The following is a 144,179-nucleotide window of genomic DNA, read 5'->3' as shown; positions in this document are numbered from 1 at the left end:
CCCCGCCCCCCTCCCCCCAGGTCATTAAAAAGCCCCTTTGGCCCTATATACTTTGAACAGCAGTATAAAGGCGGTGCAAACAAGACAGGGACTGTAGGTTTGTTGTTAAGTAGAATCTGTTTGTAATTTTCAAATGGTACTTCTTTAAAGTGTAGCTTTAGCCATAAAAACTTTTTCCTGACGCCAACATGGCAGCATACTAGTGATAGAGCTCCGCCTCTTGACCACTCCCTCAGGACCAGTGAATAGCATAAATTAAGGCATGGTTAGGCGCCACCCTATTCTTCTTTTTTTCCTCATACCTCACTCACCAGTGAAGAGTAAGCAGTACTATGTCCCCCCTCTGCCTCAGTGCAGTAGCCGTCTGGGTTGAGCCTCTCCCAGTGCGAAGTCCCAGCGTTTAGGCTGCTAAAAGCGCTATTGTCTGGGAGCCCCTTCTGTGGGTCTTATTGGGGCCCCTGCAGTGTTTCCTCTTTAGGAACAAAATCTGCTTTTAAAATTGATAACTGCAGCGCTTGTGGAATATGGAGGGGCCAGCTATGCTTTATCTCTCTTTGCCCCTTGTGTCATACAGGGTCACTTGTACCTTTTACCTATATCTCCCTCTTTTGTCTTTCATTACCTTTCTTATTCACTGCTTCAGCAAAACAAACAGAAGAAACTACAGGCTTGTCTTCTAACACAGGTACAGAGATAGGAAAGGTTCAGTCTCTTTAGCCAACAGTTTGATATATAGACAAAGTACACGGCTATAGCCAGAGCGACAGTCTCTGATATGTTTTTGCTCACCCCAGTAGGTACACAATTCAACAATGGATCCTCTCACACAGCATGCTGCTGTCTGTCTCTCTCCACACACAACTCATCTCTGACATGTTCAGCTCAGCTGACAATCAGGTCTGAAAGGGAAGTTCCTACCCTATTCAATTAACCCCTTCTTAACCCGCCCCAGACTGACCCTCTGCAGGTAGGTATGTATATATATATATATATGTGTGTGTGTGTAGGTATATAGGTGTATATACAGATGTAGGTGTATGTAGATAAATCAGGAAGGAAAGTGGAATCCTTTCTCCTATGTCTATTCCTGCTCCTTCTGTCGCTCTTTTTCAGCTATCCTTACCACAGCTGGCCGTCCCATTTCTCCACAGATCAAGAGTCAGTTACTGCTCATAATACAAAGACCCTCAACAACTAGGGTGGGGACCACCGTATAGGTAAGTTTTCAGGAAAAGAGTGCTCTCTTGTGCCGATTGCTTTGATTTGCTTCAGCCCCGCATGCCCACGCTCTCAATAGAGCCGGGCCAAGGCAACGCGGACGTTCTTCAGGGGAGTATAGCCTGGATGGCGCTCCCACTCAGGAGAAAATTTCCAAGGAAGACGTCTTTGCTCCTCTTCCCCAGAGCCGGTGCCCCAGCAAGAGTCCTGCAGGGCCTATGGCGTAGTACCTATGCTCAGGAAGCTGGTGAGTAGACACTGCCTGGAGAAGTATGCAGCTAACAGGTAATGCCAAATGTCTTTATTATTGATAAAAGTGGCACAAGATTCTGTTTTGAACTTGCCTTAATTACCTGAAGCTACTGTTACACTTGTATTGTAAACTGTTTGCCATAGGAGACAGCGTTCCTATCAGTGCAGATGTGGCATCTTGCCGGATGCTTTTACCTGCGTGGCTGTCCTTCTGTAGAAGTCTTGGAGTCTGCCGGGTTGGTGTTGCGGCTACCTGGGGTATCCTGGCCCTAATCCTCTCTCCCAGAGTTCTGTTGAGGAGAGATGGAATCGCTTTGCAGACTAAGGCCCTGACACATGAGTCAAAGCCCAAATTGTCCTGGTGAATCCTGGACACGTGACACACCCTAGGTGTCTGGCGCCCATGAATCTACTTTGCACTGCACTGGAAGAGCATCCTGGCACTTTGGTGGCTAGGGAGGCCATACGGTTGAGACCCTGGGCTGAGTATTGCTTCCTAGAAACAAAAGTGGGAAGGAATGGAAGGAGTTAGAGAAAAATGTCCATATAAACAGGCTGTCAAAACTGTATACCCTGAACAAGCTAAGGGTCAACCCCCTCCTACATGCTGTAGCCTCTGCAGGTTCCAGCAATAATCAGTCCATGTGTTGGGCGAGTCTAATGGGAATGGTTTAATAAATATCAACCAGCTGCTGCACCTGCAGTACTCTGAGGAGAGTGACAGGGTATGCATCCCTTTAGACATGATTACCTTTTGGGAGTATCTTGCCAAAAATGACATTTTTGTAGCAGTGGGTGTAAAAAAGTCTGACTTGTATCTTTGTGCAGACTTCTGGGAAAAAATCAGTCACACAAGTGCATGCCCAAACTCTAGGACTCAGTTTTCTTTAGTGTGACTTGAGACTGGAAGGTCGCATGACAGACTTCTGGAAAAAATCAGTCACATAAGTGCATGCCCAAACTCTAGGGCTCAGTTTTCTTTAGTGCGACTTGAGACTGGAAAGTCGCATGACAGGCCGTTCCCCATGATTTCCAATGAGTATCGTTTATCTGTGCGACTTCAAGTGGCAGCAACTTAAAAATAGTCCCTGCACTACTTTGATGCGACTTACACAGGCATTGTTTCCAGTCACATCGAAATTGCAGCAAAAAAAAAACTGCAAAAAATCGCAGCAAGATCACGCGACTTTGGGGTTGCAATAGTGGAAATGGAGCCTTGAGGTAAGACCTAGAGGGCACACTTTACGTGTTTCTGGACAGCATGTGGTACAGGTCCTTGGATGAAGGTATCAGGCACTCATGGTCACTTCGGGAAATTCCTCACTGCTCCTCCTCCAGAACATTTCTCTCCCACGCATATGCCAAGTCCACCACAACAGGTGTGCTTCTACAATGCTACAATACACTTCAGACTCAAGGGATTGCAGGTTTTCTTTACAATCCTGTTTGGAGTTTGCAGGGGATGTTGGCTAGTGTCCAGTAGCAGATCGGAAGAGGTTGAACCATTCTGGGCCCTCTTTGAGATCTTTAAGATGGAGTCCATTAAAAAGTACAACCACTAGGCTGGATGCTGTTGCTGGATTGTCAGGATGCCTATCCTATCCTCACACCTTAGAGGGAAAGCAAAACCAACTGTCTACATCCTAACGGTTAGTGTACCCTGGGGGTGCTCTAGTTCCTCTTATTTCTATCAGAGGAAGTGGTGACAGTCAGGAACAGAATTCTGAGGAAGTATACTTCCGCTTGTTTGATGGTTTCTCAGTGCCTCAGTCATCTGGGCACAACGTCATAATGCATACAGATGATTCCTGGGGTGCATGGGCACCTGCGCAAATTTCAACTTCAATTTCAAGAATTCTGCAAGGGAGGAAACAGGATCGAACACCGCTAATAACAGTGTTACTCAGTATGAGTAGTGGTCTGCAGTGATGGAAGGTCCTTGAGCAAGTTTCGGTCCGTTAGGACCGTTACACTGGAGAATTGCTATGAATCATGTCTACAAGACACTCGGGAAGATGCACTGTGAGGGACTTTCGGTCAAGCCAAGCGGGGATTCCCAGCCAAGGAGGGTAATCTTGAACGCGCTGGGGTTCAAACAGCCCCTTTTATCACTTCGGCCTTACTACACAGAGTCAAGGAAGACCAGTCTCCTTGCAGTTGAGGAACAGGGCAGTAGTTGCCTATATTCAGCTCCAGGGTGAAACTCACGGCAATATGCTAGTGAGAGAGATAAAACCCATAACGCCTGGGATGGAAGATCACCAGCAAAATTCCAGAAGCAGTTTACCTCCCAGCGGATTTTTTGAACAAGTACAAGCTTTCCAGAGCACAACGAGGGTCTATGTCCCAGGTCTTCTCTGACCTGGTCCACAGACAGACCTCCTCGTTTCCCAGAGTAATCGCAAACTTTGGGTATGTCTGTCTGTTTCCACACCCCAAAGCGCAAATGCATTGATCTCTCCATGGGACTGCAATGAGTGAGTGAGTGAAAAACCTGCGAACTTAATCGTCTCAAGGTGCTTTTTCCATCCATTGTCTTCCTTATCCTTCAGAAGAGGTGGGTCTTAAGTTTCTTCCTGAAGGCCCGATGGTTTTCTTCCATGCGGATGTCCGTTAGCAGAGCGTTCCATAGCCGTGGTCCTTGGACTCTAATCTAACCTATATATTTTTCCCCAACATTTCCTGTTAATGAGATTCCTCTTGAGGCTGTCAACAGAGAACATAGTTGTCATAGCCAGTCCTCCATATTGACCAGGAGGCCCTCTGTTTTCCCTGGCCATTCATTTCAAAATACAGAAGACATTGCCCCTCCATAACCTATGCAGACTGAGGCTGCAAGCAGGGGTACTAAAGGGGGAGGGTGGGCAACTTGGTTGCTCCAGTTTCACTACAGAGTGATCTCTACTTTGTTGTGTGCGAGAAGACATTCTACTTACAACATCTAGGCCTAATTCTGGAACAAGTTTGCTTTTTCTTGGCAGAGCGAGACATTCATCCTACTGCCCTTTCAGTGCCAGCTGTTCTATACTTCCTCCAGGCCTTAGCCTATCCTCACATAACTCACGAGCGTCGACTATATCGACAATAACACATTTAAATGGGCCAAGTTTGTACAACTTTTGAGTTTTTGGAGAGCAGGTCTCCAAGGAAAATATATATTGGAGTTGCTGGTTCTCATATCAGTTCAACCGTTCGTTCCAACAGAGCAGTGTTCAGTTCAGGCCATCACTTATAAGGCAGTATCAATTGCAAGAACTTTAGGCAGAAGGTTATCAGAGATTCAAGCTCTTGGAGCTTCAAAGTAAAAAAAATATATATATATATTCTTTTCTTTCCAAAAGGAGTAGAGTTGGTCTTGTAGATCATCTTGCCACAAACATGGCAACAGACTGCTATTTAACAGACAGCTGGACATTGCCTAACTTTCCAGAACATCACACAGGAAAGTCTCACGAACTGATAGTTTTCATAACTTTAAAGTAGTATCTGTCCACAATTGTCCCTTTTCAGGTCATCTAAACCTTTTGTCATTCCAGCTGGGAATCGAGGGAAAGAAGTTACTGCCTGGACCCTAGCAGGCTTGGTTGTACATATAGAACTAGGGGTTGCAAGCCTCATAGGCAACACATTCAAAATAATCTATGGTGCCCATCTGTAGAGGGGTATCGTGGTCTTCCCAACATTCCTACTCAAACTTGACAGAATAGACCCGGGGGTCCTGTCATCAGGGAACTTTGTAGGAAGGACTATTCAGTCCTCTGTCTTATCCTAATTAGAGGATAAGTAGATCCCACCCTGTCAGCTAGTTATTTATCACTAGTATGCTGCCATGTTGGCGTCAGGAAAATTGTATCAAATACTTACTGTAATTTTCCTTTCCTGAAGCCAAACCATGGCAGCATATGAGCCCACCCATGTGCGTTCGGTATGTGGCTTGTTACAAAGAATAGGGTGGCGGCCAACCATGCCTTAATTTATGCTATTCACTGGTCCTGAGGGAGTGGTCAAGAGGCAGAGCTCTATCACTAGTATGCTGCAATGGTTTGGCGTCAGGAAAGGAAAATTACGGTAAGTATTTGATACCATTTTCCATTTTTTAAGCTTTTCTGAAAACATAGAGAAGGGTTATCACTAGGGTTGTCCCGATACCGATACTAGTACACTGATCACTGACTCTGTCCATTCACATAACTGAAACATTGTAAACTGTGATTACAATGTTTCAGTTTATGAATGAAGAGAAGACGCTGTCTTCACTCCATTAATTTTCAGCGCAGCTAATGCTGCTGAGAAAGGGACAGGGGAACATGTGTCCCTAGTCCCTTTCTCAAAGGGGAGATGTCAGAAGTCTGTTAAGACCCCTGATATCTCACCAAAGCCAAACATTTTTTTGGTGAAACCAAGATTGTTATAAAGCATCAGTGGACAGGAGACACCTTTTACAGAAGAGAACTGGTGGCGGTGCCCAGAACCAACAATGTTCTTACTAGCTATCAGCATGATCATTGAGGAGGAAAAGGATATTCAGTCAGCATAACAGGATAGTCACCCAGCATTAGTCTCCAAGGGATCTGACACTTCCAAAAAATTATTCAGTTACATCAGCATCAGGTGCTTGGTAGCTGGTGTTTTTTTTTTTTTCCCACTTCAGACTCCGCTCACACTTGGTAGCGAGACTTGCTCACGGTTCAACCGCCCATAACGTCTCTCTAGTGGCTTTGCATCATGCGTGGGGTTTTTCTCTTTTTATTATAATATTTTTTCCTTTTTTTTTTATTATTATTTTTTTTTCTTCAGTTGCAAATTTATCTTTTTTGAATAATTATACTTTTCCCCTTTAACCAGTCAAACTACCTACTTAATATATTGTCCTGACTAGTTTTTTTTTTCCGACAGTTTAAAAGCTTTCCATTTCTCCCACACCACTCTATATCTGTCCTCTCCTCCTGTCTCTCTACAGGCGAGATGCTCCATTTCTTCTATATATTCCACCCTTTGTATCCACTCTTTAATTGATGGCCTTTTTGGATGTAGCCAATTTTTTGGGATCAGGGCCTTTGCTGCATTTAGCAGCACTGGAACCAGCGTTATTCCGTTTTCAGTTCCGTGAAACCGACAGGTCAGTGGGCTACATGAGATCCTTTCCCCTGTTATTTCTTTGATGTATTCCAAGACTTCTTCCCAGTATTCCTGTACTCTCGGACAGTCCCACCAAATATGCATTGTTCCCTTTTGCTTACAATTCCTCCAACAGAGCTCTGAGTTTTTTGGGTGAATTTTACTCATTTTTAATGGGGTCAGGTGCCATCGAACCATGCACTTATAGTTTGCTTCTATGGTAGTTATATCTGCGGCGTGGTTGTACACTGCGCCTATCATTTGTGATTTGTCGATAATTGTACCCAAATCACTTTCCCATTTTTCTAAAAAGGGCAATGTTTCCTGAGTCGCGAGCTCCATTAATATTCCATATATCTTTGATATACCATGTGTCAGTGGCTTATCTATATTGCATATTTTTTCTATTGGGTATAGTGCTTTATCTTCCCTAATCGGCTGTGGTAAAGTGCTCACAAAGTGATTTAGCTGTAAATACTCCCATTCGCTCATACATTGATCCCCTTCTCCCATTTTTATATCCTGTCTTGCTTTTATTTTTCCCCGTGTAACAATATCCTTTAGTTTTTTCTCGCCCAATCGCCTGCCGAACCGTGTTCCATTACCTGGTGGGAAAAGATTTGTGCCCGCTAAAGGGATTAATGGGGAGTTATATTCCCATTTTTCCCGTCTAACTATTGTGTCCCATATTTTAAAAACATTTTTTGTCATGCTATGTGTATTTGTGCCCCGTTTCCTACTCTTAGGAAACGTTTCTATTTAGTTGTGTCATACTTAATGTGCCTTCCATACGTGCCCATTTTTTTTTGGTATGTGTATTTGTCCATTTGTCCACGTGGGTACCTACCGGAGCATGATGGGACGGTGATGCCTAAATAAATGGGATGCAAGGCGCGCTTCCATCATTGCAGTGACAAGAGGCGACGAGTCAACATCGGAAGAGGGGAGAAGAACAGAAGAGAAGAAGGTGACGTCACAGAAGACCGCGATGGCTGCCTGCTAGTAATTGAGCTAACACACGAAGATAGCAGGCAGCCAGCGCTGAAGAAGAAGGCACCGGACAGCTGCAGAAGAACCGGGGTTCGCCGAGTCAACAGCGGAGAGCGGCGAAGATAGAAGACCCCCGGAGAGCGGAGAAGCCCCCCCCCGAAAAGCGGAAGAAGAAACCCCCCCGGAGAGCGGAGAAGACCCCCGGAGAGCGGAAGAAGCCCCCCCTGGTATTAGAGCTAATAAAGAAGACAGGGGGGTGCCTCCGGAGCAGAATAATAAATTATTTTAAAAACCCTTGTGTTGTGTGTTTAATAACTTTAACTTTTTGCCTTCAGGTGAATGGGTAGGGGTACGATGTACCCCATTCACTTAGGGTGGGGGGCCGGTATCTGGGGGCCCCCTTATTTGAGGGGACTCCCAGATTCCGATAAGCCCCCGCCCGCAGACCCCGACAACCAACGTCAAGGGTTGTCGGGAAGAGGTCCTGTCCTCATCAACATGGGGACAGGGTGCTCTGGGGTGGGGGGGCCCGCAGTGCGCCCCCCCTGCCCCAGAGCACCCAACCCCCCCATGTTGAGGGCATGCGGCCTGGCACGGCTCAGGAGGGGGGGGCGCTCGCTCGTCCCCACTCCCTTTCCTGGCCGGCCGGGTAGCGTGCTTTGGATACGGGTCTGGTATTGATTGTAGGGGGACCCCCTACGTCGAATTTTCGGCGTGGGGGGGGTCTCCTTACAACCCATACCAGACCTAAGGGCCTGGTATGCTCCTGGGGGGGGGAACCCATGCCGGTTTTTTCTTTGAAAATTGGCATGGAGTTCTCCCTCTCAGGAATGCATGCTGAGCGACGCTGTCATTTTTTTTTATAATTATTTGTTTTCCCGGCGCGTATATTTTTTTTCACCCGTCGCAACTTTAGTGTCCCGTCGCAATCCACAAAGCCCGGCGCCAATTACGTTCGCGCGCTGCACGTCGGGAAAATTACGTCACATGCATGCGCAGTACGGCTGGCGCGGGAGCGCGCATATTTAAATTTTAAACGCCCCCCGGAGAGGAGGACCGCCTTGCGACGGAGGCACTTAAGTTACACGGCCTGAAATTTCTAGGTAAGTGCTTTGTGGATCAGGCACTTAGGTAGAAATTTTAAGTCAGTGTAACTTAACTGCTGAAAGTTAAGTTAGGCAGCTTTTTTGGGAATCAGGCCCACTGTTTTTATCGGATTTATTTTAAAATTGGAAAGTTCACCATATCTTTTTATTTCCTTTATAACGTTGGGGAGGGAAACTCTAGGTTTGGTCAAGTATAGGAGTATGTCGTCCGCGTACGCCGCCACCTTATGTTCATCGTCTCCCACTCTCACCCCCCCTATATCCAGGTTTTTCCCGGATTTTTGCTAACAACGGTTCCAGTAATATTACATATAGGAGGGGTGAGAGCGGGCACCCCTGTCTGGTTCCGTTTTTCATATCAAATACGGACGACATACTCCCATTGACCTTCACCCTTGCCGTCGGGTGGCTATATAGATTCCTTACCCATTTCATAAACCTTGGTCCCAGGCCTATATTTTGTAGGGTTTCCATCATAAACCCCCAGTCGACTCTGTCAAATGCTTTTTCGGCATCTAAAGACATGAGTACGACTGGGGGTTTCTTTTTTGGATCTTGCTGTAATAACAGCAAGGTCCTTATACTATTATCTCTCCCTTCTCTGCCCATTACAAAGCCTGCCTGATCTGTATTTATTAATTCCGGCATTAAACTTTTTATCCTAGTTGCCAATATTTTCACATATACCTTCAGGTCTGCATTTAACAATGCTATTGGTCGATAATTGGAACACAGAGTTCCATCTTTTCCTATTTTAGGGATAATAGAGATATTGGCAAGCAGCGATTCTTTTCTTATTTCCTCTTCCTCCCCTATTTTGTTAAAGTAGTTACACATCTCTGGGACCAGAAGTTCTTTACATTTTTTATAGTATTTAATCGGCAAGCCGTCCGGCCCTGGACTCTTACCACCCGGTGTTTCCTGGAAGGCTCTATGGATCTCATCCTGAGTTATTGGAGCCTCCAAAGATTCAATGTCGCTTTGAGATATTTTGGGTAAGTTCACTTCTTTTAGATATTCCTTAATTTTCCTTTTTCTAATGTTTTCTTGCTCTAAGGTTTCATTAGTTCTGATTGAATATAATGTGCTGTAAAAAGTCTGAAAAGCCTCCGCAATCTCGATGTCCTATATTTCATTAGGCCTTCTTGATCTTTTATTTTTTCTATGTAGTTTTTTTTTTTTCCTAGATATTCTAGCCAAATATTTCCCTGGTTTGTTTCCCCATTTATACCTTTCTTTTATGACATTTTTAAATATGTTCCTAGTTTCAACCTTCATCAGCTCTCTGAGCTGGGCCCTCTTTATCACTATTTCCTGGTGTACTTCGTTTTCACCTCGCTCTTTATGTATTTGTTCCAGTTCAAATAACTCAGTTGTTAATTTTTTCATATTTAATTTTCTTATCTTTTTTTTCCCTGCTCCTATAGAAATTAGTTTCCCTCTGATGAATGCCTTATGGGCCTCCCATACAGTAGCCACGCTTACTTCAGATGTATTATTAATAGTTAAATATTGCTCCAAGTCGATTCTTATGGTATTATTTACGTCTATATCCTCTAAGTTCTTCATTTAAGTTCCACGTTCCTTTTCTTTGCTCTATCTCTTTGAATCTTATTTTCACTATTACAGGCGCATGATCTGAGATTGTGGTTACCCCTATTGAAGTTTTAACTACATCTTCCAGTAGTTCATGATCTACCATTATATAATCCAATCTTGAGTATGTTCCGTGCACGGAAGAGTAATATGTGAAATCCTTTTTATTTGGATATGTGATCCTCCAAGGATCGATTAAACAGTGGCTGTGCATTTTTTTTCTTAGTATTCTGAGCTGTTTAATATCTCGCTTCTGTGCACCGGACGTACTATCAAGATGATTATCCATTGAGAGATTGAGATCTCCTGCTAGTATTACGTGACCTTGTTTGAAATCCATTAGGGCATTCAAGATCCCCCTCAGATATTTGTGTGGTTGTCTATTTGGGCAGTATATATTTGCGAGTGTATATTTTTTCCCTTGGAGTACCCCTCTCAGGAACAGATAGCGACCATCTGGGTCAACTTTCCTATCTTCTACTATAAAAGAGATATTCTTCCCTATTCCTATGACGACCCCCTTGGCTCTCTTCTTTGGAGAGTCCCCGTAGTACCAAGTGGGGACTGCCCGAGAGTACAGTCTAACATTAGAGTCCAATGTTATATGTGTCTCTTGCAGAAAAACTATTTTGGCAGAATACCTTTCAACCTCTTTTAATACCATATGCCTTTTTTCGGGGCTACTGAGACCTCTTACATTATATGTTATGAAATTTATATTTGTCATATCTATCTCTCTTTCTTTTTTTTTTTATCTTTCTCTGTGGGGTATGTTTTTTCTGTTGCATGGCACGCAGATCCGAGTCCCTTTCCCCTTCTCCCCCCTCCTAATCTGCCCCCCCTCCCCCTCCCCCCCCCCCTCCGACCGTACCTTGCCCCTATGTTCTTCGTATGGGGCTTTCTCATCCCCTCCCCCCCTTCCCCCTGGTCAATCCTTGACCCTATGGTCGTTTGGAGCTTTTTCTATTTGGCGCTCTTTTGCTCCTCAGGCTAAGGTGGAGTTCTTTTTTTTTAGCCCGGTCTCCTATCCCCCAATACTGGGGAACTGGGGAAGGAGTACTCTCTGGGTTCCCCCTCTCCCTTATCCCACTCTAGTAGCTTACTATATTGACCCTCCCCGTCTCCCTCCCCACCCACCACCACCCCCCCACTCTCCCCCCTCCTCGGCCAGCCAACATTATTAATGATTTTTTTGGTATTGGGATGCCTAAGCTATGACAAAATTCTGGTATTTCCTCAATGAACCTCAGTCTTGCCGAAATACCATTTTTCCTGCCTATTAGGCACGCTGGAAATCCCCAGTTGTACTGAATATCATGTTCCTGCAAGACTCCTAGCAATGGTTTTAAACTTCTTCTTCTTTTTACCGTCTCTTGTGACACGTCTTGGTAAATTTGAATATTATGTTGCTCATATTCTAATGGAGACTTCCCTCTCAGTTTTCTCCATAGTTGGTTTTTCTCTTCCCAACTTTCAAATCGAACAATAATGTCCCTTGGATATTCCTGTGGTCTCTCTCTAGGTCGTCTTATCCTATGCGCTCGTTCTACTCTTAGTGGGGAGGTTGTTTCTCTCTCTAATATTGGATTGCAAATTTTCCTTATTATTTCTGGGAGGTCCTCAGACTGTGTTGTATCTGGGACTCCGCGTATTCTAATGTTCTTCCTTCTATCTCTGTTTTCCTGATCTTCTAATTTATACGCCTTTTCTCGTTGATTCAGTTTTAATGATTTTATTTCATCTTCTAATTTTTTAACTGAGGTTATATTGTAGTCGAGTTTTTTCTCCACTTCTTCCACTCTTTCCAGTATATGCCCCATGTTTCTCTCAATTTTTTCCATTTGCGATTTGAGTGATCTTTCTAAGGCAGCGAACATTCCTTCCATTTCCGTTTTTGTTGGCAAAAGTGTCGTGTCCTGCGTTTCTACCTTGTTCCCCTGTTCGAGATCCATTTCTCTGTCCTGGTCTGTTCTAACCTCTGAGAGTGATCCTGAGAGAGTTTCTGAGTCAGCCAGTGTATTGGTAGCTCCTTTTTTCTTGTCCTTTTTCTTATCTTTTTCTGCTTGGCCTCCTCTGCCAGTTAGTGGTTTTTCTGTGTGCTGGCTCCATTTATCCCGTGTGTCACAAATTTACACATTGGACCTGGGCTTTGGCTTAACCGGGGGGCCTTTGGGATTGCCCCTCCTTTCACTACCTTTCCCCTTGTGGTCATCCTTCACCCGTCTTGGTCTTTCAGGAATCCTGCTTATTTACCTGTATTTTTTACAGTGCCCAAGATGTGGCTACTACTATTTGTTGAAAATTTATAGAAAATCCATTTTTGACCTGTGGAGGGCGTGCCGCCTTTTGTATACACCTTTTCCTGTATTTCTCTTTCTTTTCTTTCCTCTCCTCTTCCTTCTGTCACAATATATAGGGAGAAAAAAAAAAAAAAACCGCACCGCACAACAATGCGATTTGCCAAAAAAAAAACAGGGGACAAAAGGAAGACCAATATGTGAGGGCTCCAAGTGGCTTTTTCTTCTATGTAAAGCTGCAGAGCCTGAAAGGAAGTTCTAGACGTAGCAACCCGGGATGATCCCACCGGATTTGTTGCTCTACTGAGCAGCTTGTCGACAGCGCGCTTTTATGGCTGTATTGAACTACGTTTTTACCAACACGTATCAGAGTTTTCCTTATCTTAATACTGGTCGCTTCCGTGACATAGGTACACTGCTTACAGGAGGTATGTCTATGTGCTATGTGGCTTTACATCCAGCTAACAAATTTCGAAGTATGTTCTTAAAGTATCTTGATCACTCCACATGTAATCTTCCAGTATGCAATTCAGCTGGTACGGTTGCTTATAACCTTTATGAATAAGTGTCCACTGTTGCCTGTCGTTACCAGTCTAACTGTAGCTTTCTTCAGTATTTAAGTCAGGCATTGCTTTGATTTTTACTCAAATACTTTTATGCAGCGTACAATCCCTTTTGGTGTTTCTTATGACACAGATTAAGGTTAGTATAATATTTCTGCTCTTACCATTGAGTTGAGGATATTTGGAGCACTAAACACATATACTGACCCCTCTTTTGTGTCAATTTCCAGTGTCAGTCTATCCCCGTGACCTCCTATTACAGGATCTCAGAGCTCTATGGTATGTGAGTTATACTATGTACTATGTTTTTACAGAAATATTATCCGTACTTAGTCCCGTTCTCTACCGGATCTTATGTATACTGTGGACAATAAAATATAGTGTGAACTTTAAAACATCGCTGTCTTCCCGTGGAGTTCCACACGGGTTCCACGTAAAAAAGGTCTCACTGTATCATAATTGATTTATCACGTTAGGAAAGGGAGAGGTACCAGGAAAAGGGGGCCACCGAAAAACAATATGATTACAAGCACAAGAAATAACAATGATAAGCACATATCTCTTATGTCACTTGTTGCATGTCTTTGTATCCGTCCCATCCGGTTGTTAACTCCTGTAATACTGGTGTCCCCTTGATATAATTATTATATTTTTTTTCTCCCTTAGTTCTTAGTTCATGGTTAAGCGTGTACTCACCACTTTGATGAATGCAGTGTACTCACCACTCAGGTACTTTTCAAGAAAAAAGGGCAAAATAGGAACTGCTGCAGTGTGTTTCTAATCTTACCCTCCTGTTGCTGGGATTTGTGGGGCCAGAAACAGACTCAGTCTTCTCTAATTTGGTGGAATGGGTTACTTAGGCTGCATAGTGCTGCATCTCCCTTTCATCGGCCTCCGCTCCTCTTGCGGGGCCGGTACCGGTATCAGTGTCCATTTGCGCAGCCTACTGCAGCCCTATACACGGCCCCAGTACTGGCACCCGCACACTCTGCCGAGCGCGGGAGACATACAAAAAAAAAGGCTTTCTGCTGCCACGGAGAGGCTCCGGTCTCCACTCACCTCGCTGCAATCCCCCCCCCCCGGTCTGCACGTCGAAGCGTCTCAAAGTACCGCTCTCGCGATACCACACGCCACCGCCGCCGTTCAGGAAGAGAAGCCGCAACGAAACGGGCCCGATCACGTGCCGCGAAATTCCCAGACCAGCCCGACCGAGAAGAGGGAGGTGAGGATTCAACACGGAGACTGCATCTCCAAGCTGGGGGGGGGGGGTGGTCTAACAGGGAGGGGGAGAGGTCCAGCTCCTACACATCTTCAGAGTCAGAGCAGGGTTGGAGAGCGAGGGCTCCCATCTAGCTACTCCTCCACACTGACCGCAGCATTCCAAGACTCCTCCCTCTTTCCCGAAAGGATTCGGTAGCTGGTGTTGATCCAAGCCTAATTCATTTTTATGAAGGTCAGTCGATCGACGGAGTCGGTGGAGAGGCGCACCCTGTGATCGGTCACAAAGCTTCCAGCAGCACTGAATGTGCGTTCTGAAAGAACGCTGGATGCAGGACAAGCCAGTAGCTCAATTGCGTACTGTGCAAGCTCTGGCCAGTGATCCATCCAGTAAGCCAGAGGATTTTCGGTGGGGAAGGTGTTCAAGTCCCATACCATGTAAACCAGACGCTGGCGATGGTTGCTGGAACCGGTCATACCTTGGGGCTGCGAACTAAAAAATTGTCTGAACGCATCGGTCAGACAGCCACCTTCTCCACCGCTCCTTCTGTGACTCACGAAGCCTCAGCAACACGTTGTCCAGGACCAGGATTTGGTAATCCCCCAGGTTCTGCGAACGCGTTGCACAGACCTTTCTGCAAGGCCTCCCGAAGATGTTTCATCCTCTGCTCCCTTTGCGACGGCAAGATAAGCTCCGCAACCTTACTCTTGTAACGTGGATCAAGGAGAGTTGCCAGCCAGTAATGATCCCTCTCCTTGATACCACAAATACAAGGATCCTTATGCAGGCTTTGCAGGATCAGGGAGGCCATGCAGCGTAGGTTTGCTGAGGCATTCGGGGCACAGTCCTCTGGGTCACTGAGGACGACAGGATCCGCAGCCACCTCATCCCAGCCACGTAAAAGTCCATGGGTTCCTTGGGACTGTAAATGATCCCTTGAAGACTTTCTGCTGCTGAGTGCTAGGCTCCACCTCTATGCTGATGATACAATCCTCCTCCTCGTCCCCATCCTGTGTGCTAGGCGAGCAAGCAGGACCACTGTCTGGATAAAGGGGGCCTTGAGAGGTAAGGAAGTCCTCCTCTTCCTCCCTCTGTTCTGCCTCAAGGGCCCTGTCCATTATTCCACGTAGCGTGTGCTCCAACATGTGAATAAGAGGGACAGTCTCACTGATGCAAGCACTGTCACTGCTCACCATCCTTGTGGCCTCCTCAAATGGTGACAGGACAGTGCATGCATCCCTGATCAAGGCCCACTGGCGTGGGGAAAAAAAACCAAGCTCCCCTGACCCAGTTCTGCTGCCATATTGGCACAGGTACTCATTGATGGCCCTCTGCTGCATGTGCAGCTGCTGCAGCATGGCCAATGTAGAGTTTCATCGGGGGGCATGTCACAGATTAGGCGGTTCTTGGGCAGGTTGTATTCCCTTTGAAGGTCTGTCAGCCGAGCAGTGGCATTATATGACCTTTGGAAATGTACACAGACTTTCCTGGCCTGCTTCAGGACATCCTGTAAGCCCGGGTACCTGCCCAAGAACCGCTGCACCACCAAATTCAGAACATGAGCAAAACAGGGCACATGGGTCAGTTGTCCCTGTCGCAGGGCAGAGAGGAGGTTGGTGCCATTGTCGCTAACCACCATTCCTGGCTTAAGCTGGCGAGGCGTCAACCACCTGAGCCTGCCCCTGCAGAGCTGACAGAACCTCTGCCCCAGTGTGGCTCCTGTCTCCCAAGCACACCAGCTCTAGCACCGCATGGCATCTCTTTGCCTGCATAGCCCCTTGTACGCCTAAGGAGCACGGCTGGTTCCGAGGACACATCAGCACAGGAAGAGGCCACAGAGGAAAAAGAGGAGGGGGTGGAGGAGAGAGGTGTGTCACAACCGGTAGGAGTGTTTTGGAGGCTTGGTGGTGGAACAACCTCCAACACTACTGTACCTTGCCCTGCATCCTTCCCAGCTGCCAGCAGAGTCACCCAATGCGCTGTGAAAGAGAGGCAACGTCCCTGTCCATGCCTGCTGGACCATGAGTCAGAGGTGATATGCACCTTACCACTGACCGCTCTGTCCAGCGAGGCATGGACATTGCCTTCCACATGGCGGTAGAGAGCAGGAATCGCCTTCCGTGAGAAAGAGTGGCGTTTGGGAACTTGCCACTGAGGTACCGCACATTCCACAAACTCACAGAAGGAGGCAGAATCTACAAACTGAAAAGACAGCAGTTGAAGTGCTAGCAATTTCGCTAAGCTAGCATTCAACCGTTGGGCATGTGGATGGCTAGGAGAGTACTTCTTTCGGCGCTGGGGCAGGGAAATTTGGCTGGTACAATCTGACATCGGTGTACCGATAGTAGATTGCCCGCATGTACTACTAGGTTGTGACACACCTAATTCTACACCTTCAGTCCTATCAGTGCAGGCTTCAGAGAGGACTGCGGGTATAGTGGGGTTGGAGATCCCAGCTGATGAGGGGAGGTCCGCTTTGTTCTTTGGTGTGGGTCTTTCAGGTATGCTTGCCAACGAACTGCATGGCAGGTTAGGATGAAGGAAAAAAGCTGGGACAGCCGCACTCCAAAAAAACTCCTCCTTTAATTAAAAATCACAAAATACATGCCACAGCAAAAAACAGCACAACAAAAGAAAAGCTGACGTTTCGCACTATGCCTTAGTGCTTCTTCATTGCATGGCAGGTCGACATATGTCTGGTCAAGCATGTGGTGCCCAAGCGGGTGATGTTTTTGGATACGCTTGAGACATATGCTGAAAATAGCAACGGTGCGATCTGATGCACGTCTCAAAAAAGGCCCACACCAAAGACCTTTTGCAGTAACGTTGAGACACAGCAGCGCCCTGCACAGGCGTAGCTCTGCGATGTAATGCAGTTGGTGTGCTGCCCTTAAGCTGGCCCCTGGAGGGCATTCTGCCTCTTTGGAGATGTGCCTGTGCCTCTTCCTCCTCCTCTCTCTTATCAGGCACCCACGTACAGTCAGTGACCTCATCATCCCCTCCCTCCTCATCACTGTTGAAAACCTGGCAGTATGCTGCAGCTGGGGGAACATGACTGCCAGATTGCTGTCCCTCTTGGGCACCCCCTCTCTCTGGGCTCACATTACTGCCTTCCTCTATCTGTGTTCCATCATCAGAGCCTTCAAAACGCTGCGCATCTTCATGCAGCATGTACCCAACACTGTGTTTTAACAGTTCGGGGGACTCCTCAGGAGGACATGGTGGGACTAGGGAAGGAGTAAGTGATGCCATTGAGCAGAGGGAAAGGACGCCTTGGCAGCTAATTTGCCAGACAAAGTACCCTGAGCCTGGGTGAGAGAGGATGAGGACGAGGATGGCTTGGTCATCCACTCTACCAATTTGTCTGCATATTGAGGCTCAACACGGCCAGCTCCCGAAAAGGACGAGCGTGTGCAACGGCCATGTGCTGAAGAGGATGCACCGCGTCCATCACCAGCACTGTTGCCTCTAGATGCAGAGCCTGCTTGCCCTCGTGACTCTCTGCCTCTCTTTGTTGTCCTTCCAGACATTATAATGGCCTGAAGAGGACAAAATCAGTACACACACCACGTAGCTTTAGGTGCAAACTGCAGAGGACACGTGCAGTACACACCAAGTAGCTTTATGTGCAAACTAATAAGCACACTTGCAGTATACACCAAGTAGGTTTAAGTGCAAACTATACAGCACAAAAGCAGTAAACACCAAGTATGTTTAGGTGCAAACTATACAGCCCAAGTGCAGTAAACACCAAGTACGTTTACTGCACTTGTGCTGTATAGTTTGCACCTAAACGTACTTGGTGTTTACTGCACTTGTGCTGTATAGTTTGCACCTAAACACCAAGTACGTTTAGGTGCAAACTATACAGCACAAGTGCAGTAAACACCAAGTACATTTAGGTGCAAACTATACAGCACACAGGCAATACAACACGTTAGAACACTGCAGCTAGCACAATCAACTGCCTGACAAATAGGAATAGCTGATCTAGCTAAACTATACAGTGTATAAATATATGTACAACAACTGAGATGTATATATATCCTCTACACACTGTAAATTTAACTAAACTGACTAGCCTGCCTGCTCTATCTAGTAAAAAAGACACTGGGCCGGATTCAGATACATTGGCGTATCTGTCCGGCCCACGTAACGTATCTCCTATACGTTACACCGCTCTAACTTTGGGCGCGAGTTCTTTATTCACAAAGAACTTGCGCCCTTAGTTAGAGCGGCGTAGCGTATGTGTTGCGGAATAAGGCAACGGACGACGGCCATACTTAACATTAGCTACCCCTCACATAGCAGGGGTAACTATACGCCGGAAAAAGCCGAACGCAAACGACGTAAAAAAAAAAGCGCCGGGCGGTCGTTTATTTCTGAATCGGCGTAACTCCTTATTTGCATATTCCTCGAGTAATAATACGGAAGCGCCACCTAGCGGCCGGCCTGGAATTGCAGCCTAAGATCCGATGGTGCAAGTCACTTACACCGGTCGGATCTTAGGGATATCTATGCGTAACCTAATTCTATGAATCAGGCGTATAGATACGACCGTCGGAACTCAGAGATACGACGGCGTATCAGGAGATACGCCGTCGTATCTCTTTCTGAATCCGGCCCACTGTCTCTCTCTCTCTCTATAGGACTGATCTTCTCATTAACAACGCCGCAACACCTTGCAGGCTGCCTTTTAATAGTCTGGGGCGTGTGCTAAAGCCCTGAGCCATAATTGGCCAAAGCCACCCTGGCTTTAACCAATTATGGCTCTCCGTTTTTTGCGCACTTTGATTGGCCAAGCATGCGGGTCATAGTGCATGCTTGGCCAATCATCAGCGCGCAATGCCGCAGTGAATTATGGGTCGTGGCGCGTCACTCGAATTTGGCGCGAACGACCCATTTTGTTCGAATTTCGACGAACAATCGAACAGGCAATGTTCGAGTCGAACGCGAAGCTCATCCCTAGCTGCTGTCATCAATGTCATCCATAAGTTGATGTCCTTATGATCCCAGCGTAAAGTAGGTCTGATGGCCATCCGTTGCCGGAACTGCTTGTCATACCGTCGCCAAGCCATTCCTCCATACGTCCGGTAAGTGGGTCCTTACGATGGGCTGCAGGACTGCCACGAATGTCCCCCCACAGCCTCGACCGCGCTGTCCTGGCATCTCCGACGAGTAGGGCCCAAGGGACCCACTTGACTCCCCACCGCCGAGCTCCGTCCGTGGCGCAGATTCGTCCCACCCCCCCGCAGGCCTAGGCTGTGAACGCTGGCGGAGATTAAGCCGGCGGGCCTCTGGCGGGTCTCCGTGTGTGACAGTCAGCTCCCGGGGAGGACTCTGGACTATACTGCCCCAGCGGCCCGGACCGCCGACCTCGTGGTAGATTTACCTTCCCGGCCTGTGCCGCATCTGGGCTGTCCAAGACCGCTGCGACCTGTGCCCGAACCTATTCGGCACCCTGGGTGGACGCCGCAGCACGCAATTGTGCCACTAGAGAAGGCCGCCATGTTACCAGCTTCTTCCAGAGTTAAAATGGAGGAGTGATGAAAACGTCACTTCATGTAACGATATTGCGCGTTGGACACGCGACTAGCTGGAGATAACAATTCTTTTGAAGTAGAAAGCCTATGAATTCCTGAGCATGAGGGAGGGAGTGAGTTCACTTCTACGGCTACACTGTTTAATAATTTGTCATGGCCGCTGTATGGTTTTTACACAACAGCTAGTCGCGTGTCCAGCGCGCAATATCGTTACATAGGGTCCTCACTCATTTCCCGCCCCCATCCTGCCAGCTGCTAGAGCTGAGAAGCCAAAAAGTAAATTTTGGGGTGAGGGACTGCCAGACCCCCTCTATCTTTTCTATACTGAAGGGTAGCTAAGCTTATTCTGGAGTTGTGAAAGATGTATAGAAGCTGCGGCACCCATACCATTTTAATTAAGTTTGCCTGTCCCATCACTGCTCGCAATGAAGCGGCCGAGTCAGCTAGATAAGCGCATCATCTGCATACAGCGATATTTTATCTTCCCACTGTTCCCTACGGAACCCCACCACCTCAGTGGCAGTGCGTATCAGGATGGCCAGAGGCTCGACCGCTAGTGCGAACAGCAATGGGGACAATGGACACCCTTGCCTAGTCCCTCTATGTAGATCAAATACAGGGGAGAGTTTGTTATTAATACACAGTTTGGCTCTGGGTTTAGAGTAAAGCACCTTTACCCATTCTACGAACTTACTCCCCAGTCCAAATCTTGCCAGTATCTCTAGGAGGTAGGGCCACTCCACACTATCGAATGCCTTTGCGGCGTCCAGTGACAGAATGGCCCTACCTCCCGGATTGTCCACCGGCACCTGTATATAATCGTCTAATTGTGTCTGCCGTAGAACGATTGGGTATAAAACCAGACTGGTCCAGATGGACAAGTTTGTTAATTACCCGTGATAACCTTGTGGCCAGAATTTTAGACAGGAGCTTAACATCAGCATTTAATAAGGAAATCGGACGATATGAGTCCAACAAGAGCCTATCTTTTCCCGGCTTTAATAGTACTACGATTATTGCCTCCTGCATACTATCTGGCAAAAGGCCCGTTTCAGCTACCTCCTGTAAGGCCTGTAGCAAAGGTGGCAAGAGGATCTCCCCATAATGGGAGTATACCTCTACCGGTATACCATCCGGTCCGGGGGATTTATGAGATGGGGCCCCATTCAGGGCTTCCTTCAGCTCAATCAGGGTTATGGGTGAATTCAGCATTTCCCTATCTACCACCAATAACTGTGGGAACGGGCAGGTTTGTAGGAACAGATCCATATGCGATGGACTGTAGCTGGCTTTAGGAGTATAGGGCCTTATAAAATTGTTGAAAATCCTTTAAAATGTCAACCCCATGGGTATGCGTCTCCCCTATTTTAGCCTTTATTTCCGAGATATTAGATGATTCCCGCTACTCCCTAGCTAGAAGGAAGAGAAGTGAGCCCTCCTCAAAAAACCGTTGCTGTTGAAAGTATCTACTCTTCTCCGCTGTGGACAGCAGACCAGAGTTATACAAAGATTACGCCTCTATCCATGAATCATGTTTAGCTTGAGAAGGGTCTGCTACAAATGCCTGTTCTCTGCCCTTCAATTCATCCCGAACCCTATTCTCCCATTCCCTGGAGCGAGTTTTAATACCACATATTCCTTTAATAAGGGATCCCCTCAGAAATGCCTTAAGTGCATCCCACACCAACTTCCATACTACCTCTCCTATTCCATCCGATGGAGGGAACAGGGTCAGCCAGTATAGGTTTATTTTCCACAATGGGCGGTCCGATGTAACAAACATCGAGCCGTACCCAAAATGGTGAGGGATCCGATATTAAGCGGGGTTCATAAGCCGAATCTTCTACCCACTGCATTAACACCTAGTTTCCCAGGCCTAGATCTATGGGAGAGACCATCATACGTAGTAGAATGGCATGAGTAGCATCTATCATTTACATGCCTCTCACGCATGAGTAGCATCTATCATCTACATGCCTCTCATCATGGAGTCCTATTTCCGAGAGCAGGGAGGCGAAGGTCGTTTTACCAGTTATCCACCTCGCAACTCTGGATGAAAAAGATATTCTGTCCAAACCCCTGTCCAGGGTATTATTAAAATCTCATAGTGCTAGTACCGGTACATCCGGGGATGAGGCCATGAATTGCGCTAGATTTCTAAGTGGCTCTGCTAATGTCCAAGGCTCAGTTTACAAAGCAAAAAAACATATCTGCCCTCTCCGTCCACCTGCTGTTGAATACATTCAAAAGTAACATTAGCTGAAACCATCACACTTACACCCCTAGAATATGAGGTGTGCATTGAGTGATATTGCGTTGGATATTTACGCGAATTCAACAGGTGGACAGAGTCAGGCCGCATATGCGTTTCCTGTAAGCATATTACCTCAGGTTTCATTTTATCAAAATATTTAAACATCGTGTTCCTTTTAACCTTATCCCCCAGGCCCCTGACATTCCATGTCATTAATAATATACCCTTATTATTCCTGTTAACCATTACTACTGACATTTACATGTTACATGTATACCAATAGGCAATAAGCCCTAGGTAACTTACCCCTGCAGAACTTCTCTTTAAAATAAATTTCCCTACAAGATCCACTACCATTCTCACCACTCCCATATAATAATCCTTCCTCCTCTAGTGAACCTGTATTTCCTGTGTAAAAAAAATATATATATTTATGCCTTTTTCCAATAATTATTTGTGGTGTGGCTTCATCTTTAAAAAAAAAAAAAAAAAAAAGGAAGCCCTAAAGGCAAGTTCCATTAGTCTCTTGATCCGTGGTATTTAAGATTCTATGTTTCTCTTATTATCCTCCAGCCATTTTTCTATGCTTGTTGGTGAATAAAAAAAAAGTGTACCATTCGGTGTAGTTACTCGCAAACGAGCAGGATATAACAACGCAAATGTCATCTTATGCTGCTGAAGAGTTTGTTTAATCGGCCTAAAGGCTGCGCTTTGTCTTTGAAGGTCTGCGGAGAAGTCCTGGTAAAATTACATTTTTGTCCCAATATTTCCCCCTTGTCTCTATAATTAAGCATTTTTATAGGCAAGGGTCTTGGATACTTGCTTGCCTGGCGAATTCTAAGGGGGACTCGATGGGTTCGTTCAATGCAAAAAAAAAAAAAAATATATGAAAATTATGTAGCCCCGAATGTCTCCCTAAACCATCCCTCCAGGAAGGCTACCGGATCAGCTCCCTCACTCCATTTGGGCATACCTATTATTCTAATGTTATTTCTACGATTTCTGTTCTCTAAATCGTCGATCTTAGCGGCCTGTTTATCCATTTGTTTTTTCAGTTCCAAGACTTTAAGCGGGAGTAAAACATCCTCCGCTGCGCTTACTCTCTTCCAGAGCAGCGGTTCTTTCTACCGTCTCCCTCAACTTTCCTCCCATTGAGACTAGTTCTTCTTTAATGCCCTTCTGCTGCATGTCCATGCCAGTCACCATTTCCTTACATGCGTTTATAGCATGCAAAAGGTTCCTCAATGTGGGCTCTCCTTCGCATCCCACCGAACTTCCTTCCATGCTCAACTATATTGGGAGGACTTATAACGGTGGTTACTGTACTGGATTTTCCTGCCCCCCGCACTTTGTACTTGTTTTGCTGCTACTGCTTTCGCTTGATTCTTTGCTGCCCATGTTATCTGGGCTCCTTCCTGAGGTGACTGGGGTAGCTGGTGCTGTATTGTCTGTTCCTCTGCACCCTTCTTCCCAGGCATATTAAGGGGGGCCCCTTTCTATTGTTTGTCCCTTCTCACCTAGAGTTTTTCTATCCGGGGGAGCTCCTACTTGCCCTATCTCTTAATGGATCCCCTTTACTGATTACCAGGGGGGGGGGTCATGCAAAACACTCACACTTTGTTACTTTTGATGTTGCCAACACCGTTTACCCTCCTTTCTTTTTTCTTTAAGCGGGGCAAATGAACACGGCTCCAACTTGCCCCTTAAGCATGCTAATGAAGGGTGACTTTATTCCAAGTTTATCCTAGAGCAGGCTTTGTTCCTAATTTATGCAGGTATTGCAAGATATTACACACACACACACACGTTTTGTCTCCATTTTCACTGTGATACTGTAACACCAATATAATAGTCACTAGCTCCTCAACAGGAGTAATATAATTAGAGGCAATTATTTTGTAGTTTAGGAGCAAAAAAACCTAGGGAACTAGACAAAATGAGCAAAATAGTCACCCGATTGCTTTTCTCTTTTTGTGCTGTGGAAGTTATCTGCTTTCAATTCACATTCCCTGCAGTCTGCAGCATAGTACACCTGCTCGTTCTGCTGGCTCTGGCTGTATCTCATCCTGCCGTGGTCTCGCGAGACTTCCAACAAGGATCACGTACATCTCTGTATGGTGAACGCCGAGCGTCCACAGACCCCCCCCCCCCCCCCTGCTGCCCATCTACGATAAGCTGCAGACCATTCTCTACACACACAGTCCCCCAGCTCCAGGACGGGGGTAAGATCATGGATGCGGGGCAAGTCACACAATTCTCAGGGGGAAGGCATGGAGGGAATGAATTGCAGATAATGCAGTGTGGTGGCTAGCTATAGAAACACAAATAAGGCAGGAAATATCAGGGCTATAACAGCTTGATCCCAAACAAACAGCACTGTTCTGGCATAATCTCAGGCAGAGGTGGAGGCTCTCACTCAGACATTCCCACACTGCTCCTACTGAGACGCCCATTTTAAGAGGCTCTCCACAAAGGGGTACCGAACCGCAAGCGGTGAGGGTCTACAAAAGCCTTCTGCGGCTTTTCCAATTCTGCATCAATGAATTTATCAAAGGGCACATAAGGAAAAACCTTCACAGAACGGTCCGATTTGTGTGATCCAAAAAAGGACAGAGCCCTCAGCGGAAGCATCAGCTGCACTATCTAGCTTAAGCGAGTCCGTCACAGCCAGATCCTGGTCTGATTCAGAGCATTCCTCAGGGGATAACGGGGGAGGGTGCACTTTTTACCCCCCCGTCCGCTTCCACCCTGGCAATAAATGTTTCCAGGACTGCAGACAAAGTGGCTATAGGAACCGCAGAAGTGCCAGCTGCCACCTTTGTCATGTTTGGGGGAAAAAGAACCAGATACTGACTCCATTACATAAGCTTCCAGGGCCCTATTCAGACAAAAAAAAAAAAAACACACCCTTCTGCTGCGCTGACCAGTGGGGGTTACCCAGGGGACTCACCACCACAGGAGGAGACTGAACAGCGCCGCTAACCACCCTCAGTACACAGTGTGTGAGGAAGAAAAACCGTGAGGTAAAACTGATGAAATTCGTGAGGAGACCTGTGCTGCGCGCCGTAGGAACCAGCACTAGAGGCCAAAGACTCTGCCAAGATGGCCGCCGAACGCTGCATATAGAGTTGGACATGACCACAAGAAAATGGCCAACCACAATAGCGAAGCCGCAACAAAATGGCCACCAATGGGCTTTTCAATAAAAGCTGAAAATGGCAGCGAAACGCAGCATTTAAACAGGGACAGCCCAAAGAGTCTAAACAGTGGCCAAATTCCCCTTTGAAAAAGACCCCCAGCATTAAAAACGCAGGCCAGACATACCAGTCCTTTCAGTGAGGCCCCCGCCGACAGGGAAAAGGAGCAGGGAGGGGAGGATAGGAGGACCCCAGGAATGCTCAGCTGTACCAACCTACCTAAGCGGGAGTGACTATACTTATCCCGTCCACGAGAGGACTCACTGGTGCATTCCAGACAGGCATACAATCGCGTTGGAGGTAGCCGTCGGCCCGGTCCACAGTGAGTGAGACAACACCACAGCCCAGTGGACCACGGAGCAGAAAGCTCACCGGCCACCCCAGGAGTCGTGGCAGACCCAGCCTCTTTGCAAAGGTGTGCTCACGATCGCTGGCCGGACAGAGAAGACTACAAGGATCTATATATCTAGCCTTTCTCTCAGCCGACAGAAGATTCTTCAAGAAAGAGCAAATAAATAAAGTTTTCCTCAGGGCGCTGGGCCCAAAGGGAGCCATACGTCCTTCTTTGCTAGGCATAAGAAAACTGAGGGTGCATGCTGCAGGAAGGTGGGTTATGTCCGGGCGGGGCTGTTAAACTGTTAAAACAACATGTTTCTGAATATACAACATGTTTCAGCCTAGTCCTCTCCTGTAAACAGGAACATAACCCACTTTTCCAGACATGCAGAGGCTGTGTCCATCCATGGACGATAAGAGAAAAAAGGTTTGTCATATTTCCCCCAATCCCTCCAAAGAGCATTGAAGTACTGGAGCTGGTATCCAGGTAGTAGATAACTTGTACTTGACTCCCCTTTTGCTCCCATCCTCTGTCCTAGAGCAGAGCCTTTAACCAAGAGAGACAAGGTGCAGATTATCACCCTCTGACCAGCACCCATCCACATAGGAAGACCCAAATGAAGCCCCACACTAGTAGGGAAAAAAAACCTTAGTTAGACTAACCGGTAACGGTATTTCTATGAGTCTTTCAGGACAGCACCTGGAGAGAGAGCGCAGCTCCACCCACTTCCCAGGAAACACTGCAGTCAATGCTATAACTTCCGCCCCCTTCCACCATGGCCTCAGTTGTTCACGAGTACCTCCGGCCACGCTGAAATTAGATAAGCAGAACATAGAAACTACACACATTAGCATATATATATATATTATCTTTAATAACAAAAGGGCGGGTTATCGGTGCTGTCCTGAAAGACTCATAGAAATACCGTTACCGGTAAGTCCAACTAAGGTTTTCTCACCTCGTCTTTCAGGACAGCACCTGGAGATGATAACCGAGTACTTACTCTAGGGTGGGACCACCGCTTGCAGGACCTTCCTGCCAAAAGACTGCTCTGGCACAGGGAGCAAATCCATCCTATAATGACGAGCGAAGGTGGAAAAGCTTGTCCACGTTGCCGCTTTACAGATGTGTTCTGGCGAAGCTCCAGCCCGTTCTGCCCAGGAAGTTGCCACCGCCCTAGTAGAATGGGCCATTACTCCCGGAGGAGGATCCAAACCTTTAGCTTTGTATGCCTCATGGATAGCCATACGTAACCATCTAGCCAGAGTACTCTTGGAAGCCCCATGCTCCTTGCGGGATCCTGAAAACAGAACGAAAAGCGAATTCGCCTTTCTGAACTCACTAGAGACCTCTAGATAGCGTCTAATGCATCTCCTGACATCTAAGGAATGGAATTCTCTCTCCTTCGGACAAGAAGGAGTTGGACAAAAAGGTAGGTAACACCATTTCCTGCGTCCTATGAAATACTGACACTACCTTCGGAAGAAAACTCTGATCAGTTCTTAATACTACCCTATCAGGGAAGATTGACAAAAAAGGTTCCAAAATGGAAAGCGCCTGAAGCTCGCTAACCCTCCTCGCTGAGGTGACCGCTACCAAAAGCACCAATTTCAAAGTCAGAAATTTTATAGTGGTTCGAAGGGTTTTTTAGTCAAACCCCCCCCAGGACCACTGATAAATCCCACTTGGGGAAAAATTTAAACGGGGAAGGCCTAACCCTGGCTAAGGCCTTAAAAAATCTGATAACGTAGGGCTCTAGAGATAAACGTCTCTCTAGAAACACTGACAAAGCCGCCACCTGCGCCTTCAAGGTGCTGGCTGCCAGACCCTTATCCATACCGTCTTGTAAAAACTCCAAGACGGAAAATGTATTCAAAGGAGAATAATTTTTACCTTCACACCAAGAATTGAAAACTTTCCAAGTCTTGAAGTAGATGGCCCTCGTGACCTTTTTCCTGCTACTAAGTAGCGTATCTACCAAACGTTTGGACAAACCCTTACTGCTAAGAATTAGCTCTTCAGTAACCAGGCCGTGAGTCTTAACCGACTCACGTCTGGATGAAGGAGAGGGCCCTGAAACAGTAAATCTTTTCTGACTGGCAGTACCCAGGGATCTTCTACTGCCAGTTCCAACAGACTCGAAAACCAAGGCCTCTTGGGCCAGTACGGGGCTATCAGGATCAGAGTAGTCTTCTCCTCCTGAAGCTTCCGTAACACTAAAGGAATGATCTGAACTGGGGGGGAAGGCATAGCACAGGCGGAAGGGCCAGCGTTGGACTAACGCATCTAGACCCTCTGCCTGGTCCATTCTGTTGAGAGAAAAATAAGCCGGAACCTTGGCATTGGACTGGGACGCGAACAGGTCTATCTGAGGGGTTCCCCACCTGTTTATGCCCGGAGGTCTTCCAAGAGCTAGTAAACACCATTCCGATTCCAGAACCCTCGTCCGACTTAAAAAGTCTGCCAGAAGGTTTAGGCTGCCTTTTAGGTGTACTGCCGATAGGGATGCCAAGTTCACCTCTGCCCAGGACAGAGTCTGTAAGGCCAGATTGAGGAGTACCTTGCTTCTCGTGCCCCCCTGTCTGGAAACATACGCCACCGCTGTGGCGTTGTCTGACAGAATCTGGACGTGTTGGTCCAGAATCAGCTCCTGGAAGGCCCTTAGCCCTAACCAAATGGCCCTGAGTTCCCTCCAATTGGAGGACCTTCTGGACTCCTCCCTCGACCACGATCCCTGTGCCATCTGCCCGTTCAGGTGAGCACCCCATCCCCACGAACTCGCGTCCGTAGTTAGGACCCTTGTAGTGGGGAAGGACCAAGACAGGCCTAGGCGCAGATTTGCCTGGCCTCTCCACCACCAAAGTTTCCTTTTCACTGAAGACGGAACTCTGAATCTTTTCTCTAGGGATTCCTCATGGGTCCAATTCTGAAGGATCGCCTGTTGTAGGTCCCTTGAATGGAGACGAGCCCACTGCACCGCCGGAATGGCGGCCGTGAGTAAGCCCATTGTGGACATGGCTGAGCGAACAGAAATCGGCACATTCGACTGAATTGTCTTCACCGCAGCCTGAACTTTCTCTATCTTTTCTTCTGGTAGAAAAATCTTCCCCTGAACAGAGTCTATAGTGTATCCTAGAAAGACTATCCTCTGGGAGGGCACTAGATTTGACTTCTCTTTGTTCAGAATCCATCCGAGCCCTTCCAAATGAGCCTGGGTCCTCCTCAGGTCCAGGAGAAGCTGCTCCTCTGACTTGGCGAACACCAGGAGGTCGTCCAAGTATGGAATTATAGAAATCCCCCTGAGCCTTAAGGGTGCCAAGGCCTCTCCCAGAGTCTTTTCAAAGGTGGTGGCAGAGGAGGAAAGGCCGAATGGGAGGGCTCTGAATTGGAAATGTCTCACTCCGCTCTCTGTTCTGATGGCTAGGCGCAGATAGCGCTGGGAGGAAGTCCTGATCGGGACGTGCAAATATGCATCCCTTAAATCTATCGATGCTAGAAAGCACCCCAGAGGAAGAAGCTTTCTCACCGAGTATATAGAATCCATGCGGACTCTCTTGTACCGGACAGCTAGATTCAGGACTTTTAGGTTTAAAATTAACCTGAATTTGCCCGACGGCTTTCTTACTAGAAATATATGGGAATAACAGCCCTCCCCCTGTTCTCTCTGGGGCACTGGCGTAATCACCCTCTGTTGGAGAAAATCTTCCACTAATGACAGCATTGCCCGAGATTTCTCTTGCTCCCTGGGCAATTGGGTCACATAAAACCGCGACGGTGGTCTTCCCGAGAACTCCAGTGCGTAGCCCTCTGCAATCAGTTTGAGGACATACGGACTGGACTTCGCCTCTGCCCACTGTGGAAGGAAGGCTTGGAGCCGACCTCCCACAGCTGGGAGACCGTCACTGGGGCTTAGCAGGCTGGCTGGGGGAGCGAAATAACACCCCAGGCTTCCCGCGGCCCCTCTGGGACCGCCTGGGTCTACCACCCTGGCCTCTTTGCGCATCCTTAGGACCCTTGGCTTGGAAAAAAGGACGAAAATTTTTCTTGGGCCCCGAATTTACCTTTTTTTAAAGGAAGAGCCTTCTTTCTATCCGCCGTCCTATCCAGAACGGCGTCTAGCCCTGTGCCAAACACCAAGTCTCCTTCAAATGGTAACCCACACAGTTTCACCTTAGAGGCTGTGTCCCCCTGCCAGGTCTTAACCCATAAAGGCCCTTCTGGTTGAATTTATCAACGCCGAGGATCTGGCGGAGAGCTTCACGGATTCAGCAGATGCATCCGCTATATAGCCTACCGCCTTCATAAGTACCGGAAAGGACTCCAAAAGCTCTCTACGAGAGGTCCCAGCCTCGATGTGACCTTTAAGCTGATCCAGCCAATGTTCAAGGTTTCTAGCCACCAGTGGATGCCATAGCTGGCTTGAGATTAATCTAGGTGGCATCCCAGGCTTTTTTGAGCAGGGTATCTGCTCTTTTATCCAGGGAATCTTTAAAGGGTACCTGTATCCTCAAAAGCTAGGTCAGTATTGCGAGAAACTTTCGAGAATGCTGCATCCAGCTTAGGCTTTTTATTCCATACCTGCGTTGGATCTTCATCGAAAGGAAATCTCCTTTTCAGAGACTTGGAAAAGAAGGGTGCCTTTTCCGGGTCCTTCCATTCTCTCTTAATTGTTTCGGACAATACTTTATGTACCGGGAAGGTACGATGTTTCACCTCATCCAAGCCCTGGTACATCCTGTCATGCAAGGACAGCTGAGTCGCATCTTCCTTAATGTTTAGGGTAGAATGAATAGTCCTTAATAGGTCATCAACCTCCTCTAAGGACAGTTTATAGCGTGAGGAAGAGGTATCCCTTTCTTCTTCTTCCTCCGCCTCTGATCCTGAAACATTTTCAGGCTCCTCCTCCTCGGACTCACTATCTAACCTTCTAGATGTGGAGGGGGTACTGGCCCTGACCTTGGATCCCTTAGTCGGACCCTTGTCCAGAAAGGAGCGAAAAGACTGGAAAGTCTGGTGCAACTCCTCCCTAAACGAAGAGAGCAACTCCCCCGTACCCTTGACGGTGGGCTGCTCAGAGGTCGAACTAGTAGAGGCCTCCCCCCTGACAATCTCCGCAATACAAGTTTTGCATAAAGGTTTGGTCCAGTTCCCTTTAAGGGAAGCTTTACAAGTAGCACACCGCTTCTTGGAAGGAGGAGGTTCTACCACTTTAAGTTTTTCTTTAACTTTCTGAAACGACACAAAGGACAACATTGCTATGTTTAACCTTTGTATGCCAGACCAGCAAATCACCCAAGTGCACACAGCTAGTGAACAAATAAAACCAGAACCCATCACCGCTGTACCAGAAAAAACTACACACACCCACAGACGTGACTAGGGTGAGTGAGGCAGGCTCCCCTCCCCCGAAGGGGCAGAAAGAGGGACATAACAATACCCTGGTACATTGACCACCGCCGGGCTGGTGCTTGTGGCTCCTGCTCCCGCCACCTCCGCTGCGTCTTCTGGCTCCATGGTCCCAGAACGCTGCGGGCACAGCTTTTAAAACTCCCGGCTCTTTCTCGCCGCTGCGAGACCCGGAAATAGCACCGCCGAGGCCACTCCTCCTCCTGCGTTCCAGCGGCCGGAACCGGAAGCCGCCACGCGCCGCCTTCACCCGGAAAGGACGTCACTACGCCCTCCGCTCCGGGACCTCGTATGCCGGAAGAACGGCACCTGACCGCCCCCCCGCAAGCTACGATGCCCGGACTCAGGGAGCGGGACCCCCAGCAGCCTCTGTCCTCGCCGGCCCGAAGAGGAGAAGTACCCGACCTTCACCCGCGCGTCAGGGGAGAAGTCGAGTCCGCCTCCTGGAGGATCACCTCCTAACACACAAAACACCGGTATGCTTCCAAAACCACCTTCCCCGCCTGGGGAGAGTACAGCACACCCTTGTTTCCCTGCAGCGCTTCCACCATGGCCGGAGGAAACACTACAACTGAGGCCATGGTGGAAGGGGGCGGAAGTTATAGCATTGACTGCAGTGTTTCCTGGGAAGTGGGTGGAGCTGTGCTCTCTCTCCAGGTGCTGTCCTGAAAGACGAGGTGAGAAATTGGGGATACACACAGCCAGACTTCCCAGACCAGCCCTGTCGGGCTGTGGATAGTACAGGGAATAATCTCAAAACCCTTGGTCCCCCCCCTCACCAGGGAGCAAGAAAAGAGGAAACCCTCATTGCTTCTTTCTTACCAGAGTCTGCAGGTGTCCCAGACCTGCTTACACTTATTCCTGGTGACTTACCAGCGCAGGGGGAAAAAAATGGCTTCCACCATCTCTCTAGCCCTGAAAGGTCAAGCAGTGTGGAACAGTGCATGAAGCTTGTAGCCCTGACCACCTGGTTAGCGTCTGCTACCAAACTATATAGTCCTCACATGCACTTTTCTTCCACCCGTAAGGCATTTTCTTGGTGCACTTTGGGCACCCTTTTCTGGGCGTCTGTTATCTCTGGGCTCGTGGGCTTTGTCCTGTAATGAGTCAAATGCCAAGCGCCAGCACATTACTTCCACTGAAGTAAACAGCCGTTAACAAAAACACCCTGTGGATAACAAAATTCTAATCTAAGATTTTTTTTTTACAAGTACCCACCACTGGAGTCTATGCTAGTATGCGTGACACCTGTCCACCCCAAGTATACACAATAAACCGACTCTGGAAAAAACATAACGCCCCTGTGCCCCCACCACAGGGGGATAAGAAAAGGGAAGGCACAGACTGTCCCCTATTTTCTTACCTTAGGGCTTGCATCAACCGATGGTGCCTCCAGACCTGCCTTCATGGATAAAAAATATGTAACGCTTCGCGAATTTGCTTGTCATCCTTGTGCAGGGGTCAAGCAAACTCTGTATCGTTCCAATTTTAGTATATGTGCTGCCGAAGCAAGCACCCTGTATCTCCATGTGCTTGGAAGCATTCGGCGCCATCTCTTATTCAGGCCCCTATTTAAGGAGGTGTGGAAAATCCGCCTGTTAATCCTTCGGATACCCTAGCTAGGGCTTCACTTCCTGGTGTCTGGGTGTACCAAAATGGCTGCCGTCCGACTTGGAGCTAGAAGCTACCTCATCACTCTGCGCCCCCAGCACAGTCCACATGCTGGGGATTAGGGCTGCAACTAACGATTATTTTCCTAATGGATTAGTTGGCCGATTGTTTCGATTAATCAGTTAACGCATTTTTTTTTGCCCAATTTGTTGGGCAGATTAAAAAACACAAATTGCCACAAAAACACATTACATACTTTTCTGCAGCTTCTCCATTGAAGTATATTGAACCAAAAAAAATAAAAAATAGCACCGTTTTGCGTTAAAAAAAATCCTTGCCCTTTACAAATACGCAGCAGCTGAAAAAAAAAAAATCAAGGATGTGAACGTTTTCCATAGGAAACCATGTAAATGAACTGTAGTGTGTTTCCGCAAAAAGCACCAAAAAAAAAAAAACAGAGGTGTGACTCCGGCCTGAGATGTTTAGTAACATAATAATTGGGTTAAAAAAAACTAAAATTAGTACAAAGAGCAAATTGCTACTGTAAGGGGATAATTTTTTACTGTTGAACAGTGAAAGTAATATTTACAGTAGCAATTTGCTCTTTTTGTACTATAAAGGGCCAATTTTAGTTTTTTTTAACCCCATTATGTTACTGGCCAATTAACAGATTATGAAAATGGTAATCGATTAGTTGTTTTGGGCCCTACTGGGGATAGAGAAGCCCTGTAACATGGGGGATCTCTTTAAACGGCACTCGGACCATGTGGCGGCCTACAGCTCCACTAGGAGAACCCCCTGCTGTGCCATTCCGGATGGACCCACTGGATCACCTCCTACACTCCTCACAGGTAACCTCACTGAGGATACAGCCATAAAATCAGTAGAGGGGGTCCCTTATTTTCACCCCACAGGTCTTTGGGTGGCCCAAACTGACTCATACTCCAGGAGAACTACCCCTGTTGAACTGGGTATGGATGTCAGGAGGCCCCTGCCCTCTAGCACGAAGGCCAGAAAAACCAACAACTATCCGTTTGGAGTTCCTGTCTGGCCGGAAACACAAATAGAGGAACTAATGCAGGTGCAGTGCTTTAGCCCATCTCTCTGTAAGCCGTCCTGGAAGATGACTGTGTGAACCAGCTCTTACAGGGGCTCAAACAGAAATAAAAACTGACAGGTGTTCTAAGCCATCTGCACTCTATCCAAAACTTAAAAAAGTTTTGACTTTAGTTATACTTTAAGGTTTACATTTTCATACAGTTTTTTCATTGACTTTCAAAGGAAACCGCAAATAAAGATAATAAAGATAAAACAAGCACTAAACGCAGATAAGGACAAAATGACAGATGACAGTTTGAAAATCTTTATCAAAAACAAGTTTGCACATGCAACTACAAAAACAAACAGTCTATAGTGTTTTTGTTTAAAAACAGGATAACTAGTTCATATATAATGAGAAAAAAAAAGTTAAGGGAAGGAAACTTCATTCTGTTAATTCACAACACTTTGCAACAGTGTGATGTTGTCTCCTTTCAGCATGATGCGACCTATAAAAAACAAAACAAAACAAAAAAAAAAAAGCATAAGTACTCTGTGTATACAGTTTTAAGAAATCTGAAACTACATTATGTAAAGTACTTTTTACATGACCTGCATTGACAAAAATAAAAATAAATACAGCGCGACACATAAGAAATACCGTATTTATCGGCGTATACCGCGCACTATTTTGCCCTGAAAATCAGGGCAAAATCGTGGGTGCGCGATATACGCCGATACCCGCCACGAGTTTGAATACCGCGCCGGCATATACCGAGCGCAGTACACTCGTGAATCTTCGGGCAGTCTCGGCGCCTCTCGCACTGACGTCCTGTACGTACAGGACGTCAGCGCGACAGTTGCCGAGCCTGCCCGAAGCTTCACGAGTGTACTGCGCTCGGTATATGCCGGCGCGGTATTCAAACTCGTGGCGGGAAGGACGCGAGGAGGCCGCAGAAGGACGCCGGACCCGCCGAAGAGGACACCGGACCCGCCGCAGAAGGACACCGGACCCGCCGCAGAAGGACACCGGACCCGCCGCAGAAGGACACCGGACCCGCCGCAGAAGGACACCGGACCCGACGAGGCCGCCGATGGATGCCGCGCAAGACACCAAAACTGTAAGTACAAAAAAAAACGTTTTTCCACAGGAATTCGGGCCACTTTGGGGGTGCGCGGTATACGCAGGAGCGCGTTATACCGCGATAAATACGGTAAGTCTGCTCACGACCTGAAAAAAGGAAATAGACTTGGCTATAAATTCTATACATTGGAGTACGGTACAGGACACAGACTGGATATTCATAAACCCAGGGTTAAAGGCTACCATCTTCAAGTGCTGGACACTGGCAAAGCTTTGTAACTTTCAGTTTTTAGCAAGCAATACAGAGTAGCACTGGAACAGAGGCAAGGGGAATCTGTACTGATGAAGGAATTGCCTATTCATAGACCCTGGGATGAAGAAGAAGAGGAAGAAGAAAGAATCAAAGACACTCAGAGCACCACTGAAAGGACCTAGACATCCTCCACATTGGAAATTGGAGAACGTGTGAAGTTAAGACCAGCTGGCAGAGTTTCAAAGCTGAGCAACAGACACCTGATGACGGAATACCAAATCTCGTGAAATAAGCACAAAACAGGAGGTACCAAAAGTTGTCTTTTGTGGACCTGGAGGCTGTGACTACATAGAAATATAGAGTGCAATTTACTTTGGATGCAGGACACAAGGAAGATAGAATAATGAAGAGTTTTGGGTGCAAGACTTTGTCCCTGTGAAGGATTAGAAAGAGTTGCTTAGGCTTGGGTTGAAATGCTTGTTTACACCAGGTGGAAAAGGGTATGGTGGTAGATATTTTCTTGAAATGGCTTTTATAGCTTTAATTCAGGAATAGGAGGGTCAGATATACCTACAGTATGCCCTTGAAGACCTGGTTTCAACAGCCACACTGTTAAGCCAGTGATTAAGATCAGGATAATGCAAGAGGCCTTGGGACAGACATTAGGATTGACCAGTTTGTGGCAATCAGACCTCACTAAATAAAAACGTGAAAACAAAAGACCAAAAAAACTTTCCGCATTATCCCCGCTCTCACTGGCTGTACACTTCAAAACTGTAGCTCAGAGCGTGATGTCAATCATATAGGAGGCAAGAGGAAAACCACAGTGCAAATCGCTAGTAAAAAGTATTTCATAAAAATCCACTCACATTTCAGAAGTAAAAAAATAAATAAAAAAAAAGGGCATTTTACAATACAATCCTCAGCATACACAGCTCCACCAGCATGATTACATCATCACACACCTTATGCTTAGCACCCAATTGGCTTTCTTCAGTAGTCTGAAACTGTGGGCGTTGACGTAATCACGCTGTGATTGGGTGAGCCGTGTATGCCGAGGATTGAATTGAGAAATGCCATTTTTTTACCGCCGCAAGTAAATATACGTCAGCCTGCCTTCCCGCGGGTCTGATCGGGACCCCCTCCCCCCGTTACATGCAGCGGTCGGTAAGCCTCTGGGAGTGATCCGGGATGAGGGGGCGGCTGTTCGTTTCTGGCCACCCCCTTGTGATCGCTCCCAGCCAATCTCCTTCCGCCGAAGGACTTCCTCTGCCTGTGTAATGTAAACACAGGCAGAAGGAAGTGATGTCATCTCTCCTCTGGGCGGTATTTTCGTTCGGCGAGAGGAGAGAAGACATCACAAGTAAGTTGCACCAACAGACCACCGACAGCAGTGACACATAGGCACACTTAACCCCCCAGTCACTGATTGCAGTGATCATTTATTTACTGATCACTGCATTTAGTGTCAGTGTGACAGTTAAAAGTTGCAGGGCAGTTGTCTTAGGCCCCTTTAGGTCCAGTGTAGCCCCCTACCACCCCCCTAATAAAGGTTTAACCCCTTGATCACCGCCCTAGTTAACCCTTTCACCCCCTATTGCCAGCGTCACTAAGCGATCGTTTTTTTTTGTCGCTGTATTAGTGTCACTGGTGCCACTACGTACCTATTTTTTTTTTTTTAGGTTCCCTGCCAGGTTTTTATAGCGTTAGGTACCCCCATACATTTTCTAAATAAAGGTTTTAACCCCTGATTGCCCCTAGAGTTAACCCTTTCACCAGTGATCACCGAATTAGTGTTACTGGTGACGCTGGTTAGCCAGTTAGTTATTTAGGTTCGCCGCCAGGTTTTTATAAAGTGTCAGGTACCCCCATATATTACCTAATAAAGGTTAACCCCCTGATTGCCCCCTAATTAACCCTTTCACCAGTGATCACCGTATAAGTGTTACAGTTGACGCTAGTTAGTTCGTTTGCGGTTTATAGCATCAGGGCACCCGCCGTATATAACCCAATAAAAGTTTAACCATCTGATCGCCCGGCGGGTGATATCAATTCAATTTTAGCGTCAGTTAGGGTCTGTGTCGCCCCAGGTTAGTGCCAGTAACGCTTACACCCACGCGCAAAGCATACACCCCCCTTAGTTTTATAGTACCTGATCTGATCAGATCTATACTAGCGTACCCAGCAGTTTAGGGTTCCCAAAAATGCATTGTTAGCGGAATCAGCCCAGATACCCGCTAGCACCTGCGTTTTTTGCCACTCCGCCCAACCCACTCAAGTGCAGTATCGATCGATCACTGTCACAAAACACAACACACATAACTGCAGCGTTTGCAGAGACAGGCCTGATCCATGCGATCGCTAACAGTTTTTTTGGAAGCGTTTTCTAAGTAAAAAAATAAAAACAAAAAAAAATTGTCGTTTTATTGTTCTCTCCCTCTCTATTTTCTCTCTATTGTTCTGCTTTTTTTTTTTACTGTATTCTATTCTGCAACGTTTTATTGTTATTATGTTTTTTCATGCTTTTTCTTCAGGTATGTAATTTACTTTACTGTTTTCAGGTACGCCATTCAGCTGTTGCGCGGACTTATTTATCTTGACAGCAACAGCGTTTGCTCCCACGATATATAAAGCCGTGACTCCAGTACTGTAGGAGCATGGTGGCATTAGGGGCGGAGGAGCGATTTTGCTCCTAATGCCGCGTACATACGGTCGAAATTCCAACGGAGGCTTGCCCGTGGAAAAGTCAGACCGTGTGTACGCGGCATAACTTTTTTGCGGGAGGATGCCCCCATGCTTCGGCATATATAAATGGTGCATTAGAAATAGGTGGATGAAGGGAGGTATTCTAATGGTGGGCATACCCACCGATCAATCTTTTTTCGTTCAGCCAACAGGCTGCATAAAAAAAATTAAAATACATTACAATACATGTCCAACAAGAACCATCAACGTACTGGTATGTTGCTGGACTTTGAAAAGTTATACCAGAATGATGCCTGCAGGTTTAGGTATCATACCTGTCACTAACTATTGCTATCATAGGGATATTTACATTCCCTGAGATAACAATAAAAATGGTAAAAAGTAAATAAAATGGAAGGAACAGTTTACAAATAAAATAAAAAAGATATATTTTTATTCCTGCCCCCCGCTCTTACGCAAAGACGAACGCAAGCGTCGGTTTGGAGTCATATGTAAACAGCAATGGTACCATGCATGTGAGGTATCACCGCAAAGGGCAGATCGAGGGCAGTAATTTTAGCAGTAGACCTCTGTAAATCTAATGTGGCAACCTGTAAAGGCTTTTAAAAATGTATGTAGTTTGTCGCCACTACGCGTTTGTGCGCAATTTTAAAGTATGTCGTGTTTGGTATCCATGTTCTCGGCCTAAGATCATCTTTTTTAATTCATCAATAATTTGGGCAATATAGTGCGTTTTAGTGCTTTAAAATAAAGTGTATTTTTCCCAAAAAAAAATGCGTTTGAAAAATGGCTGCGCAAATACTGTGTGGAAAAAAAAAATGCAACACCCACCATTTATTCTGTAGGGCCTTTGCTTTAAAACAAATTTAAAATGTTTGGTGGTTCAACTTAACTTTCTTGCAAAAAAAAAAAATAGGTTTTTATGTAAACAAACAGGGTCAGAAAGGGCTTTGTCTTTAGAAGTGTGGGTGATGCATGACATAAGCTTCTAAAGGTTGTGCATAAAATGCCAGGACAGTTCAAAATCCCCCCAAATGACCCCATTTTGGAAAGTGGACACCCCAAGCTATTTGCTGAGAGGCATGTCGAGTCCATGGAATATTTTATATTTTGACACAAGTTGCGGGAAAAATAAATATTTTTTTTTTTGCGCAAAGTTGTCACTAAATGATATATTGCTCAAACATGCCATGGGCATGTGTGGAATTACACCCCAAAATACATTCTGCTGCTTCTCCCGAGTATGGGGATACCACATGTGAGACTTTTTGGGAGCCTAGCTGCGTACGGATACCCAAAAACCAATCACCGCCTTCAGGCTTTCTAAGGGTGTAAATTTTTGATTTCACTCCTCTCTACCCATCACAGTTTCGGAGGCCATGGAATGCCCAGATGGTACAACCCCCCCCCCCCCAAATGACCCCATTTTGGAAAGTAGATACCCCAAGCTATTTGCTGAGAGGTATGGTGAGTATTTTGCAGATCTCGCTTTTTGTCACAAAGTTTTGAAAGTGTAAAAAAATAAAAATACATTTGTATTTTTTCTTCATTTTTAAAAACACATGAGAGCTGTAAAATACTCACTATGCCTCTCAGCAAATAGCTTGGGGTGTCAACTTTCCAAAATGGGGTCATTTGGGGGGGGTTTTGTGCTATTTTGGCATTTAATGGCCTTCGAAACTGATTAGGTAGTGAGGAGTGAAATCAAAAATTTGCGCCCTTAGAAATGCTGAAGGCGGTGCTCGGTTTTTGGGGCCCCATACGCAGCTAGGCTCCCAAAAAGTCCCACACATGTGGTATCCCCGTACTCAGGAGAAACAGCAAAATGTATTTTGGGTGCCGCGCTTAGGAGCGAATAGTATGGGTGGAGCAAGAAACTAGGGTGGTACCAATAATATAAGTAAACTCAAACTAAGTGAGTGTGGCTATAGACTTCAGCCCCCCTAATGAGTAATCCCCTAGGGGACACAAACAAAATAAGTGAAAGAATTGAAGGGGTTGTGGCGCTGTCTGGACTAGAGGCTGAATGTACCAATAGAGAGGTACAAAAAAGACTTGTATGTAATCAAAAAATTTGTGAAAGGAATACAAGTGCCTGAGTGTATTAGTACGTGAAATTCTAATTGGCATGTACTGTGCACTCTAGCAAGCATGTGATAAAAGCATATATAATAATATACAAGTGTTGAAAAATACAAAATGAATCAATAGTGGCACTTGACCGCAAAGGTGGTCACCCACTAGGTGAGCTACTAACTAATAGCCGCCAGAGGTTAGATTGTAGTACAAAAATAATAAATAAAATCACATAAACTGAAATCAGACTGATCCGTGATAGCCAATCAGCGATAGGTGAAATCAAAAAATACCAACGTGGTGGTGAATAACCAATAAGTGTATAGCACAACAGTGGATATTGTGAAGCTATAAACAAATATAAATATGGATAAATATAAAAGTCCAGTGGTTATGGTATAGCAAAAAAGCTCATCAGTCCACAACTATGTCAAAAAGTAAAAATAAAGTAACAATAAAAGTGTCCGTGCACTCACTCTGGGTGATAAATCACAAGATACAATTGTGTGAATTCGCACAGTGCTCCGGTGCTCCCCCTCCTGGGTCCCTACTCACCGAAGGCACTCACCCCTGCAGGGGTAAAGTGCAAGTAAGATTACTCTCCAGCAACTGCGGTTTCGTCTTCCTGGATCCTATGGATGCACGGGTTTCCTGGTCTGGATGTCTCCACTTTTTAGGTTATCCGGGAATCCTCCAAGGAAAAAGATAATCTCATAGCGCAGTATGTTCAGAGTAAAAAAGTTTTATTTAACACTGCCAAATAGGCATGTGCAACACAGCAGGCAGTTACAAAAAACTTCTAGAACCGGGTTCCATAAGAGATAAAAAATATAAAATAAAAGAAAAAGGAAGGACAAATTGATAAAAACCTTAGTTAGACTTACCGGTAACGGTATTTCTATGAGTCTTTCAGGACAGCACCTGGAGAGCGCAGCTCCACCCACTTCCCAGGAAACACTGCAGTCAATGCTATAACTTCCGCCCCCTTCCACCATGGCCTCAGTTGTTCACGAGTACCTCCGGCCACACTGAAATTAGATAAGCAGAACATAGAAACTACACACATTAGCATATATATATATTATCTTTAATAACAAAAGGGCGGGTTATCGGTGCTGTCCTGAAAGACTCATAGAAATACCGTTACCGGTAAGTCCAACTAAGGTTTTCTCACCTCGTCTTTCAGGACAGCACCTGGAGATGATAACCGAGTACTTACTCTAGGGTGGGACCACCGCTTGCAGGACCTTCCTGCCAAAAGACTGCTCTGACACAGAGAGCAAATCCATCCTATAATGACGAGCGAAGGTGGAAAAGCTCGTCCACGTTGCCGCTTTACAGATGTGTTCTGGCGAAGCTCCAGCCCGTTCTGCCCAGGAAGTTGCCACCGCCCTAATAGAATGGGCCATTACTCCCGGAGGAGGATCCAAACCTTTAGCTTTGTATGCCTCATGGATAGCCATACGTAACCATCTAGCCAGAGTACTCTTGGAAGCCCCCTGCCCCTTGCGGGATCCGGAAAACAGAACGAAAAGCGAATTCGCCCTTCTGAACTCACTAGAGACCTCTAGATAGCGTCTAATGCATCTCCTGACATCTAAGGAATGGAATTCTCTCTCCTTCGGACAAGAAGGAGTAGGACAAAAAGGTAGGTAACACTATTTCCTGCGTCCTATGAAATACTGACACTACCTTCGGAAGAAAACTCCCCTCCCCTATCAGGGAAGATTGACAAAAAAGGCTCCAAAATGGAAAGCGCCTGAAGCTCGCTAACCCTCCTCGCTGAGGTGACCGCTACCAAAAGCACCAAATTTCAAAGTCAGAAATTTTATAGAGGCGTCTACCAGTGGTTCGAAGGGCTTTTTAGTCAAACCCCACTGATAAATCCCACTTGGGGAAAAATTTAAACGGGGAAGGCCTAGCCCTGGCTAAGGCCTTAAAAAATCTGATAACGTAGGGCTCTAGAGATAAACGTCTCTCTAGAAACACTGACAAAGCCGCCACCTGAGCCTTCAAGGTGCTGGCTGCCAGACCCTTATCCATACCGTCTTGTAAAAACTCCAAGACGGAAAATGTATTCAAAGGAGAATAATTTTTACCTTCACACCAAGAATTGAAAACTTTCCAAGTCTTGAAGTAGATGGCCCTCGTGACCTTTTTCCTGCTACCAAGCGTTTGGACAAACCCTTACTGCTAAGAATTAGCTCTTCAGTAACCAGGCCGTGAGTCTTAATCGACTCACGTCTGGATGAAGTAGAGGGCCCTGAAACAGTAAATCTTTTCTGACTGGCAGCACCCAGGGATCTTCTACTGCCAGTTCCAACAGACTCGAAAACCAAGGCCTCTTGGGCCAGTACGGGGCTATCAGGATCAGAGTAGTCTTCTCCTCCTGAAGCTTCCGTAACACTAAAGGAATGATCTGAACTGGGGGGGGAAGGCATAGCACAGGCGGAAGGGCCAGCGTTGGACTAACGCATCTAGACCCTCTGCCTGGTCCATTCTGTTGAGAGAAAAATAAGCCGGAACCTTGGCATTGGACTGGGACACGAACAGGTCTATCTGAGGGGTTCCCCACCTGTTTACTAGCTCTTGGAAGACCTCCGGGCATAAACACCATTCCGATTTCAGAACCCTCGTCAGACTTAAAAAGTCTGCCAGAAGGTTTAGGCTGCCTTTTAGGTGTACTGCCGATAGGGATGCCAAGTTCACCTCTGCCCAGGACAGCGTCTGTAAGGCCAGACTGAGGAGTACCTTGCTTCTCGTGCCCCCCTGTCTGGAAACATACGCCACCGCTGTGGCGTTGTCTGACAGAATCTGGACGTGTTGGTCCAGAATCGGCTCCTGGAAGGCCCTAGCCCTAACCAAATGGCCCTGAGTTCCCTCCAATTGGAGGCCCTTCTGGACTCCTCCCTCGACCACGATCCCTGTGCCATCTGCCCGTTCAGGTGAGCACCCCATCCCCACGAACTCGCGTCCGTAGTTAGGACCCTTGTAGTGGGGAAGGACCAAGACAGGCCTAGGCGCAGATTTGCCTGGCCTCTCCACCACCAAAGTTTCCTTTTCACTGAAGACGGAACTCTGAATCTTTTCTCTAGGGATTCCTCATGGGTCCAATTCTGAAGGATCGCCTGTTGTAGGTCCCTTGAATGGAGACGAGCCCACTGCCGGAATGGCGGCCGTGAGTGAGCCCATTGTGGACATGGCTGAGCGAACAGAAATCGGCACATTCGACTGAATTGTCTTCACCGCAGCCTGAACTTTCTTCATCTTTTCTTCTGGTAGAAAAATCTTCCCCTGAACCGAGTCTATAGTGTATCCTAGAAAGACTATCCTCTGGGAGGGCACTAGATTTGACTTCTCTTTGTTCAGAATCCATCCGAGCCCTTCCAAATGAGCCTGGGTCCTCCTCAGGTCCAGGAGAAGCTGCTCCTCCGACTTGGCGAACACCAGGAGGTCGTCCAAGTGTGGAATTATAGAAATCCCCCTGAGCCTTAGGGGTGCCAAAGCCTCTGCCACCACCTTTGAAAAGACTCTGGGAGAGGAGGAAAGGCCGAATGGGAGGGCTCTGAATTGGAAATGTCTCACTCCGCTCTCTGTTCTGATGGCTAGGCGCAGATAGCGCTGGGAGGAAGTCCTGAACGGGACGTGCAAATATGCATCCCTTAAATCTATCGATGCTAGAAAGCACCCCAGAGGAAGAAGCTTTCTCACCGAGTATATAGAATCCATGCGGAATCTCTTGTACCGGATAGCTAGATTCAGGACTTTTAGGTTTAAAAATCAACCTGAATTTGCCCGACGGCTTTCTTACTAGAAATATGTGGGAATAACAGCCCTCCCCCTGTTCTCTCTGGGGCACTGGCGTAATCACCCTCTGTTGGAGAAAATCTTCCACTAATGACCGCATTGCCCGAGATTTCTCTTGCTCCCTGGGCAATTGGGTCACATAAAACCGCGACGGTGGTCTTCCCGAGAACTCCAGTGCGTAGCCCTCTAGAATCAGTTTGAGGACATACGGACTGGACGTCGCCTCTGCCCACTGTGGAAGGAAGGCTTGGAGCCAACCTCCCACAGCCGGGAGACCGTCACTGGGGCTTAGCAGGCTGGCTGGGGGAGCGAAATAACACCCCAGGCTTCCCGCGGCCCCTCTGGGACCGCCAGGGTCTACTACCCTGGCCTCTTTGCGCATCCTTAGGACCCTTGGCTTGGAAAAAAGGACGAAATTTTTTCTTGGGCCCCGAATCTACCTTTTTTTAAAGGAAGAGCCTTCTTTCTATCCGCCGTCCTATCCAGAACGGCGTCTAGCCCTGTGCCAAACACCAAATCTCCTTCAAATGGTAACCCACACAGTTTCACCTTAGAGGCTGTGTCCCCCTGCCAGGTCTTAACCCATAAGGCCCTTCTGGTTGAATTTATCAACGCCGAGGATCTGGCGGAGAGCTTCACGGATTCAGCAGATGCATCCGCTATATAGCCTACCGCCTTCATAAGTACCGGAAAGGACTCCAAAAGCTCTCTACGAGAGGTCCCAGCCTCGATGTGACCTTTAAGCTGATCCAGCCAATGTTCAAGGTTTCTAGCCACCACAGTGGATGCCATAGCTGGCTTGAGATCAATCAAGGTGGCATCCCAGGCTTTTTTGAGCAGGGTATCTGCTCTTTTATCAAGGGAATCTTTAAGGGTACCTGTATCCTCAAAGGCTAGGTCAGTATTGCGAGAAACTTTCGAGAATGCTGCATCCAGCTTAGGCTTTTTATTCCATACCTGCGTTGGATCTTCATCGAAAGGAAATCTCCTTTTCAGAGACTTGGAAAAGAAGGGTGCCTTTTCCGGGTCCTTCCATTCTCTCTTAATTGTTTCGGACAATACTTTATGTACCGGGAAGGTACGATGTTTCACCTCATCCAAGCCCTGGTACATCCTGTCATGCAGGGACAGCTGAGTCGCATCTTCCTTAATGTTTAGGGTAGAATGAATAGTCCTTAATAGGTCATCCACCTCCTCCAAGGACAGTTTATAGCGCGAGGAAGAAGTATCCCTTTCTTCTTCTTCCTCAGCCTCTGATCCTGAAACAACATTTTCAGGCTCCTCCTCCTCGGACTCACTATCTAACCTTCTAGATGTGGAGGGGGTACTGGCCCTGACCTTGGATCCCTTAGTCGGACCCTTGTCCAGAAAGGAGCGAAAAGACTGGAAAGTCTGGTGCAACTCCTCCCTAAATGAAGAGAGCAACTCCCCCGTACCCTTGACGGTGGGCTGCTCAGAGGCCGAACTAGTAGAGGCCTCCCCCCTGACAATCTCCGCAATACAAGTTTTGCATAAAGGTTTGGTCCAGTTCCCTTTAAGGGAAGCTTTACAAGTAGCACACCGCTTCTTGGAAGGAGGAGGTTCTACCACTTTAAGTTTTTCTTTAACTTTCTGAAACGACACAAAGGACAACAACGCTATGTTTAACCCTTGTACGCCAGACCAGCAAATCACCCAAGTGCACACAGCTAGTGAACAAATAAAACCAGAACCCATCACCGCTGTACCAGAAAAAAACTACACACACCCACAGACGTGACTAGGGTGAGTGAGGCAGGCTCCCCTCCCCCGAAGGGGCAGAAAGAGGGACATAACAATACCCTGGTACATTGACCACCGCTGGGTCTCCTACCTGGGCCGGTGCTTGTGGCTCCTGCTCCCGCCACCTCCGCTGCGTCTTCTGGCTCCATGGTCCCAGGACGCTGCGGGCGTGCGACAGCTTTTTTAAAACTCCCGGCTCTTTCTCGCCGCTGCGAGACCCGGAAATAGCACCGCCGAGGCCACTCCTCCTCCTGCGTTCCAGCAGCCGGAACCGGAAGCCGCCACCACCCGGAAAGGACGTCACTACGCCCTCCGCTCCAGGACCTCGTATGCCGGAAGAACGGCACCTGACCGCCCCCCCGCAAGCTCTGATGCCCGGACTCAGGGAGCGGGACCCCCAGCAGCCTCTGTCCTCGCCGGACCGAAGAGAAGTACCCGACCTTCACCCGCGCGTCAGGGGAGAAGTCGAGGATCGCCTCCTAGACCACACAAAACACCGGTATGCTTCCAAAACCACCTTCCCCGCCTGGGGAGAGTACAGCACACCCTTGGTTCCCTGCAGCGCTTCCACCATGGCCGGAGGAAACACTACAACTGAGGCCATGGTGGAAGGGGGCGGAAGTTATAGCATTGACTGCAGTGTTTCCTGGGAAGTGGGTGGAGCTGCGCTCTCCAGGTGCTGTCCTGAAAGACGAGGTGAGAAAACAAAATAGCAGGCTGCTATCTTACGATAGCATAAGCCTCCCACCACAGCACTGATAGCCTGTGAATCGAATGTGTCAGCTCCAGCTGGGGAACGGCGTGCGCTCCACTGGAAGACAGCTGATCGGTCCGGGAGTGCGTGTGGGTGTGCGTGTAGCCGCTTGTCCTTCCTTTTTCTTTTATTTTATATTTTTTATCTCTTATGGAACCCGGTTCTAGAAGTTTTTTGTAACTGCCTGCTGTGTTGCACATGCCTATTTGGCAGTGTTAAATAAAACTTTTACTCTGAACATACTGCGCTATGAGATTATCTTTTTCCTTGGAGGATTCCCGGATAACCTAAAAAGAAGTGGAGACATCCAGACCAGGAAACCCGTGCATCCATAGGATCCAGGAAGACGAAATCGCAGTTGCTGGAGAGTAATCTTACTTGCACTTTACCCCTGCAGGGGTGAGTGCCTTCGGTGAGTAGGGACCCAGGAGGGGGAGCACTGTGCGAATTCACACAATTGTATCTTGTGACTTATCACCCAGAGTGGGTGCACCGGTTCACGGACACTTTTATTGTTACTTTTTGACATAGTTGTGGACTGATGAGCTTTTTTGCTATACCATAACCACTGGACTTTTATATTTATCCATATTTATATTTGTTTATAGCTTCACAATATCCACTGTTGTGCTATACACTTATTGGTTATTCACCACCACGTTGGTATTTTTTGATTTCACCTATCGCTGATTGGCGATCACGGATAAGTCTGATTTCAGTTTATGTGATTTTATTTATTATTTTTGTACTACACTCTAACCTCTGGCGGCTATTACAGTTAGTAGCTCACCTAGTGGGTGACCACCTTTGCGGCCAAGTGCCACTATTGATTCATTTTGTATTTTTCAACACTTGTTGTATATTATTATATATGCTTTTATCACATGCTTGCTAGAGTGCACAGTACATGCCAATTAGGATTTCACGTACTAATACACTCCGGCACTTGTATTCCTTTCACAAATTTTTTGATTACATACAAGTCTTTTTTGTACCTCTCTATTGGTACATTCAGCCTCTAGTCCAGACAGCGCCACAACCCCTTCAATTCTTTCACTTATTTTCATATATCATTTAATGACAACATTTTGTAATTTTTTTTTATTATTTTGTCATTATTCAATCACTTGGGACAAAAAAAAAAAAAAAAAATATTCAATGGACTCAACATGCCTCTCAGTTTCATTGGGGTGTCTACTTTCCAAAATGGGGTCATTTGGGGGGGGGGGGGGGGGGGGGGGGTTGTACTGCCCTGCCATTTTAGCACCTCAAGAATTGAGTAGTCATGAATTAAACGGTGTAAATTCCAGAAAATTTAACCTAGTTTGTAGACACTAACTTTTGCGAAAACCACTAAATATACGCTTATTGCAATTTTTTTTGTACTAAAGACATGTGGCTGAATACATTTTGGCCTAAATGTTTGACTAAAATGTAAGTATTCGATTTTTCTTATAACAAAAAGTAGAAAATATATTTTCAAAATTTTCGGTCTTTTTCCGTTTATATCTCAAAAATATTAAAAAAAAAAAAAAAAAAATCGCAGAGGCAATCGAATACCATCAAAAGAAAGCTCTATTTGTGGGAAGAAAAGGACGCAAATTTTGTTTCGGTACAACATTGCATGACCGCGCAATTACCAGTTAAAGCAGCGGGTCAGTATTTGGCGCATTATAAATCCATTAAATCAATCAGTGCCAAATTGTAAAAACACCTTTGGTCCTTTAGCTGCATATTGGTCCTTTAGCTGCATATTGGTCCGGGGCTTAAGTGGTTAAATTCTGAAATGGGAGTGGATTTTTATATGGAAATACTTTGTTAGCGATTTTTACTATGGTTCTTTACTCTTGCCTCCTATATGATTAAAAGTCCATAGCTCTCAGCATGGTGTCAATGTACAGCCAGTAGGAGCAGTGTCACTTTAACCACTTAAGACCCGGACCAAAATGCAGCCAAAAAGGACCTTGCCCCTTTTTGCGGTTCAGCACTGCAACGCTTTAACTGACAATTGCGGTCGTGCGACGTGGCTCCCAAACAAAATTGGCGTCCTTTTTTTCCCCCACAAAAGAGCTTTCTTTTGGTGGCATTTGATCACCTCTGCGGTTTTTATTTTTCGCGCTATAAACAAAAATAGAGCGACAATTTTGAAAAAAAATGCAATACTTTTTACTATAATAAATATTCCCCAAAAATATATAAAAAAAAATTCCCTCAGTTTAGGCCGATACGTATTCTACCTTTTTTTGGTAAAAAAAAAAAAAAAAAAAAAAAAAAAAAAAATCGCAATAAGCGTTTATCTGTTGGTTTGCGCAAAATTTATAGCGTTTACAAAATAGGGGATAGTTTTATTGCATTTTTATAATTTACTACTAATGGCGGCGATGAACGATTTTTTCCATGACTGCGACATTATGGCGGACACTTCGGACAATTTTGACACATTTTTGGGAAAATTGTCATTTTCACAGCAAAAAAATGCATTTAAAATGCATGGTTTATTGTGAAAATGTGTTCCCTGAAGTGTGTTTACAACTGTAGGGGGGTGTGGCTGTAGGTGTGACGTCATCGATTGTATCCCTCTATAAAAAAGGGATGACACGATCGATGACGGAGTCACAGTGAAAAACAGGGAAGCCGTGTTTACACACGGCTCTCCCTGTTCTTCAGCTCCGGGGACCGATCGCGGGACTCCAGCGGCGATTGGGTCCACGAGTCCCGCGGTCACAGAGCTTCGGACCGGGTCGTGGGAGCGCGCAGCAGGGCTTAAAGGACAACGTACCTATATGTTGATGTGCCCAGCCGTGCCATTCTGCTGACCTATATAAGCGTGAAGGGGTCCTTAAGTGGTTAACACTGCAAAGACTAAATGAGCATCCATCAAAGGGTAAAAACAGCATATTACCGGTGAACCTCCGCTTTAACTGGTTGTGGATTCAATTGTACTGTTCTAGTTACTTGCATCATTTGGTTTGCACAGATCCACATTACTTACTGAATATTTTTTACCAGTTTCTTTCGTTCTTTCTATAGTGGCGTGAGCACCACTATTTCAATAGCGCTGCGTTTATTTCATTTTTGGCACGCTAGCAGCTTTTAATTTTCATAGTTAAGCCTTTAGGAGTGGTGGCTCGCAGGATTGTTGCATTTTTTATATTTAACTCCGGTGCTGTCCATTTCTTCTGATCATCCTTGAGATGGTTCTACCACCTTCATTTGAGTCCAGCTGTGTTTGATTATAACGATTAGACAAGCCACACGCCTGTCTATACAGCTCACAGTGCATGTCAGAGCAAATGAGAATCATGAGGTCAAAAGAAACTGCCTGAAGAGCTCAGAGACAGAATTGTGGCAAGGCACAGATCTGGCCAAGGTTACAAAAATAAAATATAAATTCTGCTGCACTTAAGGTTCCTTAGAGCACAGTGGTCTCCATAACCCTTCCTAGAGCTGTCCGTCCAGCCAAACTGAGCTATCGGGGGAGAAGAGCCTTGGTGAGAGAGGTAAAGAAGAACCCAAATATCACTGTGGCTGAGCTCCTGCTGGGAGAAAGTTGTAGAAAGTCCACCATCACTGCAGCCCTCTACCAGTCAGGGCTTTATGGCAGAGTGGCCCGACGGAAGCAAGACACATGAAAGCCGCATGGAGTTTTATATTATATATATATATATATATATATATATATATATATATATATATATATATATATATATATATATATATATATATATATATATATATATATATATATATATATATATATATATATATATATATATATATATATAAAAAATAAAAACACTAAAGGACTCCAAGATGGTGAGAAATAAGATTCTTTGGTCTGATGAGACCAAGATGGAACTTGTTGACCTCATTCTAAGCAGTATGTGTGGAGAAAACCAGGCACTGCTCATCTGTCCAATACAGTCCCAACAGTGAAGCATGGTAGTGGCAGCATCATGCTGCAGGGGTGTTTTTTTAGCTGCAGGGACAGGACAACTGGTTGCAATCGAGGGAAAGATGAATGCGGTACAGGGGATATCCTGGATGAAAACCTCCAAAATGCTCAGGACCTGAGACTGGGCTGAAGGTTTACCTTCCAACAAGACAATGACCCTAAGCACACAGATAGAAGAACAAAGGAGTGGCTTCACAACAACTCTGTGACTGTTCTTTTATGGCCCAGCCAGAGCCTTGACTTAAACCCAATTGAGCATCTCTGGAGAGACCTAAAAATGCCTGTCCACCAACGTTTACCATCCAACCTAACAGAACTGGAGAGGATCTGCAAGCAGGAATGGCAGAGGATCCCCAAATCCAGGTGTGAAAACTTGTTACATCTTCCCAAAAAGACTCGTGGCTGTATTGGATCAAAAGGTGCTTCTACTAAATACTGAGCAAAGGGTCTGAATACTTGGGACCATGTGATATTTCAGTTTTTGTTTTTTAATAAATCTGAAAAAAAAAAAAAAGTCCAAAATGTTGTTTTTCTGTCAATATGGGGTGCTGTGTGTACATTAATGGAGGGTAAAAAAATGAACTTAAATGATTTTAGCAAATGGCTGCAATATAACAAAGTGAAAAATGTAAGGGGTTCTGAATACTTTCCGTAGTGTGTGTATGTGTGTTCGTAATCCTCTCTCCCAGCACTTTGAGACCAATTTTGCATAGAATATTTATCGGAGTATAACACGCACCCTAATTTTAAGAGGGAAGTTTCACAGACCCCTTTCCCTGCACAGCACATGGACCCCTATTCCTGCACAGTACACAGACAACTTTCATTATAAAGCCCCCCTGCACCCCTAGGAGAGCACTGCCAGCATACTCTAAAGTTGAGAAAACATCACTGCCAGCCCCTTCTCATACACCACTCCTTTGTGACTCATTGTAAATCATTACCGACAGCTCTTTCTCGTACAACGTTCCTCCTGTGTCACTCTTAATGTAAATGGAAGCCTGTAATACCTCAAGTAACGCCGCTTTCTCGTGGTCCCGGTCATGTGACGCTCCTCTGCTTTTTTTCATTGGTCACATGACCGCTCTCCTCCAACCAAAAGCTACATTTGAGGAGGAGGCGGCGGCGGAGCGGGAGGAGTGCGGCCAGAACGAGCAGCGTTACTTGAGGTTTTACAGGCTTCCATTTACATTGAGAGTGACACAGGAGGAACATGGTATGAGAAAGGGCTGTCAGTGATGTTTTCCAAACTTTAACTACTTGCTTACTGGGCACATAAACCCCCTTAGTTCCCAGGCAAAATTTCAGCTTCCGGCACGGCGTCACTTTAACTGACATTTGCGCGGTCGTGCGACGTGGCTCCCAAACAAAATTTACGTCCTTTTTTTCCCCCACAAATGGAGCTTTATTTTGGTGGTATTTGATCACCTCTGCGGTTTTTATTTTTTGCGCTATAAACAAAAAAAGAGCGACAATTTAAAAAAAAATATATATTTTTTTTTTTACTTGTTGCTATAATAAATATCCCAATTTAAAAAAAAAACAAAAAAAAAACTATTTTTTTCTCAGTTAAGGCCGATACGTATTGGACGTATTTTTTTTACAAAATCGCAATAAGCGACTGGTTTGCGCAAAAGTTATAGCGCCTACAAAATGGGGAACAGAATTCTGATTTTTTTTTTTATTATTTTTTTTTTTTTACTAGTAATGGCGGCGATCTGCGATTTTTATTGGGACTGCGATTTTGCCGTGGACGTATCGGACACTTTCGACACAAATTTGGGACCATTGACATTTATACAGCGATCAGTGCTATAAAAATGCACTAATTACTGTATAAATGTGACTGGCAGGGAAGGGGTTAACACTAGGGGGTGAGGAAGGGGTTAAATGTGTAGCCTGGGGGTGAGGAAGGGGTTAAAGGTGTAGCCTGGGTGTGTTCCAACTGTGTGGGGGGAGGGGGGTGACCGATGCTGTGTCTCTATGTACAAGAGACACAGATCGGTCTCCTCTAACAGCACGTGGAGCTCTGTGTTTACACAAAGAGCTCCACGTCCCTGCTGTTACCGGCTGTGTCACTGACGATCGCGTGTACCCGGCGGCCATCGCGGCCGCCAGGTACACGCATCGGCTCCCCAGCGATGCGGCGGCACAGTGTTTACTCGCTGCGCGCCCCCCAGAGGCGCGCGCGGGTAATGCTTTTAAAAAGACGTCCAGTTGGCACCTGAGCCGCGCTGTTGACGTCTTTTGTCAATAGCGCGGGTCTCAAGTGGTTAAAGTATGGCAGCACTGTCCCAGGGCCAGGAGAGGCGGAGCAGCTGGCCTGACAGCCCCCAATGGGTGACACCCGGGACAGCCCCCTTTGGAAAAAAATAAATAGACGAACACGCAGGCGGGGTTTACCCTCTGTTTTCAGGGGGGGAAAAGTGTGCGTTGTACGCCGATACAAACTGTATCTTACTCGATATAAGTACTGATAGCAGCCACTATAAATAGAATAAATACAATATATGTCCAGCTATAACATTAGCAGTGCTTAAAATATTCCACACTTAATAAAATGACAAAGTACATAATCAACTGTCGGGCAAGTCGATCAAATCAAAGAGTCCATCAATAGTGTTCATGTAGGGTATATATCCAATCATGGATCCCGTCACCACACCGCATGTAAAATCTCCACTATGGTAATGAACTCACCAGCTAGACCCAGAACATGCGCCTGTATTGATCGGTTCTTTACATCAGGGAATATGTCCTTCCATTTAGATGTCACTCGCAACAAAAAGATGTGCACAGCGCAATTCCACAACAAAAGTTTTATTAAATCCAATCCCCCCCCCTTACAAATGTGCACTTACAAAAATTTTACAAAATCATTAAAACATGTAAATGACAATCCTATTTTACGAGTGTCTCTCACTACTCCACGGATCTCTCAGAGAAAGGTGTACCTGGGTTGAGACTACTGACAGTGTAGGTAGCTGTGTTTCGTCATACGGTGTGGCCACACAGCACAGCTCCTTCCATTAATACACTGGGTATTAGCCCCGTAATGGCTCACAAGCTCCATTTAAACCAAAGTACTGTAGGAGCACATCTGTTTACACAACATCTCTGTAGAACACCCATCAGTGTTCTTGGTGACCCTCAGATCTAAACTTAAGTTTTAATATCGCTGCCAACCCCAGATCGGCTATTGCCCAATTGAGTCCTGATCGATATCACTCGATCGCATCATGTATGGACTCATTGTTAAATAAACTACATTTAAAATAAATGTTTGGTCGCGCAACATCGGTACTTCAAACATTAAAATAAGGAGAAATTCGAGATTAAAATCCATAAACCACATGAATGGAACAACATTTAACATTGCACAAGTCTTCTTATCCGTGATCTGATTGAAAGAAATCTATGTGTTTAAAGTAATTCCAGTGCTGGGTATGCTCAGGACTATCTGTTCACTACTTAAAAATGAGAAGTCCATCCTGACAGTCAGCATTGCTCTGATAGGGGAGGAGTGAGAACCAAGCAATTGGCGGCGTTCAGGGGACAGATGCAACAGCGTTCTGATGCTGCATCCACCGAGGCAGGTATGAATCGCAAATAAAAACAAAACACTTCTAAGAGACTTTTTTGTAATTTTTTTTGTTTTATGGTCTATTAAAGGTTTTATATTTACTGTGTGCTAGCTGCCAATCATATAGCACCCCATTTATTTTGTTTTTAATGCAGATATGACAGCATGTTTACCAGCTGGCTATCAAACTGCCTAATGTTCGCCACAGCCCCTTCTGAACCCCCCCCCCCCTGAAGGTCGCACCGTCTCGCCTAACCCCCCTGCCCCCCACCTTTATATACGTTTCAAACTACTACTGATCACTAACCCCAGATCACCCAAACTACACATCTGATGGACATTCAGTCTCAAACACCGACCCATGCAACCCTAAACAATCTGGGGTCCCACCCATTCTTATCTCTGGACTGACCCCTCCACCCTTCAGTTCCCATCACCAGAACCCCCCACCCCCAATCAAATAATATTCCTGGACTCTTCCAGCCTTCCATTCCTATCCTCAGATTCCTCCTTCCATATCCCCAGCCTCTTCCATTCACCATCATTCAATTCTGATCCCATGACCCCTTCATCCTTCAGTTTTATCATTGGACCCCCACGCATCACAATGTCTGCAGAACCAGCGTTTCCAGCCTGTGGAAGTCAGATGTGCATTTTGTTTTTTTGTTTCCCTGCCATTCTTTGGGTTTGACATTAGACCTGTAACCTGCTGGGTCTGTCTCATTTTTTGGGGTGGAGACCCTGAAGTGTATTGACTGATGTAGACATACATAATCTCACAAAAGTCACATTTTTGTAAATATTTTATTATTCACAAACACAGAAGAAATTACCCTTTGCTACAACGTAAAGCAGGGAGTGTACCATCAGAAGATCCCCGAAACCGGGGTATGGTGTAGGATTTTTAAGGATGCTAGTTCGGATATTCAAAATTACTTTACATATAGAAATATACTTTAACCAAATCCACAAACTACATGGAATAGTCAGATAGTGTTTTTTTTTTTTAAATAAAAAAAAAAAATATATATATATATTTTTTCATACAAATGTTTTAGGAAGAGATACACATCTAAAATAACATAAGAATGCGACTTACAGCTGTGTGCAAAATAGCTTCCTTCTGAGACCTGTGTTGTCAGTCCGACATGTTTTGCCCAAAACTTGGGCTTCTTCAGGATTGTATGATAAAATATACAATCTCTGATGTAACCAGGGGTAAACCAAACAGGTCCAGATCATGGAACAGTTACATCAGAGAATCCATCTTCCTCTTATGCCTGCTTAAAACAACCATATTGGTGTATTTTACCTTGCTTCTTTAAAGTGGAGTTCCGGACACAATTTCACTTTTTATATATAAATACCCCTGTAATACACAAGCTTAATATATTCTAGTAAAGTTAGTCTGTAAACTAAGGTCCGTTTTGTTAAGTGTCTAAATGCTGTAAAAACCTAATAAAATAGAAATTGACTGGGGTCATCTTAAGTGTGGACATCATGAAGCCAGACTGTATGACTTCCTGGATTTCAGCCTTGCAGATCTCGCACATGCTTAGTGCTGCACAAGCAGTGTAATAGGTTTCAGATCAGGTTTCAGCACCTGTACTGTGCAAGTCACATGATTCTTCGAGACTGGGGAGTGCACAGACTCCTGGAAAGTTACACCCACTACATTCCCAGGAGTCTGTGCGGTGTAGGTTAGGAAACTTAAGCACCTAGGTGCAGGAAGTGGGAATATTAACTATTCTGCCTAGCAACAACACTTTGAAGGCATCTAAAAAAAATAAAAAAATTCTTAAAGGACTAATGAATTTTTTTTAAAACTACTGATTTTATGTTATATTTATGGGTGGAACTCCACTTTAACTTGCACCCAGGACTAGGTGACTTTCAGATTGTTTTTCCTTACGGCAATCATGTGATTACCCCTGCATATTAGCCCACGGTGCAACGATATCTAGCCATCTCTAGATCCTACGGTGGGCAGGCAAGGGCAATCCCCAGCATTCGTTTTACAGCGCTGAGGCACGCCCACCTGTGATTGTCCAGCCACATGACCATCCAGAGTGCTTGGAGTACATCCAATCCCCTCGGAGAGGGCAGCGCCGCTTGCTTACCATCTCTGGTGACATCATTGCGTCACCATTAGGCGATGCGCACAACAGATTTTCATATGGAAGTTTTGACATCTTATATGTCATCTCCCTGAGCCTACCCACGTGACCGACGTATTGCACGTCACACGCTGTGCCCAATCAACGCACAGAGAGACCAATTTAAAGGGCCCTACTGGCTATTAATAGCGGCGCGAGCGCCATAGGGCAAAGCAGGCACAGTACACAGTGGCTTTACAGGTAATTTTCATTATCATCAATGTATGCCATCTCCGCTCTCCCTGTTGGATGCAACATCTGATCTCCTGACTTATTTCATTTGTTTGTAGATCGCTGCCTACTAATAGAGGTTGCGGTGGTTTAGAATCCTAAGGATTCTGTTTAACCTTCTAAGGTATCTACAATTAACTTGAGGGCTGATGGTTGTACACTGAGGAAAGTAACTTGAAGATTTCCTAATTGCTCTGCCTTTTAAATATATAGGCTGAGTTGTTATTATAGCTCTTCAGTGTATTGTATATGTATTTTTATTATAAATAATTAGGGTTTATTTTTCTGTTTTTCCTTTAGCTTTTAAACTGAAGTCTGATCCAAACCATTGTACGAACCAGACCTCAGTGGTTAAGCAGCCGATGCTTCTTGACCTGATGAGTTTCTGATCTTGTGTACTTTGGCTGCCCCCCCCCAGCCATACAGATTCAGGAGACCGACTTTGCTTTTATGCAAGTAGTCTCTTGTGCATGTATAAATCCCTTTACTATCTAAGTATACTATGCCACTTTCCCTGCGTGCTCGATCAGGCCCTCTAATCATCCTAGGCCTGAACAAACATGATGGGAGGAAATTTTTCCTTAACTTTATGCGGGTTTATCCTGCTATATGGAAAAAGACAGTGCAGCGCTAGACAAAATATAACATCAAGTGTGAAAAGTGTGTCAATAGAATATTTAAATAAATGAATAAACCATGAATGAAAAATTATATACCGTAAGTGAAATATAAAAATAACACAATCTACTATGGCAATTATCCTCTGAAGTAAACAGGACTGTTGCAAAAAATAAACATAATAACTAAACCTGTGAAAGTAAGTGATGCCTAAAACAAATGTATTTCTGCAGTGAAGCCAGAGAACCTGTCTTAGTGTTCCAACAAATCAGTGTAAATTATGCCACATAAATAATCACAGTGATAATGATACACAGTGTTTCAGTACAAGTCCATGTTTCATGGAAAGTATAAATAAAGTTGAATAAAAGTGAGTACAATTAAATAGAGGGAGGGGTTTTGTAGTCCCCTCAGGTGAAGATGGTAAAAGAGCAGATCCCCCCGAAGACCGCAGATGGAAATAGGAGGAAGCAATCCACAGACAATCCAATGTAAAGAGAAATGGAGGCTTACCGGAAAGCCTGTGACCCGACCTTCTCAGGAAGGGTCTAAACAGGCATGTTGGGATACAAACGTCCCTCAGGCAGTGGAGATGGATCGATATCCTTCACGGATCAAACGTCAGGGTCCACAGCGTCGTAGCTCCTCATATGGGTCAGGGATGACAGCACTCACATAGATATGTAGCAACGGTGGTCAGCAGATGTCATATGAAAAAAGGAAAAATTTCCATAGTATAGCCTGCTTGATATTGGTTTATTTAAAAATTCAATTAAAAATCCATTAAAAAGATTTCCCATACATAGGGAACAAATACACAGAGTCCTTGCAAGGAAAAGAAAAAGCTCCAAAATTTAAACAGACCGCCTTGGGCCGTTAGTGCATGCACAGTGCGTGTGTTGCAGCCCGACGATCGTTTCGTCGTAATGACATCATCAGGGGCACCTGACGTTTGCACATCAAGAGACTGAAATTTTTGCTCATTCCTCCTTGCAAAACAACTCGAGCTCAGCGAGGTTGGATGGAGAGCGTTTGTGAACAGCAGTTTTCTCAGTGCTTTCCAGATTCTCGATTGGATTCAGGTCCGGACTTTGACTTGGCCATTCTAACACCTGGATATGTTTATTTGTGAACCATTCCAGATTTGTAGATTTTGCTTTATGTTTTGGATCATTGTCTTGTTGAAAGACAAATCTCCGTCCCAGTCTCAGGTCTTTTGCAGACTCCATCAGGTTTTCTTCCAGAATGGTCCTGTATTTGGCTCCATCCATCTTCCCATCAATTTTAAACCATATTCCCTGTCCCTGCTGAAGAAAAGCAGGCCCAAACCATGATGCTGCCCCAACCATGTTTGACAGTGGGGATGGTGTTTTCAGGGTGATGAGCGGTGTTGCTTTTACCCCAAACATAACGTTTAGCATTGCTGCCAAAAAGTTCGATTTTGGTTTCATCTGACGAGAGCACCTTCTTCCACATGTTTGGTGTGTATCCCAGGTGGCTTGTGGCAAACTTTAAACACTTTTTATGGATATCTTTAAGAAATGGCTTTCTTCTTGCCACTCTTCCATAAAGGCCAGATTTGTGCAGTATACGACTGATTGTTGTCCTATGGACAGAGTCTCCCACCTCAGCTGTAGATCTCTGCAGTTCATCCAGAGTGAGGGCCTCTTGGCTGCATCTCTGATCAGTCTTCTCCTTGTAGGAGCTGAAAGTTTAGAGGGACGGCCAGGTCTTTTGTATCCAAATCCAGCTTTAAACTTCTCCACAACAGTATCTCGGACCTGCCTGGTGTGTTCCTTGTTCTTAATGATGCTCTCTGCGCTTTAAACAGACTTCTGAGACTATCACAGTGCAGGTGCATTTATACGGAGAAAGAAAAAAATCACGCCAACTAATTAGAACAATCAAGTCCTTGTGAGTACACAAATTAAGTGTGATAATAAAGTCCAAAAAGCAGTTGAAATTCTGGAACAAACAACACCCGGTGCACTGATGATTGAGTGAGCCACCACCACATGGACTGAGGCTTAACGCTGTTATTTATTTACCTTCTGGTATCTATTATTCCACAGTAGGATATCCAGGAAAATGTAGTCACAGCACAGGATGGATCGGAGATGTAGCATAGATCATAGAATCCACGGAGGGATATATCAGACTTGGCATAGGAAGATCCTCTTCTCACATTCTCTCCTCTCTCCAGTCTCCAGGGAGAGACTGGAGAGAGGAGAGAATGTAAGAAGAGGATCTTCCCTCCGTGGATTCTATGATTTATGATCTATGCTACATCTCCAATCCATCCTGTGACTACATTTTCCTGGATATACTACTGTGGAATAAGAGATAACGCTGTTATTTATTTACCTTCTGGTAAGCCTCAGTCCATGTGGTGGTGGCTCACTCAATCATCAGTGCACCGGGTGTTTGTTCCAGAATTTCAACTGCTTTTTGGACTTTATTATCACACTTAATTTGTGTACTCACAAGGACTTGATTGTTGTTCTAATTAGTTGGCACGATTTTTTCTTTTTCCATATACGCTTGTGTTAGGTCACGTTATTACTGCCTCCTTATATATTCACTTAATGTAATCACATTTGATTTGGTTAGTGCAATTTTTTCTTTTTCCAATTTATACGGAGACTTGATTACACACAGGTGGATTCCATTTATCATCATTAGGTCATTTAGGTCAACATTGGATCATTCAGAGATCCTCACTGAACTTCTGGAGAGAGTTTGCTGCACTGAAAGTAAAGGGGCTGAATAATTTTGCATACCCAATTTTTCAGTTTGTTAAAGTTTGAAATATCCAATAAATTTTGTTCCACTTCATGATTGTGTCCCACTTGTTGATTCTCCAAAAGTTTTATCTCTTTATGTTTGAAGCCTGAAATGTGGCAAAAGGTCGCAAAGTTCAAGGGGGCCGAATACTTTAGCAAGTCACTGTATGTGCTGCCACCATTATTTTCCAGCACGGTCTTTACCCTCTTGGGCATGGAGTTCGCCAGAGCTTCACAGGTTGCCACTGGAGTCCTCTTCCACTCCTCCATGATGACATCACGGAGCTGGTGGGATGTTGGAGACCTTGCACTCCTCCACCTTCTGTCTGAGGATCCCCCACAGATGCTCAATAGGGTTTAGGTCTGGAGACATGCTTGGCCAGTCCATCACCTTAACCCTCAGCTTCTTTAGCAAGGCAGTGTTCAGCTAGGAAGTGTGTTTGGGGCATTCAAGGTTAGCACAATGAACTGTAGCTCTTCAGTGCCGGCAGCACTCATGCAGCCCCAGACCATGACACTCCCACCACCATGCTTGACCGTAGGAGAGACACACTCGTCTTTGTACTCCTCGCTTGGTTGCCACCACACACACGCTTGACACCGGCGGTCTCAGACCACAGGACATGGTTCCAGTAGTCCATGTCCTTAGTCTGCTCGTCTTCGGCAAACTGTTTGCAGGCTCTTTTGCATTATCTTTAGAAGAGGCTTCCTTCTGGGACAACAGCCATGCAGACGAATTTGATGCAGTGTATGGTCTGAGCACCAACAGGCTGACCCCCACCCCTTTAACCTCTGCAGCAATGCTGGCAACACTCCTACGTCTATTTACCAAAGACAACCTTGCGATATGATCAACCATGTGGAGGCATGTTCTTAGTGAACCTGTCCTGGTAAACCACTGTATGGGTCTTGCCAATCTCCTTATAACCTAGGCCATCTTTATGTAGAGCAACAGATCAGGAGTGTGAGATAGAGGATTTTTGTAAAAATCCTTTTCTGAGTTCATGGACGGACAGAGCAGCAATCTTGACAGTAGGGGTATTAGCCTTCAAATTGAGAGGACTAGGCAGAAAACATGGTAAAGTGTTAAACACACATCAAAACTGTACAGTACCGCCCAGGAGGCAGTCCCTTCAAGTACAACCCCTCTACCTGCAGTTCGTCAAAAAGCAGTACAAACAAAAAAAAGGGGAGGGGTGGGTGCTGTCTGTCCATGAACTCAAAGAAAATAATTTTACGGCCAGTACAAAAGTTCTATCTTCCGTTCATTGACGGTCACAGCAGCAATCTTGACAGTAGGGACGTCCCCAAGCAGTGTCAAAAACAAGGAGTAGTTACAGCATTAGAAACAAACTTCCCCCCCCAAACAACCAGAGCTCCTCAACGGAGGAGTTGCAACTTTTTAAAACAGCCGTGTGCAAAACCAAGCATCCGAAGATGCACTCACATAAACCTTGTAAAACTTAGTGAAATACAAGACCGCCAGGCCCTTTGGGCCAACAGCCGAAAACAAACAGTGGGTCTGACCTCCGGAACGGAGCCGTAGCAGACAGACCCGGAGAGCATGGACCACGTCCAAGGAATGTCTTTGGGGTGCGACGGCTGAGGACAAGGATGGAAGAACAATGTCCTCAGATGAAAAGCTGAAACAACCATGGGAAGAAATGAAGGCTGCGGGCGTAGCACCGCCACATCCTTGTGGAGGATCAAATAGGGAGCCATGCAAGGCAAGGCCGCCAACTCAGAAACCTGCCCGACTGACATAATAGCCACCAGAAAAGCTATCTTCTGAGAGAGCGTCAATAAGGGAACCTCTCTAATGTCTTCAAACATCGTTTCTGAAATACCGAGAGGACCAAATTCAAGACCCACGGAGGCAGCAGTGGTCGAACCGGAGGGACCACATGTCGAACCCCTTGCACAAATGCAGTCACCAACGATGAGTCGCCAAGGGTCGAAGAAAACAGCCAAGGCTGAATTTCGCCCCTAATTGTACTTAAGGCAAAGTCTCGGTCCACAAGAGAGAACCATCTTGACACAGATTTGATGGCAGGCTTGCAAAACCAGGGACATTTTTCTTGTCCTTCAGCAGACACCTCATCTGTCTGGGAGCGCTTACCAGTGGCTCCGGACAGACGAAAAAACATGGATCTGAACGAAAAAAGGAGGGCCTTAACCTACAGTGTGGCTCCTTAACTTTTTGGATTGTGGGAGCAGGGTGCTCGTATCACCTGAAAAATCAGACCAGGGCCGTGAGCCGCAGCCAGGCCCGAGTCTGAATCAGAGCTTCCCGCAGAAAATGGTGACGGGAGGGGGTGTTCCATTACCCCCCTTGCACCCACACACCACTTCTAACCTGGCAACAAAAGACTACGGGACCCTGCAAAGGCATCCATAGTACAGGAGGTGCAGGGGCACCGATAGCCAATACAGGTATGTCTGGGAAGAAACGCCAGTTCTGACGCCATGCTGACCCCACACGCCTGACACCCGTAGGGACCAAGGCAAGGTACAAAAATCCACCCTCCTAGAGGACTCACCACCCCCAACCAGGCACCGCTCTCTCCTGTGACTGAGGTGTTCCCACACCGCCGCCTGTGTCACTCTGAGGCAAATGAGCTGCGTTTGCACTGTTCTGAGAGCCGTTAACACCGCTAGAGGCAAAAAACCTAGTAGAAACCACAACAAAATGGCTGTCAGCTGGCTACAAGAAAATTGCGGCCGGACGTCTCTGAAGAAAAAGCACGCGGACCACAAGAAAATAGCCGCCTCTATATACCAAAAGAAAAAGGTGCCGACACTTCCAAAATGGCCGCCAACCAAGTACTGAGGTAAAAAAAAATAAAAAGAAAGGCCGCAAACACCCTGGGCTCCCAAACGGAAGCCCCCCACACACATGGCAGCACACCCCACCGAGAGCGGACCCTGGCACCGCGCAGCCTTAGCCAGGGAAGGAGGAAGGGGGGGGAAAGGAGAGAGGAAAGGATGGGTGGGAACCCCCTAATCGACCTCCCCGGGAATGCCCAGTTGTGCCATCCTGCCAAGGCAGGAGGAACTGCTACTTATCCGTCCTGGCTAGACTCGCTGGAAGCATTCTTGATAGACCCATCGCCCACGAGGTTACGGTGTGGCTGTCGGCCCTGGCACATGGACATATAGCCTTGTCATGTGTGCCCCGGAGCATGTAGCCCACCAGCCACCCCTGGAGCAACAGGGAATGTCGTGGCCGACCCAGTGCTTAGCTAAAGGTCTGCACACGCTCGATGGCCGAAACTGGGGGGGGGGGGGGCTACAAGGATCTGATGTCCAGCCTGTCACCCAGTCGGCAGTTGATAGTAGATCTCAGGAATAGGGATGTGCCGAATACCCCGAACGGACCAAACGTTCGAGAACATATCGAACCCCATTGACGTCTATGGGACTCAAACATTTGAATTCAAAAGTGCTCATTTTAAAGCCCAATATACAAGTTATTGTCGGAAAATGAGTTCGGGGACCCAGGGAACATGTATCAATGGAAAAAAAGTTTGAAAAAACGGTAATTTTTCTCTGGAGCAGTAATTTTAACCACTTAAGCCCCGGACCAAAATGCTGCTAAAGGCCCAGGCCAGGTTTTGTGATTTGGCACTGCGTCGCTTTAACAGACAATTGCACGGTCATGCGACGTGGCTCCCAAACAAATTTGACGTCCTTTTTTCCCCCCACAAATAGAGCTTTCTTTTGGTGGTATTTGATCACCTCTGCGGTTTTTATTTTTTGCGCTATAAACAAAAATAGATCGACAGTTTTGAAAAAAAATGCAGTATTTTTTACTTTTTTCCATAATAAATATCCCCCAAAAATATATAAAAAAAACTTTTCAGTTTAGGCCGATACGTATTCTACCTATTTTTGGTTAAAAAAAAAAAAAAAAAAAAATCGCAATAAGCCTTGATCGGTTGTTTTTTTACTACTAATGGCGGCCAGCAGCGATTTTTTCAGTGACTGCGACATTATGGCGGACACGGACAATTTTGACAAATTTTTGGGACCATTGTCATTTTCACAGCAAAAAATGCATTTAAATTGCATTGTTTATTGTGAAAATGACAGTTGCAGTTTGGGAGTTAACCACAGGGGGCGCTGTTGGGGTTATGTGTCCCCTGAAGTGTGTTTACAACTGTAGGGGGGTGTGGCTGTAGGTCTAACGTCATTGATCGTGTCATCCCTTTTATAGGGGGACACAATCGATGCAGCCGCCACAGTGAAGCACGGGGAAGCCATGTTTACATACGGCTCTCCCCGTTCTTCAGCTCCGGGGAGCGATCGCGAGGGGGTGGCTAGAAACGAATAGGCGCCCCCCTCATCCCGGATCGCTCCCAGACGATTTCCGATTGCCGCATGTACCGGGGGGGGGCCCGATCAGACCCCCGACCCACGTCTAGGCAGGGACGTACGGGTACGCCCATCTGTCTGTACGTGCCATTCTGTGGACGTATATGTACATGCGGCGGTTCTTAAGTGGTTAATGATGGTTAAAGTGAAAAAAAAAATATATATGAAAAATTCCTTTAAATATCGTACCTGCTGGGTGTCTATAGTATGCCTGTGAGGTGGCACGTGTTTAGAACTGTCCATGCACAAAATGATTACTATAAGAAAAAAGTCATTTAAGACAGCTTGCGGCTTTAATGTAATGTTTGGTCCCTGCAATATGGATGAATTCACTGGAGAAAAATAGCATGGGTTTGCCCGCCCCCCTCAGGTCATTACAAGCCCATTTGGCCATTTATACTTTGAACAGCAGTATACAGGCGGTGCAAACAAGACAGGGACTGTAGGTTTGTTGTTAAGTAGAATCTGTTTGTAATTTTCAAGTGGTACTTTAAAGTGTAGCTTCAGCCATAACATCTTTTTTTAAGCTTTTCTGAAAACATGGAGAAGGGTTATCACCCCTGTAACATTCGTTTTGCTGTCTGTGTGCATCTGTTCAGAAGATTGCACCTCACTTTCTGTCCCAATAACAAAATGATTTTTTGAAAAAAAAATTTTTTTGTGAAACAAGGATTGGTGATAAAGCATCAGTGGACAGGAGACACCTTTTACAGAAGAGAATTTCCCTTCCTAGGGGTAGATTTCCTCTCACTTCCTGTTTCCTTCCGTTTGCAAGTAGGAGTCGTTTGTAAGTTGGATGTTTGAAAGTAGGGGCCTGCCGTACATACTCTGCAGAAATTTGGACCCTAGGTGTTGGTGTTGCCACAACACTAAGCCCTTACAAATAGTCTTGGTGGGCGCTGGAACGCCCTGCTGTGAAATATTAGATCAAGAATTGCAATTACATGCCCCTGTTGAACAGGGGCAGAAAAATTGGGCCTTAGGCACTGCTGGCTGTGCCACAACACTGCAACCCCTCACAGATACTGTAATTGGAGCGCAGCAAAGAGCCACATGCAAAGTATTGCATCAAAAATTGTTATTATACACCCCTGATAAACAGGGGCAGAAAAATTGGCACTGGTGGCGGTGCCCAGAACCAACAATGTTCTTACTAGCCATCAGCAAGATCATTGAGGAAAAGGATATTCAGTCAGCATAACAGGATAGTCACTCAGCATCAGCATAGGCGGTCTCCAAGGGATCTGACATTTCAAAAAAATTATTCAGTTACATCAGCATCAGGTGCTTAGTAGCTGGTGGTGATCCAAGCCCGATTCATTTTTATGAAGGTCAGTCGATCGACGGAGTCGGTGGAGAGGTGCACCCTGTGATCGGTCACAAAGCCTCCAGCAGCACTGAATGTGCGTTCTGAAAGAACGCTGGATGCAGGACAAGCCAGTAGCTCAATTGCATACTGTGCAAGCTCTGGCCAGTGATCCATCCTCAGGACCCAGTAAGCCAGAGGATTTTCGGTGGGGAAGGTGTTCAAGTCTGATCTTGCCCCTAGGTAAAACAGACGCTGGCGATGGTTGCTGGAACCGGTCATACCTTGGGGCTGCGGACTAAAAAATTGTCTGAACGCATCGGTCAGACAGCCACCTTCTTCACCGCTCCTTCTGTGACTCACCGAAGCCTCAGCAACACGTTGTCCAGGACCAGGATTTGGTAACCCCCCAGTCGGAACGCGTTGCACAGACCTTTCTGCAAGGCCTCCCGGAGATTTTTCATCTTCTGCTCCCTCTGAGATGGCAAGATAAGGTCCGCAAACTTACCCTTGTAACGTGGATCAAGGAGAGTTGCCAGCCAGTAACGGATCCTTACGCAGGCTTTGCAGGATCAGAGAGGCCATGCAGCGTAGGTTTGCTGAGGCATTCGGGGAAGAGTCCTCTGGGTCACTGAGGACGACAGGATCCGCAGCCACCTCATTCCAGCCACGTAAAAGTCCATGGGTTCCTTGGGACTGTAATTGATCACTTGAAGACTGCTGCTGCTGAGTGCTAGGCACCACCTCCATGCTGCTGATACAATCCTCCTCTTCCTGTGTGCTAGGCAGGCAAACAGGACCACTGTCTGGATAAAGGGGGCCTTGAGAGGTAAGGAAGTCCTCCTCTTCCTCAAGGGCCCTGTCCATTATTCCACGTAGCGTGTGCTCCAACATGTGAATAAGAGGGACAGTCTCACTGATGCATGCACTGTCACCGCTCACCATCCTCGTGGCCTCCTCAAATGGTGACAGGACAGTGCATGCATCCCTGATCATGGCCCACTGGAGTGGGGAAAAAAACAAGCTCCCCTGACCCAGTTCTGCTGCCATATTGGCACAGATACTCATTGATGGCTCTCTGCTGCGTGTGCAGCCACTGCAGCATGGCCAACGTAGAGTTCCACCTGGTGGGCATGTCACAGATTAGGCGGTTCTTGGGCAGGTTGTATTCCCTTTGGAGGTCTGCCAGCCGAGCACTGGCATTATATGACCGTCGGAAATGCAGACTTTCCTGGCCTGCTTCAGGACATCCTGTAAGCCCGGGTACCTGCCCAATAACCGCTGCACCACCAAGTTAAGGACATGAGCAAAACAGGGCACATGGGTCAGTTGTCCCTGTCGCAGGGCGCAGAGGAGGTTAGTGCCATTGTCGCAAACAACCATTCCTGGCTTAAGCTGGCGTGGCGTCAACCACCTCTGAGCCTGCAGAGCGGACAGAACCTCTGCCCCAGTGTGGCTCCTGTCCCCCAAGCACACCAGCTCAAGCACCGCATGGCATCTCTTTGCCTGCGTAGCCCCTTGAACGCCTACGGAGCACCGCTGGTTCCGAGGACACATCAGCACAGGAAGAGGCCACAGAGGAAGAAGAAGAGGAGGGGGTGGCGGAGAGAGGTGTGTTACAACCAGGGCTGTGGAGTCGGAGTCGAGGAGTCGGGGGAAATTTTGGGTACCTGGAGTCGGAGTCGGAGTCGGCAAACAATGCACCGACTCCGACTAAATTTAGATTGGAATAAAAAAAAAAAAAAAAAAAAAAAAAGTTTAAATGTCCCAATTCACAAAAAGTTATAATTAATGACTTCTCTACTGTAAGAATAAAGACCAATGCATGCAGTGCCTCACGTAACCGCAAAACGAACACGTTAAGTGACCGTGAAGAAGCATGCTTTTCATGTGCTTCACTATATGGCACGCAACGCACAATTAGGAGCTGCAATACTTATACATTCCATAGTGTTGTGTTCTGCTTTTACAGGGAACGCAGCGTCCATGTGTAACCTAGCCTCTCACGGATAAGTAAATATGTTTTTTGCAGGACTAGAGAGTGAGACACTTGTATAAGTGAAGGGAATGGAGGGCCAATAGTTCAAGACTGAAGCTGTAAACCATTGGAAAAACTGCTGTCATTTAGCCAAGGCTATAAAAACTTGTAAACTCTGATTGTTAGCTTAAACTTTAAACATGACTATGGGATTCTCCTAGGAAAATCATGTTTTAGAATAAATGCCCCTTCCTGGATCCTCCCACTGCCCTATCTTCAGCAGCAGATAAGCACACAAAGGAGAAAGCAGCAGCACAACCTACCTCTCTAAGATTATTTTCAGCCCTAAAAATAATAAAGTCTGACTTAAGAGCCTCTATGAAAGAGGATCTGGCAGAGGCAATTCTCTTCCTCAGAACTCTACATTGAATTGATTTGCATTTGCTAAGCCTATAACTACATTTCAAGATTAATATAAACCATTTGTAGGTTTTACAGATTTTGTTTTTTGGTTCATTATAGATAAGCTTTGTTTTTGTTCTAAAACAACCAAATAATGTGGTTTGTATTTTTGAACTGGTAAAGATCCTGTTCCTGATGTTTATGCCTGCTGCTACTATCCAGCCACTTGATGGTAGGTTGCGTTTCTTTCCCTCAAGGAAAGTATAAAATACATTTGCATATTAATACAGAGGAGTCGGAGTCGGAAGTACATAAAACTGAGGAGTCGGAACATTTATCTACCGACTCCACAGCCCTGGTTACAACCAGTAGTCGCATTTTGAAAGGGTGGTGGCAGAACAACCTCCAACACTACTGTACCTTGTACTGCTAGCTATGAAGAAGCACTAAGGCATAGTGCGAAACGTCAGCTTTTCTTTTGTTGTGCTGTTTTTTGCTGTGGCATGTATTTTGTGATTTTTAATTAAAGGAGGAGTTTTTTTGGAGTGCGGCTGTCCCAGCTTTTTTCCTTCATCCTAATCCTCAAATGGTTACAGGACAGTGCATGCATCCCTGATCCAGGCCCACTGGCGTGGAAAAAAAAAAAAAAAAACACGCTCCCCTGACCCAGTTATGCTGCCATATTGGTACAGATACTCATTAATGGCCCTCTGCTGCGTGTGCAGCAGCTGCAGCATGGCCAACGTAGAGTTCCACCTGGTGGGCATGTCACAGATTAGACGGTTCTTGGGCAGGTTGTATTCCCTTTGGAGGTCTGTCAGCCGAGCAGTGGCATTATATGACCTTCGGAAATGCAGACCTTCCTGGCCTGCTTCAGGACATCCTGTAAGCCCGGGTACCTGCCCAAGAACCGCTGCACCACCAAATTCAGAACATGAGCAAAACAGGGCACATGGGTCAGTTGTCCCTGTCGCAGGGCAGAGAGGAGGTTGGTGCCATTGTCACTAACCACCATTCCTGGTATAAGCTGGCGTGGCATCAACCTCTGAGCCTACCCCTGCAGAGCCAACAGAACCTCTGCCTCAGTGTGGCTCCTGTCTCCCAAGCACACCAGCTCTCGCACCGCATGGCACCTTTGCCTGCATTCCTGCGTAGCCCCTTGTACGCCTACGGAGCAGCGCTGGTTCCGAGGACACATCAGCACAGGAAGAGGCCACAGAGGAGGAAGAGGCGGCAGTGGAGAGGTGTGTCACAACCAGTAGTACTACTACTACTACTAGTAGTAGTAGTAGTAGACATCATAATGTCACTTTCGGTTTACTCAGCTGCCAATGGAGTGGATTTAAAAAAAATCCCAAGTATTCAAAAACTCAGATTTTGTCATTTTGAATATTTTTAAGTGCAAAAGGAGGGATTTGGGGACTTTTAGAACCCAGACCCCTCTATAAAGTGTACCCATCACAAGGGATCTTTACATTCCTTGTGACAGCAATAAAAGTGATCAGTTTTTATTTTAAGGAATAGTTAAAAAAAAAAATCAATTAAAAACGTTTAAAGCACCACCGTCTCTGCGTGCTTGCGCACAAAAGAAAATGCATACGCAAGTTGTGCCCGCAAAATCAAATCACACGTGAGGCATCGCCGCACTAGTACATAATAATTCTAGCAAAAATTGGATTTTTGTACTCACCCCCCCCCCCCCCCCCCCAAGTTCATGGACGGACACAGCAGCAGTCTTGACTTGTGGGTATTAGCCTTCAATCAGGAGAGGACTAGGCAGAAAAACAGACACTTGATGTCAGAAAGCCCAAGAGGCACCAATTGCCCTGGTCGAATGCACCGTGATAGGAAAGGGGGGCGCCCGCCCCTTTTTGGGAGAAACCTGAATCTTGATCTGTCTGATCCACCTAGAGATGGTGGCCGACGTGACTGCCAGGCCCTTCTTAGGACCAGCTACCGAAACAATGAGTCTGACCTCCGGAACGGAGCAGTAGCAGACAAGTACACTCGCAGAGCCCAGACAACGTCCAAGGAATACAGCGCAGCCTCCTTAGGGTGCAACGGATGAGGACACAAAGATGGAAGTACAATGTCCTCATTGAGATGGAAAGCCTAAACGACCTTAGGGAGAAAAGAGGGCCGTGGACGCAGCACCACCTTATCCTTGTGGAAGATCAGATATAGAGCCTTGCAGGACATGGCTGCCAGCTCAGAAACCCGTCTGATGCAATAGCCACCAAAAAGGCCACCTTCTGGGAAAGCGTCCCTAATGTTCTCAAACGGTGGGTTCTGAAGCACCGAGAGGACCCGATTCAAATCCCACGGAGGTAGTGGGGGATGGGTCAGAGGGGCCACATGCCAAACCCCCTGCACAAACGTACTCAGAGAGTGAGCCGCCAAGGTTTGTTGAAAGACAGCCAAGGCAGAAATATGCCCCTTAAATCGTACTTAAGGCAAGCTTCTGGTCCACTCCACGCTGCAAAAACAGCAGGACCCTGCCACCTCATCTTCTCACACATGGATATGTAGGCCTTCCACGTGCGATGATGAATCTTCCTAGAGGAAGACTTCCGTGCCTTCAGCATGGTAGAAATCACCAAATCCGAAAGGCCCCGGTCTCTTAGCACCTGGCTTTTAATAGCCATGCCGTCAAAGCCAGCGACTAAAGCAGGATGCAGTATGGGACCTTGCGACAGCAGGTCCTCTCGCAACAGTAGACGCCAAGGGACATCTGCTACCAGACGCAAGAGGTTCGGCGTACCAGGGACGCCAAGGTAAATCCAGAGCAATTGGGATCATTGGAATCCCCTCTGCCTCCACTCTGCAAAGCTTCAGGGGAGGGAAGGCATTGATTTACCGATACTGGCCCCACAGCACCACCAACGCCTCTGTCATGTCTGCCCAGGGGTCTTTTGACCTGGCCACAAACCAATACCTTCCAATTAAGTCAAGAAGGAGATCTACGTCCGGCTTGCCCCATTTTTGGCAAAAGAGCTGAAACATCTGGTGTAGGAGCCCATTCTCCCTGGTCCAGCATCTGGCAGCTCAAATAGTCCTGACAGTTTTCCACGCCTGGTATGAATACGGCGGACAGTGCCGGTACGCTCCTTTCTGCCCACCTCAGGATGTGAGCGACCTCCGATGCTGCAGCCGAGCTTCTTGTCCCTCCTTGATGGTTGACATACGCCACTGCTGTGGCGAAGTCGGACTGGATCCTGACTGGGCACCCCTGGAGCCTCAGAACACGTGGAGAGGCAGAGCCTGATTTCACAAAGTTCCAGGACATTGACAGGTGGGATTCCTCCGGAGTCCAGCGACCCTGGGCCGACTGAACCCCCCAGACCCCCCCCCCCCAACCAGTAAGACTGGTGTCCATCATGATCACTGTCCAGTGAAAAAGGAAGGAACGACTTCCTGGAAAGAAGTGCCGGTGATGTCAGCCACCAATCCAGGGATGACGGGCACTTGTGCCATCTAGACAGAATTTCCCTCTGCAACACCCGAGTGTGGAATTGAGCATACAGTACCGTCTCGAAGGAGGCTACCATGAGACCCAGGGCTCGCATGCAAAAGCGAAGCGACGCCCATCTTTGGGATGTCAGCTGCCACACCGCAGCCCGAAGAGTAACTTTTCCATCGTGAGAAACACCCTCGCTTCTGAGAAGTCCAGAACCAACCCCAAGTATTCCAGGCATTGAGTCGGTACCAATACTGACTTCTGAATGTTCAGCACCCAAAGTCTAAGGGTCTGACAGGTTATAGACACGCCCCCCCTCCAAGTCTGAGCTTGAAGTAGCTCTCAGAAGATTGTCAAAGTAGCCTACGATAGCGATGCCATGCTGTCTGAGCAGGGCCAGAATCGTAGTGAGCACCTTGGTGAACACCCTCAGTGCCGATGCCAGGCCAAAAAGGGAAAGCCACAAATTGATAGTGATCCTCCTCGTCCGCAAAGCTTCGGAATCTTTGATGGCTGTCGCATATGGGGGCAAGTATGCGTCTTTTATGTCCAAGGACGCCAGAAAATGGGGTGCAGGGACAACAGAGCGAACAGATTCCATCCGGAACCTTCATACTTTCACAAAACAATTGAGGGCCTTGAGATCCAGGATTGGACAGACCCCATCCTTTTTTGGTACTATAGATTAGAGTAAAAACCCTGAAACCGTTCCTGCAATGCAACAGGTATGATCACCCAGCGTACCAGCAGATCCCGAACTGACCCAAACAGGGCTTCCCCGACGGGTCTGGGGAAAAAACTGTTTGGGGCAAGAGAGAAACTCTTGTACCCTGAGGAATCTACTTTGCAAACCCACCTGTTATGAAGCAGAGACGGTCCACTGAGCTGCAACTCTGCGAAGACAGCCCCTCGCCCGGGTGTCAAGCTGGGGCAAACCTTCATGCAGATGCAGATTTGTCTGCAGGCTTGTTGGGTTTGCAAAACCAGGGACTGCTTTGTCCCTCAGCAGGTGCTTTAAATCGACCTGGGAGCGTTTACCTGCAGCACCGGGTGGATGAAAAAAAAATGCTTGTGCGCGGTGAAGGAGGGCCCCTGCCTATGGCGTGGCTCCTTACCCTTTTGGATTGCGGGAGTAGAGTGCTCTTACCCCCTGTGGCATCTTTACCAATGTCATCCAGAGTGGCTCCAAAAAGCCTGTTGCCCTTAAAGGTAAATTTATCAGGGCCTTCTTAGAAGATTGGTCCACGGACCAACACTTTAGCCAGATCAGACGGCGCAAGACTACCACATAGACCAAAGCTCTGGACAGCAAGGGGATCGTATCCAAGGCTGACTCGCAGATAAACTTAAGGCCCTGCACCAACTGGTCGGCCAGAGCCACACACTCCGTGGGAGCCTGACGCTCCTTCAACCTTTGGTGCAACATTTTTTCCCACTCAGTATGTGTCAGACACCAGGGCCCCAGCAGGACGCACTGCTGAGCCCACCACTGACTGTGTACAGGTAGCGGGCCACTGCCTCAGCCTTCTTGGCCGTGGGGTCGTTGAAAGCAGGAGCCCATTCCACTGAAGCGGTCACCTTGTTTAATCTGGACACAGGTGGTCCACTATCGGGGGAGATGTCCACTTCTTCAGGAAACTCTCCTCAATGGGGTAACGAACCACCAAACTTTTTGGGGCCGAAAAAAAACTTTTGCGGTCCATCCTATTCCTTGTACAAAAGCTTATCCAAATAGGATACACATGGAAACACCTTCGCAGTGCGGGTCGGCTTACGAAATCCGAAAGGGACCAACATCTGTCGCCTCTGCTGTATCCTCCATCTTAAGAGTATCCCGTACTGCGGTAATAAGCGCTCCTACAAGTTGCTCATCACACGACAATCCGGCGTCATCCTCACTGTCACATCAGAACCAGGGCTAGGAGCTGTAGCAGGGCCCGTCTCGGCGTCAGAGTTGTCCCCGGAAGATGGCGGGGACGCTTTTTACCCTCCCCCCTCCCCCCGTTTTACCACTCGCCGCTTCCACCCTGGCAACAAAAGCCTCCAGGACCGCCGGCATAGCATCAACAGATACCACAGGTGCAGGGGCACCAGTTGCCAACTCAGGGATTTTTAGGGGAAGAGGGGTCCACTTCCGACGCCATGCTGACCCACATATCTGACACCAGCAGGGACGCAAGTCAAGCATACGGCCCACCCTCCAAACTGCCACAGGGAACGAGTCCAGAGGACTCATCACCCAAGCCGGTCACTGCGAACAGCTGACATCCGTCTCCTGCTTGAGGTGCTCACAGCACAGCCGCTCGTATCACTCTGCTGCTCTGCCGCATGTGTCCCGGCCGTTCATGCTGTACTGACCAGCACTAGAGGCCAAAAACCCTCCCAAAATGGCCGCCCTGTAGAAAAAGGCACGCGGCTACAAGAAAATGGCCGCCAAGGAGAGTTGGAGAACACAGCGCCCTGCGCCGCCAAAATGGCCGCTGGCCACATGTAAACAAAGTGAACACACATCGCAGCAGTGAACACCCAGAGCCCCCCCACACAGGCAGTGAATAGCACCCCCAGGAGAGCAGACCCATCAGCACAGCCCCCTCCAGCGGATGGAGCCCACCCCAGGCGGACGCCCCGTCAGACGCAGCCAGCCCAGCTACTCAGAGCATAGGGAGGAGGGGAGAGAAGAAAGGATAGGTGGGAACCCCCTAATCGACCTCCCCAGGTATGTCCAGCTATGTCCCCCTGCCGAAGCAGGGGTACTGCTACTTGCCCATCCTGCGTGGACTCGCTAGAAGCATCCCAGACAGACCACTTTGAGCAATATAATATTTTTATTGCACTTTAGATACACTTTAGTGTTCACACCTGTCACACCATTCTGGTATCTTATGTTGATATCTTGTATGCAAGTATCATTTGTCTTGAGCGCGATATCACCATTGTCGGCTCGGCTCGCTGTGTCTCGGACACAGAACCCGGTCATATGTGTGCCCCGGAGCATGTAGCTCACTGCCCACCCCTGGAACAACGGGGCATGTCGTGGACGGCCCAGCGCGTAGCTAAAGACCGAGACACGCTCGATGGCCGAAACTGGGGAGACTACAAGGATCTGACATCCAGTCGGCAGTTGATAGCAGATCTCGGGAACAAAAAGAAAAAAAGAAGAAAAAGAAAACTCAGAACCCATGGGCCCGCAGGGAGCCTATGCTAGACAGAAAAAACTGAGCTGCTGCATGCAGGAAGAGGTTGTACCTAGAGGGACCGCCCCCTCGGCGGTACTGTACGGTTTTTGATGTGATTAACACTTTCACATGTTTTTCTGCCTAGTCCTCTCCAGATTGAAGGCCAACACCCACAAGTCAAGACTGCTGCTGTGTCCGTCCAAGAAAAATACCTTTAAGGCAGCACCTATGGAGTTTTAGGACTGTAGTTTGTCGCATTCCACTAGTGCGTGCAATTTTAAACTAACATGTCAAGTATCTATTTATTCAGTTTACAATAAAAAAAAAAAAGTCAACTTTAGCATTTTGTTTTTTTTATTCAATGTAGTGTATTTTTTAAAAAAATACTGTGTTTGAAAGACCACTGCGCAAATACTGTGGGACAAATTATTGCAACAACCATTTTATTCTCCAGAGTCTTAGCTAAAGAACCTTTTTAGATTCAACAGCATATGTCGTAAAGCCTGTGCCGACATGCACGCCTCACGGGCATTTGAGGAAGTAATATAGTGAAATTCAAACCTGCTGTTCCACCTCATAGATAGGGTGTTTAAGTAATTTTATAGCAAAGAAAATTATTTTAAAAACTTGTAAACAAAAAAGTCAGAAATAGGCTTGGTCCTTAACCCCCTTCCTGACCAGAGCACTTTTTACAATTTGGCACTGCTTCGCTTTAACCGACAATTGCGCGGTCGTGCCTCACTACCCAAACAAAATTTGCGTCTTTTCCCCCCACAAATAGAGCTTTTTGGTGGTATTTGATCACCTCTGCGGTATAATTTTTTTGCGCTATAAACAAAAAACCAGTGACAATTTTGAAAAAAAACAATATCTTTTACTATAATAAAATATCCCCAATATTTTAACCACTTGCTTACTGGGCACATATACCCCCCTCCTGCCCAGGTGAAATTTCAGCTTCCGGCACTGCGTCGCTTTAACTGACAATTGCGCGGTCGTGTGACGTGGCTGCCAAAACGAAATTGACGTCCTTTTTTTCCCCACAAATAGAGCTTACGTTTAGTGGTGTTTGATCACCTCTGCAGTTTTTATTTTTTGCGCTATAAACAAAAAAAGCGACAATTAAAAAAAAAAATATATAAATATTTAAAATTTTGCTATAATAGCCAAATTTAAAAAAAAAATAAAAAAATTCTCAATCTTGGCCGATACATATTCTACATATTTTGGGTAAACAATTTTTTTTTTTACTAGTAATGGCGGCGATCTGCGATTTTTATTGGGACTGCGACATTATGGTGGACACATCGGACACTTGACACATTTTTGGCACCATTGACATTTATACTGCGATCAGTGCTATAAATATGCACTAATTACTGTATAAATATGACTGACTTTTTTTGGTGAATGGGTAGGGGTATGTACCCCGAATTCATTTACACCGGCCACAGTTGTGGGGATGAGGCCCATGTCCCCATCAACATGAGGACAAGGTGCTTTGGGGTGGGGGGTGCCCCAAAGGGACCCATCCCCTATGTTGAGGGCATGTGGCCTGGTATGGTTACTCTGGAGGTTCAGTAACCATCCAAAGTCTTGGAGAGCCTGACTGGCTATAGACACGTCCTCCTAATTCTGAGCTGGAAGCAGCACTCAAGATTACACAGAAGATTATTAAGTAGCCTACGATGGCAATGCCTCGCTGTCTCAGCAAAGCTAGAAATTGGGGCGAGCACCTTGGTGAAAACTCTTGGTGCTGACCCTAGGCCAAAGGGGAGAGCCACAAATTGGTAGTGGTCCTCCGACAGCGAATCGCAGGAACCTCTTGTGCCTGTTGCATATGGGGACATGCAAGTACGTGTCCTTGATGTCCAGGGACGCCAGAAAGTCCCCACTATGGAGCGCAGCTACCACCGGGCGAAACGATTCCATCCTGAATTTCCGAACCTCTACAAAGGCATTAAGGGCCTTGAGGTCTAGGATTGGACGAACTCCGTCCTTCTTTGGGACAACGAACAGATTAGAGTAGAATCCCTGAAACCTGTCCTGCGGTGGTACGGGTATGATTACCCTGCACCTCAACAAGTCTTGATGAAAATAACGCTTTTTTGCAAAGAAGGAAGGCCCCGGCTTACGGGGTGGCTCTTTAGCATTGGTGGACTGAGGCAGAAGTGTGCTCTTACCACCAGTGACATCCTTAATATTGTCGTCCAGTGAGGCACCAAAGAGCCTCCCACCTTCGAAATGCAAATTTGCCAGAGCTTTCTTAGAAGCTTGGTCAGCGGACCAGCATTTCAGCCATATCGGGCGGCACAAGACCACCACGGATACAGAGGCCCTGGAGATTAAAAGGGATCGCATCCAGAATTGCATCACATACGTACACCAGACCCAGCACCTGCTGGTCACCCAGTGTCACAATTTGTGGGAGCTGATGCTCCTCCACTGCCTGGTGCAAAATTTTAGCCCATTCAGTGAGTGTCCGAGACACCAAAGTCGCAGCCACTAACGGCCGCAACGCTGACCCCAGCATGGCTAACATGGTCCAAATCACCACTTCGGATCTCCTATCAGTAGGGTCCTTAAAAGCAGGGGTCCCCTCTACCGGGATAGGGGTTATGTTGTTCAACTTACAGGGGCTCTCTTCAAAGGGGTAACGGACCGCCATGCGCCGAGGGACCACAAAAGGACATCTGCGGCCGTTCCCATTGCTTATCTATGAATCTGTCAAAGAAATCAACATAAAAAAAAAAACCTTTACAGAGCGGGTCAGTTTGTGCGACCCAAAAGGGACCGACACCCCAGTCAGTGGATGTCCCTGCAGTATCTTCATGCTTAAGGGTGTCCCTTACTGCATTGATAAGTGCTCCCACAAGTGCTCTGTCCTGCACTGACCCGGACTAAGTCTTTCTCAGTGCACGGACGGTTCTGGTCCGCATCCTCTGACACCTCAGAACAGGGGTCCTGTGCTGCAACCAGGCCCGAGTCAGAGTATTCCCCAGGAGACGGCGGGGAGGGGGCGCTTTTTACCCACCTACGCCTGCATGCCACTTCCATCCTGGCAACAAATGACTCCAGGACTGCCAACAAATTGTCCATGGTAACCGCAGGGGCACCAGCTGCCGCCTCTGGAATGTCTGGGGAAAATATACCAGCTAAGGGACCAAGTCAAGACACTTGTGTCAAAAAATGCCCAGGGACTCACCACCAGCCACCACCAGCCAGGGTTCTGTGAGGTTATTGGCGCTATTCACGCCGGTCAGGAAGCTTCCAGCGCTAGAGGCCAAGCTATATAGTTAAAAAAAAAAATAAAAAAATCCAAAATGGCCGCCGACTCCGAAAAAGGCGCGTGCTACAGGAAACTGGCAAACTGCAATAAAGACCTACGCCACAGCGCGGCCACGACAAAATTTATGTTGGCTTTTACCCTGGAAATATCTGCAACAATGTGAACCTTTTTTATTATTTTTTATTCCACCCCCCCCCCCCTCCAGATCAGCCCTTGAGAGATGAAGTTCCTCCCTCCAAACAGGAAACACATTGGCATTTTTTTTAAGGCGGTTCCTCAGGTCCCTGGTTAGACTTAGTGTTTCCTCTATCTGGAGGAGACCTGATACCTGAGGGACCGCCGGAGGCTCCATCTCCCAAGGGCTAAGCAGGGGCATACGTCTCATGGCTGCAGAAGGGAGAGTGGTGTGTGTGAACCCTTACCGGATTGCTTGGTGAGGGCAGGAGGTGACCTGGACTTAGGCTTCTTCTGAGCCCAGCCAGGGAGAGAGATGCCGATGCACCAGTCCCTCGGTGGCTCCGGGTGGAGGGCGTATACCGTGGCCAGGGGCCACTTGACCCGGAAGACGTGATGTCAGCGCACTGGGGAACTGGTCCAACACCTTAAAGGCGAGGGAAGCATGAATGGCTGGTGCTGGAGTCGGAGGATGATATGTCATCTGCCCAGGCTTCCAGGCACCAGCAGGACACAGGTAGGCACCAGTGGGTGAACTTTTGTTGTCCAGTTTGGGAACAGCAAGCTAGATGGTGGTGGGCTCTAGCACTACAGGTGGTAGTCAGGTGCCACTGGGTGTGCACACTGTTTTGACTGGTTGGAGTATAACCTTCCACCGCCATGGGCCCCTGTGTTTTAGGTCTTGGCTAGCCAAGCCTCCCAAAGATCCAAAGCCCATTTCCAGGAAGCAGTGTGCAAAATGTGCTACCAAGATGCCCTTGGAAGGGGAATGTGTGAGAGCGTGTGACGTGTGAGAGGGCGAGCTCTAACCTTCTGATGCTTCCAGCGAGAGACGCCGAGCTTCGAATCGGATACAGGGACCAGCTTCCCCCCCCCGCCAGCGCCGACGAGCTATCCCTGGTCTCCACCGTCTCAGCACAGTATAGCCACGACGCGGCCGGCTTGATCCTCCAGCGTGGACGGACGTCCCCCCTTCCAGCTGCTTCACCCCAGTGCCGCACTGGCCCCCTGCATAGGTGGATACAAGGGCCGACATCCTCCTCCTCTAGCGTGGACAGCTCGCTCAAGAGCCAACGGCTTGTCCCCCCTGCTTCTTTCTCCCCCCTCTGCTAAGCGCTGACACACGGACAGTGGACGGCTTGTGTATCCCTTTCCCTTCCTGCTCGGCACAGTCCAGCTACAAGTGGATGGCATAACGTCAAGCTGAAAAATCCGGCAGAGTCATCTACAGTGTTCCCGGAAAAACAGTAGGCTTTAAATTTGCCTTTTTAAGAAGAAGAAACTGTGGAGAGGAAGGAGAGGTTAGGTGAGAGATATCAATGCAAGTGGAGCAGGGGGAAGTGAAGAGGTTGCTGTATTGGTTTTGTAGGATTCTGACCCACAACCCTGCAATTTTCAGGTCTGCTCTGGCTTATAGTCTCCATCTAAGCAAAAGTATTATATAAACATTAAGAGAGAATCAGTGAAACAATAAAATGATTGCTATGAGGATAAATGGCACAGAGTAAAACCCGTGTAAAACCACAGGTAGTGACTCCCTGCTCCTCCCCCTCGGCACTGGCAGCAAAGACAGTAAAGGTAACAGGGGCTACAGTGAAACCCGTACAATCCTTACAATCCCCTCAAAAATCCCCATTAGTAGGGATAACAGCAGAGACTCAGACTGGGAGAGAAGGAGAGGTGGAGTGTGTTCCCTCTGGGAAAGATATCTTAGAGGCAATCAAAGCAAGCAGTGAAGTGTTGTTAAACAAAATCGATGCCCTGGCAGTAGATGTGTGTTCAATAAAACGCGAGTTTGATAATACAGAAAAAAAAAAACGGCAGAAATAGAAACCCACGTTTTTCCAAAATTGAAGAGGATCTAAAAAAGGAAGGATGGCACACATTGAAAAAACAAATAAAAGAGCTACAGGACAGAGCTATAGCTACAGAGAGCCGCCTAAGAAGAAATAATGTACGAATTTTGGGTCTGCCAGAGCGAGTGGATGGAGATAATTCAGTCAAATTTGCAGAAAAATTATTAACGGAAGTATTGAAATGGACAGAGGCAACTACAAAGTTTGTGGTAGAGCGAGCACACAGGATTTCGTTCCGCCTCCCTAAACCAGGGGCACCCCCCGCCCGTTTTTGATACGTTTACTGAACTATAGAGATCGAGATCAAATCCTGTCAACAGCCAGAGCAAGGGCAGATATTCAATATGAAAACGTTAAGTTATTATTTTTTCCTGATTATCCGATGGAGATCCGGCAGCAAAGAAGAGAATATACAGAAATCCGTAGAAGATTGAGGGAGAAAGGGTTAAAGTACAGTCTTATACCCTAGTAAACTACGAGTGACGGACGGGACACGTACCCTTTTCTTTGAAACTCCAGCTCAAGCGGTGGAGTGGTTAGATACTAAATAGACGGGCCAGCTGTTTTTTTTTTGTGTGACTTTTTTGGAGGCTTAATAACAGAGAACATTTTTTTCCTTTTTTTTTTTTGGCTAAAATGGATTCCAACGTATAAATTAGATCTATGGGGCCTCCTTGTGGGGCTCTTTTGTTTTTGCTTTGTATTCTATGCTTTTGGGAGGGTGTAGGTAAAATTGGGGTTGATAAGATGTACTGTATAATGTTTTTTTCCTCCCCCTAGGTAAGAAGTGGGTATATACTAGGAAGAAGTAATTAATTATAAGCATTAATTATAAGTATTAATATAAACAATATAAAACATTTATGGCACTGAGGTGTATGTGGATAGTGGGGGGGGAATAGGGAAAATTGCATTTTCTCTCCCCCATATTTTGTTTTGGACGGCCTCGACAGGGTGAGATGGGGCAAGGAATATAAAGACAGCACAAGAAAGGGAAGGGGGAAGAGGTGTTTTTTTTTGTTGAATAGGGAGATTAAATATATAATGTATTATATATACACACACACACACACACACACACACACACACACGTGACATAAGGAATCACAAAATTCACAACATTTTGCTAAAATCATGCTAATGATAGATAAGGAACACATAAATATTTTCTATTAATTATATGCATGTTGTATGAAGTGATAATATTGAATGTAATAAGGGGAAGAAGGTTATAGGGTGGGGGGGTTACTTTTTTTTTTATAGATAGGGAAGGTCCAAAAACACATAAAGATAGGAACAAACAAGGTGCAAGACTTACAGCTGATCAGAGAAGCCCGCCATACAAGGGAATGGAAGGTTGGTTGCTTCCCCTATGTTATAAGGAAGGAGGGTGGGATGTGATGGATACTAGACCTAAAAAGGAAATTATGGTCAGTAAAATAGGGGGTAGAAGAAATTCCTCTCCACTCTCATCCAAGAATGGATGGGAATATATACAAGAGTGGGGAGGGATAGGGTGGGTAGGGTGGAGGGAGGGGGAAGCGAATGGATACGTCAATGGTGTGGTTCAGGTACCCTATGGATACCCCCCCAAAGAAGGTACAAGACACAATGGAGGTATAGATTCCTCCCATGTTCTAGGTATAATGCCCAGGAAGGATAATTGTTTCTCGATACTATCTTGGAATGTTCGAGGATTAAATTCCAAGTTTAAACGAGCATTAAAGGGTCACTAAAGGAAAACATTTTTTTTGCTGAAATTACTGTTTACAGGGTATAGAGACATAATAGTTAAGCGATTCCTTTTAAAAATAGATAAAAAAAACAATCATATAATGTACCAGTTTCGTTTTTGCTGTTTCCTGGTTCTCTGATGTACAGAGACAGAGAGCCAATAGAGGGCAGTGATGCTTTGTAAAACGAAACTGGATTGGTGCTGACACAGTAATCACACCTCCTTGATTAGATACCACAGTGAGAAATCTCCCAGTACTGTGGTGATCAGGAAACAGACAACCAGGAAGTGTCCAGAACAGAGAGCACATACAGCAACATCAAAGCAAAAACTAACAATGAGGACATGAAACCAGGACTGCAGTAAAGTAAAGGAAGCCATTAAGCAAAAAAAAAAAAAAAAAATTCCTTTAGTGACCCTTTAACCACTTAAGGACCGGACCAATATGCTGCTACATGACCCAAGGGGTTTTTACTATTCGGCACTGCGTCGATTTAACAGACAATTGCGCGGTCGTGCGACGTGGCTCCCAAACAAAATTGGCATCCTTTTTTCCCCACAAATAGAGCTTTCTTTTGGTGGTATTTGATCACCTCTGCGGTTTTTATTTTTTGCGCTATAAACAAAAATAGAGCGACAATTTTGAAAAAAATTCAATATTTTTTTCTTTTTGCTATAATAAATATCCCCCAAAAACATAACATTTTTTTTCCTCAGTTTAGGCCGATACGTATTCTTCTACCCATTTTTGGTAAAAAAATAAATAAAAAAAAAAAAAATCGCAATAAGCGTTTATCGATTGGTTTGCGCAAAATTTATAGCGTTTACAAAATAGGGGATAGTTGTATTGCATTTTTATTATTTTTTTTTACTACTAATGGCGGCGATCAGCGATTTTTTCGTGACTGACATTATGGCGGACACTTGACAATTTTGACACATTTTTGGGACCATTGTCATTTTCACAGCAAAAAATGCATTTAAATTGCATTGTTTAATGTGAAAATGACAGTTGCAGTTTGGGAGTTAACCACAGGGGGCGCTGTAGGAGTTGGGGATCATCTAGTGTGTGTTTACAACTGTAGGGGGTGTGGCTGTAGGACTGACGTCATCGATCGAATCTCTCTATAAAAGGGATCACTCGATCGATGCAGCGCCACAGTGAAGCACGGGGAAGCCGTGTTTACATACGGCTCTCCCCGTTCTTCAGCTCCGGGGAGCGATCGCGACGGAGCGGCTATAAACGAATAGCCGCGCCGCCGTCCCGGATCGCTCCCCGCGGGAATCCGACCGCCGCATGTAGCGGGGGGGGGGGTCCCGATCGGACCCCCGACCCACGTCTAGGCAGGGACGTACAGGTACGCCAATGTGCCTGTACGTGCCATTCTGCCGACGTACATATACATGCGGCGGTCGGGAAGTGGTTAATGTTTCAATATATAAGAAAATACTCTCCCCAACTGATTATACTACAGGAGACACATTTAATGGGGGAAAAAAAAAAAAAACTAATAACGTTAAAAAGCTTGGATACAGAAAACATACCACTCCACATACTCTTCATATGCTAGGGGGGTATCAATCCTAGTAAATAAATCTTTTACAGGAGAAATAGAGAAGGCCCATATAGATCCAAATGGAAAATAGGTTATTCTGGTGTATAGGTTAGGTTATTCTGGTGTATAGGTTAGGTAAACAGAGGTATGTTACAGTGGCAGTGTACATCCCACCCCCGTTTTCGGTGGGAGTGCTGAATGAGATAATGGAAAAAGATTAGGGTTGTCCCGATACTAGTATCGGTATCGATACAAAGCATTTGTGCGAGTACTTGCACAAATGCTCCCGATGCCTGAGCAGATACCCGGAAGTCGGCGTACGGAGAGGGGGCGGAGCCAGTGGGGTAGCGTGGGAAGCGCTGCCGCAACGTGTGCAACATTCAGGGGGATGCTAGTCAGTGTGTCACTGCCGGATCCGTCCCCCTGTTTACTTCCTGTGTCCCTGGCTGGTGCCCTGTAAATGGTCAGGTACGGCGGCGGGGCGGAGCTATTACAGCGTTGCTGGCAACAAGATAAAACTGTGCAGCGTGAGTGCTGGAAATTGAAATGTTTTGCCGCTCACCGGGAACGTTATCACAGCGTGAGACAAGCAATCAGCCGGCAGAGCCAGGTGTGCCTGATACAATGTACTGAGCCATTCACAGCCCCCGCCAGAAAATAGTCTGCTGTCAATTCGCTTAAGATCTTTCTGCTTCAAGAAGTGTTATTTTATTCCAGACCCCTGACAGCTCAGCACTACCTCTGGACACCCTCTCTTCACCTCCTCCAGGCTGATGGAAGACATAAGCTGTAGGTGAGACTAAGTCAGCCAGAGAGAGAGATTAGAGAGTTTAGACAAGTCAGTATTGTCAGTATATAGTATAGTGTAGTGTAGTGGACAGAGCAGTGGTCAGTTGTGCCATCCAACCGTCAGTGCCATCCATCCGTCAGTGCCCCCTGTCAGTGCCCCCTGTCAGTGCCATCCATCCGTCAGTGGCCATTATTCAAATTGTCACATGACATTAAAAAAAAAGTATCGGTAATCGGTATCGGCGAGTACTTGGAAAAAAAAGTATCGGTACTTGTACTCTGTCTTAAAAAAGTGGTATCGGGACAACCCTAGAAAAGATCATTCAGTACCTGCCAGCGAAAATGGTATTAATAGGAGATTTCAATGCTGTCCTATCACCAGAGCTGGATAGACCAAAACCCCCCAAACAACATTCAACAGAATTGTATAACTGGGCACGGGTGATGGGGGGTAACGGAAATTTGGAGATGGAAGAATCCGGGAGAAAGGGTATATTCCTGTTTTTCTACTTCCTATAAGACAGCATCCAGAATAGACCTAGCGTTTACCGATTCTGCGATGCTAGCAGACATTGCAGAAGCCACATATCTACCGAGTGGTCTTTCGGATCATTCTCCTCTATTTTTGTCAATACGTATCCCAACCCCAGTAAATGCATCCCTGTGGAGATGACCCCGCAATGGGTGGGACACCCGGAAATAGTAGGAAAAATGGCATCTATAATAACGGAATACTGGAAGAATAATGCAGGAACATCCTCGGTAGAGATTGTGTGGAATGCGTTTAAAGCTTACATACGAGGGCAATATATATATCAAATATTTCAGCGGTGAATAAAAAAACAGAAGGCTAAAGGTACAAGAGTTGAAAATACAGATTGATGTACAGGGGAAAAAATATGGGCAAGATCCCAGTAGCATTAATTTTGACGAAATGATGGCGGCACAGAGAGATCTACACTTGCATATGGAGGAAATAAGAATGGAAATGCATAGGAAGAGACAGAATATTTTTGAACAGGGAGATATAAAGGGGTAGTTTTCTGGCAAGGTTGGCGCAACAAGAACATCAAGCTACAATCATATCAGAGATCGAGGATTTAAAACGGACAGAAAGTAAAAAGATCCCAAAGAGATATTGGAGGCCTTTAGAGAATATTACAGTGTGCTGTATGCTTCCTCTCTTTCTTCGGGCGTCCGCCCGGAGGCTATGACGGACCTACTGGACCAGATAGCCCTCGGGTGGTTGTCGGATGAGGAGAGGAGAGCATTGGTGCGTCCCATTACGGTTGAGGAGATCATGGAGGTCATATGCACATTTTCGGGAGAAAAGGCACCAGGTCTGGACAGAATTCCGGCAGAATTTTATAAAAAATATGTAACATTAATAGCCCTCAAATTAGCAGAAGTATTCACAAGTGGGTTCATGAAAGAGGCCCTGCCAGAATCAATGAGAGAGGCACATATAACAGTAATATATAAGGAAACAAAAGATCCAAAGTTATGTTCATCGTACAGACCAATTGCACTATTAAACATAGATTTGAAAATATTGACAAAGATATTAACATTTAGAGTACAACCTCTGCTCAGAAATATAATAGATTCAGATCAGACAGGATGTATGCCACAGAGAACAGATATTAACCACTTGCCGCCCGCCAATGACTGATTGACGTCGGCAAAGTGCTTGTAGAATCCTAACTGGACGTCATATGACGTCCTCAGGATTCTGAGCCACTGCGCGCCCCCGGGGGCGCGCATAGCGGCGATCGTTGTTGCGGGGTGTCAGTCTGACACCCCGCAACACCGATCTCGGTAAAGAGTCTCTCACGGAGACTCTTTACCACGTGATCAGCCGTGTCCAACCACGGCTGATCACGATGTAAACAGGAAGAGCCGTTGATGGCTCTTCCTCACTTGCGTTTGACAGACGCGAGTAGAGGAGAGCCGATCGTCGGCTCTCCTGACAGGGGGGGTTCGTGCTGATTGTTTATCGGATCGCCACATGGACCACCAGGGATGCCCACCAGGGAAGGGCAAAACAAAAAAAAATTGGGCAAAAAAAAAGTCCAAAAAATAAAAAAAAAAGTCTGAAAAAAAAATGGGCACTGACTGGCAACAAGTAAATCAGTGCTGCCCCACAGTGTCCATCAGTGCCGCCCCACAGTGTCCATCACTGCCGCCCATGAGTGCCCATCACTGCCGCCCATGAGTGCCCATCACTGCCGCCCATGAGTGCCCATCACTGCCGCCCATGAGTGCCCATCACTGCCGCCCATGAGTGCCGCCAATCAGTGCCACCTCATCTCTGCCCGTCAGTACTACCTCGATGTCCATCAGCATGCCATGCTGCTGTTTTTAAGGGATGCGGGTACATCTCTAGACGGAGCCTTAGAATTGTTGAATGCCTATGCAGTATTTACAGGGCTTTAAGTAAACTGGGGTAAGTCCATATTGTTCCCTATAGATCAAGGAGCACAAAAAAACGCTGCCCCAAATTCACCATTGAAATGGGTATTGGAATTTAAATACCTGGGTATAATAGAGACAGGTGGAGGATTTTCGGAAACTGAACTTGGACCCAGAGGTGCAGGAGCTTGGGAGGAGACTAAAGATATGGGTAACACTGCCTTTGTCTCTGTTGGGACGTATAAACCTGGTAAAGATGAAAGTCCTTCCTAAGTTTCTGTACGTTGTGAACTTTGGGGGTTCTTTAGCTCAGCGAGACAAGTGCTTAAACCGTAATAGTGAATAAAAGGGTTTTTTATTTGAAAACCAAACAAAACAATGCTTTCTTCAGCATAGGGAAAATCATCAAAACAAAAGTCCTGCTTGTCTTCAGCACAAATGAGTCTGTTTTACCTTCAGCACAGCAAACAAAACACAGGCACATACGGTTTGGTAAGTATTCCAGTCCTTCTCAGCAGCATACAACCTCTGCAGACACCTTCACTTCCACACTCCTCCCCCCTCTGTCAGCACCTCCTCTCCTTTTAGCTGACTTCCTGGAAGTTAACCCCCTGTGTGCCTGAAAGCCTGGGGTCAGAAGGGACTAGACTCCGAAAATTGGCGCTATGTAGCGTCCATCCAGGACCCAACCCTGGCGTCCTGTACATATCCTCCCCCCTCTGCCTCAACGCGGAGGTGTTGAGGCACCACTCGCCATCATACAGTGGACTCGGGAGAGGGCATCGGCATTCTGATGCTGTCTGCCGGGTCTGTGCTCTACCATGAAGTTGAACTCCTGCAGAGACAGAAACCACCTTGTTACCCTGGCATTGGTGTGTTTGTTCTGTCTCATCCACGCAAGAGGAGCATGGTCTGATATAAGGCGAAACCTCCTACCTAGGAGAAAATAACGTAGGGAGTCCAAAGCCCACTTGATGGCAAGGCATTCGCGTTCCACCAGCGCATAGTTTCTCAGCTGGCAGTTTCCTACTAAGAAAAAACTATTGGGTGCTACTCTCCGTTGATTTATTGAGACAGAACTGCTCCTAGCCCTTCACTTGAGGCATCTGTCTGCACTATAAAATCCTTAGAAAAATCTGGCGCCACAAGCACTGGATCCTGGCAGAGTGTTGTCTTAAGCATTTGAAAAGCTTTTTCAGCCTCTGCATTCCATTTGATCATGACCGACTTTTGGCCTTTGGTGAGGTCAGTTAGCGGTGCCGCAATAGTGGCAAAGTTGGGGACAAACCTCCTATAGTACCCAACTAGGCCTAATAACGCTCTGACGCGTTTCTTTGTTAGGGGGCGGGGCCAGCCCTGTATGGCCTCTACCTTGCTCATTTGGGGCTTCACTAACCCTCTACCTACAATGTATCCTAGGTACTTGGCTTCCTCCACCCCAACCGCACACTTCTCCGGATTGATGGTGAACCCTGCTCTTCTCAATGTCATCCAGGTAAACGGAGGCATACCGTTGGTGTGGACGTAAAGTTTTGTCCATGGCCCTTTGGAATGTGGCGGGGGCGGAGTGTAGACCAAACTGCATTCTCTTATACTGAAAGTGACCTTCCGGGGTAGAGAAAGACGTTTTCTCCCTGGCCTCCTTGGTCAGGGGAATCTGCCAGTAACCTTGTGAGGTCCAGCGTGGTGATGTACCTGGCAGGACCCAATCTCTCAATCAGCTCATCTACCCGTGACATGGGGGTATGCATCAAACTTGGAGACCTCGTTGAGTTTTCTAAAAGCGTTGCAGAAGCGGAGAGTACCATTGGGTTTGGGCACCAACACGATCGGACTGGACCACTCGCTCTGCGACTCTTTGATGACCCCAAGTTCGAGCATCCTTTTAACTTCTCCAGACACTGACACTCTATGGAGCTTCTGGGATACGGTAGGGTTTAAGCAGGATTTTCACTTTGGGCTCAGTCACAATGTCATGCTCGATGGCGTTGGTGAGCCCTGGCAACCCTGAAAACATGTCCCTATTTCTTTGCAGAAATTTTACTTGCTGGGTTTGGGGCCTAGTTAGGGCAGCCGCAACCTGCACCAGGTCGATCCCTACATGGTCCCCTGACTGTTCCGCCACCACCGCGGAATGTATGTGATACATTTGGTAGGGGTTTCTTTTTCCTGGTTGGTGTACCTTATATAGTTTACCTCACCCACTTTCTCTACTACTTCAAATGGACCTTGCCACTTGGCCAAGAACTTGCTCTCCACTGTGGGTATTAGGATAGCTACCCTGTCTCCTACTTGGAACTGTCTCACTTTAGCCGACCGGTTATATACCCTTCTTTGGGCATCCTGAGCCTTCTGCATGTGCTCTCTCACCAGCGGCATCACTTTAGCCACCCTTTCTCGCATTTGAGAAATATGCTCTACCACGGTTTTGTGCGGAGAGGACTCACTTTCCTACGTTTCTTTTACTAGATCAAGCAACCCCCGGGGGCCTTCGTCCGTAAACTAGCTCAAATGGTGAGAAACCCGTGGATACCTGTGGTACCTCCCGGATAGCGAACAACAGGGCAGGGAGCAACATGTCCCAATCTTTCCCGTCTTTCTGGACCACTCTTTTTAACATGGACTTTAGAGTTTTGTTAAACCTCTCAACTAGGCCATCGGTCTGCGGGTGATAGACGGACGTCGGCAACTGCTTAATCTGAAACAGCCTGCACAAGTCCGCCATCACCTTTGACATAAAGGGGGTGACCTGATCCGTTAGTATTTCTTTGGGGAACCCAGTTCGTGATGACATTTGAAATAACTCCCGGGCAATGGCCTTAGAGGACGTTTTCCTCAATGGGACTGCTTCTGGGTATCTAGTGGCGTAGTCTAGGATGACCAATATGTATTGGTGCCCCCTTGACGACTTTACCAGGGGTCCCACAAGATCCATAGCGATCCGCTCAAATGGGACCTCAATAATTGGCAAGGGTACTAGGGGGTTTCTATAGCGGGGCACTGGCACAGTTAACTGGCAAACAGGACAAGACTCACAATAGCTTTTAACCTCAGCCTTCACCCCTGGCCAGTAAAACCGGTCGGTTATCCTAGCCTCCGTTTTCTCCGCCCCCAGGTGTCCTCCCAGTGTGTCGTCGTGGGCTAGATCAAGGAGCATCCGCCTATACGGTTGAGGGACCAGCAACTGCTCTATGGGTTCCCCTCGACTCTCAGCCACACGATAGACTAGGTCCCCCTTCAACGCAAAATGAGGAAACCTCTAATCAGCACCTGGTATTTGTGAAACCCCATAAATGACAGAAACCTGCTCGAGCGTTCACCAAGGTAGGATCCTGTAACTGGGCGGTTTTGAGACCTGACACAGGATCATTATTATTAGAACTAAGATTCTCTGCAACGTCATTATCACCAACAGGTATCTCCACATTCGAGGGGTGTGTTGGAGGTTTCAGGCCCGGATCCCCCAGACTCTGTCCCTTCCAAGCTCAGTGTCCCCAGTTCTCCTGGCAGACCCGTCTGTACCGGGTTCCATAGTTCCAAAAATAGTGGACAGTCCCGCCCCACTATGATGTCATGTATCAAGCTTTTTACAACCCCAACCTCCTGGGTAACTGAGGTATGGCCATAGGACACAGTTACCGGGACCAAGAGGTACTCTTTGGTGTCCCCATGGATACATACTACCCGTAGAGTCTTAGTTACTGGGCCTATCCTCCCAAGCACCCTAGCATGTACCAGTGTGACCATGCTGCCGGAGTCCAGTAAAGCCCTGGCAGGAAGGTGGTTCACCCACACTTCACACTCAAACCGTCCGGAAGCTAGGTCAAGATGCGTGGCACACGCTCTTTGCACATAAAAAGCTTCTTCGGGCAGTCTCGCACTCCATAGGCTCCTCCTGAGCCCGGGTATGCCCCCAGGACCGACATCGCCAACACTGTATGTCCCCCATCTTTGGCACAGGAACCGACCTCCATGGTTCTATGGCAGACGGTGTAAACCTGCGGACGCCAACGTCTGGCAAGGCTTCTTTCCTCGGGGTGGTGGCTGGTCTGGGTGTCCTTGGTGTGGGTTCCCGATGCTTGGCAGGCCCAAGCAGGTCCTCCACCACTGTGTACCGTTCAACCAGCTTGACCAGCTGGTCAGCGTTAGTAGGGTTTCCATGGCTTACCAAGTGCTGTAGGTCATCTTGTAGGGACTGTAGGTACCGGTCCATCACCACTCGTTCCACCCTTTGTGGACCCGACAACTTTTCTGGCTGCAGCCATTTTTTAACTAACTGAATTAGTTCATGCATTTGGGACCTGGGTGGTTGGTCAGGTTTGTACCGCCAGCGATGCACCCTTTGAGCCCGGACGGCTCTGGTCACTCCCAGGTTTTTAGACGCTCATAGTCCCTGATGTGCTCAGCTGGGAGGTCAAAATAGGCTTTTTGCGAGTCACTGGTGAGAAAAGGGGAGATAATGCCAGCCCATTGGTCCCGGGGCCACCCCTCTCTCTGCTATCCTTTCAAAGGTGGTGAGAAAAGGCTTCCACATCATCGCTGGGCATTAGTTTTTGCAAGAAATGACTGGCCCTCACAGACACTGGGTTGGTAGCGGCAAGGACCGCTTGATCTTGTCCCTGAGCCAGCTGCTGTACTGCCTTCTGCAAGGCAGTCACCTGTGCTTGAGTGGACTCCTGCTGGGCCGTAAACTGGGCGAATAGCAGCCGTGTATTTTCCTGCTGCGCAGCTATAGCCTGTGCCAGGGCCTGATGCTGAGCCATCGCTTCCTTATGGCGACGGTTTGACTCTGCCGACGCTTGCTGCTGGGTCACGGCAGCTTATGCCAAAGCCTTAACGACCTCCTCCATGCCTTTGTCTGTGGTTTGTAACGCCTGGGCTGACTTCACCCAAGACCTGCCATAAGTACACCGTCTCTTTAAATGTCAGTTTTTAGTTTTAAACTTTTTTTGCGCCTGCAAATGCACTTTGCCCGCATTCGACACCAGTTGTTAACTTTGGGGGTTCTTTAGCTCAGCGAGACAAGTGCTTAAACCGTAATAGTGAATAAAAGGGGTTTTTATTTGAAAAACCAAACCAAACAAAACAACGCTTTCTTCAGCATAGGGAAAATCATCAAAACAAAAGTCCTGCTTGTCTTCAGCACAAATGAAAAAGTCTGTTTTACCTTCAGCACAGAAAACAAAACAAAACACAGGCACATACGGTTTGGCAAGTATTCCAGTCGCATAAAACTTCTGCAGACACCTTCACTTCCACACTCCTCTCCCCTCTGTCAGCACTTCCTCTCCTTTTAGCCGACTTCCTGGAAGTTGTTAACCCCCTGTATGCCTGAAAGCCCGGGGTCAGAAGGGACTAGACTCAGAAAATTGGCGCCATGTAGCGTCCATCCAGGACCCAACCCTGGAGTCCTGTACAACGTATTCAGGAATTCTCCACAGTGGCTGCCGAAAAGTTTTTTTCCCACAGCTACATGGAATGCTCTCTACATTTATATGGGCAAATAAACCAGCTAGAATTAAACTAAACACAATGAGACCAGAGGCACAGGGAGGATTGGCATTCCCAGACTTCCATAAATATTAAATAGCCGCACAATTAGTGACAGCAGGGAGATGGTTAAATCCGGATAGATATGTCCCGGCTACTATGTTGGAAGCAGCAGCGGTCGAATCGGTAGAGGCATTGCAGGGACTGTTGTATAGAGGGATTAAAACAAGGCGAGATTTGACCTCAGCAATGAGAACAGTTAAAATATGGAAAGCGGCCATGGGAAGAGAAGGAGATTTAAAAAAAAAAAAACTGTCACCAAATACCCCACTGTGGAGAAATTCTGAGTTGCCACATCTGGATTCAATTCAGGATCCAGGAGCATGGACTAGATATGGGGTGAAGAAATTATCACAGTTGGTACAGGGGGGAAAGTTTCTCTCATGCGTTTAATTATAGGCAGCTTTTTCATGCCCTATTGGCCCAGTTTCCGGAGGGGACCCGGCAATTAACGGAATTAGGGGTAGAGCAAATGGTAAAAAGTGGAAAAAGATCAATCTCAAACTTTTATGTATATTTAATAAATATTACATCACCAGATATAAGCAAATTAAGTGAAAATTGGAAGAGAGGTTCCAAACTTGGGGAATTGGGAGGAAGTATGGAGGTTCCCACTGCAGATATTGGTATCACTTTGATACAATTTTAAATTATACATAGGAGCCACTATACACCATATAAGCTGCATAAGATTTCACCGACCAATCCCCCGAACTGCTGGAGATGTGCAGGTACTCCAGGAGATTTCATGCATATATTTTGGCTATGTACAAAGATAGTGGTATTCTGGAGAGAGGTTCCAAGAATGATTGCTATAGTGACATTAATAACTTTGGAACAAGAGGCAGAGATCTGTCTGTTAGGACTGGTAGGGGGAAATATTGTCTCGGTGGAAAGGAGAACAGAGATCGGCCTGTTATTGTTCTATGCTAGGAAGGCAATAGTATTAAAAACTGGAAAAAGTTAGAGGCTCTCTCAGTAGCACAGTGGAAAAACCTAGTAAAAACAGCAATCTGACATTATATAGAGACATATTGGAATAGAGGACTGGGGGAGAAATACGAGAGAGTATGGGAAAACTGGATAGAGAATCCTACGACAGCGTCAGAATAAAGGGGGTACATCGGGAGGGTAATCACACCATTGAATAAAAGAGGGAGGAAGGTACGGTATTGAGTGGAGGGACAACTGTATGGAAGCTCCGAAGAGAGCAGAGGAATGTAATTGAATGAGAATGTAATGTATATGCATGATTTTATTTTTTGTATGAAAATTGTTCAAAAAAAAGATAAAAAAAAAAATGCCCTTGGAATACACAAACGCTGTGTCAAGTATGCCTAGCCAGACTGGTTAAAAAAAAAGTCGGCTACAATCTACACAAAATTTTTTGGATCCGTGAGGGATGACGTGGCTGCTACCTTTTTAAAGGATCTCAAAATGTATTTCAGGAGGTAAAGCCTCCTCCAGCTCTCTCTGGATGTTCACATAGCCTCACAGGGATCAGTTGCCTCAGGGTCATAGGATACAGAGAGGGAACGCGGTTAGTAACTACCGACAGCTCAGATTCAGAGTAGAAAAAAAAAAAAAAGAGGCGGCCCAAAGAAGATGTAAAGGGCTTAGTGAGTGATTGGGGATCGATATGAATAAGAGACAGACACAGACACACACACAGAAGAAAAAAAGATCTTCCATCAAAAGCATGACCAAAGTATTCCCTGTCCACTAGGTTATGTCGGCCGTAGTGAAGAATGAATGGGCAGGCCCGAAAAAGAAATCCTCCTTTGCAGCTAGCCATAAGAAGCGGTTCCCTTTAAATGACGATCCACAGGCGGTGTGGAATAAGAATCCTAAATTGGATGTGCCACCGTCTAAACTAGTCTCCAAAAAATCTTCATTGGCCTTTGAAGACATGGGGGATCTAAAAGGATTGTATGGACTACAGAGGTGACATTGTCCTGAAGAGAGCCTGGGAAACGAGTGTTGCCAGCCTGAAGCCTGCACTCTCCACCACTTGCGTGACAAGAAACCTCAAATTTTGGCTCTCCCAACTTCAAGACCATGTCAAGAATAGTACGCCTAGGGAAGAAATTCTGAAAACCAAGAACTTGGTCAGTGGACCCTGTAATCCAAGATGAGACTATGCAACCTCCCATTTTATTCGAAACAGGCTTGGACGAAGCTCTAAAAAGAACGGCGGACAGGAAGAAAACCGTCCTGACCGAGAAACCCAAACAACCACATGAGATTTTTTCGTTGGCGAAGAGAACGTTCACAAGTCTAAACAAATGATCCTAAAGAAGCATTGGACAGATCACAAGTGGAAGCCAAAGAGTAATGTCCTCTTTGGCTCTTCTAACCAGACTCCAAAACAGTTACTACAGAATGCCAGTAGAGGGGGGGAGGGGGCAGGGGGAGGCTGGCTACCTTCCTACCTCAATGACAGAAAAGCTGAGTTAGGCTTACCGGTAACTCCTTTTCTGAGAGTCTTCCAGGACAGCCCATGAGACCTAGGGCTCCTCCTACCAGGACAGGAAACACGTTAACCCCCACCAGATAAAAGGGCGGTCCTCCAGGCCCCATGCCAGTCTTCGAGAACCGTAGGACTACCCTGAAAAACATATGCATTAAAACACATAACTTCCATACAACAAAACCGGGTGGGAATCCGGCTGTCCTGGAAGACTCTCAGAAGGAGTTACCGGTAAGCCTAACTCCGCTTTTCTCTCAAGCGTCTTCCAGGACAGCCCATGAGACGATGAGCCAGAACTTACCAGTCTAGGGTGGGACAACTGCCTGAAGGACCTTTCGACCAAACGCCTGATCTTGAGCGGATAGCAGATCCAGGCGATAATGCTTAATAAAGGTCGAGTAACTGGACCATGTGGCAGCTTTACAGATTTTTTCCGGTGAAGCACCAGCCCTCTCAGCCCAAGACGCAGCCAAAGCCCTTGTTGAATGCGCTGTAACAAAAGGTGTGGGAACTTCTGATTTTATAGGATTCTGAGATTGCCTGCTTAATCCATCTAGCCAATGTGGCTTTAGATGCACCTTTACCTTTGTGTGTACCTGAAAAAAGTACAAATAAAGTGTCTGTCTTCCCGAAGGTCTTGGTGACCTCTAGATATGCAAGAAGGGTTCTTCTTACATCCAAAAAACTAAAATTTCTTTTCCTGATCACCCTGTGGTGAACTACAAAAGGATGGCAGTACAATGTCCTGTGATCTGTGAAATGTACTAGCTACCTTAGGCAAAAAACCTGGATCAGTTTTTAATACAACTCGATCCTCCAGAATCGTGAGGAAAGGCTCCCTTCACTGATAAGGCCTGTAACTCGCTTACTCTACGAGCTGAGGTAATAGCTACTAAAAAAATTGTTTTTAAGGTAAGTAGTTTAACAGAAATATCCTCTAAAGGTTCAAAAGGAAACTCTACCAGAGTTTGAAGTACCAGGGACAGGTCCCAAGTTGGACAACTTCTTACCACTACTGGCCTGGCCCTTGAAATGGATTTAAAGAATCTAGCTACCGTGGGATTTTCCAAAAGAGAAAACTGGAGGAAAACGCTGATAGCTGCCGCCTGCACCTTCAAGGTACTAACTGAAAGACCCTTGTCGACACCCTCTTGAAAAAATTCCAAAATAGAACATCATGCGTTGATCTTTGGTTTTCAGACAACCATGAATTAAACTTTTTCCAAACTTTGGAATAAATGGCTCTAGTGACTGGTTTTCTGCAATTTACCAAGGTTTTAATCACCTTGTCCGAAAACCCCTGAGCCTTCAGTATCTTCTCTTCAGATACCAAGCTGTCAAGCTTAATGAAACCACCTGTGGGTGTGACACTGGACCCTGCGACAGCAAGTCCTCTCTGTTCTGAAGTCTCAGTGGAGGCTCCGAGACCAGAGACTGTAGCAGGGAAAACCATGGCCTCTTGGGCCAGAAGGGGGCGATCAAAATAAGGTCTGTCTCTTCTAGGAGAAACTTCCGGAGTACTTCCGGAATGAGTCTGATCGGCGGAAAGGCATAGCAAAGGTCGAAGGGCCATGGATTTGCCAGGGCATCTATCCCCAGAGATCGATCCTCTAGGTTTAGAGAAAATAACTCCTCTGTCTTGCGGTTGTCCTGATTTGCGAACAAATCTGCTTCGGGACAACCCCATTTGCTGGTGATCTCCGCAAAGACTTCTGGATGAAGCGACCAATTGTCTCGCTCCACCCTGTGGCGACTGAGGTAGTCTGCCAGACTGTTTCAGGTGCACTGCTGAAATTGAGCCTAGATTTACTTCTGCCCAGGACAACATTTCTTGTGCTATTCCTTGAAGAATTCGACTCCTCGTGCCTCCTTGTTTGTTGAGGTACGCCACTGTCGCAATGTTGTCTGACAGAATCTGGAGATTGGGACCCCTGATCTCCGATTGAAAGGCTTGCGGGGCTCTGTGAACCGCTAGCAGTTCCCTCTGGTTCGATGAAGCTCTTGCTTCCTTCGAGGACATTTTCCCCTGTGCGACCTGATCTTTGAGGTGGGCTCCCCATCCCCAGGCGCTTGCATCTGTCGTGATCCTCTTGGATATCGAGATGGACCATGGCAGGCCTTTTGTTAGGTGCAGATTCTTTCTCCACCACCACAAACTTCTCTTTACCTTGGTAGGTAACCAAACTTTTGACTCTAGGGACCTGGCGTCCCCATCCCAATTTTCCAGAAGGAATCTCTGCAATGGTCTCTGATGGAACCTTGCCCATGGTACCGCAGGGAAACACAAGGTCATGAGACCTACCGTCCTTGAAATTTCCCTCAGCGAGACCAACTGATTGGTCTGTAAGGCTGATACTGCTTGCACCATCTTGGAGACCTTTTCTTCTGGGAGAAAAACTTTTTGGACTACTGAGCAAAAGTCGTAACCCAGGTACTTCACCCTCTGGGCTGGATCTAGGGAAGATTTTTCCCTGTTTATCAGCCAGCCCAGGGACTGAAGAAAGTCTAGTACAGTCTGGAGATCTGCTAGTAATTTTTGGTGAGATTCTGCCACTATTAATAGGTCGTCCAGGTAAGGGATGATAGTTATCGCCTTTAACCTTAGTGGAGCCAGCGCCTCCCCCAATACCTTTGTGAAGATACGAGGGGATGAGGACAGACCGAAGGGGAGGGCCTGAAATTGAAAGTGCCTGATTTCCGTTCCCATTTTTACCGCTATTCTCAGGAATTTCTGGAATGCCGGGTGGATCGGGACATGTAGGTAAGCATCCCTTAGATCCAACGTGGCCATAAAACAATTTGGGTAAAGCAGATTCTTGATAGAGAACACCGTCTCCATCCTGAAGTGCTTGTACCTGATCGATCGATTTAGAGATCGAAGATTCAGAATGAGCCGATACTTCCCTGACGGCTTTCTGATGACAAAAATGTGGGAATAAAACCCTTTGTTCTGATCTGACCGGGGAACAGGAATCAGGACTTTTTGGTCTAACAATTCTCCTACTTGGAGACCCAGAGCTCTTGCTTTCTCCCGATCTTTGGGAGGAGAGGTGATCAAGAGACGTTCTGGTGGCTGGCAGGAAAATTCTAGTCTGTACCCATTTGCCACCAGATCCAGGATGAAGGGACTTGAGGTGACGGCTGCCCATTGTGGGAGAAAGGCCTTCAATCTTCCCCCCCACTGGCAGAAGCTGGTCATTGTGGTTTGGCGGGCTGCCGAGGCGTGTTAAATAAAACACCTCCTCTACCTTTGCCTTTGTATCCGGTCCAATGTTTCTTGGGCCTATTGTCCTTTTCTTTAGGACCCTGTTGCCATGGCAGGCCTTTGTTTTGGCCACGAAAATTTTTTCTTCCAGTCTGCTTTTTCTTTTCTGGAAAGGCCTTTTTCCTATCGGCCGTACGTTCCAGAGCCTCCTGCAGACCTGGGCCAAAAAGATGCTCCCCGGTCAGGGGCAGCCCACATAATCTTAATTTAGATGCTGCATCCCCAGACCATGTTTTAAGCCAAACACTTCTTCTGGCTGAGTTCACCAAAGCTGAAGTCCTGGCTGTCATCCTTACTGATTCTGCAGAAGAATCAGCCAAAAACCCCACAGCACTAAACAGGAGAGGAAAGGATTTTAAAATCTCTTCCCTAGAAGTACCTGCCAAAAGATGGGTTTGGATTTGTGTAAGCCATTCCTCCAAATTTCTGGCTACACAAGTGGAAGCTAAAGCTGGTTTGAGATTCCCCATAGCTAAATCCCAAGCTCTATGAAGAAGGACATCACATTTTTTGTCCATAGGATCCTTAAGCGTACCCATGTCATCAAACGCCAGGTCCGAATTTTTTGAAACCTTGGAAAGAAGAGCATCTAACTTAGGGTTCTTGTTCCACGGTAGCGTTGCGTCCTCAAATGGAAACCGTCTTTTTAGGTTACCAGAAAAGAAAGGTTTTCTCTCTGGATTCTCCCACTCCAGTTTGATCGTATCAAGGAGGGAATCGTGCACTGGAAAGTTTTTACTTTTCTTTTTGTGCAACCCTTTGTACATAAGGTCATGTTTGGACATTTGTACCTCCTCCTCCATTTCAAGGGTAGTATAGATGGCTTTTAACAAGTTATCCACATCTTCTAAAGACAGTTTAAACCTTGAGCCCTTAGAGGATACTCTACCCCTAGGCTCTGTATCTGACCCTGAGTCTTCCGGAGAAGAATGGGTAGATTTGGCTTCAGCCTCAGAGTCTTCACTCTCTACGCTCACCTGTGGGGTGCTAGCAACTGAAGCCTTTCTTTTTGAAGATGTACCCTGTTGGGGAGCCTGCATTTTGTCAATTAGATTTCTAAATGAACCAAAAGTAGAAGCAAGCTCATCCCTGACCGAAGTCAAATTTTTTTGACATGAGGTCACTGGGTCATCCTTCACTAAAGCATCTATACATGTGCGACAAACTTCTTTGCTCCAAGTGGAGCTCAGTTTGTTACCGCACACTTTCTCTTATGTGGCTGCGCTTGGGCTTTGTCCTGGGTCTTGCCCTGGAAGACATAAAATAAATAACCCCCATAAGTAACAAACCACAAATAAATACTCCATCACCACGTGCAGGAGAAGGGAAAGTGTGTCCCCTAACACCAAATCCTATGATTGGGAGGGGGGGGGGGAACACTCATCAGGATAGCAAAAAAAGTCCATACTTAAAGCTTACCTGAGAGGTGCTGGTGTTGGAGACTGCATCTGCCTGAGAAGGAACTGCAGGAGAATCCATGCCACCCGACTGGTATTCTAACAGCCTGTGCTGCTTCTACCAGCGATCACCAGCCAGCCATTTAAAGCTACTTTTTCGCGCCGTTTTGGAGACTGGAACCGCGTCTCCGGCGCCCGATGATGACGTCATACGACCCGGAAGCGACCCCTCCGGATCTTCCTGTGGGCCAGCTTGGAGCGCAGAAGCTCCGCCCCTCCAGCGCCAGTGACTTCCTGGAATCCCAGCACGAGACAGCCATGCTGTGTGCGGGACCCGTCACCACCAAACGGCTGCAGCTTTTGCTATGACGCTAGGGGCCCGACGCCATCCCGGTCCTGGCCCTCTCCAGGCACAGAGAAAAAGAGCCGCAGATTACCACCTCTCCAGTGGACACTGCACATGGCACGGAGGTTAGTTTAAATTAGCACATACCCCTAAACAGCCATTAGAGCCTCTGCTCATGAGACCTAGGGGACCAGGTTCCTTGAAACATGTTACCCCCCGTCCGGAGGAAACACTAATACTGGCATGGGGCCTGGAGGACCGCCCTTTTATCTGGTGGGGGTTAATGTGTTTCCTGTCCTGGTAGGAGGAGCCCTAGGTCTCATGGGCTGTCCTGGAAGACGCTTGAGAGAAAACCAACCAATTTATCCTAGACATCATTGCAAGGGGTTACTCCCTGGAATTCAATTGTCATCCTCCAGAGAGATATTTCAAAACTTCCCAGAAATCACGAAAAAGGCAAGTGCTTTCAAACTGTTACTGGGGGAGATGGTGGACCAGAAGGTCCTTGCTCCAGTCCTAGAGGAAGAAAAACAAAAGGGTTTCTACTTGGACGTTTTTGTAATCAAAAAACCTTCTGGGAAGTTTCGACTATTCGTCTAAAACCCCTGAATCAAGCAATACAAGAAATTCCGCATGGAATCGATATTCTCGGTCAACGTTCTTCAACCGGGAACCTTCATGGCGACCATGGATCTCAGGGATGCCCATCTCCACATTCCCATACGAGAAGATTCCTAGAGATACTTGGAGGTTGGCAGTGGAGATAGAGGGTGTAACGAAACGTCCCACACTCCGCTTGAGTGCTTTCGTCTTATACCACTTCATCCCAGTCTGAATCTAGATATCAGATATTCCAACCGCCATCAACGACAAACAAGAAGTGATACTTGCTTGATTGCTGAACATGAACTGTTTATTAGAACACCATACCAGAATACAGTAGAAGGAGGTTTTTACCTCCTGCTCATATTACTCTAACAATACCTCTGTAACCAGAAACATAAAATTAACATGAGGTAATTAACTAATCCCTTAAAGCAGCTGATGTGACTGTCCTTCTGGGCATCGTTATGATAAATCAGGATTTCACTACAGGTCAGACTGGTTGTCACCGAGCTTCATACAGCAGATTATATATCATAAGTATAAACACAGGGCACCTTCACACAATAGCAGGAGCTCCAGCAGGAGTCGGCCCATCTCCTACATTGTACAAAGGCCAATGTGATCAGCTCTCTCAACTAACATGTTGAGTTCAGAATCAAACAAACCAAGAATGGTCTTTACATACATCCTGGGAGATATTGCGGAAAAATATTAGGTCCCATTTTAAGTAATCCAAAACATCACTACTGGCCAATGCTCTTAAAAGTTTTTTTATTTTAAAATTTTATTGCATTTTAGTGTACAAATGAGGTCTGAGGTCCTGTCATGCTTTTTTTCCTATTACAAGGGATGTTTACATTCCTTGTAATAGGAATAAAAGTAATACTTTGTTTAACCAGTTGCCGACTGGCGCACAATGATGTACGTCGACAGAATAGCACGTGTAGGCATATTGGCGTACCTGTACGTCACTGGCTCCCAACGGGTGGGTGGGGCTCGATCCGTGATGAGGGTGAGGCCATCGATTCATGGCCACCCCCTCACGATCGCTCCTGGCGAATGAGAAGCTTCCTCTGCTGCTGTAAATGTAAACCGAAGCAGAGGAAGTGATGTCATCTCTCCTCGCGGCAGTCTTTTCGTCTTACATCAAGTAAGTGCACAAACACTACACTGACACCAGTACACATAGGCACACACATCACTCCCAGTCAGTGTCACTGATTGCAGTGGTCATTTATTTACCGATCGCTACATTTAGTGTCATTTGTGACTGTAAAAGGTGTCAGGGCAGTTAGTGTTGGGCCCCTTTAGGTCCAGGGTACCCCACAACCCCCCCTAATAAAGGTTCAACTCCTTGATCGCCCCCAGGTAACCCTTTCATCCCCTGTCGCCAGTGTCACCAAGCGATCTTTTCTGATTGCCGTATAAGTGACGTGGGTGACGCTAGGTAGCCAGTTATTTAGGTTCACCGTCAAATTTTTATAGCGTCGGGTCCCCCATATACTACCCAATAAAGGTTGCAATACCCCGATTGCCCCCTAATTAACCCTTTCACCAGTGATCACCGTATAAGTGTTACGGTGACGCTGGTTAGTTTGTTTTATAGCGTCAGGGCACCCGGCATTTATTACCCAATAAAGGTTTAACCCCCTGATCGCCGGGCGGATGATATCAGTAAGGTTTAGGGTCTGCGTCGCCCCAGGCAGTATCAGATTAGTGCCAGTAGCGCTAACAGCCATGCACGCAGCATACACCTCCCTTAGTGGTATCTGATCGGATCTTTACTAGCGTCCCCAGCAGTTTAGGGTTCCCAAAAACGCAGGTCACTCATCTGTCAGATTCAGGCTCAGAATACGATCCTGTAGACAACAGCGGCTCTATGACAGATGGCCGACGACGAAGTTGAGGTCCCTGCCAAGGTCAGGCGTACCCAACCCCATTCTTCTGCTGTTGAGGTGCAAGAACCGCAGGGCTCTCGTATGGAGTAGAAAAGTACTAGTGCCGCTCATCCTTCTGGTGAACTGGCAAGCACCAGCGGCCTAGTACACCCTGGTCGTACATCCAGCACTGCAGTAGCACTTGGTGACGTGGCGAGTCCCATAAGTGCAGTTCAAGCTGGCGAGGTGGCAAGCACAAGTAGTGTCCCGCTGCCACCAGGAAGAAGACAAAGACAGGTCCGTCGTGCCCATAGTGTCCTTCCTGCAGAATGCCAATTGGGAGCCCACCACTTCTGCAGCACCAGTACTTCCCCCAGTCACTGGCCAACCCGAAATTCAGGTGGTAACAGTTGATTTTAGGCACTTGATTTTTATTCACCGTTTTTCACAGAAGATCTCTATAGATCTATTGTGGACCAAACCAATTTGTATGCTGGTCAATTCATCGCCACTAATCCCCAGTCCTCCCTTGCCAGAGAAGGGAAACCAATTACGGTTTCAGAATTTAAGACCTTTCCCTCGACATGTGCATAGTTTTGGAGCCTTGTATACTCCCCATCAAGTTGTCTGCGTTGATGAGTCCCTGATAAAGTTTTCTGTCCGCTTGTCTTTCAAACAGTACCTTCCCAGCAAGCATGTCAGATATGGGGTCAAGATGTATAAGCTCTGTGACAGGGCCACAGGCTATACATATAGTTTTATGGCTTTTATCGTACAGCCAGAGAACTGCCCAGATTACATAGGGAGCGCTGGCAAGATAGTGTGGAACTTATTTATTGTCCACATACAAATGGTACCCTTTCCGAATAAGGGTGACAACTCTTATTTGGAAAGGGTACCATTTGTATGTGGACAATTACACAAGTGTGACACTTTTTAGTCACTTGTTTGATCAGCAAATTGGCTCATGTGGCACCGTGCGACCCAATCGCCAGGCCTTACAAGCCACTGGGGTGGCTCGTAGATTTCCATCTTAGGCTGGGGGAGAGAGCCTGCTCAAGGTGTAATAATTTGTTCGCTGTGAAGTGAAGGTATAATGAGAATGTTTTCATTCTTTCCTCCCTTCACGCAGACACGACAGCCCAAATTCCTACAGCGACTGGTGTTGTGGAGAAACCCCTCTGTGTCCACTAATATAACCAAAATATGGGAGGGGTGGACCTCAACGACCAGACGCTGGTACAAAGAAAGAAATAAGAAAGAAGGAAGAAGAATGGGGGCAAAGGAGCAATTTCCTCCTAATGCCGTGTACACGGTCGAAATGCAGACGGAGGTTTGCCCGTTGAAAAGTCAGTGTGTGTACGCGGCATAACTTGTGGGAGGATGCCCCCATGCTTCGCCATATATAAATGGTGCATGTATGCCCATCATTAGAAGTGGGTGGATGAAGGGAGGTAGTCTAATGGTGGGCATACCCACGATCAAGCTCTTTTTTTTTCATTCAGCCAACAGGCTGATCGAAGGCAGTAATTTTAGCAGTAGGCCTACTCTGTAAATCTAAAAGTGGTAATCTATAAAAGGCTTTTAAAAATTTATGTTTGTCACCACTGCGCATTTGTGCACAGTTTTAAAGCATGTCGGGTTTGGTATCCATGTACTCAGCCTAAGAGCATCTTTTTTTATTTTATCAAACATTTGGGCAATATAAGCTTCTAAATGTTGTGTATAAAATGCCAGGACGGGTCAAAACCCCCCCAAATGACCCTTTTGGAAAGTAGACATCCCAAGCTATTTGCCGAGAGGAATATTTTATATTTTGACAAGTTGCGGGAAAGACAATTTATATTTTTTGCACAAAGTTGTCACTAAATGATATATTGCTCAAACACGCCATGGGGGCCCAATCACCACCCTGTCCTCTAGAAGCCTCAGGAAAGTGTCTTAACAGGAAAGGGAAAAATCCAACTTCCTGACGTAATAGCCAAAAGGAAAGAAATCTTCAAAGGAAAATAATTTCAGGGAAGCCTCATGCAAAAGCTTAAAAGGAGCCCTTGTTAGAGAATTTAACACCAACGACAGATCCAAAGGAGGCACATGTTTGACGGCCTTGGGAGCTCTAGGTCGGGCTGAAAGGAACCTCCTGACTAAAGGATCTTCCGCTAGTCTTGTCTGAAAACACAGACAGAGCCGCAACCTTAACCCCAAGGGTGCTGCCAGATAGTCCTTTCTCTAATCCTTTGTGCAAAAAAATCCAATATACAGGGAGTGGAAAAAATCTAAACCAGGTTTCCTTGGTCAGGAAATAGGATTTTTGTACTCACCGTGAAATCCTTTTCTCTGTAGTTCATGGACAGACACAGCATCTTATTCTTAAAATTAGGGTATTAGCCTTCCATCAGAAGAGGACTAGGCAGAAACATTGTTAATACAACTTTAAACATTACAGTACCACCCATGAGGCGGTCTTTCTAGGTACAAGCCCTCTCCCTGCAGCTCAGTTTGTCAAAAAGCAGTACAAACATAAAACAGGAGGGGTGGGTGCTGTGTCCGTCCATGAACTACAGAGAAAAGGATTTTACCGCGAGTAAAAAAAAAATCCTGTTTTCTCTTGTGTTCATGGACAGACACAGCAGCTTATTCTTGACAGTAGGGATGTCCCCAAGCAGCGACAGAAAACAAGGGGTGGGAACAGCAACCAAAACTTCACCCAAACATAACCAGAGCTCCTCAACAGAGGAGATGCAACCTTAACCACTACCCGACGGCCGTACGACTTTATACGGCCGCGGGGTGGTTCTCAATCTCTAACAGGCCGTAAAAACACGGCCGGCGCGCGCTCGCCGCATCGCTGAGATGCGAGTGCCTGGCGGCCGTGATGTCCGCCAGGGACTCGCGATCGGCGGCTACAGGGACAAGACGTGGAGCTCTGTGTGTAAACACAGAGATCCATGTCCTGTCAGGGGAGAGAGGAGACCGATCTGTGTCCCTTGTACATAGGGACATAGATCGGTCACCTCCCCCAGTCACCACCCTCCACCTACAGTTAGAACACAATTTAGGGTACACATTTAACCCCTTCCTCACCCCCTAGTGTTAACCCCTTCAATGCCAGTCACATTTATACAGTAATTAGTGCATATTTATAGCACTGTTCGCTGTATAAATGTGAATGGCGCCAAAAATGTGTCAAGTGTCCGCCATAACGTTGCAGTCACGAAAAAAAATGCTGATCGCCGCCATTAGTAGTAAAAAAAAAAAAAAAATATAATAATAATAATAATTCTGTCCCCTATTTTGTAATAGCAATAACTTTTGCGCAAACCAGACGCTTCTTGCGATTTATTTATTTTTTTTTCCCCAAAAATATGTAGAAGAATACGTATCGCCTAGACTGAGAAAAATTTTTTTTTTTTTAAAATTGGGCTATTTATTATAGCAACAAGTAAAAAATAGTTTTTTTTTTTCAAAATTGTCGCTCTATTTTTGTTTATAGCGCAAAAAATAAAAACCGCAGAGGCGATCAAATACCACCAAAAGAAAGCTCTATTTGTGGGGAAAAAAAGGACGTAAATTTTGTTTGGGAGCCACGTCGCATGACCGTGCAATTGTCAGTTAAAGTGACGCAGTGCCACAAGCTGAAATTTCACCTGGTCAGGAAGGGGTATGTGTGCCCAGTAAGGAAGTGGTTAAACAGCCGCCTTCAAAACCTTGCGGCCGAAGCAAGCATCCAAAGATGCACTGACGTCAACTTTGTAAATTGTTGTGAAGGTGTGAACGGAAGACCAGGTCACTGCCTACACACCTGGGAAACAGACGCCTGATGTCGGAAAGCCCAGGAGGCACCTATCGACCGGTTAGTATGCGCCGTGACAGGAAAAAGGCGGCGCCCGCCCTCGAATGGCATAGGCCTGAATCACGACCTGTCTGATCCACCTAGAGATGGTGGCCGACGAGACCACCATGCCCTTCTGAGGACCAGCCACCGAAACAAACAGCGAGTCAGAACAGAGCAGTAGCAGACAGGTACACCCGCAGAGCCCGGATAACGTCCAAGGAATGCAAAGCAGCCTCCTTTGGATGCGACGGTCAAGTACAATGCCCTCATTGAGATGAAAAGCCGAAACGACCTTAGGAAGAAACAAAGGATGCGGGCGTAGCACCACCTTATCCTTGTGGAGGATCAGATAAGGAGCCTTGTAAGAAAAGGCCGCCTGCTCAGAAACACGTCTGACGCAATAGCCACCAAAAAGGCAACTTTTTGAGAGAGTGTCAATAAGGGAAGCTCCCTAATATTTTCAAACGGCAGTTTCTGAAGTACCAAGAGGACCAGATTTAAGTCTCACGGAGGCAGAGGGGTCGCACTGGAGGGGTCACATGTCGAACCCCCTGTACAAACATACCTCACCAGTGAGTGCAGGGCCGGACTGGCCTACCAGAAACACTGATTCTATCACGAGCCGTCTAGGGGGGCGGGACCATGTTACAGCATCACCGCCAAACACAGACCTAGGCATTCCAGCTAGCTAGCACAGTGAGAAACAGGAGAGGAGATGCCTGCCGCACATCCCACCCTATGAGAGGATCGGATTCGGCAGGGTGCTGCATATAGAGGAATTGAGCTTTCTATATCAATCCATACAGCCGCTGAATGCTTGCAGGAGGGAGGAGGAGAATCAAGCATTCTGCATGGAGGAATATAGAAAGCCAATTTCCTCTATATGCAGCCGCCCCTGCTTCTCCTACTATCCAGTTCTCCTTGAACCCCCCCCCCCCTCAGTGTTCTCCCCCCCCCCCCTGCTCTCTACCCCTGTTCTCCCCCCACCAGTGCTCTCCAGCCCCCTGTACTTTCCACCCCTGTTTTTTCTGGCACCCCCACTGGTGCTCTCAAGCTTCCCCCATTGCTCTCCACTCCCCAGTGCTCTACAGCCCCCGTGCTCTCCACCCCTGTTCTTTCTGCCCCCCCCCCCAGTGCTCTCAAGATCCCCCCCCCCCCAGTGCTCTCAAGATCCCCCCCCTTCTATTTGCCCCCACCCATGTGCTCTCCAACCCCGCCAGTGCTCTCCCTTCTCTCCAGCTCCCACCCAGTGCTCTCACTTCCCCAGGAACAGAGGACAGCCTGACTGGGGGCAGAAAATGACGACGGCTGAAGGTGCAGGTGGCCAGGGACCACATCTCACAGCAAACAGATCCTCTGGAAGGAGCACTGTCCCCATCCAAAACGAGAACAGACCCTGCCTGCTGATGGCGATCATGGATATCCTGCTGGCAAGGAAGGTACCGTACATCGTCAAGGACTGCAGACTGGGACATGGGGCATAGGAGGGGCTGCAATTGATGGGCACTGATGAGGCTGCTTTTGAGCTCTTGTATCATGTCTGCAGTCTCTGAGGGAAGGGAGTAACCGCTCCAGGTGGGTGTGTTGGCAAAAATCTGCGACGGTTCAGGAAATCAAGGGTGCTGGCATTGCACGAAGCAATTGATATAAGGAAAGACGGGACTAAGCACTAATCGGAGTGTGAAACACGTAGGCAATTTTCCCTGTGTTCTGCTTGTTTTGTAGTGCATTTTTTTTACAATAAAGACGACCTTAGTCTCTGAGGGAGTCTGGAGAGGAGTCAAGAGTGGGAGCACCGCCGGGTCATGGGAGAAGTCAAATGTGTGAGGACTGTGGAGAGGGGACTATATAGGATAACACCAGAGCCACCGAGTTGGGGATGACTGACTGAGCCCTGCACAGTGCATCTGAGAGGTCAGTGACAGCACCGCTAGGCCAGTCTGAGGGGGGGGGGGTGTCACTGATGTAAGGGGGAGGCGAATACGATAATGTAAGGGCTTTCATATCTGTCTTCATATCTGCCTTATCTATAATACACTCTTCAAATGTGCTTTCAAATGTATAGTTTTCCCTTTAATGAACAAGAAAATAATGACGTTATGCCGGTATAATAATGCTGTGGGGCTGGTATGAAATTTTTTCAAGGGCTGGATTGGATTCCCAGTCCGGCCCTGAGTGAGTGAGCTGCCAAGGGCTGTTGGAAGAAGACAGCCAAGGCTCAAATCTGCCCCTTAATAGTACTTAAGGCAAGCTTCTGGTCCACTCCCCGCTGTAAAAACAGCAGGATCCTGGAAATAAGTAATTCACGCGGACGCCACTTCAACTCCTCACACACAGAGATGAAGACTTCCTCTAGGAAGATTTATCATCGTACTTGGAAGGCTTGCCACGCTCTCAGCATGGTAGAAATAACCGCATCCGACAGGCCCCAGTCCCTCAACACCTGGCTTTCAATAGCCACGCTGTTAAAGCGGAGTTCCGGACACAATTTCACTTTTTAAATATAAATACCCCTGTAATACACAAGCTTAATGTATTCTAGTAAAGTTAGTCTGTAAACTAAGGTCCGTTTTGTTAGGTTGTTACAGCATTTAGACACTTTATAAAATAGAAATTGACTGGGGCCATCTTAAGTGTGGGCATCATGAAGCCAGACTGTATGACTTCCTGGATTTCAGCCTTGGAGATCTTGCACATGCTCAGTGCTGCACAAGCAGTGTCAGATCAGGTTTCAGCACCTGTGCTGTCCAAGTCACATGATTCTTCGAGACTGGGGAGTGCACAGACTCCTGGAAAGTTACACCCACTACATTCCCAGGAGTCTGTGCGGTGTAGGTTAGGAAGTATTAAGCACCTAGGTGCAGGAAGTGGGGAGATTAACTATTCTGCCTAGCAACAACACTTTGAAGGCATCTAAAAAAAAAAAAAAAAAAAAAATCGTAAAGGACTAATGACATTTTTTTAAAACTACTGATGTAATGTTATATTTATGGGTGGAACTCCACTACTTTAAAGCCAGCGACTAAAGCAGGATGAAGAATGGGACCCTGCAATAGAAGGTCCTCACCTAGCAGTAGTCGCCAAGGAACCAGACGCACTAGGTCGGGGTACCAGGGATGGCGAGGCCAATCTGGAGCAATGAGAATCATTAGGATCCCCCTCGGTCTGCACCTTGCGAAGCAGACGAGGGAGAAGCTTTAGCGGGGGGAAAGGCGTAAATCAGCTGATACTGTCCCCACGGAGCCACCAACGCGTTTGCCCAGGGGTCTCTTGACCTGGCCACAAACCTCAACACCTTCCGATTGAGTCGCAAAGCCAGGAGGTCCACGTCTGGCGTGCCCCATTTTGTGAAAATGAGTCGAAACACATCCAGGTGTAGCGACCACTCTGCTTGATCCAGCATCTGGCGACTTAGGTAGCCCGCTTGCCAGTTTTCTACGCCCGGAATGTACACGGCCGACAGAACTGACACACTCCGCTCTGCCCACCTCAATGTGAGCAACTGCCAAGGCTCCTTGTCCCCCCTTGATGGTTGACATATGCCACTGCAGTGGCGTTGTACGACTGGATCCCGACGGGAAGCCCCTGAAGTCTGAGACCACGTGGAGAGGCAATGCTTGATCGCCCAAAGCTCCAGCACATTGATCGGTAGGCAGGATTCTTGCTGCTTCCAGCGACCCTTTTTTCCCGACTGGACACCCCAAACACCCCCCCGGTTGGTCAGGCTGGCGTCTGTCGTGATTACTGTCCACTGAAGGGAGAAGAAATTACTTTCCGGCCTGAAGGGGCGAGATCTCAGCCACCAGACCAGGGAAGCCTTGACGGGACGGCCCACCTGGATCTGACAATCCAGGGACAATGGAGACTTGTGCCATTTGGACAGGATCTCCCTCTAAGGCACGAGTGTGGAATTGAGCATACGGCACTGCCTCGAAGGAAGCCACCATGAGGCCCAGGACTCGCATGCAAAAAAAAAAAAAAAAGCAGTGACGCCCGTCTGCGGGAGGCCAGTAGCTTCATCGCTGCCTGAAGGATTTGTAATTTGTCTGAGGGGAGAAAAACTCTCGCCTCCAAGGAGTCCAGAACCAAGCCCAGATACCGATGCCGAGTCGGCACAGACTTATGGAGGTTCAGGACTCAACCAAAGTCTTGAAGGATCTGGATGACAAATTGACACATCCACCTCTAATTCTGAGCTTGAAGCAGCTCTCAGAAGGTCATCCAGGTAAACCACTATAGCAATACCTCGCTGTCTCACCAAAGCCAGGACCGGGGCGAGCACCTTGGTGAAAATTAGGGCTGCAACTAACGATTATTTTCATAATCGATTAGTTGGCCGATTGTTTTTCGATAAATCGGATAATAGCCTAAAAAAAAAAAAAAAAAAAATTTGCATTTTTTTGGGCAGATTACAACACAAATTGCGGCAAAAACACATTACATGCTTTTCTGCAGCTTCTCCATTGAAGTATATTGAACCAAAAAATAGGATTTTTATAACAGCTTACCTGTAAAATCCTTTTCTTGGAGTACATCACGGGACACAGAGAAGCATAGTAATTACTATGTGGGTTATATATCCTACCTTCAGGTGCTGGACACTGGTGTAATCAATTAAGCAAGAAGTTCCCTCCCTATATAACCCCTCCCATACTGGGAGTACCTCAGTTTTTGTAGCAAAGCAATAAGTGTCCCAATATCCCCAAACAAGAGGGGCGGGAGCTCTGTGTCCTGTGATGTACTCCAAGAAAAGGATTTTACAGGTAAGCTGTTATAAAAATCCTATTTTCTTTATCATACATCACGGGACACAGAGAAGCATAGTAATTACTATGTGGGATGTCCAAAAGCAATGCCTACTGAGGGGAGGGAGACACCAACAACGCAGACCGCCAACAGATGAGGACCTATAATGCTGCCAGCAGCATATCGCGCAAAAAAGCTGCGTCCTCCTGCTGCCTTATGTTCAACCGATAGGAATTAGTGAACGTAAGCACAGACGACCAAGTTGCGGCCCTGCAATCTGAGTTATAAAGGCTTGGTAATGCATTGCGCAAAGCGATTACTATCTTGGTAGGGAGCCCCCCCAAAAAAAGCCAGGGGGAATCCCACTCTCTAAACCACAAGCCTGAATAACAACATGATGAATCAACATTGAAAACAGTTGAATTAGACGTTGCCTGCCCTCTCCTGGGGCCTTCTGGCAGCGCAAAACCTCTGTTTTCCGTATCCGAGTAGCTGCTTCAGCTAGGGCTTGACCCTTCTTCTTACTCTAACGAGAGGGAGAGAGAGACCATCTTAATAGCTGATCTGAATACTGCCTGCCCATATCTAGGGTCTTCTGGCAGTACCATAAAAACATAATCTTTCTATATCTAAAAACCTTCAGAAAGATTGTTAACTGCTCTCATCTCTATTGAGAGAAAAAGCAATAACCTTCCTTCCGCAGGCCAAGGTCTTGAAAAAAGGAAGGCAAAAATATCTTGGATTCAAAAGAACACTAGATCCTACTAGTAACTAAGGTTGGATGAGGATTTAACATCACCCTTCTTGTGCAAATAATTAAGTATGGCTCTATACAAAGAAAGTTGCCAATACTTTCTTGCAGATGCAACCGCAACCAAGAACACCAATTCCTTCTTTAGAAGAATTAAGGGAGTATGGCGCATCAACCCAAGGTGCTGACCCTGTAAGCCGACACACCTAGATCCAATCTTCCGAGCCTAAGGGCGACCTAACTGGCGGACTTATACCCGTCACCCCTTGTACAACGGCCCGGATCAAGAGTGTGACACAAGCGACCCTTGAAAATATTGACAAGGCCGAGATCGGATCATTGATGGAACTTTAAGGCTAGCTCCATCTCCTTACCACTGTAGGAAGGCAAGAATCTTACTTGAGACATACTACCAAGGATGCCACCCCTTGGTTTCACACCAGGAACATGGGCCTTCCAGATCCTAGGATATCTGGTCCTGGAGGCCAGCTCTCCTGTATGAATCAAGGTAGTTGCTGCTGATTCTGAAAACCCTGATTCTCAAGAATGCGGGCTATAACAGCCAGACAATACCCCTGTATGTAAGACAGGATGTAACCCTGCGAAGCAGGCCTGGACAAGCCATAAGGAGTCCTAGTTCCCATACGATCACTTCTGCTGTGCCTGCACAGTCAGGTCGCATGGGCTATGCCGGAGCAATTACAGCTTCCGTTCTTCTGATGTAGCATGGAAGCCACGAAAGTTGAGGCCCTGGGGGGAGAAAACACCTAACCAGCGACGACTGGTCCCCCAGGATCACATCTGTTCCGCATGCGGGTGGATCCTTTGTCCTTGACACAAAGTTGTTCAATCTCTTGTTGAACCTGGACGCCATCACCCCTTATGTACAGGGTACCGTTTGTGACATTTGGTCAGAAACAGGTTGGGGTGTAGAGGTTAATCCCCCGGAACATAATCGTAGACGGCTTTAGCGAATCGCCTGCCAATCTAGCATTCCATGAATTGACGATTGTCAATAGGCAAGGCACAAGCTCCTCCCTGGTAAATAAGAAAAACCACCAGAGAGGCACTGTCAGATTGTATTCAGACAGAGCAACCCTGTAACTTAAACGTTCAGGCCCTTAAGCCAGATGTTTAATCCGCAGCTCAAGAAGGCTGACAGATAAAGCTCCTTTGGAGCATGACCACCTTCTCTGTGCCGTGGTCCCTTCCAGGCCTGGATTCTATCCCTAGAGGCCAGCCCTCGCAACCTGCTCCCAGGTAATGGGTATGAAGGATCTTCCCTTCTGTCAATTATTCAGTTAAAAACCCTTGTGACGGTATCGGTATGATATCCCCGTCAAGCATTCCCTCCTCTCCATACAAGAACATCACAGGATCATCCACACATGAGTCAAGACTGAATGCTGGAACCAAGACTGATTTATTGGCAGCTTGCTGCTGGTTATAAATACAGTTTTACAAGCTAAATCCTTAATCAAGGAACAATGGGAGCTCCACCCCCTTTTCACCCACTCTGGAGTTTCTCATACAGAATATAGCCAGACAATTCGAAGCCGACCTGAGACATTTTCTTTAAATAATGACATCAGGGAAGTTAATTACAAGGTGTACAGAACACATTAGCTGGGCAGCCTGGCACCGGATAATGAAGCAATCAGAATACATAACATGAGTCACCTCTAATCACAGTAAACAGGTTTAACATCCCTTTGAAATAAGGAGCTAGCTGCAGACGGGTCATTAACATGTCAATAGCTTGTAACACATGAATCCATTTTACCTCTAACCCACAATTTAACCAAGCAGGGAGATTTACACTGACATATCCTTCACAACCCTCAACTGAAATTCCAGCATATCCCTGGGATCAGACTCCTAGGATAATGCTAGGTTAGGATCCACTTGTTCCAGGCCGACTGAACAATGTCTATCAGCCTTGATTAAAACTGAGCATAGGGAATTGTCTCTGAATGAAGCCAGCATATTCCCACTAGACTGGGATCCTAACCCAGGAGGTTCCAGATACATAATCATGCTGGACTCCAAGGCCCAACCATGCTACTGACTGATCTGTCAGCAGGAGTTTGCTTCGGTATGCCATTACTGCTATACCCTGGGCCCTTAGGTAGAGGCGGGCCCTAGCAGCCTCGTAAATAAACACACCTGCAAATGGCTCCTCATATGTGCATGTGGCCATTTTTAAAAACCACATGCCTCTATGGAAGTGTGTGTACATGAAAATATGAAATCATGCAAATATGTTTTTGGCAAAAAACATAAAAGGGGGCGTGCTGCATACACGTATACATATAGCATGTGAGCTATGAATAAGCATCTTGCAACCAAGTATGCGCTATGAACGTGTTATGCAGCATTGCACAACATGCACCCCCGAATTCTTATGCAAGGCCAAGGGATCCTGTATAATTAAGGAAAACTTAATTATCATGCCTCATAACTCAAAACGTAGGCAAACATGCATCCTTATGCGATTCAGCAATTTTTATGCGATCCAACATCTATGCATTTTAAGCACTCCTGTGCGGACAAGTACCCTTGTGTGACCAAGGATTCTTGTATGATCGAGCACCCCTGTGCGATCCAGCATCTTTATGCACTTAAGCATTTTAATGCGACTTAGCATTTCTGCGGCTCTCTGTGTGACCAACATGCCTGAGTGATCCAGGACTCGGGTGGTCAGATAACCCTGTGTGATCCCGCATCTTTATGCATTCCAGCATCTTCATGCGATTCCAGGCATTCCTGTGGAAACAAGCCTCTCTGTGTGACCCAATTACCCATGGGTAATCAAGGACTCAGGTAAACCATGTGTGATTCCGCATCTCTATGCACTCCCGCATCTTTATGCGATTTTAGGCATCCCTGAGGAAACAAGCCTCCTTGTGTGACCGAATATCCTTGGGTAATCAAGGACTCGGGTTATCAAGTAACCATGTTTGATCCCGCATCCTTATGCACTTAAGCATCTTTATGTGATTTTAGGCATTCCTGTGGAAACAAGCCTCTGTATGACCAAATATCCCTGGGTAATCCAGGACCCGGGTTATGAAGTAATCATGTGTGATCCCGCATCTTTATGCACTTAAGCATTTTTATGCGATTTTTAGGCATCCCTGTGGAAACAAGCCTCTCCATGTGATCAGATATCCTTGGATAATCAAGGACTGGAGTTATCAGGTAACCATGTGCGATCCCGCATCTTTATGCACTTAAGCATTTTATGCGACTTTAGGCACTTTGCTGTGATTAAATACCCTTATGTGACCATGTAACCTCATACAAAAAACATGTATATTTATGTGATCAACAATAAAACATGCTGTTTTTACCCCACATGCATTTTGAACCTTCCAAACTCATGTATATCATGCAAACATGCGGACTGGTAAAGAGGCAGTTATGCTCTGCAGATATGCGATTTCGCCAACCTGCAACATTAGCCGTGTGCACAGCAGCAACTGTGCCCCCCCCCCCCCGTTGTGCATTCGGTTAGCCTGAAGCCAAGACCAGGATTTAGGCTGAGGGAATTTATATGCTGCTTGAATCTTTGAAAAGACTGCATTTGCAACCAGAGCCTGTGGGACTTCCAATAAATTTCCCCTCATTAAACCGACACCTGCTATTGTTCTCCGATAGTGCACCTTCATCCTCAGGTCTTTCAATCCCCTGGTTTGTGGATTTAGAGCAGGGAAAGGGACACACCCTGTTTTCTGCTTGTGAGGCTGTGAATAGAACAGTTAACCTCTTATAGACCCATAGGTGCAATTCAACAAAACATATGCAGAGAGACTTCACTGTTGGGGGGAGGCTACAATCACCTGACAGGGCTGGTCGCTTATTGTGAGCTTTCTCCTAAGCCAAAAGCAGAGGAACTTAACCCTGGTGCATCCTTAGTCTAGCAATAATGCCTGCTAATCTGCACAGCCAGGTGCCGAGTAGGTGTCTTAGATAAAACTGTATTCAACATCCACAAGGTGTATTATGTGCTCAGGCTACTATGTCCCCACTGGTTTTACCGAGCTCTGACGTCTGGGCCTATAAAAGAGGCCGCCCTGCATCTGCCACATCGCTCCCCCTGCCCACAAAACGCGCCGCCCCTCATGTAGGGAATGGTGAAGGCGGGGGGAGAGAGGGATCCCCCAAGGAGCGCCGTGGACCCGGACTACGAGGGACCCCCCCCCCCGATCATGAAACGGAGGAAGTAAGCCGCACCATAGATCAGCTAACCTTGAGCTTCCGTTCTGGAAAGCATGGTAAGTGAAACACCAGGCATGCCCTTCTTACTGGAGAACAGATAAGACATGCAGCTACTCATGGCCATCCAACCCTCTCCAGGGGAGACATATGGGTACTATAGCCATCCTGTCTTAAAGACATAGTGGTCTCTTTGCCCAGGCACACCTGCATTATAGGCAAGACCCAATAGCCCCCACAGGAGAGGACTAGGACCAGTTCGGGGAGGTATATGGGTGCTAGAGCCATCCTGTCTACAAAAACATAGTGGTTAAGTTGCCCATGCATAAAAGCATTATACAGGTCACCCCATAGACCCCGAAAAAATTGAAGGACCTACTGTCGGACCAAGTCCCGTAGGCACCTTCACTTACCTCTCCACGCTGCAGGGTGTTGCTTTAAGCAAGGGGCCCAACCTTCACCGTGGGTTTTGTCCAAGACCTTCAGGGACCGGGGTCCATGGACAGGAACACCACACCCCTGGACCCATATCGCACCCCGTCGGTAAACTTTTGGTATTAGGAAATTGACCAAAGTACTGAATAATCGGGATCCAGCCCTCAAAAGAGGAGCATTACAGGCCAAACCCCATTCTTCTCAACCGGGGCCCGGGTACCATCCACTTTGGCTCAGAAGCACTTTGGACGGATCCGGATTTATGGAGGCTTTTTTACATCCAGCATGGATCCCTCCAGTGGAGCTCCTAAGAGCATATGTTCATTCATGACCAACACCTTCAGACACTGATGAAAAAACTGAGGTACTCCCAGTATGGGAGGGGTTATATAGGGAGGGAACTTCTTGCTTAATTGATTACACCAGTGTCCAGCACCTGAAGGTAGGATATATAACCCACATAGTAATTACTATGCTTCTGTGTGTCCCGTGATGTACGATAAAGAAAAAACAAAATAGCATCATTTTGCGTTAAAAAGTCATTGCCCTTTCCAAATATGCAGCAGCTGAAAAAGAAGAAAAAAAAAAAAAAAAAAAAGATGTAAACATGTCCCACTGTTTGTGGGTCGCTCTGTTTGTTGGTGCTTTTTGCAGAAACACACTACAGTTCATTTACATCAGACCTGGGCAAACTACGGCCCGCGGGCCGTATACGGCCCGGCGGACCTTTTAATCCGGCCCCCGGGCAGTGTTGCCAACCGTCCGTAGAATTACGGACAGTACGTAAATAAAAGGCACTTTTTCCCTGTTCGTAAAAGTCCGTAATAAGGGAAATGTGCCCGTAAAAAGATCCGAATGTGAGCCGCAGCGCAGGCAGCGTCTAGTCCTCCTACATTATGCATAGCCTCGCCCTCTCTGACCGCCCAGCCCACCACCACCCGCCGCGCAGCCAATTATCAAAGCGCATTTTCGCACTAACAACACTGCTGCCAGCCTATTCAAAAGAGCAGCGCGGGGAAACTGAGGAACATCGTAGAATGTGTGGACTCTGGAGAGCGGCACCGGCGGGATAGCACACAGCAGCAGATGTAGTGGACACACTGCAGACGCACCCCCACTGTGACGGAGTGGACTGAGTGAAGGCAGACGGAGACCGACCAGTGCGCCTGCCTGCTCTGCCCGCCCGACTGACTGTAGCAGTCGGCCAGCCGCCATGCTGGTGCCCGGACCTGGAGTGGACCTTGGTCTCCACTCTCTTCGTTGGAGTAGGACTCCTCGCGACGCCTGCTGCCTGCCCTTGTCTGATGAGTCCTCCTCAGTCCAGCAGCAGAGTGTGAAGTGCTATTCTACCTAGACATCATCAGTATGCTGTGTCCTCCTCCTGTGCCCCTTTCACCTCTCCACAGGTCAGATCTGTGGAGAGGTGAAAGGGGCACAGGAGGAAGACACAGCATACTGATGATGTGAAGAAGTGATATGATAATTTATTTGCAGCCTCTGTGTCATTTCCCCAGCCTCTGTCCCCCTCCTGTGCCATGTCCCCAGCCTCTGTCCCCCTCCTGTGCCATGTCCCCAGCCTCTGTCCCCCTCCTGTGCCATGTCCCCAGCCTCTGTCCCCCTCCTGTGCCAGGTCCCCAGCCTCTGTCCCCCTCCTGTGCCATGTCCCCAGCCTCTGTCCCCCTCCTGTGCCATGTCCCCAGCCTCTGTCCCCCTCCTGTGCCATGTCTATAACAAGTACTCGTACCAGTTGTCCAACAATGATATTTACTGCTTTTTATAAAGAAATACAATTGATTTTATGCAGTATTAAGTTTAGCCTTTTGGCCCGGCCCTCCAAAATATTTTTAGTTTCTCATGTGGCCCCTTTTGAAAAAATAAAATTGCCCACCCCTGATTTACATGGTTATGTGAATAAACATTAGTGTGTTTCTGCAAAAAGCACCAACAGACAGAGGTGTGAACCCAGGCCTGAGAGGTTTAGTAATATAATGGTTAAAAAAAAACAAAAATTAGTACAAAAAGAGCAAATCGCTACTGTAAGGGGTTAATTTTTTTACTGTGGGACAGTGAAAGTAATATTTACAGTAGTGATTTGCTTTTTTGTACTATAAAGGGCTAATTTTAGTTTTTTTAACCCCATTATGTTACTGGCCCATTAATCGATTTCATAATCGATTACAGTTTTCATAAATCGATTAGTTGTTTCGGCCCTAGTGAAATCCCTTGGTGCCGATGCCAGGCCAAAAGCTTACTTTTGCATATACCAGCCACAAACTGGTAGTGGTCATCCCGCAAAACACAGAAACCTCCGATGTCGGACATCAAGGACGCATACTTGCATGTCCTCATATTTGTCAAAGGACGCCAGGAAGTCCCCCGGGCACACGGATTCCATCCTGAACTTTCACAAATCAGTTCAGGGCCTTGAGATCCAGGACCGGGTGGACCCCTTCCTTCTTTATAGTCCCAAACAGGTTTGAATAAAACCCCTAAAACCTTTCCCGCAGGGGCACGATCACCCCACGTGCCAGCAGATCCTGTACTGCCCCAAACAGGGCCACCCGACGAGTCGGAGGAAGCTGAAGGTTTGAGGGGAAAACAAATCTGTTTGGAGGACAAGAGAAATTTATACTCTGAGGAAACTACTTTGCAAACCCACCAGTCGGAAAGTAGGAAAGACCACCGAGCCGCGAATGTGCGAAGGCGACCCCCCCACCCACGTGACGGGCTGGGGCAAACCTTCATGCGGTCGCAGGTTTTTGCGTAGGCTTGTTGGGCTTGCGAAACCAGGGATGCCTTTGTCCCTCAGCAGGTGCCTTATCGGTCTGGGAGCCCTTACCTGCAGCTCCTGGTGGCGGAAAAAGCCGCTTATGAGCGGGCTCCTTACCCTTCCTAGACTGCGGGAGCAGAGTACTCTTACCTCCCGTGGCATCCCTGATGATGTCATCCAGGGAGGCTACAAAAAGCCTCTCCCCTTTAAAAAAGGTAAATCAAGCAAGGCTTAGTAGCCTGGTCCGCGGACCAATATTTCAGCCAAATCAGGCGACGCAGTACCACTGCAGAGAGGCCCTGGACAGCAACGGAATCGTACCCAAAGCTGACTCACACACAAACTTAAGGCCCTCTACCAACTGGTTGGCCAGTTCCACACAGGTTGGGGGAAGCCTGAGGTTCCTTTAAAACTTGAGGTGCAGCAGCTTAGGCCTCTCAGTAAGCGTCTGCGTCACCAGGGCCCCGGCAACAGCCGGACGCACCGCTGACACCACCACTGTGAACAGGGCGCGGGCCACTGCCTCAGCTCTCCTGTCCACAGAGTCTTTGAAAGCAGGAGCTCCTTCCACCGTGGTTGCATTGTTTAACCTGGACACCGGAGGGTCCACAAATCGGGGAAGAGGTCCATTTTTTCAGGAAACCTTCCTTAAAAAGGGATAACGCACTGCTATACCTTTGGGGACCGAAAAAGTCCTCTGCGGACGTTCCCATTTCTTGTACAAGAGCTTAACCAAGTAAGGCACACAAGGAAACAGCTTCTAAGTGCGGGCAGGCTTGCGGAACCCGAAAGGGACGGACATCTGTAGATGCAAAAGAGGGGTGTACTGCGCTAATTCGATAAATGGTAAAGCGGCAACTAAAAATGTTATACAACACTAATAATAATGGTCAAAGGAAGAGCTGTGCTGTTGTAGGCTAAAATGTGACACTAGTGACAATGAAGTGCTAGATAAATATCAATTCAAATTATGAAACACCGACTGAGTGAAAAAAAAAATAAACGGAGTTAGGCTTACCGGTAACTCTGTTTCTAGGAGTCTTCCAGGACAGCCTCTTGAGACCTTGGGCTCCTCCCTCCGGGACAGGAAACACGTACACCCTTTTATTTAGGGCGGTCCTCCAGGTCTCCTCAGTTAGCCCGAGAAATACCAGAAGATCCTGAAAGACACAATCTACTAACACATCGTTAAATCATTACCACAAATACCAGTTCCTAAATAGACACCGGGTGGGAAAAACTATGGCTGTCCTGGAAGACTCCTAAAGAGTTACCGGTAAGCCTAACTCCGGTTTTTCTCTAGTCGTCTTCCAGGACAGCCTCTTGAGATGACAAGCAAGAAACTTACTCGTTTTAGGGTGGGACCACTGTCTGGAGGACCCTCCGTCCGAAGGCCTGATCTTTGTTTGACAGCAGGTCCAACCGGTAATGTCTTGCAAAGGTTGAGTAAGATGTCCAGGCTGCCGCCTTACAGATCTCTTCCAGGGAAGCTCCGGCTCTCTCTGCCCAAGAAACTGCTATTGCTCGGGTAGAATGGGCCTTAACTGTAGGTGGTTCTCTACCCCCTATCTGATACACCTCGCTAATCAACATCCTAAGCCACCTGGCAATGGAAGATTTTGAGGTTCTGTGGCCTTTGAGGGCACCCGAAAAATTAACAAAAAGAATCACAAAGCCTGAATTCCTTTGTGATTTCTAAATAAAATAAAAGGTTTCTTTTCACATCCAATAAGGACAGCAATTCCCCCTCATCATTGTCTGAAGAGGAAAAAAAGGTTGGCAGGATAATATCCTGAGTTCTATGAAAGGTAGGTGCCACTTTCGGCAAAAAACTAGGATCCGTTCCCAAGTATGATCCTGTCCTCAAAAACTGTCAGGAAATGCTCTCTAATAGACAGGGCCTGTAGGTCGCCAACTCTCCTGGCTGAGGTTATAGCCACTAGAAAGGCGGTTTTTAATGCAACATGCTTCAGTGAAGACTCCTCCAGTGGTTTAAATGGTTTGTTGGTGAGGGCCTTCAGTACCAGTGACAGATCCCAAGAGGGGCAGGCTCTGACCCTTGCCAGCTTGGACCTTGTCAAGCCTTTGAAAAAAATTCTAACAAAGCGATCTTGCTGAAGAGGAGTTTCCAAAAAAAACAAAAACTTAAGGCAGCTGCCTGTACCTTAAGGGTGCTGACAGACAACCCTAACTCCACCCCCGCCTGCAGAAAATCTAGCACTACTGGAATGTCAGGTTGGTCCAACCCCTGCTGCGTCTTCCAGGAATTAAACTTCTTCCAAATTTTGGAGTAGATTGCCCTTATCGGTTTGCGACATTCCAGGAGGGTTTTAACCACCCTATCTGAAAAACCATGGGCCTTTAATAGTTGCTCTTCAGAAACCAGGCGGTCAGTCTCAGACTCTTTATCTGAGGATGAAGGACTGGATAACAGGTCCTCTCTTTCCGGGAGCATCCAAGGTGGATACAGGGCCAGCCTCTTCAGGCTGGCGAACCATGGCCGCTTGGGCCAAAAAGGCGTGACCAAAATCAGGTCCGTCGGTTCTTCTAGGAATTTCCGAATCACCCTGGGAATTAACCTCACTGGGGGGAATGCATATGCCAGGCTGAAATGCCAGGGATGGGCGAAGGCATCTATTGCCTTCGCTCTGTCCTGTGGGTGAATGGAGAAGTACACTGTAGTCTTCCTGTTCCCTTCTGCCGCAAACCGGTCCACCTCTGGTAATCCCCAGAGAGACACTATCTGATGGAATACTTCCTTGTCTAGAGACCACTCGTCTAGACTTATAGTTTGTCTGCTGAGAAAAATCGGCCAGGGTATTTAGAGAACCCTTCAAGTGGACTGCCGAAAGGCACACTAGATTCTTCTCTGCCCAATTCAGAATTTGTGTAGCTGTGGCCTGAAGGACGGGACTCCTTGTGCCCCTTGTTTGTTTATATATGCTACCGTGGCAGCATTGTCTGTTCTTACTTGTAGGTGCTGTCCCACTAAACGGGACTTGAAGACCTGAATGGCCTTTAGAACAGCCAACAGCTACTTCTGGTTTGACGACCGAAGGGCCTCTGAGGATGACCATGGTCCTTGGGTCCAAACTTCTTCTAGGTGGGCTCCCCACCCCTCCCTGCTGGCGTCGGTGGTCAGCACCAAGGCTGCTGGAGGATCCCATGAAAGACCGCTCTCTAGGTTCCTTCGGGACCGCCACCACCACAGATCTCTCTTGATACGGTTTGGAATAGGCATTGGAAGGTCCAACCCTTCCTTCCTGCCATTCCAATGTTTGAGCATAAGTCCCTGTAAGGGGCGTATATGGAACCTGGCCCAGGGCACCGCCGGGAAACAGGCCGACATCAGGCCCAAAACTCATCACTTCCCTTATGTTGGTCCCCTGATTCGTCTGAAGCTGTGCAATAGCTCGATCTAGCTTGAGAATTTTTTCCTGGGGAAGGAAAATATTTTGCTCCACCGAGGAAATCCTGTACCCCAGATACGTGACCTCTTGGGCTGGTAACAGCTGTGACTTGTCTTTGTTGACCAGCCAACCTAGGGAGCGCAGGAAGGACAGGGCTACCTTCAGGTCGCTCTCTAGTTGAGGACCTGACGGGGCTACAAACAAGAGGTCGTCTAGGTATGGAATTATTGTGATGCCCTGGAGTCTCAAGGGCGCCAAGGCCTCTGCTAGGACTTTGGTAAATATCCTTGGTGAGGATGAAAGCCCAAAGGGAAGGGCCCTGAACTGAAGATGCTTGATGGCTGAACCCAGGCCTCACCGCTAGCCTCAGGAATTTTTGGCATTCCGGGCGAATCGGGATGTGTAAATATGCATCTCTGAGGTCCACCGTGGCCATAAAACAATTTGGGAAGATCAGATTGGTCACCGAAAATATCGACTCCATTCTGAAGCGTTTGTACCTGACCCATCTGTTGAGGGGACGAAGGTTTAATATTAGCCTGTACTTCCCGAAGGGCTTTTTCACCACAAAGACGTGGGAATACACCCCTTGACCTTCTTCCGTCTGGGGAACTTCCGTTAAGACCCTCTGGTCTAAAAGGTCTCCCAGAAGGAGGCCTAAGGCCTCCGCTTTTTCCCGATCTCTTGGGAGTTGGGTGACCAAAAATACTGGGGGGGGGGGGGGAGAAGAGAACTCCAGCCTGTAGCCGTTTTTTTTACGAGATCTTGCACAAACGGACTGACAGTTGATTCTGTCCATTGCAAGAGGAACTCCCCCAACCTTCCTCCCACCGGGACCTGAGCGTCACTGGGATTTGGGGGTAGCCTGAGGAGGGTTAAACAAGATACCTCCTCTTCCACGTCCTTTCTGGTTGGACCAGTGTTTTTTAGGACGGGTCTCCTTATCTTTCTGGTTTTGCTTAAACCCTCGAAAAAAACGTTTGTTCCCATCTTTTTTCTTTCTTTCGGGAAAGGCTTTTTTCTCGTCCTGCGTTCTTTCCAACGCCTCTTGGAGGCCAGGACCAAACAAATTGTCTCCTGAAAAGGGCAAGCCACAGAGCTTTAATTTAGATGCAGCATCCCCGGTCCAGGTCTTCAACCAGACCGACCTTCTGGCTGCGTTAACTAATGCCGCTGATCTAGCTGCCAGCTTTACTGACTCCGAAGAAGCATCTGCTAGGAAGCCTACCGCCTTCATGAGCAACGGAAATGATTTTAAAATCTGTTGCCTGGAAGTACCAGCTGTGATATGGGCTTGAAGCTGGTTGAGCCAGCATTCCAAGTTTCTGGTTACGCATGTAGCCGCTAGTGCTGGTTTCAGCGCTATAGTGGAAGCATCCCATGCCCTTTTGAGTAGGATATCGCCCCTTTTATCCATAGGGTCCTTAAGGGACACCAAGTCATCAAAGGCCAGATTGGTTCTTTTAGAAACTCTGGCTAAGGGCGCATCCAGTTTTGGAGCCTTATTCCAGGGCTGCGATGCGTCATCGTCAAAAGGAAATCTATGTTTCAAATTTCCAGCAAAAAAAGGCCTCTTTTCTGGCTGCTCCCACTCCAGCAAAATCGCTTCCACCAGCGACTTGTGAACAGGAAAAAAACCTGGACTTTTGAGCACCGCACCCCTGACATAGCTGGTCATGCTTAGACAACTGGACCGGTTCCTCTCTGATCTCTAGGGTTTCATAAATGGCTTTAACCACTTTCCCACCGCGCCATAGCGAAAATACTGCTACAGCGCGGTGGAGTTATTCTGGGAGGACGTCCCTGGGACGTCCTCCCAGAATCCTTCACTCGCGCGCCCCCTGGGGCACCCTCCCGCCCTCCCTCTAGAAGACCCGGCGCATCACAGATCGCGGTAAATTGCCGCTGATAGCGGCCGTTTACCACGTGATCGCTCCATCAAATGACGGAGCGATCACTTGTAAACAAACCGGCGTCATGTAATGACGCCGGTTCCTCCCTCTCTGTACCGATCGGTACAGTGTGAGAGGAGGGGGGGGGGGGGGGCAGGTGTCAGCAGCAGCACTGTGGGCTGGATCTGTGACTATTGCAGTCACAGATCCAGCCATCCCTCCCTGCGCAATACTCTGCAATAACACCCCATACTGTCTGCAATACCCCCCCCCCACACTCCACAATACCCCCCCCCACACTCCACAATACCCCCCCCCCCACACAATACCCCAATACGTCGCCTATGGGGATTTTTAAGTAGAAAAGTTTGGCGCAATTAAACGAGTGTGTGCAATTTTGAAGGGTGACATGTTGGGTATCTATTTACTCAGCGTAACTTCATCTTTCATAGTATGCAAAAACATTGGGCTAACTTTACTGGGTTTTTTTTTTTTAAGAACAAAACACGCGTTCAAAAAATTGCTGCGAAAATACCGTGCAAGATAAAAAGTTTCTACAACCGTCATTGTATTCTCTAGGGTCTTTGAAAAAAAAAAAACATATATAATGTCTTGGGGTTCTATGTAATTTTTTAGCAAATAAATTATGATTTTTACATGTAGGAGAGAAATGTCAGAATTGGCCTGGGTGCTCCAGAACGCCTTATGGTGCTCCCTGCATGTTGGGCCTCTGTATGTGGCCACGCTGTGTAAAAGTCTCACACATGTGGTATCGCCATACTCGGGAGGAATAGCAGAATGTGTTTTTGGGTGTAATTTGTGGTATGCATATGCGGTGTGTGAGAAATAACCTGCTAATGTGACAGAAACTAGAATTTATTTATTTTTTTTACAGAATTTTCAGTCTTTTTTCTTTTATAGCGCAAAAAATAAAAACCACAGAGGTGATCAAATACCACCAAAAGAAAGCTCTATGTGTGTGAAAAAAAGGACAAAAATTTCAGACGGGTACAATGTTGTATTCAAATTGTGAGAGCACCGAAAGCTGAAAATGTATCTGGTTAGGAAGGGGGTTTAAGTGCCCAGTGGTTAAGAGGTTAAGCAAGTCTCCCACATCTTCCAGAGACGGCTTGTACTTCGCCCCCCTGGAGGAGTCTTCCTCTACCTCTGAGCCAGACTCAGAGTCTACCTGGGAGGAAGCTTGGGATCGTGTAGACCCTTCCTGCTTCCTCCTCCTCTAGCTCATCCCCTCCTGCAGGAGCCGCCAAGGATGGAGCACTAGAGGCCCTGTAGACAGGGGACGGCATCTGCACCCTGTCCATCATACCTCTGAAAGACCTAAATGTGGATGCTAGTTCATCCTTAACGAATGCTAAGACTTTGTGGCATTCCGCCGCGGAGTCATCCTTAAAGCGGAGTTCCACCCAGGAAAACAACATTTGGCCAAAAGTACTAAAAAAATTAAATAAAATAAAAGTGAAAAAAAAAAAAAAAAAAATTTATACTCACCCGAAATACCTGTTGCTATGCGGAAGTCCGTAATCTGCCTCTTCGGCACCGCGGAATGTTTTCTTCTTCTTCTCCTAGTAAATGGGGCGCGCTGCTTTCTGGGAACTGTGTGTGTTCTCAGAGAGCAGCCGCCCATTCACAAGCCGGCACGAGACTCACACAGGCGTAGTAGGAAATGGGCAGTGAAGCCGTAAGGCTTCACTGCCTGTTTCCCCTAGTGTGAATGGCGGCGCGGGACCTGCATCGATCGTGGGAATCGGCATCGGGGGGGCCATCAGCGCGGGCACGTAGGACAAGGTAAGTGTCCTTAGTAAATGTCAGCAGCTACACTGTTAGTAGCTGCTGACTTAAAAAAAAAATAATAATTGCGGGTGGAATCCCGCTTTAACCAAACTGGCGATGCACTCTGCACAAAGAGGCTTTTTCCAGTTGGAACTTAATTTTTCCCCACATACAGCACACTTTCTCTTAGGGGCCTGGACTGGTGTTTTGTCCTGAGCTTTGATCTGAAAGTAAACAGAAAAAAACACCAAGAAAACAGTCCGTTAGAAAGAAATACCCCCTGTCAGAAAAAAGTTCCCCACCCAGGGAGGGAAAAAGAAAATGGTCCCGAGATCTTCAGACCTGGTCCCCCAGAAGGAAAGACAGCCTCGCCACCTTACCTGGGAGACGCCGGAGCCGGTGGACCCGGAGTCTGTGGCCGCCCTCGCTTCCTCCATCAGTCCTGGTGTCCTTGTGCAGCTCGGCTGCAATGTAACACACCGCTCCGTGTGCCTTCCTTGCCCTGCCGCGCTTATCTCGAACGGGACCACATTCGACTGCGCCCCTTGATGACGCCGTTCCGGTGCCGCACTTCCGCCCTGTGGAACGCATCCGCCCCGCCCCTGGGCGCCGCTCCGGAAGGAGGAAGTCTGCAGTGCAGAGCGGCATGGCAAAGCAAGCGTCTCTCGCCGCCATACCCCCCGCCAGCTTCCACAAGGACTTGGGAAGGCCAACGCTCTCCGGTACCGGGGAATTAGGGGGGTGATGCCGTCAGTCAAGGGTTCCCGCTCTCCCCGAGCGTCGGACAGCAGTGGGAAATCGGTGACCACCTCTTCCGCTGTAGGAACAGAGGGGTACCAAGGCAGAGAGGGAGTCCAGCATTTTTTAAGTCCCAAAACGTGCTCCTTCCCTTCTGGCAGGAAACCTGGAGGACCGCCCTTTAAAGAAAAGGGTGTACGTGTTTCCTGTCCCGGAGGGAGGAGCCCAAGGTCTCAAGAGGCTGTCCTGGAAGATGACTAGAGAAAAAAATTATATCTGTAAATAGGTCTGTAAGACCTCAATAAGATAAGGGGTTAATTCCTAAATCAGGTTTCTACCCAATTTAGGAATTAACCCCTTCTTATCTTATTGAGGTCTCACAGACCTATTTACAGATATATTTTTTTTCACTCAGTCAGTGTTTCATAATTCCATATCTGTAGGTGCACCCGACTTATCCTCCAATTTAAGAGTATCTTGCACCGCAACAAGTGCTCCAACAAGTGCCCCATCATGCGCTGAGCCGGACACGGAATCAGTCTCACTCTCCGAAAGGTCATGGTCCACATCGTCTGAAACATCAGAACCCTGGCCGGGAGCCGTAGTTGGGCCCGAATCCGAGTCAGATATCCCCGGAAGATGGCGGTGGGAGGGGGCGTTTTTTACCCCCCTTTTCTGCACACCGCAGCCACCCTGGCAACAAAGGCCTCCAAGACTGCCGACATCGCCTCTACAGAGACGGCAGGTGCTGGAGTACCCGTTGCAATCACAGGTATGTCTGGGGAAGTAGTATCTGCTTCGGACGCCATGTTGACCCACACGTCTGACCTAAGGCTGTAGGCCAAGGCACACAGCCCACCCTCCTAGCTGCTTGTAACGCTGAAAGGACCCCCCAGAGGACTCACCACCCCAGTAGGTACTGCACTGCTACCATCCACCCTGTCCCAACAGAGAAGCTCCCAGTATGCCACTGCACGTGTCACTGTGTTCCAGCCGAGTGAAAGCCGGCTGTTCGCGCCATCCAGATACCTAAAACCACCGCTAGAGGCCAAAAAAAAGAAAAAAGAAAATTGCCGCCGAACGACCGGTAGAAAACTGAGCTACAAGAAAATGCCCGCTGATTGGCCACCCTGAAAAAAAGAAGTGCGTGGCTACAATAAAATGGTCGCCGCTGTACAGAACCAACACAGGGTGCGCAACAAGAAAATGGTCGCCGAGAAGAAAAAAAAAAAAAAAAAAAAAACGTAAAAAGCAGGGGAACTGGCAAAATGGCGGCCGAAATAGGTATCAGGCCAGTAAGCCACATGGCAGTGAACACCCCAGGGCTCCCCCAGGAGAGCGAAGCCGCAGCCCCCCCTGGATATCGCAGCAGGCCCAGCTAGAGAGCAGGAGTGAGGGAAGGGTGGAAAGAACCCCCGATCGACCTCCCTGGGAATGTCCAGCCGTTCCAACCAGCCGAGGCGGGGGGGGGGGGGGGGGGGGAGAATTGTACTTACCAGTCCTGCATGGCTTGCTGGAAGCATCCCAGACAGATCCACCACCAGAGCAGTACGGAGGTAGCTGTCGGCCCAGCACACTGTGACAGAGACAGCAATTAGCCCGGTCATATGTGTGCCCTGGAGCACGTAGCTCACCGCCCACCCCTGGAGCAAACGGGGCATGTCGTGGCCGACCCAGCTTGTAGCTAAAAGCCTGCACACGCTCGCTGGCTGAAACTGGGGTGACAATGATCTAGGACATCCAGCCTGTTGCCCAGTCGGCAGTTGATAGCAGATCTCAGTATCAAAGTAGAGAAAAAAAACAAAAACGGCAAGACCAAAGGGCCCACAGGGAGCCAGGTCCTACTACTATGCTAGGAAGAAAAAAATAAAATAAAAACACAGCTGCTGAGTGCAGGGAGAGGGGTTGTACCTACACGAACCACCTCCTGGGCGGTACTGTAATGTTTAAAGTTGTATTAACACATTAACAAATGTTTCTGCCTAGTCCTCTCCTGATAGAAGGCCAATACCCTACTGTGTCCGTCCACGAACACAAGAGAAAATAGGATTTTTTTGTACTCACCGTAAAAACCTGTCATCCATGGACGGACACAGCTCCTCAAATCTTAACATTTGGGTTATGTTCCTGTTCATAGGAGAGGATTAGGCAGAACATGTTAGTTATATTAAAACATGTAACTTTAACAGAGTTGAACAGCCCCGCCCTCCGGTCATAACCCCTCACCCTGCAAATCAGTTAGTCAAAAAGCAGTACAAACTTAAAAAGAAGAGGTGGGTGCTGCGTCAGTCCATGGACAGACACAGCTCCTTAAATCTTGACATTTGGGACGTCCCCAAACAGTGTCAGAAAAACGAAGGGTGGGAACAGCAAAAACCAACTTCACCCCAAACAAGCAGAGCTCCTCAACAGAGGAGTTGCAAACTCAAACAGCCTCCTGCAAAACCTTGCAGCCGAAGGAAGCATCTGAAGATGCACTCACATCAACCTTGTAAAATTTGGAAAAAGATTGGACAGACGACCAAGTTGCCGCTTTACACACCTGTGATACAGACGCTTGTTGTCGGAAAGCCCAGGAAGTACCAATGGCCCTGGTCAAATGCGCTGTGACGGAAAGGAGGCGCCCACCCCTTAAGGGTGGCCTGGATGACGGTCTGCCTGATCCACCGAGAAATAGTGGCTGGCGATACCGCCAGGCCCTTCTGCGGACCAGACACCGCCAGGCCCTTCTGCGGACCAGACACCGCCACAAACAGTGAGTCCAAACTCCGGAACAAAGCCGTGGCAGACAGGTACACCCGCAGAGCACACAACACATCCAAGGTATGTAGCGCAGCCTCTTTGGGATGCGATGGTCAAGGACACAAGGACGGAAGTACAATGTCCTCGTTCAGGTGAACAGGTGAAAAGCTGAAACTACCTTCGGAAGAAAGGAAGGCTGCGGGTGTAGCACCGCTTTATCCTTGGGAGGACCAAGTAAGGAGACTTGCAAGACAAGGCCGCCAACTCAGAAACACGTCTGACAGACGTAATGGCTACTAGAAAAGCCACTTTCTGAGAGAGCGTCAAGAGGAATATCTCTGATGTTCTCAAAAGGGGGCTCCTGAGATTCAAATCCCACAGAGGAAGCGGTGGTCTAATCGGGGGAAGCACATGTCGAACCCCCTGCACAAAAGTACCTACCAGCGAGTGGGTCGCCAAGGGTTGTTGAAAGAAAACAGCCAAGGCTGAAATCTGTCCCTTAATGGCGCTTAAGCAAAGTTTCTGATCCACTCCACGCTGTAAAAACAGCAGGACCCTGGAAACCGAACACGTCCATGGACACCACTGCATCTCCTCACACATGGAGATGTAGGCCTTCCAAGTGCGATGGTAGATTTTCCGCAAAGAAGACCAACATGTCCTCAGCATGGTTGAAATTATCGAATCCGACAGACCTCGGTCCTTTAGTACCTGGCTTTCAATAGCCATGCCGTTAAAACCAGCGACTGTAAAGGATGAAGTATGAGACCTTGAGATAGAAGGTCTTCCCTCATTGGCCACCAGGCGCACAAGGTTGGCATACCAGGGACGCCGGGGCTAATAACCCTCGGCCTCTACTCTGCGGAGCAGACGAGGAAGCAACTTCAGTGGGGAAAAGGCATAAATTAGCCGATACTGACCCCACGGGGCCACTGACGCATCTGCCCAGGGATCTCTGGACCTGGCCATGAACCTCGACACCTTGCGATCCACATCCAGTGTGCCCCACCTCCGGCAAAGGCGTGGAAACACCTCCGGATGTAACGACCATTGCCCCTGATCCAGCATCTGGCGACTTAGGTAGTCCGTCTGCCAGCTTTCTACGCCCGAAATGTAAACGGCTGACAGAGCCGGCACGCTCCTTTCCACCCACCGCAGGATGTGAGCAACCTCCAATGCCGCAGCCGAGCTCCTTGTTCCCCCCGATGGTTGACATAAGCCACCTACCTCCGTGGAGTTGTCAGACTGGATCCTGATCGTACGACCCAATAGCCTCTGCGACCACGAGGAGAGGCATAGCCTGATCGCTAGAAGTTCCAGTACATTGATCGACAGGCGGGATTCGTCCGGAGTCCAGCGACCCTGGGCCGACGGGATCTCCCAGAATCCCCCCCCCCCCAACCTATGAGGCTGGCGTCAGTCGTGATCACAGTCCAATTGAAAGGAACGACCTACCAGACAGAAGAGCCAGGGATCTCAGCCACCAACTCAGGGAAGCTCTGACCAGGTGACTTGCCTGAATCTGACATTCCAGGGACAACAGAGACATGTTCCATTTGGACAGGATTTCCTTCTGCAATACTCGTGTGGAATTGGGTATACGGAACTGCCTCGAAGGAGGCCACCATGAGACCCATAACTTGCATACAAAAAACGGAGAGATGACCATTTGCGGGATGCTAACAATTTCACCGCCGACTGGAGTGTCTGCAAATTCTCCAAAAGGAAGACCTTCGCCTCCGAGGAGTCCAGGATCAACCCTAGGTACTCCAGACACTGAGTTGACACCAACACCGACTTCTGGATGTTCAGTACCCAACCAAATTCCTGGAGGGTTTGACTGGCTATAGACACGTCCTCCAATTCTGAGTCAGAAGCAGCCCTCAGAAGATGGTCTAGGTAGCCCACAATAGCAATGCCTTGCTGTCTCAGCAAATCCAGAATCAGGGCGAGCACTCTTGGTGCTGACGCTAGGCCAAAGGGAAGAGCCACAAATAGTGGTCTTCGCCGATCGCAAAGCGCAGAAACATGATGGCTGGTGCAGATGGGAACATGCAAGTATGCGTCCTTGATGTCCAGGGACGCCAGAAAATCCCCAGGATGGAGTGCAGCAACCACCGAACAAATTCCATCCTGAACTTTCGCACCCTCACAAAGGCATTGAGGGTCTTGAGGTCCAAGATCGGATGGACACCATCCTTCTTTGGGACTACAGATTCAAATAGAATCCCTGAAACCTTTCCTCCAGGGGCACAGGTAAAATTACTCCGCACCTGATCAAGGTCTTGAACTGCTCCTATCAAAGCAGACCGACGAGCTGGAAGGAGAGGAAGATTTGAGGGATAGAATCTGTTTGGCGGTACACCCCGAAGTGACCACCTTGCAGACCCACTGGTTGGAGAGCAGGGAGGTCCACCGAGCTGCAAACTCGTGAAGCTGCCCCCCTACCCTCGACTCGGGGCACTTAATGTGGTAGCAAGCTCGTTAGCCGACTTACGCACCCAGGGACGTTTCTGTCCCCCAGCTGGAGCCTTGTCGAAAATACCAGCTCCTTCCCCTTAGAGGACTGTGGGAGAAGTGTGCTCTTACCTCCAGTGACATTCTTAATAATGTCGTCCAACGAGGTACCAAAAAGCCTTCCACCTTTGAAGGGCAAATCTTCAAGAGATTTTTTGGATGCTTGGTCAGGGGACCAGCATTTCAGCCAAATCAGGCGGCGCAGTACCACCGCAGATACAGAGGCTCTGGAGATCAAGGGGGCCGCATCCAGAGTGGCATCACAGACATACCACAAGGCCCTGTATCAATTGGTCAGTCAGCCTTACGCATTCTGGAGAAAGCCGATGCTCCTCTGTGTTGCAAAATCTTTGCCCATTCAGTGAGTGTCTGAGACACCAAATTCGTAGCCTATATAGGTCACAACGCTGACCCCAGAATGGTGAACATGGAGCGGGTCACCGCTTCGGATCTCCTATCAGTAGGGTCCTTAAAGGTAGGGGTCCCCTCTACCGGGATAGTGGTTACCTTGTTCACACTCGATACCAGGGGGTCCAACGACCGGGGGTGAAGCCCATTTTTTTCCAAAGGCTCTCTTCAAATGGGTAACTGACCGCTATATGCCGAGAGACCACAAAGGACCTCTGCGACCCTTCCCATTCCTCATCCATGAACTTGTCAAAAAAGGTTACATAGGGGAAAAACCTCAGTTTGCGAGACCCAAAAGGGACCAACCCCTCAATGGATGTTCCAGCTGTATCCTCTAGCTTAAGGGTGTCCCTTACTGCGTTGATAAGTGCTCCCACAAGTGCTCTGTCCTGCACTGACCGGACAAGGAGTCCTCCTCACTGCCCGGACGGTCTGGGTCGGCATCCTCTGACACTCCAGAACAGGCATCCTGTGCTGCAGCCAGGCCAGAGTCTGAGCATTCCCCAGGAAATGGCTGGGGGAGTGGGGCGCTTTTTACCCTTACGCCGCTTCCACCCTGGCAACAAATGACTCCAGGACTGCCGACAAAGTGTTCATGGGAACCGCAGGTGCAGGGGCACCGGTTGCTGCCTCTGAAATGTCTGGGGAAGAGCTTAGCTGCTGGCTGCAGGGTGAGGGGTTATGACCAGAGGGACCACCCCCTGGGCGGGGCTGTTTAACTTTGTTAAAGTTACATGTATTTAAATATCCAACATGTCTTCCTAGTCCCTCTCCGAATAGACGGAACATAACCCACAAGTCAAGATTTAAAGGAGGCTGTGTCCGTCCATGGACAAAAATATATATTTTTTTCCCCATGTAAAGGAAGAAAAAGCTCTGACACTTTTTTCAAGTGGTTAGAAGAGTGGGTGATGTGTGACATAAACTTCTAAATGTTGTGCATAAAATGCCAGGACAGGTCAAACCCACCCTCCCCAAATGACCCAGTAGACACCCCAAGCCATTTGCATGTCGAGTCCATGGAATATTTTATATTTTGAAAGTTTTTTTTTTTTTTTTTTTGCACAAGGTTGTCACTAAATGATATATTGCTCAAACATGCCATGGGCATATGTGGAATTACACCCCAGAATACATTGTTACTTCCGAGTACGGGGATACCACATCCCGAGAGCCTAGTCATGTACGGGTCCCCAAAATCCAAGGTAATACTTTACCAGGCGTGGTGCCAACACTGTTTACATATGCATACGTGGCTTACATATGCGTTTGCTTCAAACATGGAGGTGGTAAATAATTTGCTTATTTTTACACTGTAGCTTCAATATTTTTTTTTGGATCACTTTTATTCCTATTACAAGGAATGTAAACATCCCTTGTAATAGAAATTAGGATGACCGGTCCTGTTTATGAAGAGATCTGGGGTCAAAGAGACCCCAAATCTCTTTTACCTAAAAAGAACACACTTGTTTACTTCCACCCTGGCCCGGAAGCGATGTCATGGCGTTGCTCTGGTCCTCCAAGGCCATAGAGGTGATCAAAGTTGGATAGTTTTCTTGGGCGAGCCAACAGAAACCCTGGCGAGCAGCGGGACATCTCCTCCCACTGCTTCTGGAAGCATTTCAATGGCTTGTGAGCCACTTGGAACACTTTCGAAGAGAAAAAAAAGAAAAAAAAAAAAGAAGAAGGAAGAACTCTTCAGCCATAACCCCAGTAAACGTATTGCAAAACTGCAATGTATACATACACACACACACACACACACACCTCTGTTACGCGGTCAGCAAGTGGTTAATTATTTTTTCTTTAAATAATAAATGTTGATCTCCAAGTGTGAAGATTTGTACCAGATTCAACATCTAATCCTGTCCGTTATTCTCAGAGTGGACTAAATATTTTGTTCTTCAACCATATAGCTGATTATTTACATTTACCACTGAATATACTTGAGATATTCATGGATAATATATGTTTTTTTTCAAACTTGGCATATTAACTAAAATTATACACCACAGTTTTGAGGTTTTTATCCGATTAAAGAATAGTCAGCCCTAGATGAGTAAATCATTCCTTCAGAGTATCATACAAACATTGAACACATGAGAGAGGGTTATGGTTAGTCCAGAGATTGCCACTATTTTTTACATCGTCCCCACTAATCACTAACACTTACCTGAATACTCTTACTAATCCTCATTTCCAGGTTTCACAGGAAAAACTGAGGACAATGGGAGCCATATGCTCCTGCCAGTCAGTCTTGTGAGGGCATGGCATACTGACGCTGTGTGTGTCTATGAATGCACACAGCCCAGTTTGGGAACATGCATGCGGAGATGCTCACAGAGCATTACAGCATGGTAGGAGGAGCAGGAAGAAGCAGGCAGCTCCAGCGAGGGGCCACTATGCCAGAGAGTTGCACAGTGCGGGTGGGCATAACTGCTTTGATTTTACATAATGATGCATTTACCATCACGTTATGGCTATAAAAACAACCTTTATTCAAAAGGTACCTTTGTATATCAAATCTTCTAGTGACCCTATACAGTATTTCATAGAACAAAAACACCTTACCAAGTTGTTTCCGAGACTTTGTTTTTAGATGGATTTCTTCTGCATCATCCAACACCAAGTTCATATATTCATCAAATCCCTGGAAATGAAAGATACAAAATTTAACAAGCCATTTTGTAACATTTTAAAGTTAGCTTTTTTGTTCAAATGGTATTTTGGAACTGCTTTGTATACCGTCTCAGGAAGTAATGACAAACATTATTTACCTTAAAAAGGAGTACAGCCAAAAAAACTAGACCCTCCGGTCTGTACCGACCACCATAAAGTCCACCCAAAAACTGTACTGCCCACTCAGTCAGCCTCCTTTCCACACCAGTTAACAGCTTGTCTTGTCATTCCCCTTTGCCACCTGTCACTGCCACCCGATATCTTCCCCCATCTTCATCTCCACCCGTGGTTCTGGATGTCACCTCCTCCTTTCTTATGTTGCCCCCACTTCCCCTAGCACCGATGCCCTGTGAGCAGGCTCCTCTCTCTTACCTAGGATTCCTTACTGGGATCACTGCAGGAGCAGTGAGGTTAGACAGAGTACAATTGTCTCAGTATATTTTACATGCCCTTGTTTTATTTATGTACTAGCTGAATACCCGGCGTTGCCCGGTCTTCCTATCTTAACCTTTTGGGGAGGAAAATCATAGTAATATAAATATACCCATCTTTTATATAAGGGTGTAGGTAAGGGTTAATTTAACTGTCATATTTTTATTTGGCATTTAAGTAATATGTGTATCAGGTATTATTGAAATATCTCCAGGCGTACAGAAGTTATGTGGGAGCATACATTTCCCATTGATTTGCATGGGACTTTAAACAAAAACCCCGACCCTCACAAATGGGGGTAGTTAAGGGATAAATTAACTAACCTATAGTTTAAGTGGACATATAAGTAACATGTGACCAAGTGTTATCGAAATATCTACAGCCGTTTGGAAGTTATGAAGTAACATGTATTTCCCATAGAGTTGAATGGGACTTTAAAGGAAAACCCAGACCATGGCAAATGGGGGTGGGTAAGGGTTAAACCACCTATCCTATGTTTGTTGCTGACATATAAGTAACATGTGTGCCAAGTTTCATGTTAATATCTTTAGCCGTTTGGACGTGATGCTGGAACATACATACACACACGTTGAGATAGATATATAGATATATAGATAGTAAGCGTGTTATCACAAGACGCTTTTAAATAAATATGAGTTGTACTAGGATTACGCTATGTGTACTTTTTTCATTATTTGCTTGTGATGAGCAATACCTAGATGGCAAGTGCTTGGTCTGCAGACAGCATCTGTGGAGTAACAAGTGTATGATCTGTAAGTGCATTACCGGGAGGGGGTGACACAAGGTGTGGTGACGGAGATCTAATCCAGTGTTCATCAAATTATCCTCATTTCTTTGATGGACTATTTTACTCTCACCTTCTGCTTTTCAATGGACTCACACTAATGTGCAATATCCAAGTGGTTTACCATTTTTATATAAAGGACTTTATTTTAAAATATGAATTAGTTTCACGCGTCAGAAATAGCAAGAAACTGCCCACATCATTCATGTACATAGCTCCTTTGTGTTCTCGGCTTGTAGCTCTCAAAGAACTACCATGGCACAGTGGAGAGCCATGGCCATTTATTTCTACCTGTCAGTGTATCCGTCTGTCCTTACGAGATGTACAGGTACACAGTTATACTGACAGATCTGAAGGAGATCAGCTGATCCTGGTGCAATGCTTTACATGCTTTGAACGCAAAATATACAGGTCATTCTCAAAAAATTAGCATATTGTGATAAAGTTCATTATTTTCTGTAATGTACCGATAAACATTAGACTTTCATATATTTTAGATTCATCACACACACACACACACACACACACACACACACACAACTGAAGTAGTTCAAGCCTTTTATTATTTTAATATTGATGATTTTGGCATACAGCTCATGAAAACCCAAAATTCCTATCTCAAAAAATTTGCATATCATGAAAAAGGTTCTCTAAACGAGCTCTTAACCTAATCATCTGAATCAACTAATTAACTCTAAACACCTGCAAAAGATTCCTGAGGCTTTTAAAAACTCCCAGCCTGGTTCATTACTCCAAACCGCAATCATGGGTAAGACTGTCGACCTGACTGCTGTCCAGAAGGCCATCATTGACACCCTCAAGCAAGAGGGTAAGACACAAAAAAAAAATTCTGAACGAATAGGCTGTTCCCAGAGTGCTGTATCAAGGCACCTCAGTGGGAAGTCTGTGGGAAGGAAAAAGTGTGGCAGAAAACGCTGCACAACGAGAAGAGGTGACCGGACCCTGAGGAAGATTGTGGAGAAGGACCGATTCCAGACCTTGGGGGACCTGCGGAAGCAGTGGACTGAGTCTGGAGTAGAAACATCCAGAGCCACCGTGTACAGGTGTGTGCAGGAAATGGGCTACAGGTGCCGCATTCCCCAGGTCAAGCCACTTTTGAACCAGAAACAGCGGCAGAAGAGCATGACCTGGGCTACAGAGAAGCAACACTGGACTGTTGCTCAGTGGTCCAAAGTACTTTTTTCGGATGAAAGCAAATTTTGCATGTCATTCAGTAATCAAGGTGCCAGAGTCTGGAGGAAGACTGGGGAGAGGGAAATGCCAAAATGCCTGAAGTCCAGTGTCAAGTACCCACAGTCAGTGATGGTCTGGGGTGCCATGTCAGCTGCTGGTGTTGGTCCACTGTGTTTTATCAAGGGCAGGGTGAATGCAGCTAGCTATCAGGAGATTTTGGAGCACTTCATGCTTCCATCTGCTGAAAAGCTTTATGGAGATGAAGATTTAATTTTTCAGCACGACCTGGCACCTGCTTACAGTGCCAAAACCACTGGTAAATGGTTTACTGACCATGGTATTACTGTGCTCAATTGGCCTGCCAACTCTCCTGACCTGAACCCCATAGAGAATCTGTGGGATATTGGGAAGAGAAAGTTGAGACGCAAGACCCAACACTCTGGATGAGCTTAAGGCCGCTACCGAAGCATCCTGGGCCTCCATAACACCTCAGCAGTGCCACAGGCTGATTGCCTCCATGCCACGCCGCATTGAAGCAGTCATTTCTGCAAAAGGATTCCCGACCAAGTATTGAGTGCATAACTGAACATAATTATTTGAAGGTTGACTTTTTTTATTAACACTTTTCTTTTATTGGTCGGATGAAATATGCTAATTTTTTGAGATAGGAATTTGGGGTTTTCATGAGCTGTATGCCAAAATCATCAATATTAAAACAATAAAAGGCTTGAACTACTTCAGTTGTGTGTAATGAATCTAAAATATATGAAAGTCTAATGTTTATCAGTACATTACAGAAAATAATGAACTTTATCACAATATGCTAATTTTTTGAGAATGACCTGTATATTCTAAAAAGGTGAACGTATCTTTTTAGGATGAGTTAGCTTGACCTTTTTAGGTTGATGGACTCAAAAAAATCAACTCCTAAACCTATTGCCAGTTTTTAGAAGCCATTTTCTTAAAGCAGCGAGACAGAAAAAAAAAAAAAATCTAAATCTTTTCAAGAAGACCATGATATTTATCCAGGACAATGCTCCATAGCATGCATTGAAGTACTCTGGTGCGTGGCTAGCCAGTAAAAGGCCTTAAAGAAGAATGACGACATTGCCCCCCTTCCTCACCTGACCTAAACCCTTTTGTGGGCCCCTTATTAAACAGGAGATTTACAGTGGGGGGGGGCAGTACACCTCTCTGAACAGTATATAGGAGCCTGTGGTTGCTGCTGCACAAAAAAAAGTTGATTGTCAACAGATCAAGAAACAGACTCTATGAAAGGAAGTTATTAAAGAAGAAAAAAAAAAAAAAAAGGAAGGAAGGAGAGAAAGCAGAGGGAGTGGCTCTTCACTGGTCACCGATTTTTTGGGGAAATATCAGAAATGTTTATTTGTAAATTTTGAGTTATTTATTGTTCTGACTTTAGGTTCACACTGGTCCGACATACGCTCCGACTTTGAGAGCACAAGTCGCATTACATGTCAACATTAATGGTTCCCTATGAGAGCCATCTTAACTGGACCAACTTTGAAAAAGGTTCCTGCGCTACTTTTGTCTGACTTGGGCACGATTTCAGCCCACCGATTTGAATGCAAGTCGCATCCAAGTTGGATCATCATCTTAACCGATACAACATTGTGGCATGCAACTTGTGCTCTGAGGATCTTGAACGGGAATCCCACTCAAAATAAAGTCTAGCCAGTTGTGGCCGCCATCAAAGTTGCAGGACAAAGTCAGATCGGAAGTAGTGGAACTTCCGTGACGAGGCAGTGTGAACCCGGCCCAACAGATGAAAAAAACAAACAAGTGAGATGGGAACATATTTGGTTTTCATTTAATTACATAATAATTCTGCACACTAATAGTTGTCCAAAAATTGTGCACACAGATTCTTTCAAAAGCCAACCTCACTTTTACTTTCTTAAATATTCAGGTTTGAGGTTTATTAACATTTTGGATTGACCGAGAGCACTGTAGTTGTTCAACAATAAAACGAATCCTCAAAAATACAACTTAAACTAATAATTGTGCACACAGTGTATATAAACAAAATATTCCCAAAGACAGGGGTCCCCAACCCTCAGGCAGCAATCCTGTGCCAGTCCGTGGCTTGCTTATGACTGAGCCGCACAGCAGGAGGTGATCGATGACCGCAGTCTTTGATGTGTCCTCTCACATCTCCGCCCAGCCGATGATGTCATCCTATTAGCAGGACATGGGGCCGGAGGAGCTTCAGATCAGAATGAAGGTCTCCTCCCACCCCCTGCCCTGCTAATAGGATGACATAGTCTGCTGGGCTGGCGGGAGCCGACACACAGACTGATAACAGGTAGAAGTTCTGTGCAGGAGATGTAGAATCTGGAATGGGGAAATGTGATGAGTGATGTTAGAGGGGAAGTGGCAGACTGCAGGGGCACTATTATGATCATTGCAGTACCCATTTACAGGGCAGCCCCTTATTTAATCATGTAAAGGGACTGCACTGTAAATGGGGAACTGAGGACTGCTTCAAAGGTGGAACTGCGATTTAAAGGGAGGGGGGGGGTGTGAATGTGGCTGAGGACAAACTGATTATTATATTAAGAATATTTTTACTGTCCTGGCATTTTAGGGTTAAGACATGAGACAGACCATCAGGATTGATCAATTGTAGACTCTAGAACTTGCACAGAGACTATACACAAATTGGGATTATATTTACCAAAGAAATTTAGCAGATAACATTTTGGCAGAGCAATGACCAGTTGCTAAATAGCAAAAAATGCCCTGGGCATGAAGGGGGTAAAACATTCTGAACATCAAGCTGTTCAGGAGATGTTGCGAGTAAATCAGAAACCAGCAAAGAACACCAAAAGCAGGTGAAGACATTAAGGGCTCTTTCACACGGAGCGGACCGTTTCTGGGTCCACTCCGTGTGTCTCCGTCGGCTCAGCGCTGAGCTGTCGGCGGATAGGGCGGGGACCGCCCTGTCTCAGCTCCGCCCTATGGGGAACCGGATGCAGACGGACCGTCTGCCCGTCTGCATCAGTTCTGTTCCGAAAAATAGGGTTTTCTTCCGTCCGAAAACCGGATCCCGACGGACGCGGACGCTATCGGATGCTCCATCCGCTAACGAACGCGATCCCATAGGGATGTATTACAAGTCCGTTAACGGACTTGTAATAACGGACAGGCGGAGCGGACGTCTGAAAGGGGCCTAAAGCGGAGGTACAGTGCAGCCAGCAGCTGCACATACAACAGCTGCTGACTTTTAATAAATCGGACACTTAGACCCCTTTCACGCTGAGGGCGTTTTGCAAGCGCTATAGGGTAAAAAAAAATAGCACCTGCCCTTAAACAGCTGCTCTATTCACTCCAGTGTGAAAGCCCTTGGAGCGGTGCACTGGCAGGGCGTCAGGAAAAGTCCTGCCAGCAGCTTCTTTGGAACTGTGAACTCACCGCTCCTGTACATTGAATTCAATGGGCAGCGCTGGCGGTATTAACCCTTTCTCAGCCACTAGCGGGGGTTAAAAGTGCCCGCTAGCAGCCAAAATGCGCCGCAAATCCGACAGTAAAATAGTGGCGTTTTACCGCCGACCCTATGGACGGCACCAGTGTGAAAGGAGTTACATGTCCTAGAGTCCAGCAATGTCAGCACTGCAGCTAACGTTTTCATCGGCTGTCAGGTGCATGCTGCCTTCATTGTGAGTAAGGGAACCCGGCAGTGAAGCCTTAAGGCTTCACAACGGGAACCCTACTGTGCATGAGTGGGGCTCCACTCTTCTACTGGCCCGGTGGCCAGGGAAGGAGGAGGGAGCCCGGGCAGAGACATTAATATCCACAGCTGAGGCTGCTGTAAGTGGGAAAAAATAAATAAAAAATTATAAACACACTTACAATGATGCAACCTTCGATGCGCATGCTCACTTGCTCATAAAGCCACACTTGGATCCGTGATCTCTGAAAGAATACAGAGAAAAATATTTACCAAAAAAGACAAACAATGCAAAATTATATATATATATATTATATATATATATATATATATATATATATATATAGATATATATATATATATATATATATTACACACACACACACACACACACACACACACATATACCCACATTTTGAAGATATCTGAAGATCAGGTTCTGGTAAATGTAGATTAAGGAAAACTGAAGAAAAACATTTTAAATGGCGTGTGTTGATTCGAGTAGTAGCACATATAATAATCGAAAAAAAAAAACATTCTGTATCATAAGGAACTGCAAAAACAAACCCACACATCAACTATCTCCCATGCATTTTTTACCAAATTGAAGCACCGGCAAGACACAAAAGCCGCCCAAACACGTGCAATCGAACATTTTTGCTTCACTCGCAAACAACTAATTTGCCTAACAGCGTTAAAAATGCGCCATTACAACATCGAGACAGAGCCACACACAAAAAGATACGATGGGCTGCACCATCACTTTCTGCACTTTTTGTCCCTGTCCACGGTAAGCCATTCTCGTCGAGACGTCCGAAGCCGTTCTAATGGCCGCAAAAGGATGGGCCAATCGAAAACCTCGACCCAGGAAACGGAAGAACAGAGGGGTTGGCTATAGAGTGGCGCGCCACTAATGACAGGCAGCACGTGTCCTCCACTTTTTTTTTTTTTTTTTTAACTGAACTTTATTGTGAAACTCTGGAATTCCACTATAGGAAGTGGAGGCCACATGATTCCTGTGTAGCGTGGAGCTCCAGTGACAAAAGTCTGCAGCACATACTGAGCCATTCTGTTGTTACTATTAACCACTTCATTACCGAGCCTGTTTTTCAGATTCGGTGTTTACGAGACTAACACAGTTTTTTTTGCTAGAAAATTACTTAAAACCCCCAAACATTATATATATATATATTTTTTTCTAACAACCTAGAGAATACAATGGCAGTCATTGCAATACTTTTTGTGACACCGTATTTGCGCAACGGTCTTACAAGCGCACTTTAAAAAAAAAAAAAAAACTTTTTTGAATTAAAAAATAAGACAACAATACATTTTGCCCAATTTTTTTTATATATTGTGAAAGATAATGTTACGCCGAGTAAAATGATACCCAACATGTCATGCTTAAAAATTGCGCCCGCTCGTGGCATGGCGTCAAACTTTTACCCTTAAAAATCTCGATAGGCGACGTTTAAAAAATTCTACAGGTTGCATTTTTTGAGCTACAGAGTAGGTCTAGGGCTAGAATTATTGCTCTCGCTCTAACAATCGCGGCGATACCTCACTTGTGTGGTTTAAACACCATTTTCATATGCGGGCGCTACTCGCGTATGCGTTCGCTTCTGTGCGCGAGCTCGTCGGGACGGGGCGTTTTAAAAAATTTTTTTTTTTGTTTTCTTATTTATTTTTATTTAGTTTATAATTTTTTTACACTGAAATAAAAAAAAATTATAATTTGATCACTTTTATTCCTATTACAAGGAATGTAAACATCCCTTGTAATAGAAAAAATCATGACAGGTAATCTTAAATATGAGATCTGGGGTCAAAAAGACTAAAATGCAAGAAAAAAAAAAAATTTGAAACTGTCATTTTTTCAAATGACAAAAAAAAAAATGTTTCTTTAAGAAGCTGGGCGGGACTGACGTTTTGACGTCACTTCCGCCCAGCAGAGCTATGGGGACGGGCGAAGGAGATTTTTCCCTCACTCGCAACCCCAGTCAACAGCCGAACGGTCCTGATCTCCTCCGCCGCTACCGACGGCTCCGGTAAGCGGGAGAGCGGCGGGAGGGGGGGGCCCTCTCCCGCCACCGATAACGGCGATCTCGCGGCGAATTCGTCGCGGAGACCGCCGTTATCGTTTACAGGACCGCGCACACTAAAGATGGATACCTCGTTTGTGGCAGCAGCTGCTGCCATTCTCGAGATATCCATCTTTAAAAACAGGACGTCTTTTGACTATGGGCCAGTAAGCAAGTGGTTAATTAACCACTTCCATACCGGGCCTATTTCGGCACTCCTCTCCTACATGCAAAAATCATCATTTTTTTGCTACAAAATTACTCAGAACCCCCAAACAATAACTATGTTTTTTTTAGCAGACACCCTAGGGAATAAAATGGCGATCATTGCAACTTTTTATCTCACATGGTATTTGCGCAATAATTTTTCAAACGCCTTTTTTTTTAAAAAAAAGACAGTTTCGTGAATTAAAAAAATAACAAAACAGTAAAGTTAGACAATTTTTTGTATAATGTGAAAGATTATGTTACACCGAGTAAATAGATACCTAACATGTCACGCTTTAAAATTGCACACACTCATGGAATGGCTCCAAACTTCAGTACTTTTAAAATCTCCATAGGTGTCGCTTATTTTTTTTTTTTTTTACAGGTTACCAGGTTAGAGTTACAGAAGAGGTATCATGCTAGAATTGTTGCTGGCGCTCTAGTGCACGCGACGATACCTCACATGTGTGGTTTGAACAGCGTTTACATATGTGGGTGGGACTTACGTGTGTGTTCGCTTCTGAGCACAAGCTACTGGGGATAGGGGTGTTTTAATTTTTTTTTTAATATTATTTTTATTTTACTTAATTTATTTTATTTTATTTTTACACTTTTTTTATTTATTTTTTTATCACTTTTATTCCTATTACAATGAATGTAAACATCCCTTGTATTAGGAATGGTTCATGACTAGGGTTGAGCGAACCCGAACTGTAAAGTTCGGGTTCGGTATGGACTTTGGGTTTTTCCCGAACCCGAATAATTGGAAAAAGTCCGGGTTTGGGTTTGGAGTTCGGGTATGTTTTGGCGCGCTGCACAGCAGCCAATCGCCATTCGTGTTACTACTGTGACTGGGAACTGATCACAGCCATGCCTACTTATGGCATGGCTGTGATTGGCCAGTGCAGCATGTGACCCATCATGTGACGTGCCTCTATATTAGATAGAGGCACACAGCACAGATCGTCACTCTGCTTCACTCATGATAGGGAAAGGCTGCTGAATCTGCTGGTTAGGGAAAGTGTTAGTTGTATCTGGCTCGTTTTCACTGTGAAAAATATAAACATATGCGCTAAAAACAACTAATTTATGTGATACCTTACTAAGATCAATCCAATTGTGATAATAATTCAAAACCCTGAATAGGGGATTAGTCGTATTGCCACAGTGGGGTGAAGCACACAAAATATATATAGATGAGGAAAAAAAATTAGTGTATAAAAATTAATTAATAAATTAATACAAAGCTAATTAATTCAGAGCATCAAATAGTACTCAATCTCAGAATACCGTCCCTGTAGAGTAGATGG

At 46.8% G+C, this 144,179-nt stretch overlaps 1 protein-coding gene and 1 non-coding gene across 2 annotated transcripts; both read right to left on the bottom strand.

Annotated features, from left to right (window-relative positions):
- Nucleotides 1-32,509: 32,509 nt before the first annotated feature.
- Nucleotides 32,510-32,612, bottom strand: LOC120929734. The gene has a single exon (XR_005747441.1). It is a non-coding gene; the product is annotated as a U6 spliceosomal RNA (small nuclear RNA).
- Nucleotides 32,613-34,054: 1,442 nt separating this feature from the next.
- SNRPE (small nuclear ribonucleoprotein polypeptide E) lies at nucleotides 34,055-141,498 on the bottom strand. The gene is made up of 5 exons (XM_040337595.1): nucleotides 141,327-141,498; nucleotides 140,994-141,020; nucleotides 140,764-140,826; nucleotides 134,352-134,430; nucleotides 34,055-34,254 (listed from the first exon to the last, which is right to left on the bottom strand). The coding sequence occupies exons 1-5, from the start codon at nucleotides 141,378-141,380 to the stop codon at nucleotides 34,199-34,201; spliced, it is 279 nt and encodes a 92-aa protein (XP_040193529.1). The 5' UTR covers nucleotides 141,381-141,498; the 3' UTR covers nucleotides 34,055-34,198.
- Between the last annotated feature and the right edge of the window lie 2,681 nt (nucleotides 141,499-144,179).

Source organism: Rana temporaria, chromosome 2 (genome assembly GCF_905171775.1).
Source record: "Rana temporaria chromosome 2, aRanTem1.1, whole genome shotgun sequence".
Classification (NCBI taxonomy): Eukaryota; Metazoa; Chordata; class Amphibia; order Anura; family Ranidae; genus Rana; species Rana temporaria.
Note: the sequence above shows the minus strand (reverse complement) of the source record. Positions and strands in the feature narration are given on the sequence as shown.

What these genes read in the sequence shown, in the direction of transcription:
- SNRPE (XM_040337595.1), bottom strand. Translation starts at nt 141,380, where the DNA reads ATGGCTTACCGTGGACAGGGACAAAAAGTGCAGAAAGTGATGGTGCAG. An exon ending in TCTTCAGATATCTTCAAAAT is followed by an intron (nt 140,827 to 140,993) that starts GTGGGTATATGT and finishes GTATTCTTTCAG; the next exon opens with AGATCACGGATCCAAGTGTG. An exon ending in AAAGTCTCGGAAACAACTTG is followed by an intron (nt 34,255 to 134,351) that starts GTAAGGTGTTTT and finishes TGTTTTTTATAG; the next exon opens with GTCGCATCATGCTGAAAGGA.